Genomic DNA, 127,983 nt, shown 5'->3' with positions numbered 1-127,983 from the left:
TACGTGTAGTATGTGCAAGGTCCAAGTTTAGACTAACTTGTTCAGTTCTTATACACATCATTGGTTCTCTTGGGCTGCAGCATTGCATAGCCTAACACTTGTTTGACTACGATCAGATCTTAACAAATAAGATCAATGAAACTTTTTTTCTCACAATAAGTTTCCATCACATTTTCCCCCAGTCCTTATGGTCCTCAGAACAGCTAGCAGCTTGAAGAGAAACTGCACTCATCCTAATCAGACATGAAATGTAGAAGATAATTAAAGAGTGAGAATTAGTTTACCAGAATCATTGTACCGATTTCATAGATTGAAACAGACATTTTACAGCCTTTCTAAAAATGTTCAATCAACCCCAAATGGGCTATCAAATGCCTGATATCGCATCAAAATACCTGTGCGTTTAGTCTGATTCAAGCAGGTTTTTGTAGCCAAAATTGTACAAGAGACATTAGGCACAACATTTAGGCCTAATAGGGCTACAATGTAGGATATGGTCTATAAAATCAACCTAGCCTAACCATATCAAATCAAGCTTTATTTATAGAACATTACAAACATTAACTCAACACGCTTCACAGGGAAAAATAACTAATACAATTCAAATAAAAACATATGTTTACTACTCAAACATAAGAGCCTATGAAACTCAATTAATAAACAGACAACAAACAAACAAAAATCACACTACGGAAATGAAAAGCTAAAATGGTGTGTTTTAAGATCTTTTCAAAATATCTCCAGTGTCCACACCCATCAGGTTCTCTGGCAGGCTATTTCAGAAGTTGGGGGCATAAAGGCTGCCTCTCAATTGCCTCTTGGTCCTTGGCTTTGGGATAGTTAAATGCCCAGTGCCTGAGGGACCTCCTGGGTACATAACTTTAAAGCATGTCTGACATGTATTGGGGTTCACAATCATGGATTGATTTAAAAAAAAACAATCGAATACCCTTACAAGTAATTCTAGAACTCACAGGTAATCAGTGCAGAGATATTAAAACCGGTGTAATGATTGTTTTCCATCTGGTCTTGGTCAGTACCCATTTTGCAGCATTCTATATGTTTTGCAGTTGACCAATGGCTTGCTTGGGTAGACCAGACAGGGGAGTATTACAACAGTCAAGTATGCTTGTAATAAAAGCATTGATGAGTCTCTGTATGAGCCTGAGCTAGAAACATATAAATCAAAGCTCCCTCTGTTAACAAAATACGCCTACATAATGGGGAGGACACCAGTATATTTATGGGAGGGATGGAAGAAACAGAAACACACACACACACACACACACACACACACACACACACACACACACACACACACACACACACACACACACACACACACACACACACACACACACACACACACACACACACACACACACACACACACACACACACACACACACACACACACACACACACACACACACACACACACACACACACTTCCTGAGCGCCAACTCAGCCATCAACTCGCTCATACAAAGTAAACTCTCCTCATTTATAGCCTGTAGTGCACCTGCGCGTCAAGCCGATCGATTAATTAGGATAGAACAGGGTAAAGTCATTACACGGGGGGCCGAATGTCTGACGGTTTTTGTTTTTTCCTATTAAATAAGACCTAGACGACAAGGTGAGGGGAGTTCCGTACTAAATTAGTGACCTTAATTGATCTGCTTTAAATGGCTTTTGTGTCAACTGTGTCACAAATTAGAACGCATTACGCAATAGTTTATGACGCTTTAACTGTAGCATTATAATCATGATTAGAGCGGTCCACTTTATGCTCTTGCTACATTTGCTCACGGTTAAACCAACCTTAAAACGCGCCATTAACGGGGCAAATGCTGAACACTAAATGTAGCAGGCCTAGATGATAGCTTCCATCGCCAGTATGTTTGCTACAGCAAATCATTATTTCAGGAACGGTGAGAATTTCTCTTCTCGGCCTCTGTTCCTAGGTCTTGATGTGACAATCCTTGTCAAGACCGTTGGGTTTTTGTTCTGCTCGGGCATCATACTGTGGTGCTTATGGGATCTATGGAGAGGAAATGATGACGATGATGACTCAGATTTTTTGTAAGTTTAGAAACATGTTTGTGTGTGAGTGACAGAGGCGGCTGGTGGGAGGAGCTATATGAGGATGAGCTCATTGTTGTCTCTGGAATTTAATTAATGAAACGGTACATACAGTACCATTCGAAAGTTTGGAAGCATCTACTCATTCCAGTTATCTTCTTTTTTTAAAACAATTTTCTACATTGTAAAATAATAGTGAAGACATCAAAACTATGAAATAACACATATGGAATCATGTAGTAACCAAAAAAGTGGTAAACAAATCAAAATATTGTTTATGTTTGATATTCTTCAAATTAGCCACCCTTTGCCTTGATGACAGCTTTGCACACTCTTGGCATTCTCTCAACCAGGTTCATGAAGTAGTCACCCTGAATGCATTTCAATTAACAGGTGTGCCTTTTAAAAGGTTAATTTGTGGAGTCAGTTGTGTTGTGACAAGGTACGGGTGGTATACAGAAGATATCCCTATTTGTTAAAAGACCAAGTCCATATTATGGCAAGAGAAACAACAAAATAAGCAAAGAGAAATGACAGTCCATCATTATTTTAAGACATGAAGGTTAGTCAATGCGGAAAATTAAGAACTTTCTTGAAAGTTTCTTCAAGTGCAGTCGCAAAAATCATCAAGCTATGATGAAACTGGCTCTCATGAGGACCACCACAGGAATGGAAGTTCCAGAGTTACCTCTGCTGCAGAGGATAAGTTCATTAGAGTTGCCAGCCTCAGAAATTGCAGCCCAAATAAATGCTTCACAGAGTTCAAGTAACAGACACATCTCAACATCAACTGTTCAGAGGAGACTGGTTGAATCAGGCCTTCAATGTTGAATTGCTGCAAAGAAACCACTACTAAAGGACACCAATAAGAATAAAATACTTGCTTGGGCCAAGAAACATGAGCAATGGACATTAGACTGGTGGAAATCTGTCCTTTGGTCTGATGAGTCCAAATTTTAGATTGTTGGTTCCAACTGCCGTGTCTTTGTGAGACGGAGAGTAGCTGAACGGATGATCTCCGCATGTGTGGTTCCCACCATGAAGCATGGAGGAAGAGGTGTAATGGTGCTTTGCTGGTGACACTAAGTTATTTATTTAGAATTCAAGGCCACAGCATTCTGCAGCGATACACCATCCCATCTGGTTTGAGCTTAGTGAGACTATAATTTGTTTTTCAACAGGACAATGATCCAGCACACCTCCAGACTGTGTAAGCGCTATTTGACCAAGAAGGAGAGTGGTGGAGTGCTGCATCAGATGACCTTCACAATCACCCGACCATCAACCCAATTGAGATGGTTTGGGATGCGTTAGACCACAGAGTGAAGGAAAAGCAGCCAACAAGTGCTCATCATATGTGGGAACTCCTTCAAGACTGTTGGAAAAGCATTCCAGGTGAAGCTGGTTTAGAGACTGCCAAGGGTGTGCAAAGCTGTCATCAAGGCAAAGGGTGGCTACTTTGAAGAATCTCAAATCTTAATTATATTTTGATTTGTTTTAGACTTTTTTGGTTACTACATGAATCCATATGTGTTTTTTCATAGTTTTGAGGTCTTCACTATTATTCTACAATGTAGAAAAGAGTATAAATAAAGAAAAACCCTTGAATGAGTAGGTGTGTCCAAACTTTTGACTGGTACTGTATGGAAACCACACGTTGGGCTCATTCTATTAATTCTATTCCAGACATTACAACGAGCCCATCCTCCTATAGCCCCTCCCACCAGCCTCGAGCGAGAGTCTGTGTGTGTGCTCTAGCCAACACTTGAGGAATTTCATTCATTTCTTGTCTTTATTTTATTTTTATATCAGTGGTATCTTTTCTCACAAGGGACATGCTGAAGGATTTGACCACCCAGCGCTACACTCTATACAGTAGCTGCGTAGACCATGTGAAGGAACTGGATGATCTTCCGGAGAACACTGTGTACAAGGTCAGCTGTGGGAGCAGAAGACAGAGGAAGCCACGGCGGAGGCAGCCTCCAGATTCCTATCTCGACTCCAGCCCAGATTATAGCCCTGCTACTAAATGTGACTCTGAATACGACAATGAATATGACTTTTTCTACGACAGGGCCAGTGAATTGGAAACAAAGAGAAAACCTTTATTTTCCTCCAAACGTCATGTCGAGTTACCGTCTGACTGCAAAAAGTGTGGGTCTATGCACCTGTGCAACAACGATGGTGACAGGTGCGTCAACATCAGAGTGGACACTCCAGAGTCCAGAAACGACACCGCCACCAGCAGTGAGACGGAGCACAGCTTTTGGCCTCTGAACATTATGGGGTCATCTGATTCTATCAGCTCATTTACCTCCTGGTCCTCTTTCAGCTCAACATCCAATCCATCTACTCTTGTGTCTGAGATGAGTGAAACAGTCCATGCTACACCAGTGGTTTCTAAAGATGAGCCATCCTTTACTAACAAAGGTCCCGCTGGCAGGTCAGAGTTGAATAACCCACTGTCAGTAAAAATGCAAGGGAGGCACAATTTAGAGCACAGCATCCGCCGAAAGATCATACGCAGGTTATGGAGACGTGCCATATTGTTGGTTCGAGTTATTGGGATGCTACTCCCAGAAAGACTGAAGCAGGCCACAAAGAGGATTCCTGAAATTATTTTAATTGTTGAAGAGGAAAATCATAAACCAATGGTATGTGACAAAGTTACAGATCCCAACCAGCACGACAACGCAAAGACCACATTTAAAAAAGATAACACTACTCTTATATCCCAGGTGGCAATCAATGGTCTGAAAGATCTGAAACGGGAAAAGATGGAGACCAGAACATCTAGCAAACCCTTAGGTTTGAAATTATGTCCAGGGTTGGTGAAGAAGACTCCTTGTCCTCAATGTTTTGTCCATCTTTTTGCATATCCCAAGCCGAGATCATTTTTAATCCGTATGATTGGAGAGGAAACAACGGATTTCCTTGAGATGACTCTGAAGCAAAACCGACTACACCACCTACTGGGAGTGCCTACTCTCTACTCAGACTCCCTGGAGAAGACGGCAGCCGAGGAGGTCACACCACAGCCAGTTCAGTTGGATTTCCATGGTGTAGAAACCCCATTCCTCCCCCAGGAGATAAGGAACAGACTTGAGTGTCATGTGAAGCATAAAGTGATAAAAAAGCAGTGGGCTCTTCCCAAGCTTGCTTTGAAGTATATAAAAGGCTTTAAGTCAGAAGGCGCTAAGTATCAGAGATATAAGAGTATGGACAACAGAAATCTGATTATAGACAGTAACGCTGAAACAATTTCCCAGCCTCTGATCACTTGCCAACAACTTCAGGATGAGATAGGGCCACTAACAGTAACATCACTGGAAACAGAGGGGGAGAAATCCCTCTCTGCAGCATCAAGTCAGTCTGATTATTCTACTGAGGAAGGTGTATGTAGCAGTGTTCTTGTCATAGATACATCCACTCAAACCGATGCGTTGGAAGTTAGCAAAACTTATCCCAGGACCAAATTTGAAATAGAACTGAAGAGCAAGTGCCTGGAAATTAGATTGTCTATGCCACAGGGAAGGGTTCCTCCGAAGAGGTTGGTAAAGAAGCTAGTCGGACCAGGTATGCGCATCCCTATACCCAGAGTGAAAAATATTTTATTCATGAGAAAGGCATCCATTAAACTTCTTGAGATTAACCTGAAACAGAAGCATTTAGCAAATGCATTGAGAGCACCTACCATCTTCAGCAAGTCTATGGAACTGATCACACCCAAAGAAACTCCTCAGCCTAAAGAAGTGTCAGAGGTAGAGTTTGAATTGAATTGTTCTAAGGCACTTATCAGCAAAGGAATGAGAGACAAGCTAGAGTTCCACATCAAACGCAAAAAAATCCAACACCTCTGGGGTCTGCAGGAATCTCTTAATGCCCTCATACCCAAGGCACCAAAAATGGATCCCAACAGGGTTTTCCCAAAGCCCAAGTATGACATTGAGGTAGTGACAAGTGACATGCCCTTTTTGATTGACGAACAGAAAGAGGCTTTAGAGTGCAATGTGAGGAAAAAGAAAACTCACAAGAACTGGGGTTACCCAAAACTGATAATGGACTCTCTGAAGGCAGAGGTTCCTGAGGCCAAAAACCTGGACAAGAGACACCCTCCAGCAGCTTCCAAGGATGTCCCTGTGGAGCCGATGTCATCAACGTCCTCACAGAACTGAGTAACAAACATCAGAACTCCCACAGCAGTCCTGAAGGGAGAAGTGTATCTTGCTCCACAGGTTTGCTCTTAGTTTATTTTGACCCACATATCAAATAAACACCCATTTGGTTGTGTGCAGTATTTTTTAGGTGAGCTGGAGTAGTTTTTAATATCAACACTAGGGGGAAGACTCAATTTGAGCAATGCTCTGACACACCGAGCCAGATATAACTCCGCTCCAAGCAAAATAACATTGCATCATTTCCTTGAAATCCCTGGTGATGTTTACGCAATCGGTTAGTAGTGCATCTTATGTAATAGAAGATATTTTAGGACTTAAGTCGACATTCCTTTTCTGCATTCTGTTGAGCAAATGGAAAATTGCAGTATCAGATTGACCATATGACTAGTGTGCTGAGTATTAACAGGAATTCAGTGTCCCCAGCCCCTGGGTTGATAAGCAACACTGCCAGACCTCCTGGGGAAACAGGGGCAGCACTTGCAGTGAGTTGCATCACTTGCCTTGTGTATAGACAGTCATGAATCCTTAACACCTCAGACTCTGGACCAAACCAATTACATGTGACTAGGTTGATAGTAAATATTACTATCAACCTTGCCCCCAAGCAAAGAGCACGTGTCTTTTCTCTGAGTTGTATCTGAGAGCCATTTACAATACAATTGATCAAGACTCAAGCCTTGGCCAAGTGATGAACTGGCAAGAGTAAAACTATGGTGATTGTGCCAGTTTACAAGTGAAAACATGTTGGAATGGTTCATCAGTTACATTGTTGAACTGGCCCAGAGGCTTCTAACCATTCCTCAGACAAATAGCAGAATAAGTGGAGAATACTTGTTCAAAGCAATTTATTGTATTTAGAAAAAAAAAAAAAAAAAATTCTGCAAGTCATGTTTCTTTGCGTGAACTGCAAATCAGTCCCATGTTACAGTAAAGTGCTTATTTCAATTCAATGTCTCAGAATTATGATTTGTAAAAAATAAAATAAAAATCCTGTTAATATTTTGGGCTGGGACAAAAAGAGTTAAAAACAAGGGGCAACAACTCCAAAGAAGGCTTGAGTAGAGAACCACGTAGATAAACATTTACGTTACCTCCCCTCGAACTGAAATATTTATACATATGTTCCAATGTTGTTCAAATCTTAAATGCGTTCACTGTGAGCACCATTCAAATAGTGGGGGATTATGACTGTCCAGTTGGTCGCATTTTACACATTGTTGCAAGATCATTTAGAAAGTCCAAAACTACTGCATTGTGCAAAAGTAGAAATGGTTATGACTAAGAACACACCGTAGATGTAAGTACTACATCTGTGCATTTCGGAGAATCACAACCCTAACAAAATAGAGAGACACTTGTCTGATAGAGAAACAAAATAAAAGGCAGGCAGAAACTCAATTGAAAAGGCATTTTCATAAACCCCCCAAAAATGCCTTAAGCAGCTTAATGCTTTTTCTCAGATTCTTGATAGCAAGTTAGTTTCCCCAAACAAAGAACAGCTGCATACACAAATTCAAGTAAGTCTTACTATAAGACATAAAACCCCAGAAACATACATTGGTAGAAAGGTTTCAGAAAGATCACAATCAGTGTCCCATGAATCAGCATAATGGGCCTTTTGACACTAAGGGAGCCATTTCTTCCAAGATAACCAAACTGCAGTAGTGGTAACACTACATGGACAGTCATGAGTTCAGTCGTTGTACTCCTTGGTGATGAGAACACGCACGTTGTCACTTGTTTTCATGACTTTTTGGCATTGGCTAGTGTCTTGAGAACCCATCACTAATATAATTTGTCAATTTCCTAACAGCCAAACTGGTTTCTAAACAGATTGTTGCCAACACTTTCGCATTACAAAATAACATTAAAAGAACTGTCACTGGGCATTAATTTAGCTCCAGATAAAACTTCACACTTTAAAAAAAGGAATTTAAAAAAAAGGAACATCTGGTGTTCCACCTGAACAATTGAACAGCACCTGCATGAGGTTAACATCGAAAGATAAAAGCTTAAAAACACGTGTAAAAAAAAAAAAAGTGGCACAGTTAAACATTAACATGGAGTTAAACATAGTTAACTTTTTAAATAACTCAATACAGCTACATGTCCTCGGAAGACTTTTCTGGAATGCTATGCCATTTAGACTTTTCCATCTTCTCCGTCACCATGTTGAATGAAAATTATTTCTCCCAAAATGAAGTTTTTGCAGTTGTGATGCAATTTGGAATCATTCTGAGGGTGTCACATTATCGAGGTCAATAGCAGGTTAACCTCTTAACAGAAAAGCCTGATTAAACCCTGAACAAATCTAAATACGTTAGCCAAGTCACGTCGGCTAAAATGAGCATTTCTAACTCTGCTAAATTAGACAGATTATTACGACAGCCATGGCATATTTCCTTTACATAGCAGTCAAATAACTTTAGAGGTTTACATTAATACATCTTATAGTTTGATGACAACACTTAGTACTTAATTTGGCATGGGAAGCTTTGGCATGGGGAACCAAATTTGCAATTTTCCTGCTCCATGTTTATTGAGGGTAGCATCAGGACAACAAAGTTCATGTTCTGGTATCAAATGAGTTGCATGTGCCAAGAACTTTAGGTTAGTGCATAAAGCACCTTCCACAGAGGCAGGCGCAACATTTCATTCAACCCCTATTGCATTGTATTAATTCAGGAGGAATTCCCTGATATCAGAAAGAATAGATGAAAATTGAATGATGCATGGCGATTGGTAGTTTGGCATAATTCATGTCATCTATGAAACTGCATTGTAGCGTAATAAGGGCTGGTTATAGATACATTCTCTGGTACTAGAGGCTCATGGGCACAGCCACAACATTTTGTACTGTGGGCTTAGACCTTCCACAGAGGAGGCTCAGTTGAAGAGGAATTTATCCAAACAATGGACTGCGACAGACACTGGCAGCATTGGGCTTCCAGCCTTCTGAACTCTTTCCACTGAATACCTCCACATGTAAAACCCTTCATGTTGGCCATTGCATCAGCGTGTATGCATCTGCTGATGGGACATTCAGACATGGAGAACATTCCAGATAAACTTCATTCACAGTGGATCCAGTTATAACATGTGGAAGCAGCACAACAGGTAGTCATTTGGCGTCTGAGCTTGGTTCAACCGTTCTGCCATAGACTCAAAAGAAATACAGCTTGAAAAGGGCCCCCCCTCAGCCTGGATGTGCCATGTATGCAGGCCCTGGCTAATGTGCTTTACAAGTGCTGCTATGGGGCAGAAGGCAGTGAAGCATTTAACAGAGTCCAAAGTGTACACAGCAGTGTTGTACTTTTCTCATTCTCAGCGCAGCTCAAGCCATTTCTCCAACTGCCATCACATTTCAATTAATAGAGGACGCATACGTGGAGCTGCACTGATCAGGAATTTTGGGCATGTGTGCATTTGGGCTGCTGGCTCTTCATCTTTGCCCTCAGAAATATACTTTTGGAGCCAGGCATGGCAGCGGTCTCTCCTGTTAAAGAGGGGGACAAGCCTGCAGTCAATAAAAGTGTGGTTGAGTTGGGGCCAGGGCGAGGCAGGGGCCATGGCGAGGCAGGGGCCAGGGCGAGCGGTCATCTGGAGATCCGATTCAGTGGGTGCGGCTGGTCAAAGGCGGTGATTCAGGCAGATGACGTGATGACGAGGGGGGCGAGGAGCTGGCAGAGCTCGGCGGCAGAGACAGGCCCCGTCTTTAGCAGGCTCTGCCTGCGCTTGGACAGCTTGGACTTGGATGGAGGGGAGAGGTGCATGGAAGTGGAGCAGGCTGTGATGACAGTGGGAGCCTCGTCGAGCTGCTGCTGCTCTGCCATCACAGCCTGCTCAGCCAGCTGCCGGTTCATGGCCACTGCCTTGCCAGCAAAGAACGTCAGGTCCTTGGCACTGCTCCTGAAAGGGTAGAAGAATCTTAAATCTTAATGCAGAAGTTGACATTTTAGTTACACTAGTTGTACTTTCTTATAAATGGAGGTGATCAGGCTAGGCTACACTACACTAAAGAACATAGCCCATATCACTCAGGGACCCAAATATTAACTAACCTTTGAGGTAGGATGGATGTTGGCAGTGTGTCAGAGAATCCCTAAAAAAAAAAGTTTTAGCAGGTGGTTAGACAAAGGAAACCCCACCCATTCTACCCACTGAAATGTATGTAGAATTCAAAGAGCCTGGGGGGGGGTGTAGAGAGTGAGACTTACCCCCTGCACCCAGGGGTGCTGCAGAACCTGGCCGGCACTCAGGCGGTTCTTGGCATCTCTAACAAGAAGTTTGGAGATCAGGTCTTTGGCACTTGAGGAGATGTGAGCCCAGTCCTTCTCTGGAAACTCATACTTCCCTTCCTGGATACTCTCAAACAACATGTTCTAGTGATAAAGAACTTTCATTACCATCACATAGTAAGGAAACTCAGAGCTTGAATTTCACAATTGTGCGCAAGTCAGTCTTGTTAATGTGCAGCTAGGAATATGCCATAATTCCACAAACAAACAGGATGGTTTCTGGAAAGCACACTAAACAAATGAAAGAATCTGGGTCAGCCAGAGGTGGCCTTGGCTTTCTTCCTTACCTGACATGTGTGGCAGGGTTCTCCCATATCCCAGCCACAGTCGCTACCGCAGCGGCCTACAAAGGGTGGGTAGCCACTCAACAGGATGTAGAGGATGACCCCCAGGCTCCACAGGTCACAGCGCTTGTCATAGTTTGTGGCCTCCTCGCTGAAGGCCTCCACCACTTCAGGGGCCATGTACTCTGCCGAGCCACACTGCAGGAAACAGACCGAGACAGCAGGGTTAGTTAGCTCTGGGCTGGGCGCAGTCAAGCCATGAATTACATGCAGCAGCCGCATTGAGCTAAAGGCTAGAGCTGCCACTATCAAGGAGTGGGACCCTAAACCGGAAGCTTATAATAAATCCCGCTATGCCCTCCGACGAACCATCAACAGGCAAAGCGTCACTACAGGACTAAGATAGAGTCGTACTACACCGGCGGCGACACTCGACAGATGTGACAAGGCCTGCAAACCATTACAGACTACAAAGGGAAGCAAAGCCGAGAGCTGCCCAGTGACGCAAGCCTACTGGACGAGCTAAACTATTTCATTCTCGCTTTGAGGGAAATTACACTGAAACATGCATGAGAGCACCAGCTGTACCGGAAGACTGATCATCGCCGCAGCTGATGTTAGTAAGACCTTTAGACAGGTCAACATTCACAAGTCCTTAGATCCTGGAAAGGTTCTACAGCTGCACCATCACTGCCTGGTATGGCAACTGCTCGGCCTCCGACCACAAGGCACTACAGCGGGCAGTGCGAATGGCCCAGTACATCACTGGGGCAAAGCTTCCTGCCATCCAGGACCTCTATACCAGGCAGTGTCAGAGGAAGGCCCCAAAACTTGTCGACTCCAGCCATCCTAGTCAGACTGTTCTCTGCTACCACACCAAGCGGTAGCTGAGCGCAAAGTCTAGGTCCACGAGGCTTCCAAACAGCTTCCACCCCCAAGCCATAGGTCTCCTGAACAAATGACCACCCAGACTATTTGCATTGCCCCCCCCCCCACCACTCTCGTCATCTATGCATAGTCCCTTTAATTGAACTCTACCTACATGTACATACTACCTCAACTAACCAGTGCCCCCGCACATTGACTACCGGCACACCCAGTGTGTGAGCTATATACACATACGCTATTTTCTTACTGCTGCTCTTTAGTTACTTCTTATTCGTATCCATATTTTTTTTATAACTGCACTGTTGGGAGCGGAGTTGCTGTGCAGGAGATTGACCATCCTAAGACAAGTGACTAAAGAAAACTAAAAACAAAAAAGTAGGTTTGAATGACCATTTATTTTGATATCAGAACTCACCAAAATGGGCTTGTCCTGCCTAGCAACAGCATCATGGAACAAAATAGATTTGTTCACCAAGGTGCTTGAGGAGGAATGAGTGTATGATAATCAAGAGAGTACTCGTGTTTCAGAGCCCCCTTTAAAAACATGGCTAAGCCCAGTAGCCAGCTTATGACTGCTCAGGGCATGATAAGGTGAGGGAGCTCTGCTCAACTGATTTGTAGAGCAGCAGATATACTCCTGCAATACTATTGAAGACTTTCATCAGTCTTTGACTCTTTAATCCTTCCTGCGGTGACAGAGATGGTGGCTAATCAGCCAACATTGATTTCTGCCAACAAATCCTCACCGCAACCTGGAGCTTTCCTAACCATATGACCAGTCAACTCATAACACAGCTGCCTTTGCTTGACCGCTTAAAGAAAGAGGTCTTTCATTAGCACTTCAGCGCCTGACAAGTCAGAAAACTTGTGAATTCCCCTTAAAGCTGCAGTAAACAGAATTCCATTTCCAGTTTGTTAAAATTCCAGTGTGACAAAGCATTGTATTAGCTAAACCACTATGAAATACCTTTTCATTTAACCAAAAATATTGAAATTCAGCTTGTGTACACAATCAAAAGACAGAAAACAGGGAGCATAGAAATAGAGCACAGAGCAGATCTACCGCTTCTTAGACTTGCTTTCAATGAGAATGACAAATCTATAAAACTCAAAATGTGAGTTGTCAGGAAGCCCAAAAAGTTCAATTGAAGCTTTAAGTTGCACCACATGCCTGTATGTGTTCACTGCTGCACACAAGCCTCATGCAGACCTGATTACACCAGGAAACCACTTGAACATGATTCTCAGAAAAGAGACCATTCCCTGAAAGTAAACCACCTTAAGGCTCAACCGCTACAAGTACAGTAACCACAACATTTCCTAAGGGTGCTTTCTATAGGACAGACCAGTTAGTCGACAGGCTGTTGGCAACAGAGAATATTTGCACTTATAAATAAATCCCATTGTGCACAGGACTTGTCTGATTCATGCATGTCTCAGTGGACACTTCCATTGCAGAGGCCAAGAGGATGGCACAGTCCACTCTATGACACGATACGGAAATATTATATGGTTATAGTATCTAATTATGATGCAACACAATAAATCTAATATTTTATAACAAATGTACACTCCAATGTTGGATGTGTTCCCTGTCCGGTTCTGAAACCATCTTCAGTGCACTGTAAAATTGGCACCTTTCCCTGTATTGCTATGTGCATAATAGCAAAGTTAACCAGGATATTGGGATGAGAACAATTCAGAGGCAGCAATGAGAAAACAGCCCTTGCCTTACAAAAAATGTTTGTTAGAACAGAATGGTAGTTATAATTGTGTTTACCTAGTTCCAAACTTGTTTTCTAACATAACCTCATAACACATACATGCAGCGCTTGCTCCTAGACCATCCTTTTTCTTGATCTCAGTGTTGTTAGAATTATGATTACAATACATAATGTTATCATTAATAGGCTTTGTATAGTATCCTTGTATAATCACCGTCAAGCTGTAGGCCTAAGAGTGTCCTGTTCAGTCTTAATACCTTAACTTAGACCCGTTTTTCAATATATAGGCTACTGAATCAATCATTTACGGTTTGAAATGCAATCACATTAAAAAACAAAAAAAATTTAAACTAAAGTTTGCCTAAAATAATTAGTCTAATCAATAAACCGCAATTCAAGAATGCATGAAACTGTTTAGTCTACTGTAATAAAGGCTTTATACATTTGTTAGATCAGACTGACACTAGTATTTAAGTTGTTCCAAATGGTCAGGAAAAAGAATATTGTAATCTAACTGCAACTGTTTATCACAACGCTCACAACACTTCAGCCTTTACCCTCCTTTTCCCCTGATCTCCAGTAGTTTCCACAATAAGTCAAATGTCATCCACACATCGGACTTCTTTAAACATGTGCCAGTCACAGGCTGTCATTTTAATTAACTGACCATCAAGCGGCAGTCATTTATGTCTTAATTATTTAATCAAGTGTGCTTAAAGCAGACAAGCTCAGTGCATATGTCGATGACACAGAAAAATACATTTAAACATTTCGACCAATCGATTGGTGGAAAGAACAGGACGGCTTTTGGTTGACCAAGGTTTTTTTTGTGTGTAAATACTATGAAACATTGGGGAATAACACACTAAGTGTGGTGATGTGGGGAAAAGTATATCAGAAAGAAAATCAGATAAGAATGGCCTGAACAGAGACTAGAAAAAACAAGGGAGAGGCGCATGAGCAGTGCTGGGTACACACACACACACACACACCACTCCTTCACTCTCCCCCTGGCTCAGCCAATCAAAGCAGAGTTGCTAGTAGGCACAAGGGCAATTTATCTAGAACAACCGTTAGACATGAGGCTTTTGTGTTATGAATACAAAGAGAAATGCAGGCTTGCACACGTGTGGTGAGAATGTGGGTAGAGATTACAGTGCAAGAGCAGAGACCAGAGGGTGGGCGGCAATGTTACTTCAGTTTCTGCATGTTACAGCTCAAGTGCTACCAGGGGAATGTAGCAGAAGATCAGTGACAGGAGACATGGTCTCGTTGCAATTACTGTTAAAATAAGCTTCTCATTCAACCACTTCCACATACTGTAGCATGGTTTGGCCTCACGGTCTGCGCAAACGTGCAATCTGTTCCCCGTAGCCTTGCCTCAAGGATATTATATCTAGTTCACACATGAATGACAACATATCTTTATTCAAAGATGTCCATCAGTCTGACCCAGGGCCAGGTCAATCTCTCACAACAAAGACCAGTCTGAAACCAGGGGGGGGGGGGCATCCTCAGACTGCCCTGAGAGCTGAGACCCAAGATCACAGAGGAGACCACTCAGCACTTACACCACCCCGTCTGTCTCCAATATGGGCCAAACTATAATACCCACAAATAGTCAGCCTGCCAACAGGCTACCCAAGCTAGGTCAGGTTACAATGAAAACCCCCCACCTCCTACATTTCTCCCTCTATCTAGCCTGGTTATCTGGGTCACCTGCTCACATCCATCTCCCTCTGACAGGAGAGGCACAGAATGGGATAGTTGCCCTTTACATTTGAAGAATTCCAGTAACATTGTGCCGGTCAGGGTTTAAAGGCAGTTTTTATTTTTAATGAAACTTTGGCTTAACCCATCATGGCCTAGCCACAGGTGCTTCACCATTTCCACTGATAAGTAGCAGGATGTGGACATTAAACTTTCAGGAATCTGAATGGCGCTGATAAGTGCTTCTCAGATACCAAAGTATAGGAGCTGCCAGATAGGAGAGCGTGCCAAAGGTGTGTGTTTATACACGGGCTGAGAGTCAATCCCCATCATCACAATGAAACCAGCCGACAGTTAACTTTGTCCCTGGCCTTAGATACCAGCACACCTTCTCCCTGGTTCCCAATGAGAGGGCTTCCTGCAAGTGACACCACCTGGGCTTGTCCAATACCGTACAGGCAAGCCAATCTACATAGGGAGCAGAATTGTAAAACCACCCTGCCTCAGACAAAGGCACAAGAAAGCCTCACTTGGGATTTGCTGTACCATGTCCCAATAGCCACACCACCTCTGCTTTCCATAGAATTTCCAGTTACCTGCCCAAAGCCTTGCCACAGGCCTATTTACATGAGTCAAAACTAGACTGGCTGAACAGAGTGTAGTAGACAGACTTACTGGAGTGAGGAGCTCTGGGGTGGAGATGGGAGAGCTGTCGCTGTTTAGCTTGATCCCACTACCCAGGTCAAAGTCACAGATCTTCACAGGCGAGATCTACAAAGGAAGGGAAATGGGCACGTTTTAGAAATGTTACAAAACAATTCTACTGTTTCTCAAAATATTTGACCAGGGTGCTGGTTGTGGTCTACGGCTCAATTGAGTGATGGCAGAAGGCGATTTATGGCCAATCAAACTGGGTGGATCAAGCCCTGAATACTGATTGGCTGACAGCTGTAGTATTCAGACCATATACCACAGTATGACCAAAGTTATTTTTACTGCTCTAATTACATTGGTAAACAGTTTATAGCAGTAAGGCACCTCGGGGGGTTGTGATATATGGCCAATATACCACAGCTAAGAGCTATGTCCAGGCACTCGGCATTGTGCCAGACATTAACAGCCATGATCCGTGGTATATTGGCCATATAACACCACCCACCCCCACCCGGCCTTATTGCGTAATCATACTTCCAGATTAGAGTGGCCAATACGCCAGTGGCTACACATATATACAAATCGAACACCTGTAAATGGAAACGTACTTTGTCCGCATGCTCACATAAGATGTTCTCCGGCTTCAGATCTCTATGTGCCATTCCTGTAAAAATGAAACGCAGAGTCATTCTGATGCATGCATAATTAGGCAATAGACAGAAGGGGGGGGGGGGGCATGTGTTTTAACATGTGTCAAATGACCAGCCTGGGCCACTGCTAGGGATCACATGGGAACCATGGCTTTGACTTAACAGCCCAGGTGTTGCGGGAACACGCGAGACCTTTGAACCATTTGTGATTCTACCCAGAAGTAGATTAGTGGGCCGAGCCTTTTATCTGCTGAAACCAGATCAGCTAGAGTTGCATTGTAAAGCCCTTATGATAAATGCCAGCCAGCCCATCTCCTGATGCCAGCGCCCTTCCCAGTCCCCATATGAAACCCCATCCCTTGGCCTGCCAGGCAAGCCCTGGTCTGTGGCTCAACCTGGTTGTAGCAGACTTACCTTTGTTATGCAGGAAATCCAGAGCGCTGGCGATGTCCTGCACCACAACGCAGGCTTCCTGCTCACTGAAGTGTAGTCTCCTGTGGATGTGAGCCAGGACTGTACCTGCGGGTTAACACCACACTTGTTACCCTGCTCAACCCGATCACATTGGTGTGTATTAAAAGTGCCTGTATTAAGATTAGGGTTGCTTAATTCCTGTAACTTTCAATAAAATCCAAGGTTTTCCAGAAATCCTGGTTGCATGATACCAGATTTCCTCCTCATTCCAGGAATCCTCTAACCGGGATTCCTGGAAAACCAGGGAATTTATAGAAGGCTGCAGGATTTTTTCCACCCCAATTAAGACGCACTAAGAAATTCAATGTGAGAAACATGCAGAAGGAAGTGGTGCATATTAATTTTAAAGCCTTTAAACCCTGTTAGAAGCACTCACCCCCTCTCAGCATTTCAAACACCAAGTAAAACTTGTCTTCCTCCTCAAAGAACTCCACCAGCTCCAGGATGTTTCTGCAGTGAAGGACAGGACACTGGTCAAAACTAATCACACGACAGTCATTACTTAAAGAGATTCTTTAGTCAAGGAATTTATTGAATAATTATAAAGACTTTGCTCAGGGCATTGCTCATTTAAAGTGCCATGAAGGTCTAATGAGGTAAGCCGCTTTCCACTAAAATATATTATTCAGAAGTCCCTGTGGTTGGGCATCTAAGTAGTAATCTTACCTGTGACCCTGGCACTGGTACAGCATCTCCACCTCCCTGAAGACGCGACTGCGGCTGTGACCGGGTCTCTTCTCAATGATCTGGAATGGAGAAGTCTGGGTTAATTCCACTGGGGTAACAATGCATAAAATCCTATTAATATACTGTAAGGACTGGAAATATACCATTGAGCCCTTAGGTTCACTTCTCACCTTCCAATCTTAAGGCACAGTTAGGATGAAGGGTTAACCTACTTCTGGGGTCTGCCAAGTGCCTACCCACCCAGAGAGCCAACGGGTGGAGAATAGAGGCCCCACACCTCTAAATATTGTATACCATATTCCAACCTTCCATGCTTGTGCCGTGAAATTACAAGGCAAAGGGTTCCCAAAGAGTTGTATTGACAATAGAGCAACGACTAAATATAGTTTGAGTGCTGCTGTGAGTTGCTGCCCGGCAGCCCAGCTTGTTGCGCAGCCAAGGGAGACTGCTGACACCAAAAGAAAAGGCCTGAATTTTCCAGCCACCCCCTCATTGTCTGAGGGTGTACGTGACGCTCTTCCTGCTAGATGGATTAGGGCTGCCATTGAACTCCACCGGGGTCAGAGCACAATGACTGTCTGGGATTAGGGGCCTGTGTGTTCCCAAAGCCTAAGGGACTATTTTAAAAAGAGTCTGCACCCAACCAGTGACTTTCTCCTGATCACAACCTCCAACGAGTAGCCTACATGTAGCAGAGCAGACACCAGTATCGATTAACTGATAATGGAAAAATTGACAGCTAAATGAAGAGCTAACGCTGTGGGGGTGAGCGCCCTTTGTCCTTGGAGGGTTGTGGGGGTTTTACTGCCCTGTTGCAAACAGTCACCGATCACCTCCAGGGGCTATAAATCCCCACAGCGTGGCTTTAGGAGGGCCCCATTGAGTCATACTGCAGGTTTGTAAATCAAATGCATGAACGCCCAGGAGCAATCCTTATGCAGGACCCAAGGACGCAGCTAGCCAGGCAGGCCCCTTCCCTTTGAGATCGTTTTCCTGCAGCTTTGGATTTTGTTGGGATTGCAACACCAGGAGCCCCAGCCCCCCATCCAGCTGTCGAGAGGGGGAGGGGTGGCTGGCAAGGACATCTGGGCAGTTGAAGTCCCCGCCTAGACCTCGAGTCATTGGTTCTCCCACACCCCTCCCCATAGAATCCTCCTCGAAGGATTCCTCTATAGTAAACTATTTAACACCCGTATGTTTATTAGAAAGGGAACAAATACCATTAATATACTGGATGCAAAAGTAACAGTATACAACAGTATACAAGGAATCCATACAAAATATGGAACAAACTAAATCTTACGACACTTCTGCAAAGTGAAAAACTGCCAAAATTGAATTTCACAACATTTACTTGCTCAAGGCAAAAGAGAGCAAAAGCAGCAAGGCACAGGAATCCAAAACATTTTCAATCTGCATCCCTTCATGTAATTTTTTATTCTTTTTTTATTCTAGAGGAACAGAAAAAAGTGTAAACACCCTAGGTCATAACCCTCAACATGTTTTGGCACTGCTGCCAGTACACAATGTTCTCACCACTAGGAGCCTGGCTGACGAATGAGAGTAAAGAGAGGGGGTGGATGTAGCCTTCCGCTGGCTCGGATTGGCTGGCAGAGTCAGAAAAACACTGAGAAGTTTATGTGCTAGCAGTAGCTAGGCCCCCAGTGCCCATAAAACCACAGCAGAATCATAACACTGAGTGAGAGCCTCAGACATCCGTTTCAAAAGGCTGAACAGAACAAACATGACGACATCTGTCTAGGGAATTGAACAATGTCCCAAACAAGTACATTTCCAAGAGTACATGCTACAAATGTATATGCCGGAGAGGACATTGATGTAGTCCACACCCTCAAGTGTATCTATAGGTTATACCACTAAAACCATTCAATTGATTCAGGGTCTACATTTCCATAGCAATTCCTCCCAGTGGGGCTAATGATCAGGTGACCATGTGCAGTTATCTTCATATTGATCACATGCCAAAGCAGCAAGGAAGTGAAATGTAAGATGACAGCAGTCACAGGCCCTTGTCAGGAGCGTGACACACTTCAAACATTATCCTCTGAGGGACACAATATCCTGGAAGAGCTTTCAACCATTCCTAAAAAAAAACATCCTCATTTACAAATTTGAAACAAACCACTCAAGACAATAACATGTTCAGGCACAAATTATATTGGGGTTCATTTTTAGAGAACTTGTGCAGCATGAGAAACATCTTACCTTGACAGCATATTCTTTATTGGTGATGAGGTTGATGCAGGTCTGTACCCTTGCATAAGCCCCCTCTCCAAGTACCTCTGACTGCAGGCTGTAGACATCTGGTGGGACAAATTTATATTAAAAATTTAAAAAAATCACCAGATAGATTAAATGTGTTGTACCATAATCTAGAGTATCTGTCCTTTAGATGAGATAAGAAAATTACTATCAAATCGAAAATTACCCTCAAATCGGCCAGAGAAGCTGTCAGTTGCCCTGCAACGCTTTTTCTTCTTATTTCTCTTCTTGGCATCAGGGATGTCAATAGGCTTGCTGGAGGTAATATCTACACAATCAGAAACATCTGTATGAATACTAGGGTGCTACTTAACATAGGAAATGCTACTACCGAGTTGGTGTCCCAGGATGCTGACATTGGCCTCTTGGAGTAAGTGATTAGTAAAAACAACAAAAAAAGGAACACACTTACCATGTCTATTTGACAAATCAAAATTGAAGTCTGAATTAAGGAGGGAACCATTTGTGAATTCATCACCAGCAAAGGGATTTGGGCCCTAGATGAGAACACATGTGTGAATTTCAACTAATAACAGTTCAGCATTCAAAATGACCCATAAGACTGATTAAATGATCAACCCATTAGCTCCAGTGGCCATGGACTCATGGCATCCACTACAATATTGGAAAGAATTTCACAGCTGACAGTGTCCAGTGAAAAATTATGTGCACTGCCCACTTGTACCAAGGCTTCATATCCAATAACAGCATCTAAACCAAATTACAATCAATCTGTTGTGCCAGTTAACATTGTCCAAGTAGACCCGTTCCCTAGACAACTCAGTCATTACCCATATTTGCACTTGTGAAGTCTGAACATTCGTGGCAAGGACACACGTTTGTCACCCAAATGTGAAGACGGACGTCATTAAATATAGAATAATGTGGTTACATATTGCAAGATGCAGCCTAGTCCCACATCTTGTAACCAACACAACCTAATAGAAACTGCAACGTTAACTAACCTTGAAAGAGCGATGGAATCCAGTGACTTCGGTAATCTTATTTTGCACCATTTTGCATCGATTAAAGATTATTATGAAGGACTGATGGCGGCTGCAGCATGTAAGTACTATCAAATTGTACCCTCTCCCGAAACAAAATGTTTCTTTAGAGACTGAAGCAAATGATCCCTGCGTTCTCTGGTCAAGATGATGCAGGGCTTAACCGGAGCACTGTTAAAAACAAGTATATCATAACGTTAGACAACAATCGGGAATAGTGGTCAATAATAGCCTAAACCATAGATCAAGATAGATATGCGGTGAAACAATTTAAGAATACTTAGTTCACAAGTATGGCAGCATGGCCGGTTGTCTGACATTAAAAACACGCTATAATGAACACTAGTCAGACTAGAAGAAAACACTGGACAGTAACACGAATACGCAGTTAGTCAACTAGCTAGCTAAAAATCAATCAATTACATCAATATCCTACCCATAATTAAATACTAATGTCACCCGACAAAAACCATATTGTTTCACGCTTATTATATGACATTTTAAGTCAATTAATCGACTTGGCTAGACAGATAGCTAACGTTAACTGTTACTGTAGCTATGCTAACGCTGTCAATAAACCACCGCCAGAAGCATTCATTCCGCTTAACGCCGAGCAGAAAGGACGTCAAGCAAAAGTAAAGAGCCTCTTATCGACAAACTACGTTTAATTTACCCTCTTGTCTTTTTTCAGAGCTCCAGCGTAAACACCGTTGTTTGACACACTGCTTTCGTTAAAGCCCCAGCGATGGTCGAGGATTTGCCAGATCGTGAGTGTGTGGAAGGTGGGACGAATCGCAGCCCAACAAGTATTTATAATCTCACGATTGTCTCCACCCATTTCTCGAATAATCCAGTCGTTTGAGTACTCGCCCCCGAAACACAGCAACAGACAAATGTATCATATGGGTTGGGGTGACGTGTGTATTTTACAGGTCTGATTCAAATTCAGTTCATATAGCTTCCGTCTTTCCTAAAACACCGTCTCGTCTCCTTCGCCCTTCACAGATCTGATATTACTAGTCATCTGAAATCTGGGTGATTGGTTTTAGGAGAAGGGACAAGGGACAGAAATGGAACTGGGCGAGAGTGGATTGCTTTCATTTTTTACGTTTTTAGTAATTTAGCAGACACTTATCCAGAGCAATTTACAGTACATTATTCTTACAATAGCTAGGTGGGACAACCACACATCACAAGTATAGTAAGTACTCATTTCCTCAATAAAGTAGTTATCAGAAAAGTCAGAGCTAGGAGGAGTCAAGTGCAAGTGTTGTTTAGGAACGTTTTTTAATTTTTGGTGAGGAGTGGGATTATTTAAAACAAGGGTTCCCAAATATTTTCACACAAGCCCCCCCCCTTCCAGCATTGGGGAACATCCCACGTCTATTTCTATGGGCGCAATAACTGTTCATGACAAAAACTGTTCACACCCATCATGTTTATTTCCTGCAATTCTACACATTTTGTCACAGGTGCAGAGAAAGTTTAGCAGTTTCAAAGTTAATTTTCTTGCAATTCTATACATTTTGCCATGTCCAATGTGTATTCATGTGATATTTGTCCTCACCAAGTACAATGCTATCTTGTGAGTCGTGATTTAGCATCGACACATTTCAGAAACTGCTGAGGTGATACACAGCCAATCAATGTTCTCTCACAGCAGTGATAATGAAATAACTCTCTCTGAGGATATTTATAATAATTGTTATTATTATTGTTATCTTCCCTGTTGCAAGTTAAGCCCAAGAAACATTGACACAATGAGTAAAAGAGTGATTGCATTTATTTTGGTCATGTGCAATGGATTGCTGTCTCACAATGCTTGAGCAAGTTCTAAAAATGGATCATACATATACTACACTAAAAATATTTGATATGTTCAAATTCAATGGTTGTGCAAAATATGTTGAATTATTGCCATGACCCATACTTGTAGGTCATGTACTTTCTATTGTTTACCTATTTGTTACCAACTATAAAGTTGCCACGAGAAGCATGCTTTGTGCTAGTTTTCTTGTAGGGCTTGTGTAATGGGACATTTAAGATGAGTGAAGTTCATATTCAGTTAAGTGATTATTAGCACATTGCAATATACTTTTTCTTTCTGTAATACTCATGGTTCTGTTTGTGCAAGGTTGATGGTCACTAGACTTGAATGTTATGGACAGTTCTATCTGCTGATGGTGTTGGCGCCAGTCCAAAGGTGCCAGTTATGAGGACACACGGGTTATTATTGTATTCTGTGAGACTGTGGTTCACTTCCTTGTGTTATGTCTTTTGTCATGTTTACAGAATGTGTGTGATATAATGGCCTGCTCAGAGATGGCTCGTTAGACATTTTTCTATGCTCCCATGCTGGAGGTTGTCTCCCTGTTGCAACTTGTATTAAAACAGGTTGATCTTTGTTTGACTTTACCAAAGACGGCTCTCCTTTTTGTTTCACCTGGAAATTTCCTTTACAGCTTCTTCATGAGGGGAGGAACATCTTGTGTGACTGTTTTCTCTCTCCTTTCCTCTCCCTGGGCCCTCAGTGTATTTTGCCCCATAACTTTGGCCTTAAACTGCAGCGAACATTACGCAAAAGGCTGTGCTGCTACTCAATAGGGCCAGGACCACATTACACAATCCCAAGTTAGGTTGGAAAACAAACCATGGGGCTGAGGAGGGACACTGTTTCTACAGGGTAACAGTAGCAGCCTCATTCCTGAATGAGTTTCAAAATCAATAACTACATCCTAGTGTAGGTAGTCTTTTAGAGGGGATATTTCTGCCTGTTCACAGATTGGCTGAGTTCAGGAGGTGTGGCTTACAGGATGACAATAACAATGGATTGCATTTATATAGCACTTTGTGTTCTACAGTCATACAAATTATTTTGGTATTTTTTAGGATCCCCATTAGCTGTTGCAAAAGCATCAGCTACTCTTCCTGGGGTCCACATGAAACATGACATAATACATAGTACAGAACATTATTAGTCAGACTGAAATAAATACATTCAAAGCATCACACATAGCCTACATATCACTACATACATATACTATTTAGTTCTAATATATAATACAGTGCAATTTACAATACAATATATATCAAATGTATGTCTCTTTACAGTCCCCTTTGTGCACCAAGGTGTTCTTTTATCAGTTTTTTAAAAACTTGTTTTATTGCTAGCTTGAGTTACCTCGGGTGGCAGAGAGTTCCACATAGTCATAGCTCTATTTAATTCTGTGCGTTTCCCAGCCTCTGTTCTGGACCTCGGCACTGTGAAGAGACCTTCCGGTTGCATGTTTTGTGTTGTATTAGTGTCCAAACTGTGTGTCAACTGCTTGAACAGACAGTTCGGTACTTTCAACACATCGATACCTTGCACAAATACCAATAGTGATGCAGTCAATCTCTCCTCAACTTTGAGCCAGCAGAGACTGACATGCATGTTACTGACACTTTCCCTTTGTGTACATTTAAGTGCGGCAGGGTTACCTAGTGGTTAGAGCGTTGGACTAGTAACCGGAAGGTTGCAAGTTCAAATCCCCAAGCTGACAAGGTACAAATCTGTCATTCTGCTCCTGAACAGGCAGTTAACCCACTGTTCCTAGGCCATCATTTAAAATAAGAATTTGTTCTTAACTGAATTGCCTAGTTAAATAAAGGAAAAATAAATAAAAGTGCGATACATGCTGCTTTGTTCTAGACCAACTTCAATTTACCTATGTCCTTCTTTGCCACACATGACCACACAGCTGGGCAGTAATCCAGGTTCAACAAAACTAGGTCCTATAGTACCTGTCTGGTCAACTGAGATGCCCAGAAGGCAGAGCAGCGCCATATTAAGAACAGAACTCTTCCCATTTTAGCAACCATCGAGTCTAAATGTTTTGACCTTGACAGCTTGCTACCCAGCAGTTTAGTCTCCTCAACTTGTTCAATAACCACATTATTCAATAATAGATCTAAACGAGGTTTAGCATTGAGTGAGTGATTTGTCCCAAAAATTCTGCTTTTCATTTTTATAGATATTTAGCACCAGCCTATTGCTAGTTACCCATTCTAAAACTGACTGGAGCTCTGTGTTAAGTGTCTCAATTATTTATTTTACTGTTGCAGCGGACGTGTATACTGATGAGTCATCTGTAAAAAAAGAAAACAATAATGGCCCTAGCCAGCTGCCATGCGGTACACCACACTCAACTGAATTTGCAATGAGAGGCTTCCATTTATGAAAACCCTCTGACATCTATTAGATAGATATCTCTCAATCCATAATAAGGCAGAGGATGCAAATCCATAACACCTATGTTTTTTCATCAATGCGTAATGATCAATGACATCAACAGCTGCACTGAATTGTAACAAAACAGCCCCCACAATCTTCTATCAGTCATCAGTCATTTGTGTCCAGTGCCGAGCATGTTGAGTGCCCTTCCCTATAAGCATGTTGAAAGTATGTTCTTATTTTATTTTCTGTAAAATAACTTTGTATTTGATCAAACACAGTTTTTTCCAAAAGTTTGCTAAGCACTTGTAACAGGCTAATCATTCCCTCCCAATCACCTGAGTGATGTATGACTGACATGAATCAGAACGCTCACTATACATTAACATCCAGCTGTCTGTACAATGACACCGTTTTTAATGTGTAGTAGCTCACAACATAGTGACATAACTAATTAATTTAAACAACATACTTGCAGTAAGTACTTACATTATATAGACATACAACTACAGTAATAACTGTGGAGGAATTAAAACCAAAACAAACATGTAAGTGTGTCTCTTGTGTTTTGTTCAGGGGGGTCTACATGTCCACTAATGTATATGTGTGTGTATCGTGGGTGTGGGACAGCACAGTTTATTGAAACGAACTACACATTTTAAGCTAAATCATATGTTATTATAGTAAGTTGTAGGTACCAGAGACAACACATGATACAGCCTGCCGACCCAATACCCTCTCCACGAAATTCCCACCAGGGAAATGTACAATTGCTCAAATGTGAACTGAATGGGGATATTATTGGTCAGCCCACCCCATATCAGGGATCATCAACTAGATTAAGCCGCAAGCCGATTTTTGGCAGATGGTCAGAGGTCCGGAATGTAATTACAAATCATTTGTAGACAGCGAATTGACCACAAGAAGATCATACAGATATACCATTTGACTAAAACCTAATAATTCCAAACCTTGCATACATTTGTATACAATCACATAAATTCTATTTTATTGGTCACATACACGTAGCAGATGTCGTTGTGGGTGTAGCGAAATGCTTTTAAGAAATATAGGAGCTAGAAGCAGAGCTGCTCTATCTGTCGACGCCATCTTGCACATGTGCAGTTGAAGTCGGAAGTTTACATACACCTTAGCCAAATACATTTAAACTCAGTTTTTCACAATTCCAGATATTTAATCCTAGTAAAGATTCCCTGCCTTAGGTCAGCTAGGATCACCACTTCATTTTAAGAATGTGAAATGTCAGAATAATAGTAGAGAGAATGTTTTATTTCAGCTTTTATTCTTTCATCACATTCCCAGTGGGTCAGAAGTTTACCTACACTGAATTAGTATTTGGTTTAACTTGGGTCAAATGTTTTGGGTAGCCTTCCACAAGCTTCCCACAATAAGTTGGGTGAATTTTGGCCCATTCCTCCTGACAGAGCTGGCGTAAGTGAGTCAGGTTTGTAGGCCTCCTTGCTCGCACACGCTTTTTCAGTTCGGCAAACACATTTTCTATGGGATTGAGGTCAGGACTTTGTGATGGCCACTCCAATATCTTGACTTTGTTGTCCTTAAGCCATTTTGCCACAACTTTGGAAGTATGTTTGTGGTCATTGTCCATTCGGAAGACCCATTTGCGACCAAGCTTTAACTTCCTGACTGATGTCTTGAGATGTTGCTTTAATATATACACATAATTTTCCATCCTCATGATGACATCTCTTTTGTGAAGTGCAGCAAAGCACCCCCACACCATGATGCTGCCACCACCATGCTTCATGGTTGGGATGGTGTTCTTTGGCCTCCAAACATAATGGTCATTATGGACAAACAGTTCTATTTTTTTTCATCAGACGAGGACATTCCTCCAAAAAGTATAGTCCTTGTCTCCATGTGCAGTTGCAAACCATAGTCTGGCTTTTATATGGTGGTTTTGGAGCAGTCTTCTTTCTTGCTGAGAGGCACTTCAGGTTGCTGAGCGGCATTTCAGGTCATGTCGATATAGGACTCGTTTTACTGTGGATATAGATAATTTTGTACCATTTTCCTCCAGCATCTTCACAAGGTCCTTTGCTGCTGTACTGGGATTGATTTGCACATTTCGCACCAAAGTAAGTTCATCTCTAGGAGACAGAATGCGTCTCCTTCCTGAGCGGTATGACGGCTGCGTGGTCCCATGGTGTTTATACTTGCGTACTATTGTTTGTACAGATGAACGTGGTACCTTCAGGCATTTGGAAATGACCCCCAAGGGTGAACCAAACTTGTGGAGATCTACAATTTTTTTCTGAAGTCTTGGCTGATTGCTTTTGATTTTCCCATGTCATGCAAAGAGGCACTGAGTTTGAAGGTAGACCTTGAAATACATCCACAGGTACACCTCCAATTATGTTACCTAGCCTATCAGAAGCTTCTAAAGCCATGACATAATTTTCTGGAATTTTCCATGCTGGAATTTTCCAAGCTGTTTAAAAGGCACAGTCAACTTCTGACCGACTGGAATTGTAATAGATTATTTCACTTATAATTGACTAACAATTGAAAAATGACTTGTGTCATGCACAGAGTAGATAACTTTCCCAAACTATAGTTTGTTAACAAGAAATGTGTGGAGTGGTTGAAAAACGGGTTTTAATGACTCCAAACTAAGTGTATGTAAATTCTGACTTCAACGGTCTCTCTTTATTGTGCATGGGAATACTTTGGAAAAGATTTCCAGAATTAAAATGACAAGGAGCTGCGTTGGTGTTTTTAAGTCATTTAGGTCCAACAACAGTTGGGGAACCCTGCAAAATGGCATTCATTTCATTTCTCCTTATTCAAACTGGGACAATACTAACAAAGGAGATCAGTGAACAATCAGCACACGTGGATGAAACATTCAGTTCACTTCAGGACTCCTATGTTTGGTATATTATTTGACTCAAACATAGGGCTAGTCCAGATCAAATCACTTCCAACAGACAACCTTAACATGAAAAGTAACTTTATATTGCCTAAGGTGTCCTTAAAACTGTATTTCCATAGCACTAAGGTAGGCAGATATGTTTTTCCTTTGAGTTATGGGGTATTCAACACTGAATAGACTTCCTGCTACAATATAAACTCAACCCTTTCGCCAGCCGTATTTATGTGTGCTCCTTTCGCCACCTTGTGGACTAACTTAAGACCTGCATGACTGTTTTACTATGTTGATTGGCCTCACTCCACAGGCCTTGTTCTCAGTTATTTTACAAAACAACACCATTGAATAGATGTAACACACAAACAATATACCAGTTTGAATGTATATTCCGGAAAAATACAAATGTATGACAATACTGCACGGCTTCGAACGCTGCTCGTCTAATCAGCATCAAAACGACCCATTTCATAATTAAACATATGACACTGAGTTTAGAGCAGGAACACGGAGTACATTTAATGTCTCCACATACTACAATCTTAGATATGTACAAAAACATATATTCATTTTAGATAAGAGAACACAAGAACTAAATTACAGGACTGATTCAACTTTCTTTTTTTAAAGTAATATCTCTTAATACTGTGCTCATTTTCTAAAAATTAAAATGAAGAGAATGCCTTACAAGGTTCCTGGTTAAACAAACCTACATGGTTAAAAAAGATAACATTACTTATTTATAAAAATAAAGACTATTTTAGATTTGGTTTCCTGTTTCAGTCTTCTATATGGGACGGAACTAGTCTTCAAGCTGGAATTTATCAAGTGGTCAATGGTGCTCCCTTAGTGGCACATCTGTGATGTCATCTCTTTCTGTAGGGGCAGGAGTGATGGCAACATTATGATAGCAAAAGTACACAAATGTGCTTGTAAACATCACAATTCTAGGGTGCAATATTGGCATCATAACTTCCCTTTCAGCTTCATTTGCAAAACAAACATGTAATATGTAAGAAAATATATGGAAATTACAACAAGACAGACAATTCAATCATTTTTTCTCACTCACCAGTGGCTCGAGCTCCTTGTGGTCTGTGAGGTTAAACTCTGTTACAAAGTAATAGAAGTGCTTGTAACAGGTGTTGACATGGGCCTCTGCACCCATCTGGTTCACACGATCAAAGTGATGGATGTAGACGTGGACAAACACACGGAACAGGCGAGACAAAATCTTCTTAGCTACCTGCATGAAGGTCTTTGGGAAGGGAGTACCTTCAAAAACCAAACATAAGATGACAAAATAGATTAAGACGTGTCCTCCTGTGACATGTAAAGTAAACACAAATGTGGTCATGCTCTCAACCTCATCTCTGTGGTTGGTTCAGTTTAATTGTCAGATTAATTCTCAACTTTAAATATTACATTGGGTGCAAATACAATTGGTATAAATATTCCATGTTTTTGTGAATCAAATGAGGGATGTTATTTTCTTGTGTACTGGAGTATCACTTGATTGAGATATGTGAGCCTTGGAAATTACCACACCCAGGGCAGAGGATTTCATATTTCCCTTCATCCATCAAGAATAGATGAAGTTATCAGTCTATCCTCTTACACTAATCTAATAGCATTTTAAAATGCATTCCTGGGGACATGTGTACATGCATTCCTATTTATACCCTACTGTAGATTGTGTGACCATTTCTAAAGTCATTGCTTGGCTGTTTCTACAGCTAGTCAGATGCAAAGTTATGTGTGGTGGGAGGAAGTGAAGAACGGAAGGTTAAGAATTTCTGAATTATAGTAGATTAACTGATACAGCTGTTGCACTTTATAATGACAGAGAACTCAAGGAATTCAGCCCATGAAGATGATTCAGACCTATTTATCATCATCATGAATAGCCAAATAACAGATCTCATCTACATAGTTATCATTCTTTGTACATACCAACGTTGGTGGGGAAGATGTGCTCGTTGTTGATCTGTACCTCGATCCAGTCCATCAGCAGGCTCATGTATTTTGGGGCTGGCACGGCTGTGGGCTTCTTGTACTTGTGCTCGTCCTGCCAGCGGTACTCGTACTTGGGCCCTCCGGACATGACGGGGCAGGTCTGGTCGGTGCAGGAGTCGCTGATGGTGCCGTAGATGAGGTTGATGCGGTTGAAGAAGTCCACCACGTGAACAGCAACCCAGTCATTAAGGTCCTCTCCATGGGGCAACGCCACCGCCTGCTTCAGGTCCAGGCCTGCATTCAGAGACGCCTGGGCCTTCTTGTGCAGCTCAAAGCGCTGTGTCCCGGGCTCAAACTTACGCTTTGGCCGGAATGTCCTCTCCTTGTTGAAGACTTGCTTCAGGGCCATGGACATTGTTGCATGTGTCAGTTTGTTTATGTCTTAATGAATGATTTACTGGTTAGAACAAGGAGATATAAACAACAGTGGAGCAGTTATACAATGGTTGTATTTTTCTCACAGATGGTTTTGGTCCTGAGGCTGAAGGGTCTAATCAGAGAGGGGGGAAATGATTTTGCGTCAGATTCACATATATTCCATATTGTCCAATTTAGCAGTAACGTGCAGTATTCAGTCTGGTGCTGCAATGCCAACAACGTAGGCCCACAATGTATTTATTGGTGGCGCTTCTATAAATATGTAACATTTCACAAATCTGCATCACCATTAGTTTTGTTGTTTGGTACAAATGCATAATAGTGTAAGTGTTTGTGGTGTCTCAATCCATTATTGAAAATGAATAACAAATGTTTAAAAAAATCTACGGATTAATCAGTTAATCAAATTAATAAACCATATTTAACTAACCAAAATATACAACACATCTATGACTGCTGTCCAAAGAGTGGTAAATTCAAGGAAGTCTGTCCTCCAACATAACCTGAACATCAACTTCGAGAAGAATAACCCCAATCAGTTACAATGTTGCAAAGTGAGTATCGTCACAGAGTTAGTTAGTTACCACGTTGCAAAAAGTGAGGGTTGTTAGAATGTAGTTACAATTTGTTGCAAGTTATATGAGTAATTTCCTACTTTTCACAATACATTAAGGCCTGGTTCAGGAAAGCGAGATAGCATGTACAACCTAGCACAACTTTTTGAAGTGACCTCAGACAATAACGACATGTCATATATTGAGGTTATTAATATGACTATATCTAGCCAGCAGACAAAGTGGTCAGGAGCAAAAGTGAAAGAAACTAAGTACAGAAGCTAACGTTCGTCCATGATGGATCCTAGCGGTAGCCGGAGCGCTGATGCTACGATGCTTCAAAGATGACCGCGCCAAGTTTATTCATGAGAGAAAAAACGGATACAATCGCACTTCTTAATTTTCGCATGATAAAGGTAACCACAAACTACTCCTTACAACAAGTTATATCTTATATAATTTATCGTAGAAATAATGGGAGTAAATTGCTCCAAAACGAGCTGACCGTAAACGCAACCACTTTCCCCGAACTTAGATAGGCTAACGTTATCACTTACTTGTTACGCTATAATGTTCCTTCCCTTGCTGTGTTGTCTTGAATATAATCAACTTTGCTAATCCTTTTTAAATGTATAACAACGGCTACATTTTAATTAATGTATAACGTCAGTAGTTCTGAACATAGCGCTAAGTCTTTACTCAGGCAACTAAAATAAGCCCCTCCCTACCAAAAAAAAAGAAGAAATAACAAGCACTTCCTCTGATTTTACGTCACTTTACACGGACCAAGTAGGCGCACATACAGTATTTCGTATGGAACTAATTGCGTTACAAAATAAACTGGATAATATATATAGATTAAAAGCAGAAGGGGCCTTTATTAGATCTAGAAAAAATGGGGGATTGAGGAGGGAGAACAGAATTCATCCTATTTCTTTAGACTTTAGACAGTTCACTCTAAAAATAACACTATCCATAAATTAAACATTGATGGTGTTATTACAGATGACCAAAAATTAATCGCTAAATACTGTAGCAATTTTTACAGAAAATTGTATAGCACTACGTACTGTCAGGAATGCATTGATATGTTTTTTTAACTCACTGAACAATGTTCACTCTATCAGTGATATAAAATCTAAACGGTGTGATGAACCCATCAAAGTTGAAGAGATTATAGAGTATATCAAACATCTAAAGAACAATAAATCACCAGGTGTTGATGGAATTACATCATAATTTTACAAATTATTTTCTGAACAAGTAACTCCCTTCCTATTTGAAGTCTTTTTAGAGAGTATTAAAAACAATGTTCTCCCTCCTACAATGAGTCAGGGGTTAATAACACTGATACCTAAGCCTAAAAAAAGAAGTGCTGCTCATTGATAACTGGCGTCCAATTTGTCTTCTTAATAATGACTATAAGATATTAGCCTTACTATTTGCAAAAATAATTAAAGAAGTCCTGGATGCAATAATTGATGAAACACATTCTGGCTTCATGAGGAACAGACATATTTCTAACAATGTCAGACTAGTATTAGACATACTTGACTACTCAGACCTAATAACTGAGGATAGCTTCATATTATTTTTAGATTTTTATAAAGCATTTGACACAGTAGTTTCTCTTCCACTCCCTTGAGAGACTTGGCTTTGGGTTTTTTTCTGTAAGGCTATTAAGACTCTCTATACAAATGGTAACAGCTCTATCAAATTGAAATATGGCACCTCACCTAGATTTGAGTTAAAGAGAGGAATAGGCAAGGTTGTCCTATCTCCCCGTACCTGTTTTTATTAATCACCCAACTTCTTGCAAATTCTTTAAATAATAGTCCTGTACAAGGTATTTCCATAGCTGGTAAAGAAATGATTATAAGCCATTCCCTCTATAGTTATTATAAGCCATTGGTTTAGATGCCATTCCCTCAGGTGTTGCTCTGTTATTCAGGAACGTGTCAAGACCTGACCCTCAGAGCCTACCTTCTATTGACCCTGTTGATCTTCTATTGACCCTGTTGACTTATCAGTAGGAAAGATTTGTTTCTCTTTTGGTCCATTCAACAACAGAGCGATACGAACCTTGTTTCAGCAGGATGTTGTATCTATACCCTATGTCATGCCTTATTGGAATGGATTTATTGATAATATCTGTTGGAAAAAAGTTTGGATGTTGCCACACACATACCTACTTGTTAACAAAATTAAGGAACTTTCCTTTAAAATTATTCATAGATATTATCCCGCTAACCACTATATGAAGAAGTTTAAGGAAAACATCAACTCAAATTGCTCCTTTTGTAATGATCACCCAAAAACAGTGTTGCATCTTTTTTGGCATTATATTCATGTAAGAAAATTGTGGCAAGACATCAGTAGATTTATAATTGAACACATTTATGAAGATTTTACACTATTGTGGAGAGATGTACTGCTTGGATTCTTTACATATGATAGAAATAAGGTAATTAATAATGTAATTAATTTAATTATTCTTTTGGCCAAATTTCATATACACAAATGTAAATTTACAAACAAAAAAACAAATTTTCTCACCCTACAAAAATAAATTGAACTGTATTGTAACACAGTTAAATACTCTACTAACAAAAAAGCTGTTATAATTGTAAGTGTATGTATGTCCCTTAAGGTCCTTGTGTAATTGTAATGTGATATTGTACCCCCTAGCGTGATTGTCCATTGTATGTAGTCTATATGTACTTGTGTTCTCTCATGTACTTTCTGTATTGATTTGTGGTTAATAAAATACATTAATTAATTTAAAAAACACACAAAAAACATACAGTATTTCGTTTTATATTAGTGCCGCATTCAAGGATAGTCTGACCTCGGAAATGTGGACGTTTTTACTCGATAACTACTAGTGTACATAGCACGTGTATAACTAGGGCCAGTCTGTTAGCAAGTTGGACATTTCTGAATTTCCTGGTTGCAGTAGCCTACCGGAGGTGCTGTTTAACAAATGTTAAATTGTGAAAGCAAAATGTGTTTACATTCAGGACATACAAACACAGTACACACACACACACACACACACACACACACACACACACACACACACACACACACACACACACACACACACACACACACACACACACACACACACACACACACACACACACACACACACACACACACACACACACACACACACACACACACACACACACACACACACACACACACACACACACACGGAACAGTTATTGACATACAATTGAAGTCGGAAGTTTACATACACCTTAGCCAAATATATTTAAACTAAGTTTTTCACAATCCCTGACATTTAATCCTAGTAAAAATGTCCTGTCTTAGGTCGGTTAGGATCACCGCTTCATTTTAAGAATGTGAAATGTCAGAGTAATAGTAGAGAGAATGATTTATTTCAGCTTTTATTTCTTTCATCACATTCGCAGTGGGTCAGAAATGTACATACACTGAAATAGTATTTGGTAGCATTGCCTTTAAATTGTTTAACTTGGGTCAAATGTTTCAGGTAGCCTTCCACAAGCTTCCCACAATAAGTTGGGTGAATTCCTCCTAACAGAGCTGGTGTAACTGAGTCAGGTTTATAGGCCTCCTTGCTCGCACATGCTTTTTCAGTTCTGCCCACAAATTGTCTACAGGATTGAGGTCAGGGCTTTGTGATGCTTGGGGTTGTTGTCCATTTGGAAGACCCATTTGCGACCAAGCTTCAACTTCCTGACTGATGTCTTGAGATGTTACTTCAATATATCTACATACGTTTTCTGAAGCCATCTATTTTGTGAAGTGTACCTGTTATGCACGTGAGTGAGGACTCAAAAGCGGTTTAACAAATACAGAGTCCTTTAATGTCAAAACACAGGGAAGACATAGATCCTCTTCAGATGTATATAATGGCAAAATAGACAACCCGCAGAGAGGGCGACAAATAAATCATAAAGTCCTTCTGATATATTCAGAAGAGTCCCCTTCTTAGCAGCAGAGGAGAATAGCTGGGTTAGCGGCGATAGACTGCTGGTCTCTCTGGGTAGGCGTGGGTCGTAGAGGACAGAGGTACCTGATCACACGTAGCATCAGATGAACAGGCAGATTCCGACAGGACGGGACAAGGGTGAAGCAAACGAGACGATAGTTTGGTTCTGGCATGAGAAACTCAAACGAGAATCTGACAAAGACAGAAGCAGGAACAGAGAGAGAAATAGAGACCTAATCAGAGGGAAAAAAGGGAACAGGTGGGAAAAGGGTGAACAAGATAGTTAGAGAAGATGAGGAACAGCTGGGGGAAGGAGAGGAAGAGAAGGTAACCTAATACGACCAGCAGAGGGAGACGGAGTGAAGAGAAAGAACAGGAACAAGACATAATATGACAATACATGACAGTACCAGTCCCTCCTGCAGCAAAGCACCCCCACAACATGATGCTGCCACCCCTGTGCTTCACGGTTTGGATGGTGTTCTTCGGCTTGCAAGCCTCCCCCTTTTTCCTCCAAACATAACGATGGTAATTTTCTCCAAACAAGTATGATCTTTGTCCCCATGTGCAGTTGCAAACCATAGTCTGGCTTTTTTATTGCGGTTTTGGAGCAGTGGCTTCTTCCTTGCTGAGTGGTCTTTCAGGTTATGGCAAAAAAAGACTTGTTTTACTGTGGATATAGATACTTTGTACCTGTTTCCTCCAGCATCTTCACAAGTTCCTTTGCTGTTGTTCTGGGATTCATTTGCACTTTTCGTACCAAAGTAAATTAATCTCTAGGAGACAAAACGCTTCTCCTTCCTGAGCGGTGTGATGGCTGCGTGGTCCCATGGTGTTTATACTATTGTTTGTACAGATGAACGTGGTACCTTCAGGCGTTTAGAAATTGCTCCCAAGGATGAACCAGACTTGTGGAAGTTGATATAGAATTTTCAAGTATTCTCATCGGTCTGCAACCCAGAGTGTGTAAAGTTCTGGTTTAAATGAAACAGACAGAATTCCCAGCTCACAATTAGTCAAATCAAAGTTTATTCACGAGAGCTCTGCTGTTCATATACAAAGATATTCCTTCTATAACATTATTCTAACCTACACACACACATGCACACTAACATTAGGAGAGATATCTTCTTCTCCCAAATTCCCACCACAGTTTATCACTACCCAGCTGACAGTTCCAGTCCCCCCCAGATAAAGGAAAACTGGAGGGGAACTCACTGTCCTATCTAACATTCTCAGAGTTAGAGCCGGGTCGGTTCAACCATAGTTTAATTGTTTCTAGGTGTTTTCTTAGGCATACACACACATTCCTCTCTCTCCCAGTCTAACCTAACTTATGTTTAATATTTTTAATTACTCCTTATCCATGTTACATAACCTCTCATCCCTAATGGTTAAGTTTCCGCATATAATTATTTAATAATTTATCACGCACAAATAATTTTGCACGCCCAATTTTTCAGTTTTTGATTTGTTAAAAAAGTTTGAAATATCCAATAAATGTCGTTCCACTTCATGATTGTGTCCCTCTTGTTGTTGATTCTTCACAAAAAAATACAGTTTTATATCTTTATGTTTGAAACCTGAAATGTGGCAAAAGGGGGCCGAATACTTTCGCATGGCACTGTATGAACTGCAACTGTGTAAAATCTTTGAAACTATTGTGTGTTGCATTTATATTGTTGTTCAGTATAGTTTTAATCATGTTTTGAGGCTATATAGTGTTTGTTTACATTTACTTTGTTTACAAACATTGGAGTAAAACAAACTTTTATTTTGGATCTGATGGGGTACGACAGTTGAGCTAAGCTCATGAGGATATATTCTTCAAGAATCAAAGGGTATATATCATTAATTTACAAGATATATTCTTCAAGAATCAAAGGGTATATATCATTAATTTACAAGATATATTCTTCAAGAATCAAAGGGTATATATCATTAATTTACAAGATATATTCTTCAAGAATCAAAGGGTATATATCATTAATTTATAAGATATATCCTTCAAGAATCAAAGGGTTATAAGTGCAGAAATGGATGTACTGTAGCAACTGCAGGTTGCCCGTTTGAGCCGATGTTTCTGGCCTTTTTACTTTTCATAATTCATTCACAGATTCTTTTCACAATTACTTGATATAGATACACCATATTCTGTGACATTTTTTAATCGTGACATTTAAAGGAATGTATACAGAGCTGAAGCACTTCAATATAATTCACATTTGACCAAGGAATCATTACACTTTCAAATTGTAATTTTACCATGCACAATTCTTCGTGAAGCATATCTTTCAAACTATTCCAAACCTCGGATGATGGAGTCTTGAGCTACCTTTCAGAAGAGGAGCATCCTCACAAGAATGACTTTAATTACAAACTCACATTTGTGTCAATAAGGCTTGTTTAGCTGTTTACTGTAGCTGCCTGTTGCTGAAGCTGTCAGCTAGTGCCCAGACTAGTTCATAAGAATCTCTTTGTCTATCTCAAAGAATGCATTGTGTGGCGGGGGGACAGAGTGTCTGTTGTCTCTGGTCTACTTGAGAGGCTCAGCAGCGTCTGCGGTCACCTCAGGAGGAGTTTTGTTGGATATGGAGTAATAAAAGACTCGCATGCACTCCTCCACCTTCACAAAGCCTGGCCGGTCCTCGTGTCTGAGAAGAGAAAGGTCAGACACTTTAGATGCATCTACTTTTAAATGGGCAGCGGTGTGGCCTAGTAGCCTACTTCCCATGTGGTGTGAAAATGAATAGGTCTCTAGTTTCTCACTTACTTGTATGTCCAGCAGTCCTTCATCAGTGCATACATTCTATCTGGACATCCAGATGGACATTCCATCCGGCTCCCACTGGCAATGAAACTGATCACCTCCGGACCTTTCATTTTCTGATCATATTTGGTGAAGACACAGATTAAGTTAATCTAGACAGCACTGTGTTGGAGGTTGTTATTTAAGCAATAAGGCACGAGGGGATGAGGTATATGGCCAAGGGCTGTTCTTATGCATGACATAACACGGAGTGCCTGGATACAGCCCTTAGCAGTGCTATATTGGTCATATACCACAAACCCAGAGGTGCCTTATTGCTATTATAAACTGGTAACAAATGTAATTAGACCAGTATAAAGAAATGTTTTGTCATACCCGTGGTATGCGGTCTGATATACCACGGATTTCAGCCAATCAGCATTCAAGGCTCGAACTACCCAGTTTATAATACAGTATAAACATTTAACTATATTGTGGTTATATGTCTTGCAGGTGCTGTACATATTGTACCTTGTATGGTTTTCCTCCGTAAGAAAAGGCTTCCCACATGGTGACACCAAAGCTCCAGACATCACTCTTGCTGGAGAACTTGTGGAAGTTCATGCATTCTGGAGCATACCACTTCAGCGGCCATTTTCCTGCTGTACGTGCCTATGTACCCATGCACACACGCACGCACGCACGCACGCACGCACGCACGCACGCACGCACACACACACACACACACACACACACACACACACACACACACACACACACCACATGAATAATGTTTTAAGAACTGACTATATAAAACAGACCAAGATTATAGCACATGACACGTGCAAGAGACTCCTACCTTGTAATAGTTGTCATCAGCACCCAAAGCCTTGGACAGACCAAAGTCACTGATCTTGGCAAACTGTTGGTTGACCAGCAGGACGTTGCGAGCTGCCAGGTCTCTGTGCACAAAGTTCTTCTCCTCCAGGTACTTCATTCCCATAGACACCTGGTGCATCAAACCCACAATGTTCTCCACTGTGACCTTATCCCTGAGAGGTAGAAGGACAGACAGGGAACTCAAATAAACCTTTTGAGAAATTACAGTATGTCATGGCATTGTTTGAGTATTAGTAGTGCTATCATTAATGGAATTTCCATAACTCTCTATGATCAATGTCACCACTAAGAGAATAACATGCCTTATGAAACTGTATATATTGTACTACACGTGTGAAATAATTGACTTTACTTATTGGTGGAGAGGAACTTGTTGAGTGGCCCAACAGAAGCCATCTCCATCACCAGCATCAGGCACTCAGCCTGGCAGAGTCCCAGCATGCGGACGATGTAAGGGTTACTCAGCTGGTGCATGATCTCCGCCTCCCTCATCATCTCATCTTTCACCAGCTTCTCATTCTCACTCTTCAGCACCTTGATGGCCACATCAGTGTGGCCCCTGGAACCACACAGGAATTATTGGTGTTATGAATAGGGCCCCATGTTTTTCCTAATTATAACCTATAACTGGGGTCCAGATTTTTTCCTGATCAGCTAATTTTGTCAGTAAAAATAATGAGAAACCTCTGACCTAAAAGGTAGTTATCAATTGTTATAAATGGCTCTAGGCTGACGTTATAGGTTCTAAACTCAGGATCTGATGTTCTGGTTTGATTCATCCAAAAAGCAGGTCAACCCCCCTCTCACTTATTTGTTTTGAAGACTCCTTTCTTGACACAGCCAAAGTTTCCCGAGCCGAGCTCCACCTCGTCAATCATCAGCTGATCCCTATTGATGAAGAACTTCTTCAGGTCATTGGGGTCATGGTAAGGGTTGACAAATTCACTGCAGTCCATGGGCAACATCGGACGGTCTGTGGGGGGGGGGGTCTTGATTTCCTTGGAGCCCCCCAGAGGTACTGTAAGAAAGGGACAAACCACAGGGAAATGTCTTAAAGACCTTGGTTGGGTTGTGTATCGGAGGACGCATGACTTTCAACCTTCGTCTCTCAATGAAGACAAGATAGTAGCTACTAAAAACAATTGGATACCACGAAATTGGGGAGAAAAAGGGGTAAAAAAAAATCATATATATATATAAAAAAGACGCATTTAGTGATTTGTGTATGTGTGGGTTTTGGTAGAAAAACCATGTGTGTCTGTTGTAATGTTATTGACCTACCTCCAGGTGGCGGTGTGTATCCATTTGTTCTGGGCCGCCTCTGAAAGAAATGTACTGTATTTAATAGTAATATAATAATAATAATAATAAGCCATTTAGCAGATGCCTCAATAAATACATTGGAAAGAGAGTATCTACCATGGAGAATGTTCTTGATACTCACCCCCGAGGGCACAACAGGAGTCTCTGAAAATGGATTTGAGAAATAAGAAAATTAATTCAATGGCATGAGGGACAAAGTTAAGTGAAACAATAAGAAGAATTTGATAATTGTGAACAAAATGTTAGTTAAGTACGTTTGGCATTGTTGCGGTTCACACACGGTTCCCTCAGAACTGTCACTAGCCCATCAGGTTTCATCTTCAGATACTCAACCAGCTGCAGAAGGGAGGGAGAGTGGCAGGGAAAGATAACTCTCTTTGTCTTAAACATTAGGTAGCAGACATAATAAACTTGGACTCATTTATTGGAGAAGAGAGAACAGCCTACCTGCCACACAGTGTCAAATTTGGTTCCCTCTGGCATGGAGTACTTCCCTGATTTGTCATGTAGGATCTGGTAATGGTAGGTCGTTTTTCCGTACATCAAAGACAGGGCAAAGGTTCCAGACTCTTCCCTGTCTCTGACTCTGATTAATAAAAACTCAAATCAAATTATGTTGTGGGTGTTTTTAGAACCTTTGTGTAGTGTTTGACTAAAATGCATTTCATGACTCACAGGAACTTTCCATCTGGCTGTGCCCCGGAGTAGAGCCGCCTCTCCCCTTCCTGGCGAGGTATCTTGCTGTGGTACCAGGGCATCCTCTCATGGGCGGTTGTGGCGATCAGCTTCTCCAGCTGTGGAGCCTGGCTGATGATAGCCTGCTCCATGGCCTCCCCCTGAACACAGATACAAAGTCAGACAGGAAACTATAACAGAGACAGTGTTTATGTGACTTCAGGCCCGGCTGCCTCTCATCCTGTGATAGTCGCTCTGGTTAACAGCGTCTGTGAAATTACTCAAGTGTAATTTAGCCAACCCTCACCTCCAGGTTCCAGGTCTGTCGTACATACTCCCTCAGCATGTTGTCCCTCAGGTTATCAAAGACGCCTGCTCTGATGGGGTTGTCTGGGGAGCGCAGACAGGGCTTCCTCAGGGTGCACACCAGGCCATCTGAATCATTACTGTAAAACTCACAGAGCTCCGCTGGACCACAGTGGGGCTTTCCACCTGCAATACAGTAGGTGCTGTTGAGCTGTTTCTCCACAGAGTAGTGGTGGAACTCCACGTTCCACACCAGAGAGACCACGTAGCCGCCCAGGCTCCGCAAACACTGGCGCAGCAGGAACAGCCCGTCGGCCATGCCTGCCAGCTTCAGGTGCTCCTCAGCCTCCGAACGACTGATGCTGCCGTAGAAGAAAGGCAGCTCTGCCGCAGGGTCTGTCGCCATGTCTGCGTCTCCTCAGGCAGTACGAGGGAAGACTCCTCACTTAAAAGGGTTGGAGATGGCTGGAGGCTCCTGGTTAAAGATCTATATAAGGAGAAAGGAAAATAATCATGGATGACCACTATTTTAAAAAACAATATTCAAATTACTACAGGATATGTGTTTTTCTAATTGAGGTTGTTGATGAGGTACAGTCTTCAGCCTTTATCATAACTCACATTGAGCCTCCATCTTATGGACCCAGATTAGGTATTTGTGTGGTTGGGCTGTTCAGTGTGCAGTATTTGAGATAGGGAGTGTGTGTTTCTCTGCACCGGCACAGACTGGTGTTAAGCACAGCCACAACAGGAAGTTGACAACCGCCCCCATCCTCCTTCTCCAACCTCTCTTTAGTTTCACACTCTTCCGTTGAGCAGGTGCTGCTGTTTCCAAAACTTTTCAACACAGTAGTGACTAATTTCAATGAAAATCAAGGGAACATATTTTTTTTAGATAAATGAAAATAAAAAAAGAAACAGATGTAAAGCCCCCAACTTGTGCTTTTAACTGACTATCAGGAAATGTCAAATAAACCAAGTGTAGACTACAGGTTAGCATCACAGCATGTTGTGTCTGTTCTACTGTGAGCTAGCTTTATTTGATAACAAGCGAGAAAAGCCTGTTGCTGGGAAATACACGAATGAGTATCATGATAACTTTCAAAACATGGATACCATGATACCATATCACACACACTTACAAAAAGGAGCTTGGTAGACAAAATAAAGATGGGCATTGAATCAGTTAACATAGTGATACTTTGATGTAGTTTTCTATTTGCGGTCGTCATATAACTTCCCCTTTTTCTTTTCAATTGACACCCCCATTTTGGAAAAAGAAAGCGTTTAGCTAAACATGTTTTCCAATCTGTTGGTGTGAGTCATAGGTTAGGGTGGTTTTCCTTGGTTTGGTTTGCAGTGAAATGACCTGCCAAAATTAAACTTCAGTTAATTACATGATACACAATTACTACTAGCTCCTTATGGGAACTCTTCAGGGCCAATATTTGATTTTTGTTTCAGAGATCTGAAGTCTTGTGCTTGGTGAAATGATTCTCTGAGGTGGTGGTATGTCAAAAGGGGAGAATGTAAGGACTATCACCTGAAGCTTGTGTCTATGCTTAAAAGTGTAGTGTGATTCAACCACAGTTTCCTGGGCGTACCTGTGTCAGACTGCCCACATCCACGGCGGACACACAGACAGAGCCACAGAGAGCCGCAATGAGCCACAACGCACATAGACTCCACCATGGCCTGAGAACTTCAAACCACCCCCCTCACCACACGGGTTAAAGGACAGTGGCCTTTACATGTTGTGAATGGCTCAAACTGAACTGACTAGTGTTTAGTTTTATTTCCTGTCTTTTTTATCCTGGTATTATATGAGCTGAATTTAACAGCTAAAACCCTGAATGACAGAATAAAGTACTTGAGAGTAACCATAAAAGTCAGTTACCATGAAAATTGAAAGATGTTAAACATAAAAACCAATCTGTCATAGAATAAGACGTACTGTCAACAAGAGAGTTGTTGACTAGGAAATGTCCACATTTTATTTTCTAGTTTCCTGAATTTATGAGTGAACACAAACAAAACCATAAAGGTCTCACCACTACTTAATAATTGGAGCATAAATATGCTGTTTGCTTTTGAACACACCAATTCTCTTCCCTCATCTTGCTTTCCTTCCACCTCAGAACAGACATTAGGACCACATAGAAAACAGCTGTAGGTCTATACTCTCTGTGTTTTGCCTGGAGGTTGGTTGTGGTTAACAGCTGAGCCAGTACAGGGCATACAGTACCAGCCTCGGCAGGCTGAAGGCTGTAGCTTTAAAGAGCAGGGAGATAGCAGATCAGAAACCCTTCTGTGTTCTGACGCACAGCTTTTCCCATGCAGGTACAAGTGGCTTTGAGCTCTACAGACGGAATGCCCTACCCACTGCGGCACAGAGGATAACACGGAGCGTCTTCGGTTTAGCTATAAAACATGACATTCATCAACTATTAACAGTTGACTCAGGGTTGCTAAATTAGTTCATTGGCTCATGGCCATGAACTGTAACAATAATAATGAATATTTGCCTTGTATTTCATATAATCATAGTAAGACCAAACAAAGTGTGGGTTATTATTTGTCTTTGAATTGGATTCAATTGATGATACAAAATACACTTTATATATCAGGAGGGGTATCGGTTTTGTAAGTTACTCTAACAAAAACATTCCTAAATCATTACATTACTTTGGCTCCTATGCACTTAGCAACATTTTTTAAATCAGGCGAACATCTAATAAGTTAGGCTTATCAAAACATGTCCAAATATATACGTGTTCATTGCAGCAATTCTTTATGTTGTTATCATTCTAGGCCTCTAGAACAGATAAACCACACCATGTTGCTTAATAACGCCTGCAGTGTTTTGTAGAAACAACCGCACAAATAGGCCTACAAACATCAAGCGTAGGTCTGCATTAAAATGATGGGAGGTTAATGTACAAATGAAGTCAGTGGGCCAGACTGCTACCTTATAAATTGCTTACGTCAATGGAAAATCGAAGAGACTCCAATGCAGCGTATTTTTCCGATGGGCCTACGTAGAAGATTATTGTCGATTTCAAATCAAGCTTTTTGAATTTCGTTTCCTGCTTTTGTTTTATGAACATGTAACCCGCATAGTGCTTACTGTTGCCTTGTTGGGTTTCGGACAGTGGCCCCTCATCCAACTATATTTAGCCAGTCGAGCTTAAGACCAAACCTAAGAGTATAATGAAGTATTTGTAAGCCCTAACTCTTTCCCTGGAACGCCAACACATCAGTCTCAGTGATCTGGGTTGTGGCATCTCTATAAAGAGTTGAGCTACACATGGGCCCAGAAGTCCTCAGATCCTCAGGACACTAGTTTAGCCAGTCATGTTTAAGCCAGGGACCTATCTCGACAGGCAAATCATGTTGTATTTCATAGATATTCCATTGCATTGGTTGAACTGGATTACAGTAGGTCCGTAAATGTCACAGAAGGTTGGTCTGTCATCTAGATGAGAATGAGTCTCTTAAAAATAATAGAAAAAGACAGCACCTTATTTTCATACAAAGCACAGTATTGGTAATCTATTTTGTAATAATTATCTGATTACACGTGCCAACGAGTCTCAAAATAGAATCTATAATTCAAAAAGAAAGTTACAAGCAATAAACAACACACATAGAACCCTTGGGTGTGTCCACTTGAAAACCGTATCCCCTTTTGGCTTTCTATTCATATACACAATGAAAAGAACTATTTATAAATATAATCTCTACTTTTGAAGCCACAGCTAGAATGTCTTTGCCACACTGTGGTGAACACATTTTGCATTTGTTACAGCATAAACTCTGCTAATAGAAACGTTTTAACACTTACATGTGTTCAAGGCACTGGTTACAAGTGAACACACACTTCCAGAACAGTCTATAGTCTATTTATATATATCATTGATATAAATTCAGTCTAAAATATTGTATTAGTATACTTCAAAGTAGATTAAAGTAATAGCATTTCAACTTAAGATTTTTCCATCTCCGAAAGACAATAGCCTTGTTATATAAAGATTTAAAATATATAATCCTATTTACTCTATTGCCAATAAGTATATAAAAACACAGGACTGACTTAAGATGCACTCACCATAAACTATTTAACTGGAACCAAGGGAAGAGAAGTCAGCGCTAGACAGGTTGGCCTCAGAGAGAGAGTAGCTGAGCCTGGTGACAGAGCAGAGGCATCAGCGATCATGTGAGGGTGCAGGAAAACTATGTCGGTTGATCGATACAGTCTGGAATCTTCACAGAGAAACTAACCTACTTCCTTACCTCAGCTACATGAAGTGACAGCAGTTCTCTATACAGCCATCTGAAACAGCAGCCCCAATCTTCTGTCTCCACCTGTAGCCTGCCACCACGACCCTCCAGCAGTGAGTCTATGACGGAGGTTTTAATGGTTAGATGGAACCTTCAAATACAGTGCATTCGCAAAGTATTCAGACCCCTTAACTTTTTCCACATTTTGTTAACGTTACAGCCGTATTCTAAAATTGATTCATTTGTTTTTTCACTCACCAATCTACACACAATACCCCATAATGATGAAGCAAAAATAGGTTTAGACATTTTTGCTAATTTATATATTTTTTAAAAGTGAAATATCACATTTACATAAGGATTCAGACCCTTTACTCAGTACTTTGTTGAAGCACCTTTGGCAGCGATTACAGCCTTGAGTCTTCTTGGGTACGACGCTGCAAGCTTGACACATTTGTATTTGGGGAGTTTATCCCATTCTTCTCTGCAGATCCTCTCCAGCTCTGTCAGGTTGGATGGGGAGCGTCACTGCTATTTTCAGGTCTCTCTCCAGAGATTTTCGATCAGGTTCAAGTCCTGGCTCTCGCTGGGCCACTCAAGATCATTCAGAGACTTGTCTCGAAGCCACTCCTGCATTGTCTTGGCTGTGTGCTTGGTGTCGTTGTCCTGTTGGTAAGTGAACCTTCACCCCATTCTAAGGTCCTGAGCAGGTTTTCATCAAGGATCTCTCTGTACTTTGCGCCGTTCATCTTTCCCTCGATCCTGACTAGTCTCCCAGTCCCTGCTGATGAAAAACATCCCCACAACATGATGCTACCATTCTTCACCATAGGGTTGGTGCCAGGTTTCCTCCAGACGTGATGCTTGGCATTTAGGCCAAAGAGTTCAATCTTGGTTTCATCAGACCACAGAATCTTGTTTCTCATGGTCTGAGAGTCCTTTAGGTGTCCAAACGTCTTCCATTTAAGAATGATGGAGGCCACTGTGTTCTTGGGGATCTTCAATGCAGCCGAAATGTTTTGCTACCCTTCCCCAGATCTGTGCCCCGAGACAATCCTTTCTTGAAGCTCTTGGAGCTCTACTGCTGGTGATTCTCTGATCCACCACTACGCAGACGACACCATTCTGTATACCTCTGGCCCTTCTTTGGACACTGTGTTAACAAACCTCCAGACGAGCTTCAATGCCATACAACACTCCTTCCGTGGCCTCCAACTGCTCTTAAATGCAAGTAAAACTAAATGCATGCTCTTCAACCGATCGCTGCCCCACCCACCTGCCCATCTAGCATCACTACACTGGACGGTTCTGACCTAGAATATGTGGACAACCACAAATACCTAGGTGTCTGGTTAGACTGTAAACTCTCCTTCCAGACTCACATTAAGAATCTCCAATCCCAAAAGTGTTCTAGAATCGGCTTCCTATTCCACAACAAAGCACCCTTCACTCATGCTGCCAAACATACCCTCGTAAAACTGACAGTCCTACCGATCATTGACTTCGGCGATGTCATTTACAAAATAGCCTTTAACACTCTACTCAGCAAATTCGATGTAGTCTATCACAGTGCCATCCATTTTGTCACCAAAGCCCCACCACTGCGACCTGTATGGTCTCGTTGGCTGGCCCTCGCTTCATATTCGTCGCCAAACCCACTGGCTCCAGGCCATCTATATCTCAGCTCACTGTTCAACATAGCAGCACCCACCTGTAGCAGGTATACAGTGCCTTGCGAAAGTATTCGGCCCCCTTGAACTTTGCGACCTTTTGCCACATTTCAGGCTTCAAACATAAAGATATAAAACTGTATTTTTTTGTGAAGAATCAACAACAAGTGGGACACAATCATGAAGTGGAACGACATTTATTGGATATTTCAAACTTTTTTAACAAATCAAAAACTGAAAAATTGGGCGTGCAAAATTATTCAGCCCCCTTAAGTTAATACTTTGTAGCACCACCTTTTGCTGCGATTACAGCTGTAAGTCGCTTTGGGTATGTCTCTATCAGTTTTGCACATCGAGAGACTGATATTTTTTCCCATTCCTCCTTGCAAAACAGCTCGAGCTCAGCAAAATTAATCTTCTGCACTATCCATCACTCCATTGTTTAATTGCTAAATTGTAATTACTTTGCCACTATGGCCTATTTCTTGCCTTACTTCCTAATCTTACTACATTTGCACACACTGTATTTAGATTTTTCTATTGTGTTTTTGACTATACGTTTGTTTATCCCATGTGTAACTCTGTGTTGTTTGTGTCGCACTGCTTTGCTTTATCTTGGACAGGTAGCAGTTGTAAAGGAGAACTTGTTCTCAACTGGCCTACCTAGTTAAATAAAGGTGTTCTCAACTGGCCTACCTGGTTAAATAAAGGTGTTCTCAACTGGCCTACCTAGTTAAATAAAGGTGTTCTCAACTGGCCTACCTAGTTAAATAAAGGTGTTCTCAACTGGCCTACCTAGTTAAATAAAGGTGTTCTCAACTGACCTACCTGGTTAAATAAAGGTGTTCTCAACTGGCCTACCTGGTTAAATAAAGGTGTTCTCAACTGGCCTACCTGGTTAAATAAAGGTGTTCTCAACTGGCCTACCTGGTTAAATAAAGGTGTTCTCAACTGGCCTACCTGGTTAAATAAAGGTGTTCTCAACTGACCTACCTGGTTAAATAAAGGTGTTCTCAACTGGCCTACCTGGTTAAATAAAGGTGTTCTCAACTGGCCTACCTGGTTAAATAAAGGTGTTCTCAACTGGCCTACCTGGTTAAATAAAGGTGTTCTCAACTGGCCTACCTGGTTAAATAAAGGTGTTCTCAACTGACCTACCTGGTTAAATAAAGGTGTTCTCAACTGGCCTACCTGGTTAAATAAAGGTGTTCTCAACTGACCTACCTGGTTAAATAAAGGTGTTCTCAACTGGCCTACCTGGTTAAATAAAGGTGTTCTCAACTGGCCTACCTGGTTAAATAAAGGTGTTCTCAACTGGCCTACCTGGTTAAATAAAGGTGTTCTCAACTGGCCTACCTGGTTAAATAAAGGTGTTCTCAACTGACCTACCTGGTTAAATAAAGGTGTTCTCAACTGGCCTACCTGGTTAAATAAAGGTGTTCTCAACTGGCCTACCTGGTTAAATAAAGGTGTTCTCAACTGGCCTACCTGGTTAAATAAAGGTGTTCTCAACTGGCCTACCTGGTTAAATAAAGGTGTTCTCAACTGGCCTACCTGGTTAAATAAAGGTGTTCTCAACTGACCTACCTGGTTAAATAAAGGTGTTCTCAACTGGCCTACCTGGTTAAATAAAGGTGTTCTCAACTGGCCTACCTGGTTAAATAAATGTGTTCTCAACTGACCTACCTGGTTAAATAAAGGTGTTCTCAACTGACCTACCTGGTTAAATAAAGGTGAAATAAATAAATACAATTTTTAAAATTCCTTCGACCTCATGACTTGGTTATTGCTCTGACATGCACTGTCAACTGCGGGACCTTATATAGACAGGTGTGTGCCTTTCCACATCATGTCCAGTCAATTGAATTTACCACATTTTCAAGTTGTTTCAAGTTGTAGAAACATCTCAAGGATGATCAATTGAAACAGGATGCACCTGAACTCAATTTCGAGTCTCATAGCAAAAGGTATTTCTGTTTATTATTTTTAATAAATTTGCAAAAATGGCTAAAAACCTTATTTTCGCTTTGTCAGTACATGGTATTGTGTGTAGATTGATGAGGGAAAATGTGGATAATGTAAAGGGGGCTGAATGCTTTCCGAATGCACTGTATCTTGTTAGTCACATTTCAAAACAGGGCCAATGCATTGTCTAACATACCTTACAAAAAAAAGTTTGAAGAAGGCCATGCTCCAAAACAACTACAGAGGGCGGTCTGGATTAAAGGAGACGTTCACTATATTTGAACCAAATCTCTATTTCCGATGTTAATGGCATTATTATAGAAGTGCCTAGATATTTGTGATCTTAATTGTTTTTGAGAAACTTACCCTACCAGTGATATACTTCTTCATGCTTTTTTGTTTTGTTTTTTTTGTTGTTGAAATTTACCCCTTTTTCTCCCCAATTTCGTGGTATCCAATTGTTGTAGTAGCTACTATCTTGTCTCATTGCTACAACTCCCGTACGGGCTCAGGAGAGACGAAGGTTGAAAGTCCTCCGATAAAACAGCGCGCATCCAACCCGGAAGCCAGCCACACCAATGTGTCGGAGGAAACACCGTGCACCTGGCAACCTTGGTTAACGCACACTGTGCCCGGCCCGCCACAGGAGTCGCTGGTGCGCGATGAGACAAGGACATCCCTACCGACCAAGCCCTCCCTAACCCGGACGACGCTAGGCCAATTGTGCGTCGCCCCACGGACCTCCCGGTCGCGGCCGGTTACAACAGAGCCTGAGCGCGAACCCAGGGACTCTGATGGCACAGCTGGCGCTGCAGTACAACGCCCTTAACCACTGCACCACCCGGGAGGCCTTACTTCTTCATACTTGTTCAGAAGTTATAGGGGCACAGAAAAATATGAACAAAGGCTTTAAAAACGCCCAAATACTTCCTTTTAGAAACAACAACGCAACCAGTATAGTGATGCAGGTCTTTAGATGTTGTACACACGAAATTAGTGTCACTCTGACTTTATCCGTAATGCTATGATCCATTCTGTGCAAATCAAACGGTTTCCCCTACGAGCTCTGCAGCAAAATGGAATATAACATTGCAGATACATTTACAATTCAGATATTTTTCACATGTTTTATTACATTGCAGATCGAATATACATTGCAGATAAATGTACATTGAAAATAGAGATTTGGTTCAAATAAAGTGAACTTCTCCTTTAACTATTCAGGTAACTACACTGTCATCATAAAATAACCCACTGGTACTACTAGGTCATATAGAACCTACTACAGCAAAGTCTCCACACCAGACCTGACAATGCAATCTCATTCTGGGTTTACGTGTATGCCGGTATTAGTCATGTAAATGCTATAGGCCTATTTTGGCTAAAGTCGTAATTGATGAGTACTCCGATTAAAACATCTCCTTTTATCTAGCTAATCGGAGTTTCTGCAGTGTTTAATCTGCGAATGTTCTATAGCAAACTGCACCAGTGAAAACGAAGAAGTGAGTTCGAAAAATCTGAAAGTAGGAAATCCAACACATTATAGAAATGTTTTTCACAAAATGAATGTGGCTTCTCAAAAATAACAGTGTAGTTGATAAAACGTTTATTTTGATTAGAATCCCCATAAGAACCAGATCTCTCCCGTCTCTTACCAGGTTATTATGGAAGTCGCTTTTCTTGCAAGCATGATGTATAGTTGAAGTTTGTCATCGAAATATCATATTGTAAACGTAAATTGGAACAAAATGTCTTTATATGTTGTTGCATACGTTTGGTTGTAGATGTGTTATAAACATCACATTGGCCCCCCTCTGTTTTCTGTAGCCAAAAATCTTTGGTGTAGCTCCTCCGTGCGTACGGACGCTAGCATTAACATTTTCACTTCCTGGTCTAGTACGCAGCTGTGAGAGCGAGCGAACGAGCAGGCATCCACTGCGTTGCTGTGGCAGTGGGACCCTGGGAGCAGGAGAGGTCCACTCATCTACGATCCTCGGCTCAATACAGACATAACTTTTCAAGGCAACTGACACGTCTTAAAGGAGAACAGGAGAAAGACATCGGAAACCCCGAGAGGCAACCATAGTGAACCTGGACAGGGACAAGAAAAAGGTACTGGACTCTCATTTTTAAACTTATTTTAAAAGCATCTTTCGTAAACCTAGTGTGCACTTCTCTGTATGCTGTATTATGAGAGCATAGTCCATTCCGCAAAAATGATTGACGGCTTCTTTAGAAGTCTTCCATATCGATTTGATATATTTAAAGTAATTTTTCACAACTCGAAAATGACTATGGAATTATCAGGTCGAGTCAGACCATGATATTTTGTTATGGGGTTGATTTCTCAGTAAAGTAGAATATTTTCAATTGTATATTAACACCAGTTGTTGGTTGTATTTCTTTGTTTAATTGGGTTGAGGTTAATGAACAAACTGTCATGGGATCCAAAACACTTTCCCCATATAGTTGAGTGAAATGGATACTGTTATTTGAAAAGCTGAACCCATAGGTTGCGGGCGATGAGAGACTGTGCCTGTCTGATGCCTGGGAGCAGCAGCATGTAGTGTCAAATGGCACATGCCCCTGGTCTTATGAGGTTTTCTGACAGGCGAGGGAGCAAGCAATGCTCCTGCAAGAGTTGGAGAAAGAATAGGCAGAAGTGGATTCTTCAAGACATCAGTGAACTACTGCCCTGTTTAAAAGTGTTTGATTAATATTTGTGTGTTTGGGTTACATCTGTCTGTCACTCTCTGTCTCTCTCTCATGCACACGCACACACACACACCTCAAACTAATATTTTATCAAAAAAATCACAAATCAAGTACCTTGAAGGAGTTGCATAGTGATTCATTGAACATTGAACACAGAGTTGTATATCTGGTACAAGCAGTCCATACAGATACCCCCCCCCCTCCTCCACATAGTGCTCCTCTTCCTCAGCCAATGCTCAGATTTACGAGACTGACCCAGAAGTGAACTAGTGCTGACATTAAGCTTGTGGCGTCTTTTGTAACAAAATCCAATGTTGGTGTTGCTTGGTTAAATAAAAAAAAATGTATGGAAAGGATTTGTGTCACAACACGTATTGATGTTTTGGTCATATTGTGAATGCCTTTCACATCCAGTAGCTTCACCATGGTAGGGCTGCCCAGTGTTTGATCTGCATGTGAGGTTCCTAGGTCTCTCTCAACCGACCTAGGAGAATGGACAAATCTGTAGTCTTTCTTTGTCTGTGAGTATGTAGCATGAGAAATATGAAACTCAAGAGCTCAAGGCTTTAACTGCCTCTCTTCTGTATGGTCTACAGTTGCTGACTGAGTCAGCCCACCTGAAGCCAGCTCTCAGAAAATATTTGTCTTAGACTACGGCTCATTTTCAGAGTGCGTATCCTTGGCTGTCGGACAATGAGTAATGCCACTAGTGTTTCGACTGAGATCCCTTCCTTTATTCTCCCTATTATTTGTATCACCTCATCTGTTGTTTGTTGTGGAAGGCTTAACATGGAGGAGTCATGTGAATTGAGCTTGTTTTTCGAAGCCACTTCTGAGGGAATGACTGCTGTCAGGGTGATACAAGTATCTATGTGTTGCATGAGCTCCCAGCTGTCACTTAGTGTCGATGTGTTTACAGTATAGTGAAGAGGCGAGGCCACACTCTCCCCTACTTGAATATAACTCAGAAATGACATAATATGAGGGAGTGAAGAGTCAGTCTGATATCAGAAAGGAGAGAGAGGGGGAGTGGACAATCATAGTGGTGTCTTCAAAGGAGCACAGTGAGGGTGGTGTTAGGAGCAGGGGACAATTAGCATCTGCGTTTCTTAGAGAGACTGAGAGCCTTTGCTTTGAGCGAGTCATATGGGTTTGTTTAGTATTTTAAATTCTGTCTGGACGCTTCCTGGCAACTATAGATAGTCTGATCACTATAGATAGTCTGCAAAAACATACTTTTCACTGCCTTTTCCAATGCAGTAGATATGTTGAAAAGCTTAACACATCAACATTATCTTTCTGAAAGGAAAACTGTTGCAAAACAGACCCCCAAAGACAAATGACAAAATCACTTTCAAGAGATTGTGAAAATCCCCATTCAACCAAATTTTTGTTATGTTTCCTAACTGAGCAAGGATTTAGTTAGTGTAGGGAGAACTTGAAGACAGTCAGTAAAGCTTTTAAGTAGCCTTGTTTAAAAACACAAAGGCAATCATAGGGGGTCTGATTAAGTAAACAAGATGAGAAATCGTTTTAATGGACACATTTGATATATTGCTGCAAGTGTAATAACCCCACAATAAAATTAGACTCCAACAAAAAGTAATGAAAATAAAAGAGAGTTTGGCCAAGCAGGAAATGACTGAAAAAAGCCTGGAGGGAGGGGTCGGAAGGGGCGAAGAGAGGGAGTGAGGGAGGACTGTGGAGATGGAGAGAGGAGAGGGGTTTACAGTTGCTCCACATTTAAGTTGGAACACAAAGCCCCCTTAGTGTTTTAGGACTGTATTATACCATGAACTGCTGCACTGCTGCACTGGGACCCAGGGAACCAGAGGCACATTAAGCCTACATCTACTCCACTTACCTCTCTGTGTCGGGAGGGGCGGGGACTGCCCCCCTCCCCTCTCTCCCTCTCTCTCTCTCTCTCTCTCTCTCTCTCTCTCTCACACACACACACACATACTTTGTTTTACTATTCTTGTGGGGACCAAACAATTAATTTTCATTAAAAATCATATTTTCCCTAACCCTAAACCTAACCCTTAACCTAACCCCTAACTCCTAACCCTAACACCTAACCCTAAAATAGCTTTTTTCCTTGTGGGGACTGGCAAAATGTCCCTACTTTCCTTGTTTTGCTATCCTTGTGAGGACTTCTGCTCCCAACAAGGATAGTAAAACCACACACACACACACACACACACACACACACACACACACACACACACACACACACACACACACACACACACACACACACACACACACACACACACACACACACACACACACACACACACACACACACACACAAATACACACCTACACGTATTCATAACCGGTGTGTTAGTATTCAAGAACGTCTCTCCCAGCTGGACTGAACAGCACACTCTCTCTCTCCCATCTCTCTTTCAGCCCCTTGAGCTTTGAACTCCCTGTTAGTCATTTTTTTGTCAGGAGGCAAGCAACTTGTTCCCTCACGCTTGTCGCCAAATAATTTCCCATCTGCTTCCGATTACCTTTGCCTACAGTTGGTTTTCCGCCAGCCATCCCATCTGAGCCAGTGTCTCTGCTCTGTTCTTTACTCAGACACACTGAGAGAGCGATAGAGGGGGAATGGAGGGAGGTGGGCAGTGTGGCAGGGAACGGTATCAAAGATTGGGTTTGGGCCTCTCAATGACATTGCCAAAACGGCTTAGGAACAAAAGTCACAATGTTACTGTAAATCGGCTTTTAACTCCTCTGTACACTTCAAAGTGCAATGGTGAAAAGGACATCTTTAGTGTTTTAATGTAATAATAACCAATGTTGCTTTTTCAAAGGCCATTTTTGATTTCCCAACAAATGCCTGATCTGTGGCTAATGGCCTATTCTCGCTGTGTGTCTGCCTCTATCCTGTAATGGGGCCAGGCCACATTAGGCCCAAAGTGAGTGTGGGTCATTTTCCTCCACAGCCACTGACGTAGCACCCACTTCCAACCCTACTCAGCCTAAGCACAGCGTTTTAAAAGATCAATGTCTTCCATTCTGCTTTAACTCATTTCAGACCACTAAAATAGACACAGTGGCCCCCAGGTCGAGACTTGCAAATCCTAGTCGTCAGATTGTCAGCCACAGTTTTCCTGTGACAGGAGGAATGATTGATTAGCTGAAGACGCAGTGGGAGATGGCTGTTTATGAGGCACTGACTACAGACTAGATATATTTGTGTTGTCAGAGGGGAACCATTTGGGTCAGGTGGATCTCATGCCCTCTCTCTCTCCCTCCCCACTCTCCCCTCACACTAACCTGTTTCTCTTCCACAGAGAGGCCACAGGACATTATAGAGTCCGCTGTTGCTGCTGCTGTACTCAGAGACAGTCTCTCTATCAGAATCTTCTCCTGACCGTGGTTCTACCAGAGAGACAGAAGCAGAGAGGCTGTGTGTCCAGAGCTCTCCAGTACAGTCTCTGGAGCTCTATCCTGCTACCATGGCCCTTGAGTGCACTGCGTCCCATTGGTGAGCGAGGGGCATCAGAGGGCAGAAGACATGTTGGGACAGAGGCCTGGGGACCGCACTGAAGCTTGCTGTAGTAACCATGGAAATGCTATGGAGGACCTTGGCCTGCATTGTTGTCATCATCGTCATGGTTGCCACCGAGGTCGCAGAAAGTCAGACTGCTGAAAAGTTCACCCAGTCACAAGGTGAGCAGAGATCGGGTCGACTCCATTCCTCTCTTCTGTTTGACATAAATGGACATGTTTAAATGTATAAATGTTGATCCTGAATATACAGTATGATTGCAGTATGTTATTATTGCTATCATATTGTATTATTCTCTATCCTGAACTGTGAAAGTGCTTCAACATTTCCAGTCCTGGTGCCTCACTCAAGCAGGTAAAGGACCAATTCAATGAGCTGTTCCATACAGTGGGGAGGGCGTCTTCTAACCTGACCCACACACCAGGGTAGTGGCCCTGCTAAACTTGAACCCTGCCCTCACGAATCAACTCCAGAGACAGAGAGCCATGCGCCAACCCCCTAACACTAACCCCACCACTCCTCAGCCAGACCAATCCCATTTAGGCTCGGACGTAAATACCCAGAGTGTCCATGGCTTGTCATGCAGAACAAGGCACTGATTGTGTATTTCCTATGCTTAACCTCTGCACCCTGTACGTCATGTTTCCAATTGTCTGCCATACTGCTTCCTTAAAAACCACCACAGGCCATGTCACGAACGTTGTTGTAAGAATCGGACCAAGGTGCAGCGTGGGTTGGGTTCATCATCTTTATTTCATGTGAAGCAGCAAAAAACAATAAAGAAGAAAGAAACTAACGTGAAGCTATGTAGTACTAACCAGCAACTTTACACAAAATAAGATCCCACAACAAACAGGTGGGAAAAGGCTGCCTAAATATGATCCCCAATCAGAGACAACGATAGCTGCCTCTGATTGGGAACCATACCAGGCCGACATAGAATATAACAAAATATAACAAAACTAGAATGCCCACCCGAGTCACACCCTGACATAACCCAAAATAGAGAATAAATGATCTCTAAGGTCAGGGCGTGACAGGTCCATTCATTTAGGTTCTCTGTTTAAACTGAGCTCTCGAAGGACACTTTAAAAAAAACATTTTTGTTGTTGTTGTATTTTACCCCCTTTTTGTGATATACAATTGTGATCCAATTACGATCTTGTTTCATCACCGCAACTCCCCAAAGGGCTCAGGAGAGGTGAAGGTCGAATCATGTGCCCTCCGAAACGTGACCCACCAAACAACGCTTCTTAACACCTGCCAGCTTAACCCGGAAGCCAGCTGCACCAATGTGTCAGAGGAAACACCGTTCAACTGCCGAGCACTGTCAGCCTGCAGGCGCCTGGCCCGCCACAAGGAGTCGCTCGAGTGCGATGAGCCAATTAAAGCCCCCCCCCCGGCCAAACCCTCCCCTAACCCGGACGACACTAGGCCAATTGTGTGCCGCCCTATGGGACACCCGATCACGGACGGTTGTGACACAGCCCGGGATCGAACCCGGGTCTGTAGTGACGCCTTAGACTGCTGCGCCACTCGGGAGGCCAGAAGGACACTTTTCTAACACACAAATGAAACCAGCTTCATTGATGATTGATGGTAATATTTTTTTATTAGTTAGCATTTATCACAAGTATTCACTGGAAAATGCAACAAGTAGGTCATAGCTTAATTTGTTAATGGTTTGAAATTCAATTGCAGTACGTCTGGCCTTATACATTACAGCACCACTGTTAGATTCCTCCACACTTGTCATGTCTCCCAAAATGGATATTGACTCCTGGCCAAGTGTAAGTTGTTATCTCACAGAATGGTAACCCCTTTAAGTCATTCTAGATTAAAACCTTCAACAAAAACAGAATTAGAAAATGGGAAATTTGCTGAGGGCATGAAATCTGCCTATATTTGCTGCTGCAATTCTAGACAAGCTGCAGAGTATATTTGGCTAGTGTCTTTGTGTTTATTTAAAAGAAAGAGAGGACAAATATGCAGACATGGCGTAGTTGGAGAATTGTTTTATTTTATAAACAATATTCTCTCCCTTTTCCCTTGAAATAAGTGAATAATGAGGTAAGCCATTGTGGTAGTGGCATTAAGTCATTTAGTTCAGGGTTATTAAACCATTTCATGAAATCTATACAGTACCAGTCAAAGGTTTGGACACACCTACTCATTCAAGGGTTTTTCTTTATTTTTACTATTGTCTACATTGTATAATAATAGTGAAGACATCAAAATGAAGAAATAAAACATATGGAATCATGTTGTAACCCAAAAAGTGTTAAACACATCAACATATATTTTAGATTTTAGATTCTTGAATGTAGGCACCCTTTGCCTTGATGACAGCTTTGCAGACTCTTGGCATTCTCTCAACCAGCTTCACCTGGAATGCTTTTCCAACAGCCTTGAATGAGTTCCCACATATGCTTAGCACTTGTTGGCCGCTTTTCCTGTCATGCAGGTGAATGAGGACCCAAAAGCGACTTGGCGAAAACAGAGTATTTAATCCAGAATAAACTTTACAAAACAAAAAGCATAATACTACACGTAAAGACGAGAACGGACTGGAGACTTGATCGAGAACTGCAGGTTGCCTCGGGAAGGCACTTGAACCTAGCAGACTCAGACACCTGCTCACCACGCAGCATCTGAGGGAAACACGACACGACAGGGCAAAACATAGACACAGCACGGTGAATTATAAATGAGGAACCGACAGGGCAGGTACGGGAAACAAGGAGTGAAATAGGGACTCTAATCAGGGAAAAGGATCGGGAACAGGTGTGGGAAGACTAAATGATGATTAGGGGAATAGGAACAGCTGGGAGCAGGAACGGAACGATAGAGAGAAGAGAGAGCGAGAGAGTGAGAGAGGGAGGGGGAGAGAGAGGGATAGAAAGAGGGAAAGAACCTAATAAGACCAGCAGAGGGAAACGAATAGAATGGGAAGCACAGGGACAAGACAAGATAATAAATGACAAAACATGACAGTACCCCCCCACTCACCGAGCGCCTCCTGGCGCACTCGAGGAGGAATCCTGGCGGCAACGGAGGAAATCATCAATGAGTGAACGGTCCAGCACGTCCCGAGACGGAACCCAACTCCTCTCCTCAGGACCGTAACCCTCCCAATCCACTAAGTATTGGTGACCCCGTCCCCGAGAACGCATGTCCATGATCTTATGTACCTTGTAAATAGGTGCGCTCTCGACAAGGACGGGAGGGGGGAGGGAAGACGAACGGGGGTGCGAAGAAAGGGCTTAACACAGGAGACATGGAAGACAGGATGGACGCGACGAAGATGTCGCGGAAGAAGCAGTCGCACAGCGACAGGATTGACGACCTGGGAGACACGGAACGGACCAATGAACCGCGGAGTCAACTTACGAGAAGCTGTCGTAAGCGGAAGGTTGCGAGTGGAAAGCCACACTCTCTGGCCGCAACAATACCTAGGACTCTTAATCCTGCGTTTATTGGCGGCTCTCACAGTCTGTGCCCTGTAGCGGCAAAGTGCAGACCTCACCCTCCTCCAGGTGCGCTCACAACGTTGGACAAACGCTTGAGCGGAGGGAACGCTGGACTCGGCAAGCTGGGAAGAGAATAGAGGAGGCTGATAACCCAGACTACTCTGAAACGGAGATAACCCGGTAGCAGACGAAGGAAGCGAGTTGTGAGCGTATTCTGCCCAGGGGAGCTGTTCTGCCCAAGACGCAGGGTTTCTGAAAGAAAGGCTGCGTAGTATGCGACCAATCGTCTGATTGGCCCTCTCTGCTTGACCGTTAGACTGGGGATGAAACCCGGAAGAGAGACTGACGGACGCACCAATCAAACGACAGAACTCCCTCCAAAACTGTGACGTGAATTGCGGGCCTCTGTCTGAAACGGCGTCTAACGGGAGGCCATGAATTCTGAACACATTCTCGATAATGATTTGTGCCGTCTCCTTAGCGGAAGGAAGTTTAGCGAGGGGAATGAAATGTGCCGCCTTAGAGAACCTATCGACAACCGTAAGAATCACAGTCTTCCCCGCAGACAAAGGCAGACCGGTAATGAAGTCTAGGGCGATGTGAGACCATGGTCGAGAAGGAATGGGGAGCGGTCTGAGACGACCGGCAGGAGGAGAGTTACCCGACTTAGTCTGCGCGCAGTCCGAACAAGCAGCCACGAAACGGCGCGTGTCACGCTCCTGAGTCGGCCACCAAAAGCGCTGGCGAATAGACGCAAGAGTGCCTCGAACACCGGGATGACCAGCTAACTTGGCAGAGTGAGCCCACTGAAGAACAGCCAGACGAGTGGAAACAGGAACGAAAAGGAGGTTACTAGGACAAGCGCGCGGCGACGCAGTGTGCGTGAGTGCTTGCTTAACCTGTCTTTCAATTCCCCAGACTGTCAACCCGACAACACGCCCATAAGGAAGAATCCCCTCGGGATCAGTAGAAGCCACAGAAGAACTAAACAGACGGGATAAGGCATCAGGCTTGGTGTTCTTGCTACCCGGACGGTAAGAAATCACAAACTCGAAACGAGCGAAAAACAACGCCCAACGAGCTTGACGGGCATTAAGTCGTTTGGCAGAACGGATGTACTCAAGGTTCTTATGGTCTGTCCAAACGACAAAAGGAACGGTCGCCCCCTCCAACCACTGTCGCCATTCGCCTAGGGCTAAGCGGATGGCGAGCAGTTCACGGTTACCCACATCATAGTTGCGCTCAGATGGCGACAGGCGATGAGAAAAATAAGCGCAAGGATGAACCTTATCGTCAGACTGGAAGCGCTGGGATAGAATGGCTCCCACGCCTACCTCTGAAGCGTCAACCTCGACAATGAATTGTCTAGTGACGTCAGGAGTAACGAGGATAGGAGCGGACGTAAAACGTTCTTTTAGAAGATCAAAAGCTCCCTGGGCGGAACCGGACCACTTAAAACACGTCTTGACAGAAGTAAGAGCTGTGAGAGGGGCAGCAACTTGACCGAAATTACGAATGAAACGCCGATAGAAATTAGCGAAACCTAAAAAGCGCTGCAACTCGACACGTGACCTTGGAACGGGCCAATCACTGACAGCTTGGACCTTAGCGGAATCCATCTGAATGCCTTCAGCGGAAATAACGGAACCGAGAAAAGTAACGGAGGAGACATGAAAAGAGCACTTCTCAGCCTTTACGTAGAGACAATTCTCTAAAAGGCGCTGTAGAACACGTCGAACGTGCTGAACATGAATCTCGAGTGACGGTGAAAAAATCAGGATATCGTCAAGATAGACAAAAACAAAGATGTTCAGCATGTCTCTCAGAACATCATTAACTAATGCCTGAAAAACAGCTGGCGCATTGGCGAGACCAAACGGCAGAACCCGGTACTCAAAATGCCCTAACGGAGTGTTAAACGCCGTTTTCCACTCGTCCCCCTCTCTGATGCGCACGAGATGGTAAGCGTTACGAAGGTCCAACTTAGTAAAGCACCTGGCTCCCTGCAGAATCTCGAAGGCTGATGACATAAGGGGAAGCGGATAACGATTCTTAACCGTTATGTCATTCAGCCCTCGATAATCCACGCAGGGCGCAGAGTACCGTCCTTCTTCTTAACAAAAAGAACCCCGCCCCGGCCGGAGAGGAAGAAGGCACTATGGTACCGGCGTCAAGAGACACAGATAAATAATCCTCGAGAGCCTTACGTTCGGGAGCCGACAGAGAGTATAGTCTACCCCGAGGAGGAGTGGTCCCCGGAAGGAGATCAATACTACAATCATACGACCGGTGAGGAGGAAGGGAGTTGGCTCGGGACCGACTGAAGACCGTGCGCAGATCATGATATTCCTCCGGCACTCCTGTCAAATCGCCAGGTTCCTCCTGAGAAGTGGGGACAGAAGAAATGGGAGGGATGGCAGACATTAAGCACTTCACATGACAAGATACGTTCCAGGATAGGATAGAATTACAAGACCAATTAATAGAAGGATTATGACATACTAGCCAGGGATGACCCAAAACAACAGGTGTGAAAGGTGAACGAAAAATCAAAAAAGAAATAGTCTCACTGTGGTTACCAGATACTGTGAGAGTTAAAGGTAGTGTCTCAAATCTGATACTGGGAAGATGACTACCATCTAAGGCAAACATGGGCGTAGGCTTGTCTAACTGTCTGAAAGGAATGTTATGTTTCCGAACCCATGCTTCGTCCATGAAACAACCCTCAGCCCCAGAGTCAATCAAGGCACTGCATGTAGCACCCGAACCGGTCCAGCGTAGATGGACCGACATAGTAGTACAAGATCTAGATGAAGAGACCTGAGTAGTAGCGCTCACCAGTAGCCCTCCGCTTACTGATGGGCTCTGGCCTCTTACTGGACATGAATTAACAAAATGTCCATCAAATCCGCAATAGAGGCACAGGCGGTTGGTGATCCTCCGTTCCCTCTCCTTAGTCGAGATGCGAATCCCTCCCAGCTGCATGGGCTCAGTCTCAGAGCCAGAGGAGGGAGATGGTTGCGATGCGGAGCAGGGAAACACCGTTGATGCGAGCTCTCTTCCACGAGCCTGGTGACGAAGATCTACCCGTCGTTCTATGCGGATGGCGAGAGCAATCAAAGAGTCCACACTGGAAGGAACCTCCCGAGAGAGAATCTCATCTTTGACCACTGTGTGGAGTCCCTCCAGAAAACGAGCGAGCAGCGCCGGCTCGTTCCAGTCACTAGAGGCAGCAAGAGTACGAAACTCTATAGAGTAATCCGTTATGGATCGATCACCTTGGCATAGGGAAGCCAGGACCCTAGAAGCCTCCCCACCAAAAACTGAACGGTCAAAAACCCGAATCATCTCCTCTTTAAAGTTCTGGTAATTGTTAGAACAATCAGCCCTTGCCTCCCAGATAGCTGTGCCCCACTCTCGGGCCCGGCCAGTAAGGAGTGAAATGACGTAAGCAACCCGAGCTCTCTCTCTAGAGTATGTGTTGGGTTGGAGAGAGAACACAATCTCACACTGGGTGAGAAAGGAGCGGCACTCAGTGGGCTGCCCGGAGTAGCAAGGTGGGTTATTAACCCTAGGTTCTGGAGGCTCGGCAGGCCAGGAAGTAACAGGTGGCACGAGACGAAGACTCTGGAACTGTCCAGAGAGGTCGGAAACCTGAGCGGCCAGGCTCTCCACGGCATGGCGAGCAGCAGACAATTCCTGCTCGTGTCTGCCGAGCATGGCTCCTTGGATCTCGACGGCAGTGTTACGAGCGTCTGTAGTCGCTGGGTCCATTCCTTGGTCGGTTTCTTCTGTCATGCAGGTGAATGAGGACCCAAAAGCGACTTGGCGAAAACAGAGTATTTAATCCAGAATAAACTTTACAAAACAAAAAGCATAATACTACACGTAAAGACGAGAACGGACTGGAGACTTGATCGAGAACTGCAGGTTGCCTCGGGAAGGCACTTGAACCTAGCAGACTCAGACACCTGCTCACCACGCAGCATCTGAGGGAAACACGACACGACAGGGCAAAACATAGACACAGCACGGTGAATTATAAATGAGGAACCGACAGGGCAGGTACGGGAAACAAGGAGTGAAATAGGGACTCTAATCAGGGAAAAGGATCGGGAACAGGTGTGGGAAGACTAAATGATGATTAGGGGAATAGGAACAGCTGGGAGCAGGAACGGAACGATAGAGAGAAGAGAGAGCGAGAGAGTGAGAGAGGGAGGGGGAGAGAGAGGGATAGAAAGAGGGAAAGAACCTAATAAGACCAGCAGAGGGAAACGAATAGAATGGGAAGCACAGGGACAAGACAAGATAATAAATGACAAAACATGACATTTCCTTCACTCTGCGGTCCAACCCAAACCATCTCAGTTGGGTTGAGGTTGGGTGATTGTGGAGGCCAGGTCATCTGATGCAGCACTCCACTCTCCTTGGTAAAATAGCCCTTACACAGATTGGAGGTGTGGTGGGTCATTGTCCTGTTGAAAAACAAATGATAGTCTCACTAAGCGCAAACCAGATGTGATGGCGTATCGCTGCAGAATGCTGTGATAGACATTCTGGTTAAGTGTGCCTTGAATTCTAAATAAATCACAGATAGTGTCACCAGCAAAGCACCCCCACACTATCACACCTCTGCCTCCATGCTTCACGGTGGGAACCACACATGTGGAGATCATCCGTTCACCTACTCTGCGTCTCACAAAGACACAGCGGGTTGGAACCAAAAATCTCAAATTTGGACTCATCAGACCAGAGGACAGATTTCCACCGGTCTAATGTCCATTGCTCATGTTTCTTGGCCCAGGCAAGTCTCTTCTTCTTATTGGTGTCTTCTTAGTGGTTTCTTTGCAGGATTTCGACCACGAAGGTCTGATTCATGCAGTGTTCTCTGAACAGTTGATGTTGAGATGTGTCTGTTACTTGAACTCTTGAGAGGCATTTATTTGGTCTACAATCTGAGGTGCTGTTAACTCTAATGAACTTATCTTCTGCAGCAGTGGTAACACTGGGTCTTCCTTTCCTGTGACGGTCCTCATGAGAGCCAGTTTCATCATAGCGCTTTATGGTTTTTGCGACTGCACTTGAAGAAACTTTCAAAGTTCTTCAAATTTTCCGTATTGCCTGACTTTCATGTCTTAAAGTAATGATAGACTGTCATTTCTCTTTGCTTATTTGAGCTGTTATTGCCATAATATGGACTTGGTCTTTTACCAAATAGGGCTATCTTCTGTATACCACCTCTACCTTGTCACCACACAACTAATTGGCTCAAATACATTAAAAAGGAAAGATATTCCACAAATGAACTTTTTACAAGGCACATCTGTTAATTGAAATGCATTTCAGGTGACTACCTCATGAAGCTGGTTGAGAGAATGCCAAGAATGTGCAAACTGTCATCAAGGCAAAGGGTGGCTAACTTTGAAGAATCTGAAATATAAAATATATTTGATTTGTTTAACACTTTTTTGGTTACCCGTGGCTTGGTTTTTGCTGGTGGTTCAATATTCCCAGTTCTTCAATATTCCCAGTTAAGAAGTTTTAGGTTGTAGTTATTATATGAATTATGATGTGTCGACTATTTCCCTCTATACCATTTGTTTTTCATATACCTTTGGCTATTTGATGTTCTTATAGGCACTTTTGCCAGCCGAATCTCAGGAGTTGGTAGGCTTGAAGTCATCAACAGCGCTGTGTTTCTAGAATTGCTAAGAGCTGCTGGCAAAATGCAGTAAAGTGCTGTTTGAATGAATGCTTATGAGCCTGTTGCTGCCTACCACCTCTCAGCCAGACTGTTCTAACAAATATCAAATCAGACTTAATTATAATATAATAAACACAGAAATACGAGCCTTTGGTCATAAATATGGTCTGATCCGGAAACTATCATTTCGAAAACAAAACGTTTATTATTTCAGTGAAATACGTAACTGTTCCGTATATTTTCGAACGGGTGGCAACCCTAAGTCTAAATATTGCTGTTACATTGCACAACCTTCAATGTTATGTCATAATTATGTAAAACGCAAGAGAACGCAAGAGAAGTGACACAATTTCCTTAGTTAATATGGCCTGCTAACATGAATTTCTTCTAACTATATGTGAACTAAATGCGATTGCAAGAGAAGTGACACAATTCCTTTAGTTAATATTGCCTGTTAACATGAATTTCTTTTAACTATATGTGAACTAAATATGAACGCAAGAGAAGTGACACAATTCCTTCAGTTAATATTGCCTGTTAACATGAATTTCTTTTTTACTAAATATTCACATTAAAAAAATTATACTTCTGTGTATTGATTTTAAGAAAGTTATTGATGTTTATGGTTAGGGACATTTGTGAAACGAGCTCAGGCCCTGAAGCTAGGATATGCATATTGCATAACTTGAAGTATGAGCAAACTACATAACATTTAGTGTGAAGTCATCCAGGTACATTTGGGCAAATCTTGAAGGAGACATTTACATTCATATTACATTTTTCTGCAAGAATATTGTCAAATCTGTATACTTGGACCTTGATTGAGCTTTTCCAGTATTAGTAGCCATATTATAAGTTCAACATGTGCAAACAACCAGTTTTCATAACTTCATAACTCTGAATATTATTATAATTTTAGTCCAAAACGAAAAGGATGGCTGTCGCACAAGGTTAGCAGCTACATTTTCCCGACAGACACAGGGTTTCTGGATACTCACGTAAAGCACAGCTCATTGCCTATCTAGCTAGCTTTATTTGACCCCAATTGATGCTTATTTGACAAAATTATAGTCGATCAAGTGAAGACCATCCTCGTCATCGTCGTGCCATGAAGGCGTCGCTCTCTGACCAAATTTGGTGTCCTATAGGATATACTGAACCCCAAATGATATAGTGAAGTCTGGTTACGTTCTAGGATCTCTGAGGAATACATACAAATGTGATTTAATTGGTTGAAACAACATTTAGGGTTAGATATTCACAGATTCTTTTCTTTGCAAATTGAACGAGTGGAAATACAAAATCGATCGTGTATGCTATATGGACCTTTATCTAACAAAACAACACTTCATGTTATCTCTGGGACCCGTTGGATGATAAATCAGAACAAGATTTCAGAATGTATGTAGACATTTCAACTTCAGAGGTGAAAAAAGTCCAGCTTGTTGTTAGGAGCTCTCCTCAAACAATAGCATGGCATTCTTTTCACAGTAATAGCTACTGTAAATTGGACAGTGCAGTTATATTAAGAAAAATGTAAGCTTTCAGCCGATATAAAACTCTTGTATGTACCGACGTGTTATTTCTATAAAACCGTGACACAAGGCGCTGCATGATTTACAATTGATTGTATTTTATAAGATAAGTTTAATGCTAGCTAGCAATTTACCATGGCTCCTCTCAGCCACAAGGTCCTTTTGACGCTGCACTCGTGTAACAGGTGGTCAGGCTGGCACGCAGTTTCCTCGTGGATTTCAATGTAATCTGCCATAATCGGCGCCCAAAAAGGCCCATTACTGATTGTTATGAAAACGTTTTTATCGGCTCTAATTAATCGGCCATGCTGATTAATCGGTCGACCGCTAGTGTAGATTGATGAGGAAAACATGTAATTTAATCCCTTTTAGAATAAGACTGTGATGTAACAAAATGTGGAAAAAGTCAAGGCATCTGAATACGTTCCTAATGCACTGTATATGTGTATAACTTTTCCCTCAGACTGAGGATCCGCACCACAGTCTTATAACTCAGACAGTCAACTGTCCCAGGCCGAGACGAGACGAGACAGACAGACAGACAGACAGACAGACAGACAGACAGACAGACAGACAGACAGACAGACAGACAGAGGCAGGCAGGCAGGCAGGCAGGCAGGCAGGCAGGCAGGCAGGCAGGCAGGCAGGCAGGCAGGCAGGCAGGCAGGCAAATACTGACAGACAAGGAGACATGGAGGGAGACAGAGATGGTGACAGACAGGGCAGACAGAGCTGAGAGCAGAGTTATGAGCATTGAGTAGAGGAACTGCTGACAGGGCCCTATGGTGACTGAGGCTGAGATTGACTCTTTCAGCCAGGCATGGATGACAGACTGGAGAGAGAGACCAGAGAGCCTCTCACCACTCTGCCCAATCTAGAGACAGCTGCAGAACATCTGGTGCAGAGAGAGAGAGAGAAAAAGAGAAAGGGAGGTAGTAGCCTCTCTGGGAACGTTACAGTAAAAAGGGCCACTGTTCTTGTTTCCTTTTCTATTTTTAAAGAGGCTAATTAAAGGTTGCTTTCTTCTAAAAGCTCAAATAAACCAAATCCTGGGTAGTGCGTATGGCAGTTTATTTGCTAAAAGGTGAGCACTCTTTTATGGGCCTCTCTGTTTTACCGGTTGTGTTTATTGGTAAGTAATGATAGTTTCTTCCTCCTGGGGATTAGATAATAGATCAAAATGGGCTTGGAGCAGCTTACCATCAGTTTTATGCCCAATTTTGTCTTGTGATAACATGAGCACTGTGTGATGACCTATAGATGGCTGAGCCTCTGAACCAGTAGGGGACCTGGGAGAGGATCAGAAGCCATGTGACCCTTCAGACCAGACTAAGACTTACTGTACTCTTATACTGTACAGACAACTTTGCTCCCCTCATTTCCATTGTACCAACCATATTTCCCTTTTGAAGTACCCTGCACATGTGGGCACAGTTCATTGGGAGAGGACCGACAGCCGTATGGCAGCCTTATGAAAACAGTGGTGGGGCCAAGTCAGCCCACTAGCTGCCTCACACTCATTAATTAGACAGGCTTATCAGGTGGCTGTGTCTGGACAGATTACTGCTGCGCTGCAGAGAGAGCGCCACAGAGCAAAGCAGGCAGGCAGGCAATCAGGGCACGCGGAGCAGCTGTACAGCTGTGGATCCACGTAGGGGTGGAGGGGATGATGGAGGAGGCGAGATTGGGGGTACGGTAGACTTTTGAAACAATCTATTTTATCTGAATGCTGCCCAGTCCACTCCAGCCCTCCATGAGGCTTTCCTATGTAAATAACATGAAAATACTACTTTTTATTTGGGGCAATTTGTGTATGTTGTCTAAAATGGTGTAGGGGAGTTATTCAAAGATCCTATAACTGGCCGTTGCAGAATGTGCTGAAGGATGTGAAATGGGTCTAGGGGTTGGAGGGGTCTGGGGAGCTGTAATGGTGCTTGCTGTTTGTTTATGCTGGCCTGGCCATGTATACAGAGAGGCCGGGCATAGACTTAAGGTACAGACACTAATCCCTGCCTGTTTACTCTCAGTGGGGAGGGCTGTTTCTCCACAAAACAAGGCTAAAGGCCTCGATGAAAACTGGGCTCATTTCTGTTTACCTTTCCCCTGTTAGTGCAGTGTTTGGAGCGTCGTGTTTGGACAATAAATCTCCGGGCGCAAAGCCGGAGACAGGAAGTATACGATTTCAGGGTTGCCATGGAGACATCCTTTGGCCTTGGGAGGGATAGCGTAGACTGAGAAGTCCTCAAGAATCTCACTAATCACGACTGACTCTGGCCTGTCCTCGAGAGCTTTAAGCCTTGATGATAATGCACATACTGTATATTTGACCAAAGTTGAATTGAAATGTCAAATTTGACATTTGTGCTCTGTCGCTCTCTCTCTCCTCTCTCTGTCTCTGTCCAGCTACGTTCCTGTCCAGCCTGGGCCAGTATGAAATTGTCATCCCGGTTCGTGTGGGGCCGCAGGGCGAGACCCTGGACACAGAGGATGGAGGTGCAGACAGCCCCAACCACCACCGGCGGAGCCACCGCAGTGCTGAGGACCAGCAACAGGACCTGTCCCAGCTGTACTACCAACTCTCCACCACCAAAACTAACTTCTTCCTCAACTTGACCCTGCAGGGGGGCCTGCTGTCCCACCAGTTCCGTGTGGAGTACTGGAGGAGGGGCCGTCTGGCCTGGAGCCACCCTTATGCCCCCCAGTGTCTCTATGTAGGCCACCTGCAGGGTCAGCCCCACTCCAGCATGGTGGCTCTCAGCAACTGTAACGGCCTGGTAAGAACCTGACCCATCTAGTACTGCTAGCACCACTGGCCTGTTGTCCTATAGTCTCTTGTCTTGTTGTCCTGATGTCCTGTTGTCTTGTTGCCCTGTTGTGTTGTCGTGCTGTTGTCCTTGGCCTCAGGGGACCCAGGGCTAATGGAGCTCCAGAGGATTCCTCTGAGTGTAACATTATGATTCTGTGTACCAGGTTAGCTCTGACCCTGAACTAGACCAGGGCATCTGTCTGGCCACATACTATTCTAGGCCTGGAACAGTAATGCACCTGCGTAAACAAGGTATTCCCAAAGCCCATTCTTATCACCAGATTTCCCCTGCTGGTCACAACTCATAACATCACTAAGGCATGTTCACAGCTGTACGTCTCGACCATTCAGTAGCCAGCTAGCACCACCGCCCACGGCAGACCTTTTTGATGGAATGAAATCAGTCAAATAATACAATTCCAATATGCCTTTTGACAGATAAAAGCATTCTCCTTGTCCATTGATTCTTGTGATGTCGTTACAGCTAATAACTAATTGGGCCCATAATAACAGGGGTAAATACAACCAAGGATTGAATCTGCTCACAAAGTGTTAATAAACCCCACACATAATTACTTGTGGTCAGACTAGCGTAACTTAATTCAGCAGGGAATCCGCTGTGTGTCCACGAGAGCATCACTAAACACATTACAGGATTAGGTGCACTCTGAAAGTGTGCCGCTATTGTAGAGACTCAGTGTGACCCTCGGAGGCTGCAGCCAAAAGATCTAATCAGGGGAAGTGTTACAGCGTCTCCCCATCTCCTCTCTGTGGAAAGACTCATGAATCCCCACTAAGATAGGATCACTCTCCCTATGTATCTGACCTACAGAGCAGTTTAGGAGCGAGGTGAGAGCCTGTGTTTGTTTAGGCCCAGGCTGATGAGAGACTGATATGATTATCATCCAGGCCAGGGATAGTTACAGTATGTACTATATCAAATCAAGTAAAAATGTATTTGTCACATGTGCCAGATACAACGGATGTAGACCTAACTGTGAAATGCATGCTTAAGAGCCCTTCCCAGCAAGGCAGAGTTAAAAATTATAATACAAATAAAAATAAAAATAGCAACACAAGAGGAATAAAATAAAATACACAAGAATAGAACCATATACAGGGAATACCAGATCAATGTGGAGCTATATACAGGGAGTACCAGATCAATGTGGAGCTATATACAGGGAATACCAGATCAATGTGGAGTTATATACAGGGAGTACCAGATCAATGTGGAGTTATATACAGGGAGTACCAGATCAATGTGGAGCTATATACAGGGAATACCAGATCAATGTGGAGTTATATACAGGGAGTACCAGATCAATGTGGAGTTATATACAGGGAATACCAGATCAATGTGGAGTTATATACAGGGAGTACCAGATCAATGTGGAGTTATATACAGGGAATACCAGATCAATGTGGAGTTATATACAGGGAGTACCAGATCAATGTGGAGTTATATACAGGGAGTACCAGATCAATGTGGAGTTATATACAGGGAATACCAGATCAATGTGGAGTTATATACAGGGAGTACCAGATCAATGTGGAGTTATATACAGGTAATACCAGATCAATGTGGAGCTATATACAGGGAATACCAGATCAATGTGGAGTTATATACAGGGAGTACCTGTACCAGATCAATGTGGAGCTATATACAGGGAGTACCAGATCAATGTGGAGCTATATACAGGGAGTACCAGATCAATGTGGAGCTATATACAGGGATACCTGTACCAGATCAATGTGGAGCTATATACAGGGAGTACCAGATCAATGTGGAGCTATATACAGGGAGTACCAGTACCAGATCAATGTGGAGCTATATACAGGGAGTACCAGATCAATGTGGAGCTATATACAGGGAGTACCAGTACCAGATCAATGTGGAGCTATATACAGGACTACCAGTACCAGATCAATGTGGAGCTATATACGGGGAGTACCAGATCAATGTGGAGCTATATACAGGACTACCAGTACCAGATCAATGTGGAGCTATATACGGGGAGTACCAGATCAATGTGGAGCTATATACAGGGAGTACCAGATCAATGTGGAGCTATATACAGGGAGTACCAGATCAATGTGGAGCTATATACAGGGATACCTGTACCAGATCAATGTGGAGCTATATACAGGGAGTACCAGATCAATGTGGAGCTATATACAGGGAGTACCAGTACCAGATCAATGTGGAGCTATATACAGGGAGTACCAGATCAATGTGGAGCTATATACAGGGAGTACCAGTACCAGATCAATGTGGAGCTATATACAGGACTACCAGTACCAGATCAATGTGGAGCTATATACGGGGAGTACCAGATCAATGTGGAGCTATATACAGGAGTACCAGTACCAGATCAATGTGGAGCTATATACAGGACTACCAGTACCAGATCAATGTGGAGCTATATACGGGGAGTACCAGATCAATGTGGAGCTATATACAGGGAGTACCAGTACCAGATCAATGTGGAGCTATATACAGGAGTACCAGTACCACATCAATGTGGAGCTATATACAGGGAGTACCAGATCAATGTGGAGCTATATACAGGGAGTACCAGTACCAGATCAATGTGGAGCTATATACAGGGAGTACCTGTACCAGATCAATGTGGAGCTATATACAGGGAGTACCTGTACCAGATCAATGTGGAGCTATATACAGGAGTACCTGTACCAGATCAATGTGGAGCTATATACAGGGAGTACCAGATCAATATGCAGAGGAACGAGGTATTTGAGGTAGATATGTACATGAAGGCAGGGTATAGTGACTAGGCTTCAGCATAGATAATAATAAGGTATTTGAGGTAGATATGTACATGAAGGCAGGGTATAGTGACTAGGTATCAGCATAGATAATAATAAGGTATTTGAGGTAGATATGTACATGAAGGCAGGGTATAGTGACTAGGCATCAGCATAGATAATAATAAGGTATTTGAGGTAGATATGTACATGAAGGCAGGGTATAGTGACTAGGTATCAGCATAGATAATAATAAGGTATTTGAGGTAGATATGTACATGATGGCAGGGTATAGTGACTAGGTATCAGCATAGATAATAATAAGGTATTTGAGGTAGATATGTACATGAAGGCAGGGTATAGTGACTAGGTATCAGCATAGATAATAATAAGGTATTTGAGGTAGATATGTACATGAAGGCAGGGTATAGTGACTAGGCATCAGGATAAATCATAATAAGAGTAAAATAACGAACAGAGTAGCAACAGAAAATGATGAGTGTAAAAGTGTGTGTGTGCGTGTGCGTGTATGTGTTGTGTTGGTATGCATGTGTGTGTTATGTGTGTGTGCGTATGTGCTGCATGTGAATGTGTGTGGGTTTTGTGTGCGTGTCAGTGTAGTGTATCCACTGAGGGGAGATGAGGTGTCACAGGGCTGGCTGTAGACCGTGCTACTGTAAATGGCCTGACAGACAGCAGAGATAGGGACTCCCGTGCATGTCAGTTCTTGTCCCGTCACCACCAACCTTCAGAGGGCCCCTGGCTTTTCCAGCAGGGGGTGATCGTGGCGGGTGGTGAAGAGTACCTCGTCGAGCCTCTGACCCCGGCCGAAAACCTCACTAGGGCGGAGAGGGGGAAGGGACGCCCCCATGTGGTTTACAAGAGGTCATCTCTTCGCCACCAGTACATGGACCAGTCCTGTGGTGTCATTGGTAGGTAGAGCTGTCTGGGTACTGGGCACAACAGGACCCTTTAAACATCCAACTTACGATTGTATTAACATCGTTAATGATACTCTGTACAGCAGTCTCAATTTACAGGGATTAATAACCTCATTTTAATACATTCACCTTAATATCACTCTTACCATCAGTCAAAATGTTGTGGAGTGGCTCTTATCAGGTAGTGTACCCTTTCCTCTATCAGTACCATCAGCCCCTACCTCTGTCTGTGTGACTGTGTCTCAGATGAGAAGCCAGGTAAAGGCATGGCCTGGTGGCAGAGGACTCTGAAGACTCCTCCCAATCCCATCAGCCGAAGCCAGCTGCCCCTGAAGAGGTCTGTGAGCAGAGAGCGCTACGTAGAAACACTGGTGGTGGCCGACAAGATGATGGTGGGGTACCACGGCCGCCGGGACATCGAGCAGTACATCCTGGCTGTCATGAATATTGTAAGTTTCACATCGAGTCAGATCACTACAACTTGCAGGGTGGAAAAATCTGGTTTTCTTTTTGAAAAAGCCCCATAATCTCCTATTGTCCTACTTTATTGTGACTGTGTTGAGGATTGAGTCTAGGATTGTTGTGACTGTGTTGAGGATTGAGTCTAGGATTGTTGTGACTGTGTTGAATGGTTCTCCTGTCTTCACCTGCAGATAGTGTAGCTGAGGTCATGACAACTGCAGTAGTAGTTCTTTTACAGGATATCACTTCACACCCTGTCGCTCAGATGGCTACACACACTCATGTCTGGAATGCCTCCTAGTGAATGGTTGGCCTTATTTTACTGTTCTGCATCCATCTTGTCACAAAAGCCCATTCAGAGGAAACTACAGAAGCACATTGTAAAGTAACCCAAATTACACGAGTCGTGTCAATAATGACAAGTGTCTTTCCCTTGGGTTGTAAGTGATAGTGATGAATGATGTGTCAGCTCTTTTTAAGACTGGTCTTTTCTTGTTTCCCTGGAGGTCAGGTTGCCAAACTGTTCCAGGATTCTAGCCTGGGGAACGCAGTGAACATCGTGGTGACCCGCCTCATCCTGCTCATGGAGGACCAGGTATTCTTTTCTAGACCCATTCTGGAACAATCTCTGCCTTTCAATGGACTCAGTGGAGTCTGCATCCATCCACCTTGCCTCTGCTCTGCTCCGCATCCCAGTCCAGTCCAGCTTGGTTTCCCGGGCCAGCATCTATGAGCTCCTTGTTTGTGTCAAATTCTTGGCTTAAGTCTCTTTCCTCCCCTGCTCTCGGTGGAAACTTGTAAGCGGAGCCGTTTGTGGCAGTGGAGAGAGAGTGACCTGCCAAGCAGCCCAGCCATGACTGCATTTGTTGTTGCTGGTGACCTCTCGGGTCGTTGATATGACGCACATTAGTGCTCTAGAAAAAAGGGCTCTAGAAAAAGTGCAGGCAGTGCGGGCGGGCAGGCAGGCAGGCAGACAGGCAGGCAGGTCGGGTGGGCAGGCAGGCACGCCTCACTGTGGCCCAGTGTCTTATCCACCTACTGCCTGGGGATTGACATGAAGGTCATGTCAGTGCTTGGTCCCGGTCCTGTCCACCAGGCCAGTCAGCCAGGCCCCGTGCTGCTAACGGCATGCGGTCAGACTGAGTGCCAGGACAGGGTTACACTTTCTGACGTAATGTGGACCTAATAAGCCTTCCTACGGAGGATTCAAATGGTATCTGAGGGAGACTAGTGGTTTTGCGGTGAAGACAGCGTGGCAGTCTAATAACAACCTGTATGATTCATACTAGACAGTTGAAAATAATCCCCTGTAATTTGCCCCGGGCATATGCCATCTGACAAAGAAAGAAATGAATAAATAAATGTTATGATCATTAGCAGTAGTATTATTATTATTCTTGCTGTTCGGTCTGTTGAGGTAAGACCAAAAGTAGTCTCGCCGAGAAGAGTGGAGCGGGTCTGTCATTTCCAGCTGAAAACTGCCCCTGGAAAAGAAAATAGACTAGCCAGCCCACTGAGCCCAGAGATGAAGGATTGTGGGATGAGACAATTACTAGTTATGTCACCACCATGGGCATTCCTGTGTTACGAGCCTTACCCAGCTGTGGCCAGGAGAGCATTCCCTCACCTCTGCCAAGGCGGCTAATGGCAGCGAGAAAGCAAAGCAGAGGGAGCTCCTGTCCTCATCAGCTCAGTCCAATAGCCCCGTGACAGAGGGCTGGGCTGCTTAATACTAGGCGCATTGCACAGCTATGGTTGAACTGGTCAACTCTGTTCATGTAGTAAAAATGTATTATTGTTCCACATGGGGAATGTCTGTCTCATTACTCCTTCAGGCCTGTAAATTATTGTCAGGTCGTTGCAGATAGTAAAATTGGCACATCTACGAAAACCTGAAGGTGATTATACAGGTCATTTGATTATTTCACTGTACACTTCCAGATTATGTTGGTTTCAGTTTGTATTCCCTCTCGGTCTCTGTCAGCCGACTCTAGAGATCAACCACCATGCAGGGAAGTCCCTGGACAGCTTCTGTAAGTGGCAGAAGTCCATCCAGAACCGGAATGGCAACGGGAACGCCATCCCAGACAACGGCATCGCTCACCACGACACTGCTGTGCTCATCACCAGGTCAGCACCCCCAGCACCGGAACATTCTTAGTGATTCAGTGTGATAAGCATGCACAACTCAGACTTTCACATAAGTCATTCATTGACCTCAATGGGAGACTTGCTCAAGAATTCGAGATAAGTGCACAGATCTTAAGACAGAATACAGCTCTTAGTACCAAAGGGTACAAGCTAGCATTGTCAATACACATAATTAAACCCTCTCTAGCCTAATTCCTTAAGGATCCACTATTGATTCTATTGGAAAAGATCATATATTGTGCTCAATTTATTCTTCTTTGGATTATGGTTTTAGTAAGAACTGATTCCATATCCTGCCCTCTGAGTTCACTGGCTCTTTCTCTTGCCCCATGGCCTCTCATATTTGCCAAGTGTGCGTTTGTGTCTGGTCCTGTCTGGAGTGACGAAACTTAGGCTGTTCTGCTCAACTGAGCATCTGGAGGGAGAACGCTGTGGAGAGGGAGGGAGAAAGGACGAAAGAGGTAGTGAGAGAAAGAGAGAGAGAAGGAATCAGAGTACAGCTGCCTTGAATCTGACAGCCCTGAGCCGGGCCAAGGAAGCAAAGTATAGTTTCAGAAATAGAGAGGCGCTCTATTTAGGGGGAAAACAGCAACAGCAGTAACACAATACTGTAGAGAGATACAACAGAGCACCATTCACTGAAAAACGCTGCTCTGCCCATGCATGGGCCCCTGTTCCTACTCGCTTGTATTCTCTTTTCTTGGAGTGTCTTGGGATGTTAGTTCTGTGAAAATAGGTTCTTTATATGAAAACTTTTATCAAAGAGGGATTGAAAATGTCCAGAGGACACTGCAGTAACCATCCTTTTATTTCCTGCCATTGTTCAGACCGTATCAGTCACTTATCAAGTCTGTTGTGTGTCCATTACTGCCTCTGAGAGAGAGAGGAGAAAGAGAGGGAGGGAGGGAGAGACAAAGAGAGAGAAGAGAGAGGAGAGAAAGAGTGGATGTCTGTGTGCATGTGCACTACCGTCTGTGTGTGTGATTACGTGTGTGAATGCTTTTTGCTCAATGTACTGTATGTTTAAGTGTGAGTACCTGTCAGGGTGTGGAAGCACCGACTGCCAGACTATTCATTTGAGTAAATGGCCTGTTTTATTTTCCTTGCTGTTCCCAGGTACGACATCTGCATCTACAAGAACAAGCCATGTGGAACCCTAGGTAGGACATCTGGTCAAACCTGCCCCCGCCCAGCCCAGGAGAGGGCTAACCCTGGTTACACACACTGCACACAGGTCGCTTGTTGGGAAGCACTGAGCTTCAGTGTCAGACTATATATAATCTAGAGCAGCCAGGGGAGGGGATGTGACTCAGAAAACTGCCCTCATTTTCACTTTGCACTCCCTCACTATTAAGTACTTAACTACCACATCTCATCTTAACTACCACATCTTGTATGCACGTATGCACACATGACTGTAAGTCGCTTTGGATAAAAGCGTCTGCTAAATGGCATATATTATTATTATTATCTGACCAGCATGACTGACTCGCACAGTCTTAAGGCTTCCCAGCCAAAACAGTTTGGTAGAGTTCGTGCATATATTATAACGAGATTTAGTGACGTTTTTGTTCGTTTTTGACTTCGATTGGTTTTTTGGGGGGGTTGTGCCGGCACATACATTTCTTTCTGGAGGCCAGAGTTTTCAGCCAAAATCTACGCCCCTCGTCAGTGTTTCGTCAATAAAGTCTTTGTTGTCATGCAACGAGAGACGACTCGTTTTCATGCATATTTTTTAAATGGAAAAATACTGCACTGAACATCTTAGTTAGATGTAAAATTGCGCAGCTAAGATCATTTCGGCAAACACGTGAAATTTAATGACAGATTTCTTGAGTTTATTAACAGACAAACAATACTATTGCCGTTTTTTTCTCGTTTTACAAGTGATCTTTTACAGGAGTATGCGAGCGCACTCGTTCTGTTCTGCTCGTCGAGTTCCACTAGCCGCCATCCAAACTAAAGCATGCGGACGCCTTTAGAGTGACATGTAGATGCAGAATCTAGGTTTTTAGGTTTTGATTAAGTTTATATAAATATGTAAAATAACTGCCAAAATAAAGGAAACACTTGAGTAACTGAGGGATGCAATGTAGATTGAAAGCAGGTGCTTCCACCCAAGTGTAGTTTCTGAGATAATTAAGCAATTAACATCCCATCATGCTTAGGGTCAAGTATAAAAATGTCCAGTTGCCCATTATTTTCACTACCATGACTGCAAGAAGAGATTTCAGTGACTTTGAAAGAGGGTTCTCAAAGGGGGTTTAAAGTGTGTGTGTGTGTGTGTGTGTGTGTGTGTGTGTGTGTGTGTGTGTGTGTGTGTGTGTGTGTGTGTGTGTGTGTGTGTGTGTGTGTGTGTGTGTGTGTGTGTGTGTGTGTGTGTGTGTGTGTGTGTGTGTGTGTGTGTGTGTGTGTGTGTGTGTGTCAGTTACCAGTTCTCAACCCAATTGAACACTTATGGGAGATTCTGGAGCGGCGCCTGAGACAGCGTTTTCCACCATCAACGAAACACCAAGAATGGTGTCTCATCCCTCCAATAGAGTTCCAGACACTCGTAGAATGCCAAGGCACATTGAAGTTGTTCTGGTGGCACAATGCCCTATTACACTACATGATTGTATCTGGACACCTGCTCTTTGAACATCTCATTCCAAAATCCTGGGCATTAATATGGAGTTGATCCCCCCCTTTGCTGCTATACCAGCCTCCACTCTTCTGGGAAGGCTTTCCACTAGATGTTGGAACATTACTGCGGGGACTTGCTTCCATTCAGCCACGAGAATTAGTTAGGTCGGGCACTGATGTTGGGCGATTAGGCCTGGCTTGCAGTCGGTGTTCCAATTCATCCCAAAGTTGTTCAATGGGGTTGAGGTCAGGGCTCTGTGCAGGCCAGTCAAGTTCTTCCACACCGATCTCGAGGTCGGGTAGGTAGCGTACTCCTGGCATCCGCCAGATGGTGAAGTGTGATTCATCAATCCAGAGATCGCGTTTCCACTGCTCCAGAGTCCAATGGCGGCGAGCTTTACACCACTCCAGCCGACGCTTGGCATTGTGCATGGTGATCTTAGGCTTTTGTGTGGCTGCTCGGCCATGGAAATCCATTTCATGAAGCTCCCGACGAACAGTTCTCGTGCTGACGTCGTTTCCAGAGGCAGTTTGGAACTCGGTAGTGAGTGTTGCAACCGAGGACAAACTATTTTTAACCTGTTGCGACGAGCAATCCCATATCCGGGAGCGTAATTATAGCCTCAAGCTCATTACCATAACGCAACGTTAACTATTCATGAAAATCGCAAATGAAATGAAATATATATATTGGCTCACAAGCTTAGCCTTTTGTTAACAACACTGTCATCTCAGATTTTCAAAAAATGCTTTTCAACCATAGCTACACAAACATTTTCACAAAAACAAGAAAAGCATTCAAATAAAATCATTTACCTTTGAAGAACTTCGGATGTTTTCAATGAGGAGACTCTCAGTTAGATAGCAAATGTTCAGTTTTTCCAAAAAGATGATTTGTGCAGGAGAAATCGCTCCGTTTTGTTCATCACGTTTGGCTAAAAAAAAAAAACGAAAATTCAGTCATTAACTTTTTTCCAAATTAACTCCATAATATCGACAGAAACATGGCAAACGTTGTTTAGAATCAATCCTCAAGGTGTTTTTCACATATCTATTCGATGATAAGTTACTCGTGGCAGTTTGGTTTCTCCTCTGTTCAAAATTGAAAAATGCACGCACCTGGAGATTACGCAAGTTTCGACGGAGAACACCGAGCGGACACCTGGTAAATGTAGTCTCTTATGGTCAATTTTCCAATGATATGCCTACAAATACGTCACAATGCTGCAAACACCTTGGGGAAACGACAGAAAGTGTAGGCTCATTCCTTGCGCATTCACAGCCATATGAGGAGACATTGGAACACAGCGCCTCAAAAATCTGGCTCACTTCCTGTATGAAATTTAATCTTGGTTTCGCCTGTAGCATTAGTTCTGTGGCACTCACAGACAATATCTTTGCAGTTTTGGAAACGTCAGAGTGTTTTCTTTCCAAAGCTGTCAATTATATGCATAGTCGAGCATCTTTTCGTGACAAAATATCTTGTTTAAAACGGGAATGTTTTTAATCCAAAAATGAAATACTGCCCCCAGAGGTTCAAGAGGTTAAGCATTATTCGCTTCAGCACTTGGCGGTTCCGTTCTGTGAGCTTGTGTGGCCTACCACTTCGCCACTTCACAATAACAGCACTTACAGTTGACTGGGCAGCTCGAGCAGGGCAGAAATTTGACGAACTGACTTGTTGGAAAGGTGGCATCCTATGACGTTGCCACATTGAGAGTCACTGAGCTCTTCAATAAGGCCATTCTACTGTCAATGTTTGTCTATGGAGATTGCATGGCGGTGTGCTCGATGTTATACACCTGCCAACAACGGGTGTGGCTGAAATAGCCAAATCCACCCATTTGAAGGGGGGTCCACATGCTTTTGTATATATAGTGTAAGACACTTTATGTTGTTTCCTTTATTTTGTCAGTTACCTGTGTATGTTATGCGTTAGCATGTAACTGTATGTTTTTTGACATTTGCATAATCTCTGTATGTATGAATGTGAATGGACATGTATGGCTATGTTAGTGACAGTATTGTGTGTCTCTCTGTTCCAGGTCTAGCACCAGTGGGAGGGATGTGTGAGCCAGAGAGGAGCTGCAGCATCAACGAGGACATTGGCCTGGCCACAGCCTTCACCATCGCCCATGAAATAGGACACACGTAAGGAGCTTGCCCACATCACCTATATTACCCTTTTACTGACCACGGGACCTGACCAGGAAAATCATCAGAGCCCCAGTTCTAGCCTTCGTTGCAGTCATCATAAACACACCTTTGACACACACACCCTTTGGCATTAGGCTCTGTTTCTGCTTTATGGACCTGCGCCGTTTCAACAGACCACTCTTTCACTGGTGTTACCTGTGACCCCACACAGGAGACCCTGCCCCTGTACCTGGCTTCTGGTCCTGCCTTTCTTCCCTTACACCCCCATGCCCCCTGCCCTTACCCAAGCACCCCTGGGCTGGGCTGACCTGAGCTAAACTTATCCAAAGCCCAACCTACTAGCGAGATTGCTGTTAGATTAGAGCCGTACCAGAGGGAGAAGTTACGTAACTACCTCCATGAGTAATTTCCATCAATTGAGAACGTGTTAATAACTTTATATTTTCTTTCAGTCATGTGCTATTTATAAGAAGTGGAACAAGTTACGAGTGTGGCCGGTACAGTATTTCATTCTGGGCCTACCACAGTGCCTGGCAGTCGGCATTTCTTTTGTACCTTCCCTCCAAGACATTTTGTTTTACTTGCTGGCCTGGCATACCAGCCGATCTGCCTCACTTACTCATGCATACATATTTATCTAGGTGTATGCTCCACCGGACATTTCCAAGCCTCTTCATTCCCTGCCATGAAAGAGGATTCTGATGTTTTCCTTTCGAAAGCCATTACTTTGTATCATTTTTGAAAATCCACAATTTCTGCTAAGTAATTGAGTGTGCCATTTACCTACGTGCGCACACAGGCCTCAGAGGTATTTTCACAGGTGGCAAACCCATTGGTGCTCCCCCCTAATGGCTAGTCCAGGTACCTTTGAACTGGATGGGGTGCTTATACCCTGGGGCTGTCTAGACGGTGGGCCTAGTCTTTAACTGTGTGTGTGTGTGTGTGTGTGTGTGTGTGTGTGTGTGTGTGTGTGTGTGTGTGTGTGTGTGTGTGTGTGTGTGTGTGTGTGTGTGTGTGTGTGTGTGTGTGTGTGTGTGTGTGTGTGTGTGTGTGTGTGTGTGTGTGTGTGTGTGTGTGTGTGTGTGTGTATGTGTGTGTGTGTGTATGTGTGTGTGAACGCACAGAGATACTTTGCTGTCTGTTAAATCTGCACAGACCTCAGAGACAGAGCTCATGGTGTTAATATGAGTTTAACAGAGATGATATATGAGTAAAGAACATGCCTTTTGCCCGATACCAATACCCCAATATTTCACACATACTCAGTTAACTAGGTGATATATCAACACAGTACCTCTCTCTCCCTGCAGGTTTGGGATGAACCATGACGGAGTTGGCAACGGCTGTGGCTCCCGTAGTCAGGAGACAGCCAAGCTGATGGCTGCACACATCACCATGAAGACCAACCCTTTCGTCTGGTCCGCCTGCAGCCGAGACTACATCACCAACTTCCTGGAGTGAGTCTACAGCACATACAGTACAACAAAGTGGAAGCATAAGGAGTTATAAAGTTGATCATGAGTTTATTGTGGGGTAGATTAACTGGGTGAATTCCAAGTGAGGTGACGTCCATCTCTGTTGTGTTGGGACCTCTTTTTCAATGTCTTCTCCTGTTTGTATCCCTGTAGCTCAGGCATGGGTTCCTGCCTCAACAACGTCCCCCCCAAGCAGGATTTTTTGTACCCCACTACGGCCCCCGGCCAGGCCTACGATGCAGATGAGCAGTGCCGCTTCCAATATGGAGTGAAGTCTCGGCAGTGTAAATATGGGGTACCTAATCACCTTCCTCATCTTCTTCCTCCTCCTCGAACTCGCTTGATAAGGCTGTATGGTCATTTTTACCAGGCAGATACATTCAGTACTGAATGTGTGGCCCGTGTAGGAATTAAACTCCCAACTCTGGTGCTGCAAGCGCCGTGCTCCAATCAACCGTCTGATCCATTAGTACCACGTGCAGATTGTCCTCTGGCATATCTTTGGCTCTCTGCCCACCTTGACCAGGGCAGCATGATGGCAGACAGAGTAGCCCCTGGATTTGGACTGATATTTATTTGTCTCCCGGCAAGAGTTTTCCCCCCTTTTTGTTATCCAGTCCCACTGGATTTTGTCCCCATGTGTTAAGAATTTCTGAAGAAGTCTTGTGCTACCTGTCTTTTATTAGACAGTCTATTTTATTGGCCCGACAGCTGAGTGAGCGGACATCTGGAACAAAATAGCACTTTATAGTGTCATTATCATTGATACTATGTAGTCAGAGCATATGTATACAATAAAGTACCCCGCCATAAGTCTTAAATACATTAAGACCACAGAGACCAGAGGTAGTTGCTCCGTCTGCTCCTTGTCAGTGGGCCCTCCTGGCTGGGCTCCTCAGGGCCTGTTGTCTCTATATGAGCTGAAATGGACGCACTCTAACAGCTCTCTCTGTGCCTGCAGGAAGTCTGCAGTGAGCTGTGGTGCATGAGCAAGAGCAACCGCTGCATCACCAGCAGCATACCCGCCGCCGAAGGAACCATCTGTCAAACCAATACCATAGAGAAAGGGGTAAGCACTGGGATGTTCCATTACTAGCAGAAATGGGGGTGTTTGGTGTGCAAATGTTAATTTGAAAGAAAAAAAAACCATTTCAATAGTTTCACAGCTTGTCCCTCCCCTGTGTGTGTACTTTAGTGGTGCTATAAGAGAGTGTGTGTGGTTTACGGGACGAGGCCAGAGGGGGTGGACGGCGGCTGGGGTCTCTGGACTCCCTGGGAAGAGTGCAGCCGTACCTGTGGGGGAGGAGTGTCCTCTTCCATCCGCCATTGTGACAGCCCAAGGTGAGTGGTGCTGCAAATGGAGGGTGATGTGGATCTCAACTCTGTCTATAGGGATTTGCCATTGGATTCCCAGCCACTGTACGACTGTAAAGTCATAGGATTGTATCTGACTGGCTCTTCCTAACTTCCAAGCACAACTGTTTGTTGAGGATGAGAGACATCAGTCTACCACCAATCATTTTAACACCCCACTATAATCACCCACGTACGACAATGACAGCCGTAATAAAGTTTTAACACAGATAGTGGCAAACTGACTTCTCTCTGGTGTTTCTACTGAGGAGTTTGATTGGCTTGGATAGCTAACTAATAAAAAGACAGACTGTTTGAGATTGAAACAGGGTGGTAGAGCCCGGCCAGCCAGGCGGGAGGAGAATAGATGCCAGTGTCATTGGGGAGTTTTTGTTAAATTGCACTCAGATGTGTTTCGCCTCTGCTTTTCTGGTTCCAGGCCAACCATTGGTGGAAAGTATTGTCTGGGAGAGAGGAAGCGCTTCAGATCGTGCAATATTGATGTGAGTGGTGGAGCAGAGCGAAGCAGCAGCTCTCTCTGAAAGGCCTACAGTTCCATCACATACTCATCCTGGCCAGGCCCAACTCAGATCTACAGCTCTCAGACTGACCTAATTAACCGCAGCCTGCCCAGCCCCGAACTAAAGCCCTCACTGTGTGTGTGTGTGTGTGTGTGTGTGTGTGTGTGTGTGTGTGTGTGTGTGTGTGTGTGTGTGTGTGTGTGTGTGTGTGTGTGTGTGTGTGTGTGTGTGTGTGTGTGTGTGTGTGTGTGTGTGTGTGTGTGTGTGTGTGTGTGTGTGTAGAGGCTACTGTGAGTATTACTGTAAATGACTGCAGCGAGAGAGACAAGGGAGGGATACAGTGGGGGTCTGAGATCTGACTGACATACAGCTGTTCTGTGCCACTCTGTGTGTGTCTGTTTTAGGAGTGCCCTGCAGGCTCTCAGGATTTCCGGGAGATTCAGTGCTCCGACTTCGACAACGTTACTTTCCGGGGGAAATTCTACACCTGGAAACCCTACAGGGGAGGTGGGTACAGTATGTGTGTGTACCCCCCTCCACAGCAGGCTGTGTTACATCATTACAGAGGTGTCTGCTCGGTGGTCATTGCAGGCTGAAAGCGTCTGTAGATATGGAGAGAGCTGATATTAGAGCAGACACACCTGGAGCTTCCAGAGAGAGAACAGAGCAGCAGCAGATGCGGAAGCTGAGCAGCAGCAGATGGAGGGAGCTGAGCAGCAGTAGATGGAGGGAGCTGAGCAGCAGCAGATGGAGGGAGCTGAGCAGCAGTAGATAGAGGGAGCTGAGCAGCAGTAGATAGAGGGAGCTGAGCAGCAGTAGATAGAGGGAGCTGAGCAGCAGTAGATAGAGGGAGCTGAGCAGCAGTAGATGGAGGGAGCTGAGCAGCAGTAGAGGGAGGGAGCTGAGCAGCAGTAGATAGAGGGAGCTGAGCAGCAGTAGATGGAGGGAGCTGAGCAGCAGTAGATAGAGGGAGCTGAGCAGCAGTAGATAGAGGGAGCTGAGCAGCAGTAGATAGAGGGAGCTGAGCAGCAGTAGATAGAGGGAGCTGAGCAGCAGTAGATAGAGGAGCTGAGCAGCAGTAGATGGAGGGAGCTGAGCAGCAGTAGTTAGAGGGAGCTGAGCAGCAGTAGATAGAGGGAGCTGAGCAGCAGTAGATGGAGGGAGCTGAGCAGCAGTAGATAGAGGGAGCTGAGCAGCAGTAGATAGAGGGAGCTGAGCAGCAGTAGATGGAGGGAGCTGAGCAGCAGTAGATAGAGGGAGCTGAGCAGCAGTAGATGGAGGGAGCTGAGCAGCAGTAGATAGAGGGAGCTGAGCAGCAGTAGATAGAGGGAGCTGAGCAGCAGTAGATAGAGGGAGCTGAGCAGCAGTAGATGGAGGGAGCTGAGCAGCAGTAGATAGAGGGAGCTGAGCAGCAGTAGATAGAGGGAGCTGAGCAGCAGTAGATGGAGGGAGCTGAGCAGCAGTAGATGGAGGGAGCTGAGCAGCAGTAGATAGAGGGAGCTGAGCAGCAGTAGATAGAGGGAGCTGAGCAGCAGTAGATAGAGGGAGCTGAGCAGCAGTAGATAGAGGGAGCTGAGCAGCAGTAGATAGAGGGAGCTGAGCAGCAGTAGATGGAGGGAGCTGAGCAGCAGTAGATGGAGGGAGCTGAGCAGCAGTAGATAGAGGGAGCTGAGCAGCAGCAGATAGAGGGAGCTGAGCAGCAGTAGATGGAGGGAGCTGAGCAGCAGTAGATGGAGGGAGCTGAGCAGCAGTAGATAGAGGGAGCTGAGCAGCAGTAGATGGAGGGAGCTGAGCAGCAGTAGATAGAGGGAGCTGAGCAGCAGTAGATAGAGGGAGCTGAGCAGCAGTAGATAGAGGGAGCTGAGCAGCAGTAGATAGAGGGAGCTGAGCAGCAGTAGATAGAGGGAGCTGAGCAGCAGTAGATGGAGGGAGCTGAGCAGCAGTAGTTAGAGGGAGCTGAGCAGCAGTAGATAGAGAGAGCTGAGCAGCAGTAGATGGAGGGAGCTGAGCAGCAGTAGATAGAGGAGCTGAGCAGCAGTAGATAGAGGGAGCTGAGCAGCAGTAGATGGAGGGAGCTGAGCAGCAGTAGATAGAGGGAGCTGAGCAGCAGTAGATGGAGGGAGCTGAGCAGCAGTAGATAGAGGGAGCTGAGCAGCAGTAGATAGAGGGAGCTGAGCAGCAGTAGATAGAGGGAGCTGAGCAGCAGTAGATGGAGGGAGCTGAGCAGCAGTAGATAGAGGGAGCTGAGCAGCAGTAGATAGAGGGAGCTGAGCAGCAGTAGATGGAGGGAGCTGAGCAGCAGTAGATGGAGGGAGCTGAGCAGCAGTAGATAGAGGGAGCTGAGCAGCAGTAGATAGAGGGAGCTGAGCAGCAGTAGATAGAGGGAGCTGAGCAGCAGTAGATAGAGGGAGCTGAGCAGCAGTAGATGGAGGGAGCTGAGCAGCAGTAGATGGAGGGAGCTGAGCAGCAGTAGATGGAGGGAGCTGAGCAGCAGCAGATAGAGGGAGCTGAGCAGCAGTAGATAGAGGGAGCTGAGCAGCAGTAGATAGAGGGAGCTGAGCAGCAGTAGATAGAGGGAGCTGAGCAGCAGTAGATGGAGGGAGCTGAGCAGCAGTAGATAGAGGGAGCTGAGCAGCAGTAGATAGAGGGAGCTGAGCAGCAGTAGATAGAGGGAGCTGAGCAGCAGTAGATAGAGGGAGCTGAGCAGCAGTAGATAGAGGGAGCTGAGCAGCAGCAGATGGAGGGAGCTGAGCAGCACCAGATGGAGGGAGCTGAGCAGCAGTAGATAGAGGGAGCTGAGCAGCAGCAGATGGAGGGAGCTGAGCAGCAGTAGATAGAGGGAGCTGAGCAGCAGTAGATAGAGGGAGCTGAGCAGCAGCAGATAGAGGGAGCTGAGCAGCAGTAGATAGAGGGAGCTGAGCAGCAGTAGATAGAGGGAGCTGAGCAGCAGTAGATAGAGGGAGCTGAGCAGCAGCAGATAGAGGGAGCTGAGCAGCAGTAGATAGAGGGAGCTGAGTAGCAGTAGTTGGAGGGAGCTGAGCAGCAGCAGATAGAGGGAGCTGAGCAGCAGTAGATGGAGGGAGCTGAGCAGCAGCAGATGGAGGGAGCTGAGCAGCAGTAGATAGAGGGAGCTGAGCAGTAGTAGATAGAGGGAGCTGAGCAGCAGTAGATAGAGGGAGCTGAGCAGCAGTAGATAGAGGGAGCTGAGCAGCAGTAGATAGAGGGAGCTGAGCAGCAGTAGATAGAGGGAGCTGAGCAGCAGTAGATAGAGGGAGCTGAGCAGCAGTAGATAGAGGGAGCTGAGCAGCAGCAGATGGAGGGGGCTGAGCAGCACCAGATGGAGGGAGCTGAGCAGCAGTAGATAGAGGGAGCTGAGCAGCAGCAGATGGAGGGAGCTGAGCAGCAGTAGATAGAGGGAGCTGAGCAGCAGTAGATAGAGGGAGCTGAGCAGCAGCAGATAGAGGGAGCTGAGCAGCAGTAGATAGAGGGAGCTGAGCAGCAGTAGATAGAGGGAGCTGAGCAGCAGTAGATAGAGGGAGCTGAGCAGCAGCAGATAGAGGGAGCTGAGCAGCAGTAGATAGAGGGAGCTGAGTAGCAGTAGTTGGAGGGAGCTGAGCAGCAGCAGATAGAGGGAGCTGAGCAGCAGTAGATGGAGGGAGCTGAGCAGCAGTAGATGGAGGGAGCTGAGCAGCAGTAGATGGAGGGAGCTGAGCAGCAGTAGATAGAGGGAGCTGAGCAGCAGTAGATGGAGGGAGCTGAGTAGCAGTAGATAGAGGGAGCTGAGCAGCAGCAGATGAAAGGAGCTGAGTAGCAGTAGATAGAGGGAGCTGAGCAGCAGAGTACTGCCAGACAGTGGGCCCAGAAAGGGAAGAGAGGAGAAGAGGGGAAAGCTGAAGAAAGTTTACTGTCTGGCTCCCATATGCTTGTTCTGGAAAGTCTATCCCCAGCTGGAATTCCTGTGCTTGATGAGCGCTGCGCTGGACGCAAAAGATAAATACTTTCGACGACATAACTGCCTTTAATCTACCAGTCCAATAACATAATGGCTGACAGAGAGGCCCTCTCCAACTCCAGGCAACAAGTGCTTCTTTCATCAAGTCAGCTGATTTTACAATGGAAATCCCTTGCAACTGTTAAAATACTAGCTGTGCCATGGTTTGCCCTGCGTTAGGGCCAGATCCCACATCCCAGCCCCCTTCTCTCCCCTCACTCACTCACTCACTCACTCACTCACTCACTCACTCACTCACTCACTCACTCACTCACTCACTCACTCACTCACTCACTCACTCCAAATTCCTCTTTCTTTCTCCATCTCTATCCTGCTTTCTTCCCCCTCTCTTTCTCATTTCCTCTCTCCTTCTCTCTGTCCTGTACTCAGACACCTCTAGCAAGCCGTCGGGCTTGACTCAGGCAGCCAAGGACAGTTCATTAAATAAAGCGTGCAGCGTTTTAGCAGTCATATTTGTTTTTTGAGAGGCCTGAGCCATTCACATTGTTGCACTCAGTCCAACAACCTTCGCAGGCAGCCTTCCTCCAGCAGGCCCCCCAAGTCAGTCAGTCAGCCAGCCTCCATTCATCCGTCCATCCATCCAGCATCCAAACCTGTTTCCCTTCAGACTGGAAGCAAGCATGCCAAAGCACAGCACCATGGGAGTTAGAGTTTTCCATCATCCCACCACTTTATCGTCTGCTAGCCTCGCAGGCAGCAAATAGTGTACCTGTATCTACAGTGCCAGCACAAACAGAGCCCAAAGTGAGCTATTCAAACAGTGGAACTAGCTTGAAATGGGTATATTTGGCTAGTGCATAGCCGTGGCAGTATTAGATTACTTGTTAAGGCCCATAAACTGATATGTTAGTGCACGGCTGCTCACCCAGTCTGCAGGGGGGTTGTGGGGGGGTCGTGGTGGGCTAAGACACCCTGGCTGAGAGAGGCTTCCTGGGAGACTTGATGGAAAGTCTGCTTCCTGGTCCTGGTTGTGACTGCCAGTTGTTTAGGGCATGATTAGCACTTTATTCCTGCTCTCACATGACCAGAGCCTGGCCAGGTTATAATGCTGACCAAAGGGTGGTGATGGTGAGTAAAAGTGAGACCATGTGTGTGGTTCTGTTGTGTGGATGTGTGTGTATGTGGGAGCAGGTGTGCTGGTGTGTTTCCGTGCTGAGACATTGATTGGCCTTGTCAGCCAGTAAGATAGCTCAGTGTGGTCGCTGGCATGCTCAGTAAAGTGGCAGAAATGAGAGCACCTGTCAATGCACAAATAACCCCGCCCCCAGTCCCCCCCCCCCTCTCTTTCCTCTCTCCCTCTCTTTCCTCTCTCTCCTCTCTCCCTGTCAGTGCACAAATAACCCCGCCCCCAGTCCCCCCCTCTCTCTTTCCTCTCTCCCTCTCTTTCCTCTCTCTCCTCTCTCCCTGTCAGTGCACAAATAACCCCGCCCCCAGTCCCCCCCCTCTCTCTCTCTTTCCTCTCTCTCCCTCTCTTTCCTCTCTCTCCTCCCTGTCAGTGCACAAATAACCCCGCCCCCAGTCCCCCCCTCTCTCTCTCTTTCCTCTCTCCCTCTCTTTCCTCTCTCTCCCTGTCAGTTTTTGTGCTAGTCTGCATGATGACCACATTCCTCTTTCACAGGGAATCTGCTGAGAGATGCACTATTTCTGTTAGCTCCCTCTGTTTTTTTGTTGTGAGCTTTTGTGTGGTTGTGGGTGAGTGTGGGGGGGGGGGGGACTTAATCACATTCAGCTGCTTGTTCTCTTGATGTTAGCAATCCAAACTGTGCTCTCCTCCCTCTAGACCCCTTCTACCTCCCCCTCTGCTTTTGGCACCCGAGTCCTTACAGCTGTGGGAGAACAAATTAACTGCATCGAACATAAAAACCCAAAAGCTCATTAAAATACCATGCGTGGCCATCAGACACATTAGAGCAGCCTGCGGGGTTTCTCAGTAATGAAGGTGAACGGCTGGATTCATTGTATTGTGCTTCACCCGAAAGGAGGTATCAGGTCTGGAAGTGCTAAAAAAGCAATTTGTTATTGTGTTGGCGTTAATGTTGCTAACACGACACGGCAGCAGAGCAGCATACGTGTTTGAGCAAAGAAATGTGGAAAACAGTGTATGTACTATATAAATGGCTGAGTTCGGTGTGTTCTCTGCTGGCTGCTGCAGATGAGATTCTATAGGGGACCTCCACAGCTGGTTCTCTGGTCAACGCAAGCTAGCTTTTTGATTTACCCTCCTTTTTCTCTCCAATTTAATTCTTGTCTCATCACTGCAACTCCCCAACTGGCTCGGGAGAGGCGAAGGTAGAGTCATGAGTCCCCCGAAACATGACCTGCCTAACCGTGTTCCTTAACACCCGCCAGCACCTATGTGTCAGAGGAAACGCCAGCCAGTTGGCAACCGGGGTCAGCCTGCAGGCACTCAGCCTGCCACAAGAAGTCGCTAGAGCGCGATGAGCCAAGTAAAGCCCCACCCTCCCCTAACCCGGACGATGCCTGGCCAATTGTGCACCGTCCCGGCGCAGCCCGGGAATGAACCCGGGTCTGTAGTAATGTCTCTAGCACTGCAATGCTGTGCCTTAGACCACTGAGCCACTCAGGAGGCCTTCAGCCAGATTAAAAAGATAGATTGTGTTGTTTACCAAGAGTATTTCCATGACACCTAATGAACAGTACAGCTCTTAATAACCTCTGACTTATTTATTATGGTATTGTCAAGTCCTTGCCAAAACACATGGGCTACTGTCAAGATCTTTTTGTAATGGCTTAGATATTGGACTGACAGACGTAAGGTTGCGGGTTCAAGTCCCACTTGGGCTTACCTCAGAAATCTAAATTGAATGACGGATCTGTTACTGTTTGCCTGTGTTGATTTGTTTCATGTTCCTCTTCTCTGTTGACCAGGTGGAGTGAAGTTCTGCTCTCTGAACTGCCTGGCGGAGGGATATAACTTCTACACAGAGCGTGCTCCGGCTGTGGTGGACGGGACGCCATGTCGGGACGACTCTCTGGATGTCTGTGTGAACGGAGAGTGCAAGGTGAGACTGTTCTGTCCTTTCTAGCCCTCATTTATCTCCCTCTTTTCCTCCCTCCCATCCTTCTACTAGTCTCGCTGAATGGTAAATCCATTTGAATTCAATCACTTTTTGACAGCACCCCTTTTGAACGAATTTGAACGAAACCTTCCGTACATATTTGCCCATTGTAGAAGTGCTCAGAAAGTGACCTTTCATACCTGAATGCCAAAACAATCAGGAGATAATGGTGGTCAAAGACATTTTGCATACCCCACCATCCTTGCCTTCATCACTGGAAAAGATAAACGGTTGATTGATAGAATTTTAAAGCTTACAGAGATGGTTGTCAAACTATTTTATAATTGCTGGAAATAAGTTATTTAATACAAATTTGGTTATTTTTTTTTTTTACCTTTTATCTTCAATTGTCTAATGTGTAATTATCTAATAATGTTCGCATATGTTGTAGCTTAGACCACGTTTTACATTATCTACTTTTTTTTGTTGTCATGTTTTGGCTGATAAATTTACATTGAAATGTTTGTCACTCTCTGATCCAGAGCGACTTACAGTGAAGTGCGTTCAACCTAAGATAGCTAGGTGGGACAACCACTTCTCAGTCATAATAAGTACATTTTTCTTCAATAAAGTGAAGTCAGCTACACAGTCAAGGGTTTTTCTTTATTTTTACTGTTTTCTACATTGAAGAATAATAGTGAAGACATCAAAACTAGGTCAGTATAGGTGCATCAAAGCTGGGACCGAGAGACTGAAAAACAGCTTCTACTGTATCTCAAAGCCATCCGACTGTTAAACTGCCATCAGTGACATTGAGTGGCTGCTGCCAACATACTGACTCAAATCTCTAGCCACTTAATAATTAAAAATTGGATGTAATAAATGTATCACTAGTCACTTTAAACAATGCCACTTTATATAATGTTTACATACCCATCTCATATGTATATGCTGTACTCTATAACATCTACTGCATCTACTTGCCTATGCCGTTCGGCCATCGCTCATCCATATATTTATATGTGTCACATTCGTCATATTGATGAGACCAAGGCACAGCGTGATAAGCATACATGCTTCTTTTAATGAAGGGAAAACCACAAAACAAAACAAACGTGACGCTATCTAACAACGATTGCTGACATACAACTACACATAGACAATAACCCACAAAACCAACATGAGAAAATGGCAACCTAAATAGGTTGATGATTGGATCCCCAATCAGAGACAACGACAAACAGCTGCCTCTGATTGGAACCAATTCAGGCCACCATAGACCTATATACAGTGGGGCAAAAAAGTATTTAGTCAGCCACCAATTGTGCAAGTTCTCCAACTTAAAAAGATGAGGCCTGTATTTTTTTTTTCATCATAGGTACACTTCAACTATGACAGACAAAATGAAAAAAAAAATCCAGAAAATCACATTGTAGGATTTTTAATGAATTTATTTGCAAATTATGGTGGAAAATAAGTATTTGGTCAATAACAAAAGTTTATCTCAATACTTTGTTATATACCCTTTGTTGGCAATGACAGAGGTCAAACGTTTCTGTAAGTCTTCACAAGGTTTTCACACACTGTTGCTGATATTTTGGCCCATTCCTCCATGCAGATCTCCTCTAGAGCAGTGATGTTTTGGGGCTGTTGCTGGGCAACATGGACTTTCAACTCCCTCCAAAGATTTTCTATGGGGTTGAGATCTGGAGACTGGCTAGGCCACTCCAGGACCTTGAAATGCTTCTTACGAAGCCACTCCTTCATTGCCCGGGCGGTGTGTTTGGGATCATTGTCATGCTGAAAGACCCAGCCATGTTTCATCTTCAATGCCCTTGCTGATGGAAGGAGGTTTTCACTCAAAATCTCACGATACATGGCCCCATTCATTCTTACCTTTACACGGATCAGTCGTCCTGGTCCCTTTGCAGAAAAACAGCCCCAAAGCATGATGTTTCCACCCCTTGCTTCACAGTAGGTATGGTGTTCTTTGGATGCAACTCAGCATTCATTGTCCTCCAAACACGACGAGTTGAGTTTTTACCAAAAAGTTATATTTTGGTTTCATCTGACTATATGACATTCTCCCAATCTTCTTCTGGATCATCCAAATGCTCTCTAGCAAAATTCAGACGGGCCTGGACATGTACTTGCTTAAGCAGGGGGACACGTCTGGCACTGCAGGATTTGAGGCCCTGGCGGCGTAGTCAAATCAAATCAAATTTATTTATATAGCCCTTCGTACATCAGCTGATATCTCAAAGTGCTGTACAGAAACCCAGCCTAAAACCCCAAACAGCAAGCAATGCAGGTGTAGAAGCACGGTGGCTAGGAAAAACTCCCTAGAAAGGCCAAAACCTAGGAAGAAACCTAGAGAGGAACCAGGCTATGTGGGGTGGCCAGTCCTCTTCTGGCTGTGCCGGGTGGAGATTATAACAGAACATGGCCAAGATGTTCAAATGTTCATAAATTACCAGCATGGTCGTATAATAATAATAAGGCAGAACAGTTGAAACTGGAGTAGCAGCACGGTCAGGTGGACTGGGGACAGCAAGGAGTCATCATGTCAGGTAGTCCTGGGGCATGGTCCCAGGGCTCAGGTCCTCCGAGAGAGAGAAAGAAAGAGAGAATTAGAGAGAGCATATGTGGGGTGGCCAGTCCTCTTCTGGCTGTGCTGGGTGGAGATTATAACAGAACATGGCCAAGATGTTAAAATGTTCATAAATGACCAGCATGGTCGAATAATAATAAGGCAGAACAGTTGAAACTGGAGCAGCAGCACAGCTAGGTGGACTGGGGACAGCAAGGAGTCATCATGTCAGGTAGTCCAGGGGCATGGTCCTAGGGCTCAGGTCCTCCGAGAGAGAGAAAGAGAGAAGGAGAGAATTAGAGAACGCACACTTAGATTCACACAGGACACCGAATAGGACAGGAGAAGTACTCCAGATATAACAAACTGACCCTAGCCCCCCGACACAAACTACTGCAGCATAAATACTGGAGGCTGAGACAGGAGGGGTCAGGAGACACTGTAGCCCCATCCGAGGACACCCCCGGACAGGGCCAAACAGGAAGGATATAACCCCACCCACTTTGCCAAAGCACAGCCCCCACACCACTAGAGGGACACCTTCAACCACCAACTTACCATCCTGAGACAAGGCTGAGTATAGCCCACAAAGATCTCCACCATGGCACAACCCAAGGGGGGGCGCCAACCCAGACAGGATGAACACATCAGTGAATCAACCCACTCAGGTGACGCACCCCTTCCAGGGACGGCATGAGAGAGCCCCATTAGGCCAGTGACTCAGCCCCTGTAATAGGGTTAGAGGCAGAGAATCCCAGTGGAAAGAGGGGAACCGGCCAGGCAGAGACAGCAAGGGCGGTTCGTTGCTCCAGAGCCTGTCCGTTCACCTTCCCACTCCTGGGCCAGACTACACTCAATCATATGACCCACTGAAGAGATGAGTCTTCAGTAAAGATTTAAAGGTTGAGACCGAGTTTGCGTCTCTGACATGGGTAGGCAGACCGTTCCAGCTGTTTGCTTAGAAATTCTAGGGACAATTAGGAGGCCTGCATCTTGTGACCGTAGCGTACGTGTAGGTATGTATGGCAGGACCAAATCAGAGAGATAGGTAGGAGCAAGCCCATGTAATGCTTTGTGGGTTAGCAGTAAAACCTTGAAATCAGCCCTTGCTTTGACAGGAAGCCAGTGTAGAGAGGCTAGCACTGCAGTAATATGATCAAATTTTTTGATTCTAGTCAGGATTCTAGCAGCCGTATTTAGCACCAACTGAAGTTTATTTAGTGCTTTATCCGGGTAGCCGGAAAGTAGAGCATTGCAGTAGTCTAACCTAGAAGTGACAAAAGCATGGATTAATTTTTCTGCATCATTTTTGGACAGAAAGTTTCTGATTTTTGCAATATTACGTAGATGGAAAAAAGCTGTCCTTGAAATGGTCTTGATATGTTCTTCAAAAGAGAGATCAGGGTCCAGAGTAACGCAGAGGTCCTTCACAGTTTTATTTGAGACGACTGTACAACCATTAAGATTAATTGTCAGATTCAACAGAAGATCTCTTTGTTTCTTGGGACCTAGAACAAGCATCTCTGTTTTTTACGAGTCTAAAAGTAGAAAGTTTGCAGCCATCCACTTCCTTATGTCTGAAACACATGCTTCTAGCAAGGGCAATTTTGGGGCTTCACCATGTTTCATTGAAATGTACAGCTGTGTGTCATCCGCATAGCAGTGAAAGTTAACATTATGTTTTCGAATAACATCCCCAAGAGGTAAAATATATAGTGAAAACAATAGTGTAGTGTGTTACTGATGGTAGGCTTTGTTACTTTGGTCCCAGCTCTCTGCAGGTCATTCACAAGGTCCCTCCATGTGGTTCTGGGATTTGTGCTCACTGTTCTTGTGATCATTTTGTCCCCACGGGGTGAGATCTTGCGTGGAGCCCCAGATCGAGGGAGATTATGAGTGGTCTTGTATGTCTTCCATTTCCTAATAATTGCTCCCACAGTTGATTTCTTCAAACCAAGCTACTTACCTATTGCAGATTCAGTCTTCCCAGCCTGGTGCAGGTCTGCAATTTTGTTTCTGGTTTCCTTTGACAGCTCTTTGGTCTTGGCCATAGTGGAGTTTGGAGTGTGACTGTTTGAGGTTGTGGACAGGTGTCTTTTATACTGATAACAAGTTCAAACAGGTGCCATGAATACAGGTAACGAGTGGAGGACAGATGAGCCTCTTAAAGAAGAAGTTACATGTCTGTGAGAGCCAGAAATCTTTGTAGGTGACCAAATACTTATTTTCCACCATAATTTGCAAATAAATTCATAAAAATCCTACAATGTAATTTTCTGGATTTTTTTCCCCTCATTTTGTCTGTCATAGTTGATGAGTACCTATGATGAAGATTACAGGCCTCTCATCTTTTTAAGTGAGAGAACTTGCACAATTGGTGGCTGACTAAATACTTTTTTGCCCCATTGTATACCTAGCCAAACCAAAACCTCATAGATGTACAAAAAAACTTAGACAAGACGAAAACACACATGCCACCCTCGTCACACCCTGACCTAACCAAAATAATAAAGAAAACAAAGATAACTAAGGTCAGGGCGTGAAAATATGTACATATTCTTATTCATTCCATTACACTTGTGTGTATAAGGTAGTAGTTTTGGAATTGTTAGGTTAGATTACTCGTTGGTTATTACTGCATGGTCGGAACTAGAAGCACAAGCATTTCACTACACTCACATTAACATCTGCTAACCATGTGTATGTGACCAATAACATTTGATTTGATTTGAAAGGGCTTCTAAGAATATATGTTTGACTAGGTTCTGTAGGCTATTTGGCTATTTGTGATACAAACTTTGGCAAAACATATAGGTCTATGGGCTAGGCTATATGATGTGTACCACTATGATTTGAAAAAGTAGCACAAAGGCATGCACTTATTCTTGCCTTGGAGTGCACTCGCTGGGCATCAGTGATAATAAGTTATAACATTAGTGATGGTAAGTGATAATATATCATTCACAAGTGATAATATTGTCACCCATCAGACTGTTCTCAATTTAATCTTGTCTTTACATATACTACATAATATACGTGTGAAATTAGTTTTGATTGGACCATTATCATGCACCTGTCAAAAACATACATTTCTACCTATGCACTTTAATAGCAAATGGAGGGCGCTTTTCCCACAGTTACTTTTCATGCCAGCCAGGTAGGCTACTCCTGTTGTAAAGCAATGTGCTTAATATTTGGGAAGTTGAGAAATGAATATAGTAGGCCTAGCCTATAGGAAGCTGATGGGATCCTCCTGTTTTTATACTGTTTTCTCAAGCCCATACAAATGTTGAGCAACATGAACTCATGGGCTCTCGAAGTGTTTGATTAGATTTTCGATTACATTTGCACTGATGTCTGAGTCATTACAGGAACAACAAAGGGAGGCCATGCATGACTTAAACGTAAAAAGGAATACATTTATTAAACTAAATAATAAATACAAAACGTAACATAAGCTGTGGACGTCTGTAGGATCAGTAGTGTATGCAGTGTGTGGATGAGTGGAGAGGGCGTTGTCTGGTGAAAACAGACCAAAAAAACTAAAGATGGACAAAGCCAGCCTGCAGGTCAGGGAAGAGAGTGTTGGCTGATGTGGCTACCCTTTATAGCCTGCAGACCAAGACTTCTGCGTCTAAGTGCTTGCGCCTGTCAGGAGAAACACGTTAGAAGCGCTGCCTTATTGGCTAAGCATCTCCAACATCCACATCATGCTCAATGAGATGAGTACGAGAGGGCGTATCAGACAACAGTGCAGAATAACTTTCAATGAGTTCAACCAATTCAGCACGTTTACCGTTTACCGTGTTGTATGGTGAAAACAGACCAGAAAACCAAAAGGTGGTGGAAGCCAGCCTGCCAGTCAGGGAAGAGAGTGTTGGCTGATGTGGCCACCCTTTATAGTCTGCAGGCCAAACCTGCCCAGGTGTGCCATATCAGCTGACAATCCTCCCAGCTCTGCCCACTGGCCTCCTGCAACAACAGACTACCAAACAGGCTGATCCCAGCAGATAGAGTGGGAGGGATGACCCCCCCCCCCTTAAGAATGATGTTCCACCACAAACCTGAAACAAAAACAAAACAGAAACAACCCTCCCTCACCCACCTCAGCAACCCCTGATCCTAAGGAACATTTTAAGAGGTAGAGAAAGAGAGACAGAGTCGGGAAAGCAAGAGGGAGACAGGAGAGGACCAAAACAATAACAAAGACCTATGGCATGAGAGCGTGGGACAAAGCATCAGCAAGGACATTTTCTTTGCCCTTAATATGGCGAATGTCCAAACTGAACAGCTGCAAAAACAGCGCCCACCTCATAAGCCTCTGATTAAGGTTCTGCAAGGTCCGCAGAAACATCAGGGGATTATGATCTGTGTACACCGTGAGAGAGGTGCCACCTGAACCAACAAACAATTTGAAATGTTGGACAGCTCAAAGAAACGCAAGTGGTTCCTTCTCTAACACAGAATAATTGAGCTGGTACGAGTTAAACTTCTTAGAGAAGTAACTAATTGGACGGTCCACCCCTTGGACATCTGCCTGCAACAGAACAGCGCCAACTCCTACATTACTAGAATCTACATGGAGTATGAACGGATCATTCAAACAAGGGGCAACAAGCACTGGGGAAGAGCACAAGTGTCTTTACATTCTCAAACGCAGCTTGACATCTGTCTGACCAAATATACTTCACCTGAGCCTTAAGCAAGTCGGTCAGGGGTGCTACCACTGAGGAGAAGTTCTTACAGAAGCTTTGAAAATAACCAACCATACCGAGAAAGTGCATAAGCTCCTTCTTAGTCATGGGAGGCGGACACTGTTCAATAGCTTCAACTTTGGCATGCACTGGGTGAACCGCACCCTGACCGACCACTTTTCCCAGATAAATGACCGCTGCCTTAGCAAACTCACATTTGGCCAGATTACCTGTCAAACGCGCCCAAGCCAACCTATCAAACAATGCTTGAATACGTTGGACATGCTGAGACCAGGTGTCACCATAAATTACCACGTCTTCCAAGTACACCGCACATCCATCCAGACCAGAGACAACACGGTTCATGAGGCGCTGAAATGTTGCAGGTGCATTACGCAAACCAAAAGGCATAACTATATAAGAATACAGTCCAAACGTTGTGATGAAAGCACAAATCTCCCTTGCTCTATGAGACAAGGGGACCTGTAAGTACCCTTTTAGAAGATCAAACTTGCTCACAAATTTTGCAGAATCCACTTGATCAACACAATCCTCCATAAGAGGAAGAGGAAAGGAATCAGGCTCCGTAATGTTGTTAACTTTAAGATAGTTTATGCATGGCCTAAAATATGCATCAGGCTTCTTGACTAACAGACAAGGGGAAGCCCAACTGGAACAAGAATATTCAGCAATATCGTTATCCAACGTGTACTTGACTTCTGCGTCTAAGTGCTTGCGCCTGTCAGGAGAAACACGGTAGAAGTGATGCCTTATTGGCTAAGCATCTCCAACATCCACATCATGCTCAATGAGATGAGTACGAGAGGGCGTATCAGACAACAGTTCAGAATAACTTTCAATGAGTTCAATTAACTCAGCACTTTTACCGTTTACCGTGTTGTATGGTGAAAACAGACCAGAAAACCAAAAGGTGGTGGAAGCCAGCCTGCCAGTCAGGGAAGAGAGTGTTGGCTGATGTGGCCACCCACATTACATTACATTTAAGTCATTTAGCAGACGCTCTTATCCAGAGCGACTTACAAATTGGTGCATTCACCTTATGACATCCAGTGGGACAGTCACTTAACAATAGTGCATCTAAAACTTAAGGGGGGTGAGAGGGATTACTTATCCTATCCTAGGTATTCCTTAAAGAGGTGGGGTTTCAGGTGTCTCCGGAAGGTGGTGATTGACTCCGCTGTCCTGGCGTCGTGAGGGAGTTTGTTCCACCATTGGGGGCCAGGGCAGCGAACAGTTTTGACTGGGCTGAGCGGGAGCTGTACTTCCTCAGTGGTAGGGAGGCGAGCAGGCCAGAGGTGGATGAACGCAGTGCCCTTGTTTGGGTGTAGGGCCTGATCAGAGCCTGGAGGTACTGAGGTGCCGTTCCCCTCACAGCTCCGTAGGCAAGCACCATGGTCTTGTAGCGGATGCGAGCTTCAACTGGAAGCCAGTGGAGAGAACGGAGGAGCGGGGTGACGTGAGAGAACTTGGGAAGGTTGAACACCAGACGGGCTGCGGCGTTCTGGATGAGTTGAAGGGGTTTAATGGCACAGGCAGGGAGCCCAGCCAACAGCGAGTTGCAGTAATCCAGACGGGAGATGACAAGTGCCTGGATTAGGACCTGCGCCGCTTCCTGTGTGAGGCAGGGTCGTACTCTGCGGATGTTGTAGAGCATGAACCTACAGGAACGGGCCACCGCCTTGATGTTGGTTGAGAACGACAGGGTGTTGTCCAGGATCACGCCAAGGTTCTTGGCGCTCTGGGAGGAGGACACAATGGAGTTGTCAACCGTGATGGCGAGATCATGGAACGGGCAGTCCTTCCCCGGGAGGAAGAGCAGCTCCGTCTTGCCGAGGTTCAGCTTGAGGTGGTGATCCGTCATCCACACTGATATGTCTGCCAGACATGCAGAGATGCGATTCGCCACCTGGTCATCAGAAGGGGGAAAGGAGAAGATTAATTGTGTGTCGTCTGCATAGCAATGATAAGAGAGACCATGTGAGGTTATGACAGAGCCAAGTGACTTGGTGTATAGCGAGAATAGGAGAGGGCCAAGAACAGAGCCCTGGGGGACACCAGTGGTGAGAGCGCGTGGTGAGGAGACAGATTCTCGCCACGCCACCTGGTAGGAGCGACCTGTCAGGTAGGACGCAATCCAAGCGTGGGCCGCGCCGGAGATGCCCAACTCGGAGAGGGTGGAGAGGAGGATCTGATGGTTCACAGTATCGAAGGCAGCCGATAGATCTAGAAGGATGAGAGCAGAGGAGAGAGAGTTAGCTTTAGCAGTGCGGAGCGCCTCCGTGATACAGAGGAGAGCAGTCTCAGTTGAATGACTAGTCTTGAAACCTGACTGATTTGGATCAAGAAGGTCATTCAGAGAGAGATAGCGGGAGAGCTGGCCAAGGACGGCACGTTCAAGAGTTTTGGAGAGAAAAGAAAGAAGGGATACTGGTCTGTAATTGTTGACATCGGAGGGATCGAGTGTAGGTTTTTTCAGAAGGGGTGCAACTCTCGCTCTCTTGAAGACGGAAGGGACGTAGCCAGCGGTCAGGGATGAGTTGATGAGCGAGGTGAGGTAAGGGAGAAGGTCTCCGGAAATGGTCTGGAGAAGAGAGGAGGGGATAGGGTCAAGCGGGCAGGTTGTTGGGCGGCCGGCCGTCACAAGACGCGAGATTTCATCTGGAGATAGAGGGGAGAAAGAGGTCAGAGCACAGGGTAGGGCAGTGTGAGCAGAACCAGCGGTGTCGTTTGACTTAGCAAACGAGGATCGGATGTCGTCGACCTTCTTTTCAAAATGGTTGACGAAGTCATCTGCAGAGAGGGAGGAGGGGGGAGGGGGAGGAGGATTCAGGAGGGAGGAGAAGGTGGCAAAGAGCTTCCTAGGGTTAGAGGCAGATGCTTGGAATTTAGCGTGGTAGAAAGTGGCTTTAGCAGCAGAGACAGAGGAGGAAAATGTAGAGAGGAGGGAGTGAAAGGATGCCAGGTCCGCAGGGAGGCGAGTTTTCCTCCATTTCCGCTCGGCTGCCCGGAGCCCTGTTCTGTGAGCTCGCAATGAGTCATCGAGCCACGGAGCGGGAGGGGAGGACCGAGCCGGCCTGGAGGATAGGGGACATAGAGAGTCAAGGGATGCAGAGAGGGAGGAGAGGAGGGTTGAGGAGGCAGAATCAGGAGATAGGTGGGAGAAGGTTTGAGCGGAGGGAAGAGATGATAGGATGGAAGAGGAGAGAGTAGCGGGGGAGAGAGAGCGAAGGTTGGGACGGCGCGATACCATCCGAGTAGGGGCAGTGTGGGAGGTGTTGGATGAGAGCGAGAGGGAAAAGGATACAAGGCAGTGGTCGGAGACTTGGAGGGGAGTTGCAATGAGGTTAGTGGAAGAACAGCATCTAGTAAAGATGAGGTCGAGCGTATTGCCTGCCTTGTGAGTAGGGGGGAAGGTGAGAGGGTGAGGTCAAAAGAGGAGAGGAGTGGAAAGAAGGAGGCAGAGAGGAAAGAGTCAAAGGTAGACGTGGGGAGGTTAAAGTCGCCCAGAACTGTGAGAGGTGAGCCGTCCTCAGGAAAGGAGCTTATCAAGGCATCAAGCTCATTGATGAACTCTCCGAGGGAACCTGGAGGGCGATAAATGATAAGGATGTTAAGCTTGAAAGGGCTAGTAACTGTGACAGCATGGAATTCAAAGGAGGCGATAGACAGATGGGTAAGGGGAGAAAGAGAGAATGACCACTTGGGAGAGATGAGGATCCCGGTGCCACCACCCCGCTGACCAGACGCTCTCGGGGTGTGCGAGAACACGTGGGCGGACGAAGAGAGAGCAGTAGGAGTAGCAGTGTTGTCTGTGGTGATCCATGTTTCCGTCAGTGCCAAGAAGTCGAGGGACTGGAGGGAGGCATAGGCTGAGATGAACTCTGCCTTGTTGACCGCAGATTGGCAGTTCCAGAGGCTACCGGAGACCTGGAACTCCACGTGGGTCGTGCGCGCTGGGACCACCAGAGTAGGGTGGCCGCGGCCACGCGGTGAGGAGCGTTTGTATGGTCTGTGCAGAGAGGAGAGAACAGGGATAAACAGACACATAGTTGACAGGCTACAGAAGAGGCTACGCTAATGCAAAGGAGATTGGAATGACAAGTGGACTACACGTCTCGAATGTTCAGAAAGTTAAGCTACGTAGCAAGAATCTTATTGACTAAAATGATTAAAATGATACAGTACTGCTGAAGTAGGCCAGCTGGCAGTGGGTGCGTTGTTGACACTACACTAATCAAGTCGTTCCGTTGAGTGTAATAGTTTCTGCAGTGTTGCTATTCGGGGGCTAGCTGGCTAGCTAGCAGTGTTGTTTACGTTACGTTGCGTTAAAAGAACGACAATAGCTGGCTAGCGAACCTAGAAAATCGCTCTAGACTACACAATTATCTTTGATACAAAGACGATCAAACAAATCAAACCGTTGTACTGTAATGAAATGAAGTGAAAATGTGATACTACCTGTGAATGCGACCGGGTAGTTGAGTTCTATACAGAAGACGTTGGCTAGCGTTGGCTAGCTAGCAGAGTCACCTACGTTAAGGACGACAAATAGCTGGCTAGCTAACCTCGGTAAATTAAGATAATCACTCTAAGACTACACACTCTAAACCTAAACAACACAATTATCTTGGATACGATGATACGAAGACAGCAAAGACAGCTATGTAGCTAGCTAACACTACACTAATCAAGTCGTTCAGTTGAGTGTAATAGTTTATAGTCTGCAGGCCAAACCTGCCCAGGTGTGCCATATCAGCTGACAAGGGGAGTAAGGGGAGAAAGAGAGAATGACCACTTGGGAGAGATGAGGATCCCGGTGCCACCACCCCGCTGACCAGACGCTCTCGGGGTGTGCGAGAACACGTGGGCGGACGAAGAGAGAGCAGTAGGAGTAGCAGTGTTGTCTGTGGTGATCCATGTTTCCGTCAGTGCCAAGAAGTCGAGGGACTGGAGGGAGGCATAGGCTGAGATGAACTCTGCCTTGTTGACCGCAGATTGGCAGTTCCAGAGGCTACCGGAGACCTGGAACTCCACGTGGGTCGTGCGCGCTGGGACCACCAGAGTAGGGTGGCCGCGGCCACGCGGTGAGGAGCGTTTGTATGGTCTGTGCAGAGAGGAGAGAACAGGGATAAACAGACACATAGTTGACAGGCTACAGAAGAGGCTACGCTAATGCAAAGGAGATTGGAATGACAAGTGGACTACACGTCTCGAATGTTCAGAAAGTTAAGCTACGTAGCAAGAATCTTATTGACTAAAATGATTAAAATGATACAGTACTGCTGAAGTAGGCCAGCTGGCAGTGGGTGCGTTGTTGACACTACACTAATCAAGTCGTTCCGTTGAGTGTAATAGTTTCTGCAGTGTTGCTATTCGGGGGCTAGCTGGCTAGCTAGCAGTGTTGTTTACGTTACGTTGCGTTAAAAGAACGACAATAGCTGGCTAGCGAACCTAGAAAATCGCTCTAGACTACACAATTATCTTTGATACAAAGACGATCAAACAAATCAAACCGTTGTACTGTAATGAAATGAAGTGAAAATGTGATACTACCTGTGAATGCGACCGGGTAGTTGAGTTCTATACAGAAGACGTTGGCTAGCGTTGGCTAGCTAGCAGAGTCACCTACGTTAAGGACGACAAATAGCTGGCTAGCTAACCTCGGTAAATTAAGATAATCACTCTAAGACTACACACTCTAAACCTAAACAACACAATTATCTTGGATACGATGATACGAAGACAGCAAAGACAGCTATGTAGCTAGCTAACACTACACTAATCAAGTCGTTCAGTTGAGTGTAATAGTTTATAGTCTGCAGGCCAAACCTGCCCAGGTGTGCCATATCAGCTGACAATCCTCCCAGCTCTGCCCACTGGCCTCCTGCAACAACAGACTACCAAACAGGAGATCCCAGCAGACAGAGGGGAGGGACGTCACAAGCATGAACCTGCAGGAGCGAGTCACTGCTTTGATGTTTGCAGAGAACAGCAGGATGTTGTCCAGGGTCACGCCAAGGTTCTTTACACTCTGGGAGGGTGACACCATGGAGTTTTCAACCGTAATGAAGAGGTCTTGGAGTGGGCAGGCCTTCCACGGGAAGAAGCGCAGCTCTGTCTTGTTGGGGTTGAGCTTGAAGTGGTGGACCGACATATCTGCCAGGCACACAGAGATTTGTGTCTCCAGCTGGGTATCAGAAGGAGAGACGGAGAAAAGTAGTTGAGGAGGAGGGCCTAGAACCGTACCCTGGGGGACACCAATAGTGAGAGTACGTGATGCAGGTTGTCGGTCGGCAGGACGTCACTAGTCGCAGGATTAGTAAGGTCATAGGATGCAGAAAGGGAGGATAGTAGGATCGAAGAGGCAGAATCAGGAGACAGGAGGGAGAAGGATTTAGCAGAAGGGAGAGATGATAGGATAGAAGAGGAGAGAGTAGTGGGAGAGAAAGAGCGAAGATTGTGATAGTCCCCACCCAAAATGGTAATGTACCGAGTGGTTGGAGGAGAGGGAGACAGAAAAGGAAACAAAGTGGTGATCAGAGAGCTGAAGGGGGGTTGCCGTGAGATTAGTAGATGAACAGCCTCTTGTAAAGATGAGGTCAAGTGTAGTGCCTGCCTTGTGAGTGGGAGGAGACTGGGAAAGGGTCAAAAGAGGCAAGGAGGGGAAAACAACGTTGGGAGGTTGAAGACACCCAGTATGAAGAGCAGTGAGCCATTGTCAGGAAATTAGATTATCAAGGTCTCAAGCTCATTGAGGAACTCTCTATGGGGCACCTGGTGGGTGGTAGATGACAGCTACGTTAAGCTTAAGTGGACAAATGACAGTGACAGATAGGGCTGTGCCGGTCATGACATTTTGTCGGCTAGTTATTGTCATGCAAAAGACTGCATGTCTCATGGTAATTGACCATTTATAAACAAACTCATTTAGCATAAAAGGATATTATCGTGACTCAATGGTCATGTAGAATTTTACTGCGGTCATCACTCATGAGTGCTGGTTTGGCGTTAATACGGTCACCACAACAGCATAGAATTAAAATGACAAGGTGGAAAAGTAAGTGAGGGAGAAATGAGCAGCCCTGTGCAACCACTGCGATGACCAGATGCTCTCGGACTATGAAAGAAAACGTAATCAGATGAAGAGAGAGCAGCTGGAGTAGCAGTGTGCTCTAGGTTGATCCATGTCTCCATCTGGGCCAAAAAGTCTAGTGACTGAAGGGCAGCATAGGCTGAGATGAACTCTGTTCTTGACCGCAGATCAGCAGTTCCAAACGCTGCCAGAGACTAGGAATTCCACATGGGTTTTGCGCACAGGGTGCAGTAAATAAATGTACTAAAACGGAATCAAATTGACATTTCAATGTTCAAATGGTACCACAAAGACGGTTGGAGTTCCACACGGAGAATCTTGACTTGTATGGGAATATCTGTTGTTTTAAGTTATACTGTCAATCTTCTATAGGAAACCTATTGAAATCATAGAAATATAGACAATAGAATATACATGACCATTTCAGTTAACATTTGATGGTAGGTGGATCAGCAGTCATCTTTCTGGTAGTAATTAGAAGGTAAAAGTTCAATTCACATTCCAATGGTGTACCAACTAAATTGCAGTGGTCTAAAGGGATAGGTCCATTCTATTAATTCTATTATTGAAATGACACCCGACCTGTATTCAAGAGCATGTTGTGTCTCAACCGGCTAAACACAAAAACTTAGATGATGGGAAATAGGGTTTAAATTCCAACAATTTTAAACAATCTGTGTTTAACGTCACTTTAAATATTGGCGTTAAAGGTTTAAATACTACACACACAAAAATATGTTTTTCCTAATGTTTTTCAAGAAATAATAAAATAGCTTGACAACACTGCTTGTAAGCTTTTAAATGATATAAAACTCAACTGATTATCTTTTCCAGTGATGAAGACATGGATGTCTCATGGTATGGTTGGAGCATCTTTATCTCCTGAATGTTTTGTCATTCAGGTCCAAAATGCCACTTTCTGACCACTTCTTCCATGGGCAAACATGTCTGGAAAGTTTTTTGTTTAAATCAAAAGGGATTCTGTCAAAAAGTGATTGAATTCAAATGGATTTTCCCTGAAGTAGTAGTGCCTTTCAGATGGTGGTGCTCACTGCTCACACAAACAATGCCAATTATTCCCCCGTCCTGTTGTTTTTGGATGGCTTCAGAGCCTGTCAAGAAGCAGAGTGGCTTTGGGCCAGGAGGGGAGGAGGAAAAAACAAGATACACTTGCTGCAGTGAATGACACCAAACCACAAAACATCTGAATTGTTGTTTTGTGGCTTCCTGCAGCTATGTGGAGCAGAGCTGGATTTCATTAGGCAGTTGAACGTCCATCACTCTGCTCTCTTGTGCTTTGTTTGGAGCAGTCTCAGGGCCTGGGCACATGGAGGGGTTGGGAATGGAGTCTCTGGGCTTGTCCAGACTCAGAGAGAAGCCTGTTTATCAACAGCTCAGCTCTGTTCTCTCTTCTCCTCTCCTGCTCTCCTCTGTTTTGCCCTGTTCTGTTCTGTGTGCAGCAGGAACTCAGTGACCCACCAGCTCAGCTGTCTGCACTGCTGGCTGTTACACACATTCACAGCAGCCGCTGGCCACTCTCCCTCTATCCCTCCCTCTGTTGCTTTTTCTCTCTCTCTCTCTCTCTCTCTCTCTCTCTCTCTCTCTCTCTCTCTCTCTCTCTCTCTCTCTCTCTCTCTCTCTCTCTCTCTCTCTCTCTCTCTCTCTCTCTCTCTCTCTCTCTCTCTCTCTCTCTCTCTCTCTCTCTCTGTGTGTTTCTTACTCTCTCTGTCTCCCTCTGGGTCTCTCCTATTCTGGAATTCTCACTTCTCATCTCTCTTATCTGGCTCTTTTTCTAGCTCTCTCTGTTTCTTTCCTTATCAAATCAAATGTTATTTGTCATATGCGCCAAATTCAACAGGTGTAGTAGACCTTACCGTTAAATGTTTACTTACAAGCCCTTAACCAACAATGCAGTTCAAGAAATAGAGTTAACAAAATATTTACTTAATAAATTAAAGTGCAAAATAAAATAAAATGTAACACAATAAAGTAACAATAAAAAGGCTATATACAGGGGGTACCTGTACCGAGTCAATGTGTGGGGGTACAGGTTAGTCGAGGTCATTTGTACATGTAAATAGGGGTAAAGTTACGATGCATCATACTCTCTTTCATTATTTCTCACAGTTTATTATATATCTCCCTATTTCTTTCCCCCATATTTTTCTTATATATATTGTGAACATAAAAAGACGAAAACAGTGAGGATAAAAATGTAAGAATTGTTTGCAGGATCCAGAGAGTTTGATTTGAGGCAAGAGAGACAGAGAGGGAACAGCGAGAGAAAGATGTGGGCTTGGAAACACATGGCGTTTAGTGGTCGCTCAAAGAACACATGTTCCTAACATGGGCAGGCTGAAGTAGGCTGCCTGGCCTGGCCCAGGCTCACCAGGGGACGAGTCCCAGAGCCCAGAGTCTAGCAGTCTGAAGGGCTGGGGCCCGGCTTGGAACAAGTGTCTGTCCTCCCATTACTAAGGGGAAATGGCTTCCACATTGGTAGTTAATGGAACTAAGACCTGCCTGGGTAAACAGGGTTTGAGGTGCCCCAGGGTTGCTCTATCCATCCATTCACATGTTAGAGTTACTGTACAGCGCAGGAGTCAATTTAGACCTACATTTGTGTTTATGTTGGCTTGAACCGACTGTTGGTAGTACAGGTTGTGTTTTAGGAACGTTTCCTGGCATCCTGTGGTGTCAGTGTTTTAGTTAGGCACCTGGGAAACATTGCAATCAGCCTCACTTCTGCTGCTGAAAGTACTATGTACTGTGTGCTATTCTCTCTATAGAGGCTAGTGGTTGTGTCTGTGTCCCTCTGTTTCCCTTCTGCCTGCTCCCTCTGACCTGTGACCCCTGTCTGTCTCCCTGCAGCACGTGGGCTGTGACCGGATCCTGAGCTCGGACGTGCGCGAGGACCGCTGCCGGATGTGCGGGGGTGACGGGAGCAGCTGTGAGGCCATCGAGGGCCTCTTCAATGACTCCCTGCCTGAAGGAGGTACGGTGTGATATACAGAGTAGGAGTCCCTTCACCACAATACTGCTAGGAAGAAATACTAATCCTGTTCTTTGAAGCTTACTGCACTATGGTGGTCTCTACAGTAAGAGTTACACTATAAACCCCAGCATACAGAACAGTATGTGGACTCAGTTACAGTAGTGGCAGGAGGTTTCAATAACTCTCTGAGTAAGGGGGGTTGTGGGCTGCGGAGTGGGGGGTTCAGAGAGCCCAGGGCTGGGGGGGGTGGTGGTGGGCCCCTCTCTCGGGCAGGGCAGGCATGGACTGACAGACACTGAGGGGACTGTTCTTTTTCCAAGCCTTGGTAGCAGGACACGTCTCTCCTTTTCAAAAACCCCGATTGCTGCGTTTCTCTCCTCGCACGCTCCACTCCCTCCAACACCACTTCTAGAACAGGCCAATAGCACATACTGTACCTCAATTAGACTGGGGAATAGGACTGAAAAACACAAATGAAACGTCAAAGAAGAAAGGGCCTGTGTTTTGGACCAGGGAGCTCCAGCAACGTTCTGAGAATGAGATGTAGTTACGTTTGAGGCATCCACAAGAGAGATTATGCAACCTAATTGTTTTATGGAAATTCTAACAACGCGTGCATGCATTTGTGCATTTGGATTCTGACACAAGCTAAATATGTGTTGGACTACTGCCTTGCAATGTGAGTTAGGAGTCCTCCGACATTCTGAAAGTAATGTATAATTATCTGTTCACATGCGAGCTCTCTAGTTGCATGAGCTACTTAATCTAACAGTTAATCATATAGAGTTACTGGTGAATATCTACAGTACACGTGCCTTGCCCTGCCAACCCCCCCCTTCCCTCCCTCCTGTAGGTGCAGAATGACCTTTTTTTCCGGTACCTATTCCAGTCTAAACACTTTGGCCGTGATTAATGGTTCGTGATGAATTCTGTGGAAGCAAGTCAGGGGAAAACTGATACAGCCCAACCAGATGACACAGAATTAACCATCAGAGTCTCTTAGAAAACCAAGCGGTTGTCGAGGGCTTGAGGAAGGCTCAGCCTATAGCTGCTCAGTTCTGATCAGGAGACACTCCCGAGGTCTCGGTTCCATCATTCCATCATAGTGACGGTTGGAAGGCTTGTGGTCCTCTGTCCAATTATAGAGCCGTGGGTCATACGTGATACTGCATAAACCTTATGCCTTCTTTTATTTTAAATATGCTCTAATAATAAGGGGACCATGAGGGAGGGGTGAGTGGGTTTTTCCTGCACCCGCTCGGGGGGGGGGGGGGGGGATTGCAGGTGGGCACGTGGCAGACAGTTTTAGGTGAAGTTCAGCCAGTGTGGGTTGTGGTAGCCCTGTGACTGCGGAGCCAGACAGGTCTATTCTAGGCCCTCTCCCTCCACGACAGCAGCAGCTCTCCTCCCTCCACCCATCTACCTCCCCCCTCTGGAACCCTCAGAGTGGACACACCCTCCTGAGGTGGCCGCAGCTCAGTGGCTGGGACCACAATGGCCATCTCAGCCTGGGCCTACAGCCTGCCCGACCGCCTGACAGGTCTATTCTGGGTCTGGGCTGATTTATGAGCCACAGAGTGCTCAGTCATGTCTACAGGTTTTTTTTAATGTCTCTGAGGCTCAGACCAATCCTCACTCCTAGGAGGGTTTAAATAGGGTTAGTTGTCAGGCACTAACCAAGCAGCAAAGCTGGTGTTCTGGGGAGGTTGTTCTGGGCTGGTGTTCTGGGCAGGTGTTCTGGGGAGGTGTTCTTGGCTGGTGTTCTGGGCTGGTGTTCTGGTGAGGTTGTTCTGGGCTGGTGTTCTGGGGAGGTTGTTCTGGGCTGGTGTTCTGGGCAGGTGTTCTGGACAAGTGTTTGTGTTCTGGGGAGGTTGTTCTGGGCTGGTGCTATGGGGAGGTTGTTCTGGGCTGGTGCTCTGGGCTGGTGTTCTGGGCAGGTTGTTCTATGTAGTGATTTACACCTAAGAGTGATGATGGTGCCATATTCTCCTGTGTCTCTGCAACCTTACTACTCCCATCTGGTGTCTGCATTCTCACCTGAGTTATCACCTCCTCCATCTCTATGTCAGCTGTTCTCTCTCATCTATCTTTCTAGGTTTTCTCTTTCTCCTCTCCATCTGTGTAGTCTACCTGCTCTTCATCTCTTAACCCCCCCATTTCTCTCTCTCTCTCTCTCTCTCTCTCTCTCTCTCTCTCTCTCTCTCTCTCTCTCTCTCTCTCTCTCTCTCTCTCTCTCTCTCTCTCTCTCTCTCTCTCTCTCTCTCTCTCTCTCTCTCTCTCTCTCTCTCTCTCTCTCTCTCAGTCTGTGCAGTCTGTAACTCTGGCAGTGGTGGAGGGTTACTCAGGGGTTAAGGGCTGGGGGTTTATTGCTCTTTGGCTCTCTGTTTACCACACAGGCCCCTGATTGTTAACAGAAAAACCTCTCCCTCTCCGGCCGCCAGGAACCGCAAGTACAGAGCTGGGTTACTGAAATTACTCACAGCACCGACTGCTACTCCAGAGAGGGGTCAAAAGCCAAGCCTCTCCTTTCCTCAGCGGTCGCACCATTGGAATGGATTATTAAATTATTTATTCTGTTTTTTTTATGCAAGGCTGAAGTTATTTACAGGGCTGTGGTGGCTGGCTGGACAGCACAGCCTGGCTTCAAACATGGTTACTGTACTCTAGCAGAGGAGCTGAACGTTGCCCAGGAATTTGGTTGGAATCCGAAAGGCTCTGCTTATTCCATTGAAGTCCCACAGAGTAAAACACTACTTATACATCATTCTCCCTCCAGTATGTCAGTGAATAAAACCTCCACCTCTTGCCTTTCTCTTCTTTCTGTGTGTGTGTGTGTGTGTGTGTGTGTGTGTGTGTGTGTGTGTGTGTGTGTGTGTGTGTGTGTGTGTGTGTGTGTGTGTGTGTGTGTGTGTGTGTGTGTGTGTGTGTGTGTGTGTGTGTGTGTGTGTGTGTGTGTGTGTGTGTGTGTGTGTGTGTGTGTGTGTGATCCCATCCCAGGTTATGAAGAGGTGGTCAGAATCCCCAAAGGATCCGTGTTCATTCATATCCAGGAGCTCAACGTCTCCCTCAACTTCCTAGGTGAGAGTTCATGTCTCTTCTGTGTCACGCAATGTATTATACTGTTACGACTCATGTTCTATTCGCTAGTGTGCATTCGGACTCTCAAAACTGGAATTAAAATGTAAGTGCATCGTCACATCATCAATGCTGTTATTATAATTGACTAATACTTACCTGCCCGAATTGTTCAGTCTCTTAGATTAAATACCATGGCTGTTTTCTCATTAGCTGGGAATGTTGTATGAAATGTCTGATGCAACATACTTCAAATTAGTGGATTCGGCTATTTCAGCCACACCCGTTGCTGAGAGGTGTATCAAATCAAGCACACCGCCATACAATCTCCATAGACAAACATTGGCAGTAGAATGGCCTCGCTGAAGGGCTCAGTGGCTTTAAAAATGGCACCGTCATACGATGCCACCTTTCCAACAAGTCAGTTCATCAAATGTCTGCCCTGCTAGAGCTGCCCAGGTCAGCTATAAGTGCTGTTATTGTGAAGTAGAAAAGTCTAGGAGCAACAACGGCTCAGCCACGAAGTGGTAGGCCACACAAGTTCACAGAACGGGACCGCCAAGTGCTGAAGAGCGTAGCGAGTAAAAAATAATCTGTCCTCGGTTGCAACACTCACTACAGAGTTCCAAACTGCCTCTGGAAGCAATGTCTGCGCAATAACTGTTCGTCGTGAGCTTCATGAAATGGGTTTCCATGACCGAGCAACCACACACAAGCCTAAGATCACCATGCGCAATGCCAAGCATCAGCTGAAGTGGTGTAAAGCTAGCCGCCTTTGGACTCTGGAATGATGAATCACACTTCACCATCTTGCAGTCCGACGGACAAATATAAATTTGGCGCATGCCAGGAGAACCATACCTACCCAAATGCATTCCAACTGTAAAGTTTGGTGGAGTAGGAAGAATGGTCTGTGGCTGTTTTTCCTGGTTCGGGCTTAGTTCGAGTGAAGGGAAATATTAACTCTACAGCATACAATGACATTCTAGATTATTCTGTGCTTGCAAATTTTAAGCAACAGTTTGGGTAAGGCCTTACATACTTTTGGCCATGTAGTGTACTTTGGCGATATTGTTATCAACCTACTGCATACCCCTTAAATATATACATATTTGTGTGCAGAGTGTGCTATTAGCATGCTATCACTCATAAGGGCAGAGTGGTAGAATAGCTAGCCATTGCTAGCATTCACTGGTTTAAGTTGAAGTAACTTTTGAGTGTAATGGAGTTGACTGGTGACTATAACATGACTATATATCATTCACGACATTTGGACGGGAGCTATAAACATTATTTTAAACTATGTGTGCCGTTATTGCTTGAGATCAGGCTTGGCTGAATTGCTTTCAATGGGGGAAAATTGCTTCCGTTCCCCGCTTCCGTGATTTTAATTGAAAACGTCACTTCTCCATGTGGACCTATACATGCTCTCGTTTCTTCTCTGCTCCAGTGCTGAAGAGTAAAGGAGAACAGTTCTTCATCAATGGGAAGCTGACCATCGACACCCCTCGTAGGTTCGACATCGCAGGGACCACCTTCCACTACCGCCGGCCCACTGACCAACCTGAGACCCTGGAGGCCCTGGGGCCCACCAACATGACCATCATCGTCATGGTAACGGGCTAGCTGTGTGTGTTACTGTGTTTGTTACGCTAATCATTCTATGTGACAACATATGTGACGTGTGTGCGTGTGCGTGTGTGTGTGTGTAGGTACTGGTGAGGGAAGAGAACCCAGGGATCCACTACCGCTTCAACCCTCCAGTCAGCAGAAACCTTTTGAGTGGATATGCCTGGCACTACACATCCTGGTCCCGCTGCTCTGCACTCTGCGCTGGGGGTACAACCACTCCTGGCTCTAATACTCTTTACTGTATTATACATTGGCTCTATCCCTACTCATTGATTGATTGATGATTTTACTGCATTATTGGGAGCTAGTAACATAAGCATTTCACTGCAACCGCTATGGCATCTGTTAACAGTGCATTCTACCATTAAACTTTGATTTAATTTGATTTTGAGGGTTGATAAATACACACAAAGCCATATTTATACCGATAAATCTCTTAGCCAATATTAATTTCATATTCTTGAGCTGCAGGTCGCCTCGAGATTAGAGTGTTTGGCCAGTAACCAAAACGTCCCTGGTTCAAATCTCGGAGCTGACCAGGTGAAAAATAAAATTACAAGTCTTTTGCTGTGCCCTTATAAATCTCAGTCTGGGTTAGGTGGGCATAGGAATGTTACGGTGACTGTATTACTGCCACACCAGCGGTCATGAGTCATGAAGGTAATCAAATTCCACGTGACCGTTTAGACACGGTAATTAGGCTTCTCCTAACTGTTGCTGCTGATGATTATTAGTAACCTACCAAACTTGCTAACTGCCTGGTACTCAGCACTCTTTTGTCCCTCTAATCACTCTGACATCAGTGCAAATGTAATCGAAAATCTAATCAAACACTTCATGAGAGCCCATGTGCTAATGTTGCGCAACATTCCTATAGGCTATGCAATTACGTGACAAAACAGAGTGATGGCCTCTTAAAAAGAGGAGGATCCTATCAGCTTTCTACAGGCTAAGCCTACTATATTTAATTTCTCAACTTTCCTAATATTAAGCACATTGCTTCTCTTTACAACAGGAGTATAGCCTACCTGGCTGGCATGAAAATGAACCACAGGAAAGTGGATAGATGACATGTATTTTTTTCCCTCTGCCCCTGTTTCCAGACAGGTGCATGATAATGGTCCATTCTAAATCAAAACAGAAATCAAAACAAATTTCACACATATAAAATGTAGATGTTCCAAAGGTCTGCATCAGTGATTGTAGGCTATTCGTGGAAGCCAGGAGTTGCTAAATGTGTTTACGTTAATTAACGGTCAATTACCGTGAGACCGTCAGTTATTTGCTTGACAATCACTGACTGACAATTTTATGACTGCCACAGGCCTACCGTGGGCATAATTTGAAAGCTTGTTCTATTGCCAACATGACAAGCTGAGTTATAAAATATGACCTTACAGGCTTTCAAAGAGCAATTCAGAGAAACGGATCGTAATTGTGGTGTGCATAGAATGGAGTTCAGGTGAGTGTTCAGCAGCAAATCGGTCACCATGGCAAATTTTCTTCACAATAGACAAACATAGGCTCATTCTGTTCAGAACAACACAGGGTATGACAGCATGTCATCTTGTAACTGTACATCAAACATAGTGATCATAAACGCTGACACTGTATATAGCATGAGTTTTATCATATGGAAATATGAAGTGCACATTTGGACTCGAGGGTGTTCTGCCACAAAATCGAAAACAAACACTCCATGAGAGCCCATGAGCTTGTATGATATCGAAGCAGTATTTATTATAATCCTCAATGTCTCATCTTTCAAAATAAATGGAATCCTCTTCATTTACAGCATTTCTCTCACTCAGCCAAGAAAACATTTTCAAAAGTTGCCGAATTAGGGGGAGGGATGAGGCAACTCCTTGTCGTGTGCGGTGCTCAAGTTCAGAACGGCCTTCAGTCAAAACCCACACAGAGCTGTGAAGCGGAGAGCCAGACCTCTGATGTCGTGTATAGAATGTTACTGTACTGCCAATGCTGTTCAATTTAGGCGTTTATCAGTGACCAAATCTGCCATTTCTAACTGTAGGCAGGTACGAGTGTAAAGGGTTAACCCCAATTGCTCCAGGGGCACTGTGTAACGACGTTCGTCTGTTGTATGAAGAGAGTCAGACCGAAATGCAGCGTGTAGGTTACTCATGACTTTAATGAAGTAAATCGCGGTACATGAAATAACTGAATAAATACAAAAACAACAAACGGAACGTGAAACCTATTACAGCCTATCTGGTGAACACTACACTGAGACAGGAACAAATACCCACAAAATACAACGCGAAAGTCAGGCTGTCTAAATACGGTTCTCAATCAGAGACAACGACAAGCACCTGACTCTGATTGAGAATCGCCCCAGGCAGCCAAGCCTAACTAGACACACCCCTAATCAGCCGCAATCCCAAATAATACAAACCCCAATACGAAATACAACATATAAACCCATGTCACACCCTGGCCTACCCAAACATATAACAAAAACACAAAATACAATGACCAAGGCGTGACAGAACCCCCCTAAGGTGCGGACTCCGGGACGCACCTCAAGAGCATAGGGAGGGTCCGGGTGGGCGTCTGTCCATGGTGGCGGTTCTGGCTCGGGACGTGGACCCCACTCCATAAATGTCCTAGTTCCTCCCCTTCGCGTCCTGGGATAATCCACCTTCTCCGCCGACCATGGCCTAATAGTCCTCACCCTGATCCCACATAACTGAGGGGCAGCTCGGGACCGAGGGGCAGCTCGGGACAGAGGGGCAGCTCGGGACAGAGGGGCAGCTCAGGACAGAGGAGCAGCTCGGGACAGAGGGGCAGCCCGGGACTGCGGGGCAGCTCGGGACAGAGGGGCAGCTCGGGACCGAAGCAGCCCGGGACTGAGGGGAAGCCCGGTACTGAGGGGAAGCCCAGTACTGAGAGGAAGCCCAGTACTGAGAGGAAGCTCAGTACTGAGAGGAAGCTCAGGCAGGTAGTAGGCTCCGGTAAATCCTGGCTGGCTGGTGGAACTGGATGATTCAGGATGTCTGGCCGATCTGGCGGATCTTGGCAGACTGGCACTTCTGGCGGATCCTGGCAGACTGGCGGCGCTGGGCAGACTGGCGGCGCTGGGCAGACTGGCGGCGCTGGGCAGACTGGGAGCACTGGCGGCGCTGGGCAGACTGGGAGCACTGGCGGCGCTGGGCAGACTGGGAGCACTGGCGGAGCTGGGCAGACTGGGAGCACTGGCCGCGCTGGGCCGACTGAGAGCAATGGCGGCGCTGGGCAGACTGGAGACTCCGGCAGCGCAGGAGAGGAGAAAGGCTCTGGCTGTGCTAAACAGGCGGGAGACTCCAACAGCGCAGGAGAGGAGAAAAGCACTGGCTGAGCTAAACAGGCGGGAGACTCCAACAGCGCAGGAGAGGAGAAAAGCGCTGGCTGAGCTAAACAGGCGGGAGACTCCGGCAGCGCAGGAGAGGAGAAAGGCTCTGGCTGTGCTAAACAGGCGGGAGACTCCAACAGCGCAGGAGAGGAGAAAAGCGCTGGCTGCGTTGAACAGGCGAGGCGCACTGGAGGCCTGGTGCGTGGTGCTGGAACTGGTGGTACTGGCGCGGGGACACGCACAGGAAGCCTGGTGCGGGAGCTGCTACCGGAGGACTGGTGTGTAGAGGTGGCTCTGGATAGACCGGACCGTGCAGGTGCACTGGAGCTCTTGAGCACCGAGCCTGCCCAAGCTTACCTGGCTCGATGCCCACTCTAGCCCGGCCAATAGGAAGAGCTGGTATGTGCCGCACCGGGCTCTGCACCCGCACTGGAAACACCGTGCGCTCCATAGCATAACACGGTGCCTGCCCGGTCTCTCTAGCCCAACGGTGAGCACAGGGAGTATGCGCAGGTCTCCTACCTGGCATAACTATTCTCCCTTCTAGCCCCCCCCAATAATTTTTTTGGGGTGACTTTCCGGTTTCCAACCGTGTCGCCGTGCTGCCTCCTCATACCTGCGCCTCTCCGCTTTAGCTGCTTCTATTTCCTCCTTGGGACGGCGATATTCTCCCGGCTGCGCCCAGGGTCCTTTTCCGTCTAATTCCTCCTCCCATGTCCAAATCTCCAAATGGTGCAGCCTTTCCCACTGCAACTGCTCTTCACGATTAACAGGGAGAGTAGGCTCAGGTCTGACTCCTGACTCAGCCACTCTCTCTCTGCGCTTTCCCCCGTTACTTTCGGTTTTCGCTCTGTATAGCCGTGCTTTCCTTTTCGACTCCATACGTCTATAGCCCTCTTCGCATTGCTGTAGGGAATCCCAGGCGGGCTCCTGCACTCGCTCTGGGTCGGCCGCCCACCTGTCGATTTCTTCCCACGTAGTATACTCCATGCTTCTGCTGTCCATAACGTCCTCCTTTAGATCCTGCCAGTTTACACACTGCTCGGTCTGTGAGTGGTGGGTGTTTCTGTAATGTCGTTCGTCTGTTGTATGAAGAGAGTCAGACCGAAATGCAGCGTGTAGGTTACTCATGACTTTAATGAAGTAAATCGCGGTACATGAAATAACTGAATAAATACAAAAACAACAAACGGAACGTGAAACCTATTACAGCCTATCTGGTGAACACTACACTGAGACAGGAACAAACACCCACAAAATACAATGCGAAAGTCAGGCTGTCTAAATACGGTTCTCAATCAGAGACAACGACAAGCACCTGACCGCAATCCCAAATAATACAAACCCCAATACGAAATACAACATACAAACCCATGTCACACCCTGGCCTACCCAAACATATAACAAAAACACAAAATACAATGACCAAGGCGTGACACACTGGACAATGGTGACCCTGGCAGTGACCTACTCCCTGCGCGATTCTCAGGGGGGAATTGGGTTAAGCAAGAAACAAAATTTTTTACGCTTGTACAAGCGTATAACATGACAAATATAAGCATATTATTTTTTTATATATTTTTTTGACTAATGATCCATTTAGCTGCTGTGCAGGGCTTTTGAACTGTAGATATGTGGTAGTGGTGGAGTTGGAGCCTGAGGGCACACAGTGTGTTCTGAAATCTGTGTATTGTTTTAAAATGGTATAAACTGCCTTAATTTTGCTGAACCCCAGCAGCTAATGGGGATCCACAATAAATACAAGTACTAATACGTGCACAGTGCATACCCCTCACTTTCTCATATTCCCTCTCTCATACATACACATGACACACACACACTGGTACATGGTGGCTGCAGAGTTTTCCTAACGTAACACTGACCCTGGGGAAGCATGGGAATGGAATGTTCATGAACAGAGGTCCTGTGGGGTTGGTGAAACTGGGGGCGTTCATACGGGTCTTAGGCAAACTTTGCTTTCTTTCTGTCGCGGGTTAATGATCCAAAGCAGCTAGCCTGATAAGAACTCATTTACTTTGCTTAAAAGCAAATTTACTTGACCTTATGTCAGCAAAACAAGTGAATGGAGGAGGGCGTGTACAAGTTGTACACTGTGAAGGGCACAGTGTGAGCTGCATCAGATGAACGACCAAAGGAGATCTGACTGTATTCCTAAAGTGTTCCAACCTCCCTCTGTCTGTCAGGTGGTCAGACCCAGCAGGTCGTGTGTAAGAAGCAGACGGATCACACCGTGGTCTACAACCACTTCTGTGACAAGAAGAGCAAACCCAAAGAGAAGAAGCGAGCCTGCAACTCTGAGCCATGCTCCCCAAGGTGAGTGTCAGTGTATCGGTCCCACGGCCTGTGTGAAGCTCCTCTGTGTGAAGCTCCTCTGTGTGAAGCTCCTCTGTGTGAAGCCCCCCCATTGCTAGGGCTGTTGCTACGACTTAAAAGATTCTGACCTGGTAACGTAATTAACCTATATACGCAGTTTAAGTATGTGTGTGTGTGTGTGTGTGTGTCTATGTGTGTATGCACGTGTGTGGTAGTGTAGTGGGACATTATGGCATCCTGCTAGACTAAGATCTGTCCGGGTGTCTGTCTCCCCCAGCTGGTGGTCTGGGGTGTGGTCTGAGTGCAGTCGCAGCTGTAACGGGGGCTTGAGGACCAGAGAGGTGTTGTGTAAGAGGAAGATCTCTCCTACAGAGGAGAAGGTCCAGGACGACAGTGCCTGTACTCCTCCACGACCAGCTCTCACTGAACCCTGCAGCAACCACACCTGCCCCCCCGAGTGGCTGGCCCTGGACTGGTCAGAGGTATACCCAAAATACCCCCCATAAACTAACCCTACTATTTTGTATTTAATCTAACTAGTGGAATCTCGAGATTTTAAGAAAAAAAGTGAGTAGTTGCTGACCTCAACACTTTCTGTACCTATGCAACATTTCTGTGTGTAATCAATTCCACCTGCTGGTTGGGCTTTGTACTGTACGGGTGTGCTCTGAGGCTGTAGAGGTTAGAGCTCTCAGACTTGAATAACCTCTGCCCCATATCTCTCTCTCTCTCCCCCCAGTGTAATCCCAGTTGTGGTCCAGGGTTCAGGCACCGTGTCCTTCTGTGTAAGCGTGGGGAGAGTGGAGACACACTGCCAGAGTCCCAGTGTCCCAAGCATGGGCGTCCCACCACCAGGGTGCGCTGTAACCTGCAGCGCTGCCCACCACCCATGTGGGTCACAGGGCCCTGGGGAGAGGTAAGGCTGGGGGGTTTGCTGGGACTAACTTGGGCTCTGCTATGTATTGAACTACTCTCATTCAACTATACCTCCTAGGTCCTCTTGTTTGATCTAGTGAAGTGAGGAAAAAATACTTGACAATGTTAATCTCTCTCTCTCTCTCTCTCTCTCTCTCTCTCTCTCTCTCTCTCTCTCTCTCTCTCTCTCTCTCTCTCTCTCTCTCTCTCTGTTGTGTGTCAGTGCTCGGCCAGGTGTGGTCTGGGTCAGGAGAAGCGCTCTGTGCAGTGTCTCGCACAAACCGGCCAGCCGTCCAATGAGTGTCCAGACCTCCAGCGCCCGGCAGCCATGCAACAGTGCAAGAGCAAATGTGACCTCAGTAGCCTACCCATGGACATCCCCGAGGGTGACCCTGAAGGTCTAAGTTCAACTCTCTATTAATTACCTTCTCACTGTATTCTCCTGCAGGCTAAATATCCATCTAAGTGGTTCATTATTTTAATTTGAGTATTTTATATATTTTTCCCTTCCAGAGTGCAAAGATGTGAACACAGTGGCGTACTGCCCCCTGGTGCTCAGGTTTAAGTTCTGCAGCCGCCCCTACTTCAGACAGATGTGCTGTAAGACCTGCCAAGGACACTGACCCCTGAACCAGACCGAGAGCCAGACCAGGAGGCATCCCCAGCGGACCCAGACCAGACCAGGAGCCACTCCTAGCGGGCCCAGACCAGACCAGGAGCCACCCCTAGCGGGCCCAGACCAGACCAGGAGCCACCCCTAGCGGGCCCAGACCAGACCCACTGAGCTGCACATTCCACAGGGGGGAGGGACGGCCCAGCCAACGAACCGCAGAGCAGCCTGCCTGACATCCGTGGACAGAGAAGTAGATGGCGGGAGGGTGAGAGAGAGAGAGAACTGTACTTTTATCCCGCACTCTGAAAGTGCCCTATCTTATACCAGCTTTGGGGGCACTGCTGTGAAGACCAGATGAGCTGCTGGGATATCTCTCTGTTGCTATGTACATACACTATATATACAAAAGTATGTGGACACCCCTTCAAATTAGTGGATTTGGCTATTTCAGCCACACCTGTTGTTGACAGGTGTATAAAATCGAGCAAACAGCCATGCAATCTCCATAGACAAACATCAGCAGTAAAATAGTCTTACTGAAGAGCTCACAGTCATAGGATGCCACATTTCCAACAATTCAGTTAGTCAGATTTCTGCCCAGCAATAGCTGCCCCGGTCAACTGTAAGTGCTTTTATTGTGACGTGGAAATGTCTAGGAGCAACAAAGGCTCAGCCGTGAAGTAGTAGGCCACACAAGCTCACAGAACAGGACCACCAAGTGCTGAAGCGCATAGCGAGTAAAAATCATCTGTCCTCGGTTGCAACACTCACTACCGAGTTCCAAACTGCCTCTGTAAGCAACGTCAGCACAATAACTGTTTGTTGGGAGCTTCTTGAAATGGGTTTCCATGGCCGAGCAGCCACACACAAGCCTAAGAACCCCATGCGCAATGCCAAGTGTCGGCTGGAGTGATGTAAAGCTATCCTCCATTAGACTCTGGAGCAGTGGAAATGCCGTTCTCTGGAGTGATAAATCACGCTTCACCATCGCAGTCCGACGGACAAATCTGGGTTTGGTGGTTGCCAGGAGAACCCTACCTGCCCCAATGCACCTAACTAACTGTAAAGTTTGGTGAAGGAGGAATAATGGTCTGGGGCTGTTTTCATGGTTCGGGCTAGGCCCCTTAGTTCCAGTGAAGGGAAATCTTAACACTACAGCATACAATGACATTCTAGAGGATTCTGTGCTTCCAGATTTGTGGCAACAGTTTGGGGAAGGCCCTATTTCAGCATGACAATGCCCCCGTGCACAAAGCGAGGTCCATACATAAATGGTTTGTCGGGGTCGGTGTGGAAGAACTTGACTGGCCTGCACAGAGCCCTGACCTCAACCCCATCGAACACCTTTGGGATGAATTGGAACGCTGAATGCAAGCCAGGCCTAATCGCCCAACATCAGTCCCCGATCTCACTAATGCTCTTCTGGCTGAATGGAAGCAAGTCCCCGCAGCAATGTTCCAACATCTAGTGGAAAGCCTTCCCAGAAGAGAGAATGCCGTTATAGCAGCAAAGGGGGGGACCAACTCCATATTACCATATTAATGACTGTGATTTTGGAATGAGATGTTCAACAAGCAGGTGTCCACATATTTCTGGTAATGTAGTGTATATCCTTTAAGGGTTTGGTGCTACTACTATTGCCATGCTGGCCACAGGACTGGCCAAAGTACATTGTTCAGCTTAGTTGTGTTTCTCTGTTGTTTATTCAGTGGCTCAGTCTTACCCTGAGCCACTATGTCCATACAGACCTTTACTTGTATATTTACAGACGTTGTTCTATGTGTACACTAAATCTACACTGTACAAATGAAACTGTTCTGATACTTTACTGTCACTTACCCAATGTAATGTTTATTATCTGGTGGCTGTAAGTTATCTTGTCAATGCTTTGTCTCAGAACAAAATCTTTTTGAAAAGGGTTTGAATTGCACAACGTCTGACTAGTCATAGGGATAATGTATGTTCATTATTTGAGACTTGTCTTGAAGACTCTACTACCCACTCTACTACCCACGGTCCGGTCCATGTTCATAACAGTTTACTCGCCTCTGTCTTGCCATTTTACGGGACCCAGCGAGGGCTGGTAAATGATCGGTTCAGTTCACGTCTAGCAGCAAACCTCAACACTTCTCTCATACTGTAGTACTTACTGTACATGTTTAGATACAGGCAAACCTACCATAGCCTCATCAATGCGAACGATGCTACATGGTAGTCTGTATTAGTCACGTATACAGTGAGTGGAAACACAGTGTCCATCACTGAGTCAACCACCTCCCATCTCTGATTACATCGGAACAGAGACCCTTCCATGCACCCTGGCCTTGAGTGATCATTCTCTCTGATAGCACGGCCTTCCTACTGTGCCTTTAATGGTCAACCAGTTTACGTCAATCTCTAATATGCTACATGTACAGTGACTGCCTTCTTACACAGTCATCCATCTACTGGGCTCACACTCAGAACCAGCCCTTAATGTCAGCTCTCAATGAAGGAACTGATTTCTATTGGAGTAACTAGGTTGCTATTACTCTCCTGGTGGTGCTTCTGAATGGTGCTGTTTCTTAGCTAATTGTTGTCGTTGTTGGATGTCATTCTGTTGAATATTGCATGGTGGTAACACTTTACTTGACACCCAGTGTCATAACATATTACGACATATTACGACACGGTCATAATCATGTCATAATATGGTCATAACACTGTCATGACATATATTTACACCTGTTGTGACATATATTGCATTATTTTATTGTATCACCTACATAAGAGTGTCAAAATCAACGTTTATTCAAGTTATTATTTTCTGCCAAGAAGTTTCCTTTCATTTGAAAGTTTGTTTCTTAAATCCTTTGTCGTAATCAATTCTTTACAGTCATGTTTTTTTCATCATATTTGAAATCACTTTATGACACTGTCATGAAGCATTATGACCATCATGTGTCACTTTACTAGGACTAAGAATATAGACTTTATGACACGGTCAAGAAGCATTATGACCATCAGAATCATAAATGCCCTTATCAGTCATCAGTCAAAAAAGATGGTGTCTTGTCCTGCTCCTGAAATCTGGTCCTGCATTCATCTCAGTCATCAGCAACAGAGCAATGGGGTAGGTGCATCAATGTGTGCGCAATTACAAAGATCATTTAATATGGTAAATTACAACAACAAAAAATATATAACATTAACATAGTGTTGACACGTAGGCTATGGTGTAATGGGATGTTTTGCCTTGTGTGGGAGGTTGTGTGTGTTTTGACACGCTTATGTAGGTGTCATAACCAGCCATAAAATAATGCAATATATATCACGACAGGTCTAAATATATGTCATGACAGTGTTATGTCCATATTATGACAGGCTATGACAAGTTATGTCAGCTGTTCTGACATATGACATGGACATGATCGTGTCATAACTTGTTATGACGCCGGGTGTCAAGTAAAGTGTTACCAAAATGGTTTTGTTTGAGGTTGGTGCCAAAGTCACAGTTGTGCTATATCAGTTTGTGAGAAGAGAAGTTAACCATTTATTGCCCCACCTTTAGTAACTGGGTATGGGACCCATATCTGTTAACCATTTCTGATACAACTGGTTGTCAGCACACTACCTGATGCTTTGCTACACTATCTGACCGATAACATAACAGAACTGTTTTACTGAAACAAGGTGTCCTATTTGACTGTCTGAATATGTAAGCGAAGTACGTTTTGCCTTCAATTGAAACATTTGTGTCCATGGTCATGGTGTGACCTCAGAGATAAAACAGTTTATCAAATAAGAGGGATAATATTGGTTGTTTGTTGTTGTTTTCACATGTGTTACAGATATGTACTGTATTTTAATTACTATAGAAACATGCCCCCGTTCCCCATCTAAAACCTTTGAAATGAATATATTACAGTGAATAAATAGCCGCATTGTTAATAATCGAGAATTGTGTGCTTTACTCTCTCTCCACAGATGTGCCTGTTTTAAACCCTGACATTAAGTGATTATCCATCTATTTCTGTATCTCATAGATTCTTAATGAACGCTCGTTTGATTTAATGGCACTGACCATACAAGAAGTGACGGCACAATTGTGCACGACTAGAGATCAAGTGACACAACTAAATGTTGATCTAGAAAGAAAGTTCACCGATAAGGACAAAAGAGAGAACTTTCTGACCAATGTGGAAAACATTTGTGATTAACTTGAGGAGACAAAGACAAGCATGTGGGAAAAGGTTGATCTTGGTACTGTGGAGTACAAGGAGCAGAAGGCATATTTCTGGAGGGAAGGCTGGAGACAGCTGATCCCCCCCCACCCTCGAGCAAACTGGAAGGGTGAACACCAGCCCAGCCGTAATCCTAGAGGCCCACTGATGTGGCAATCAACCAACTCCCTCACATCTGACTCCAGTGACTAGACACCCATCAGCGTCTAGTCACTGGACTCACCGGCCATGATATGTCAATCAAATGTATTTTATAAACCCTTTTACATCAGCAGTTGTCACAAAATGCTTTACAGAAACCAGGCCTAAAACCCTTAAACCCCAATGCAGGTGTAGAAGCCACCAAAAACTCCCTAGAAAGCAGGAACCTTGGAAGAAACGCAGAGAGGAACCAGGCCTAGTGATTTCACTGTGATCACAATTTAATGATGGAGATCACATTTTTTTCTATATAAATATAAATATTTAAATACACATTACACACTCAACTTGATGAAATGTCCCTTTTTTTAAATGTAAAAGATTTAAGTCAAAATTGTGTATTGTAGATTATTTGTTAATAATTCCGAAGTTTGAAACGAGTTGAAATTTGGAGGAATATGAGTGAAATCATAGGTCAGAGGAATCCCTCATTCTTTCATTTTCATGAGAACCTGCTTGTTTTAGGCCTTGTAGTGATACATGCATACATTATACTGATATACACTTTTAAAAATGAAAGTAAAAACAAAAAAAGTATTAAATGCAGCTATACAGAGTCTTTGGCTATTCCCGAGGAGAAAGGACGAGAGGTGGAAGGTCTGATGTCAGAAAGGGGATTATGGATTCATGACTTCCCCATCATGTTGATTTGCCAGTATGTCAATCACATTTCAATTCAGTTTCAATTCAGTTATAGTTCATTGTTACACTCCCTCCTCTTAGAATCAGTGAAAAAAATCTGAGGCCTGTTCCAGAAACAACTGAATATTGTTTAACAAAGCATAAAATAATAAATATATATATATATAATGAATTAACAAAACATCTCAAATAATCACAGAAACACACACAACCAAACAACCTAACAAACAAACATCTACACCACAGAACACCATGGCAGACAGATTTCACCAATTGTAAAATAAAGATATTAGTAGATAGTGTGTGTGTTAAAATACTGTCAAGTAGGTGTGTAAACAACTCATTAACAATTTGGCAAGATAAGAAGTTGGGGTATGGGGGAGACAAAATACTGATACCTACATATGGAAAAAAAGATGATTGCTATGGTGTGTGGTCATCCAGAAAGGAAATTACAACGAAGAGTTGTTAAGAAAACAGCATCAACTCTCATGTTAATTACATTGTTTTTTATTCAGGAATGGCGTTTACAAAGAATAAGTGGAAAAACCCCTAAATTAACACATGATGAAATCATGAAATCACAACCAATAACACTTTCACATTTGTGTGAAAGGCAGACTACAAACGAATTAAAAGGCAGACTAAAAAACGAATCGAAAGGCAGACTTCGGAAGTGGGACACAATAACTAAATGGAGCAGATATATATATACACACACTTGAAACCTTTCCGTTTCCCTGTGAACAACGTCATCGAATGTGCGGTCATCACAACCACCCTACTTCACCGGAATACATGGTTTATTTTATTTAACTAGGCAAGTCAGTTAAGAAGAAATTATTATTTACAAAGACAGCCTACCAGGGAACAGTGGGTTAACTGCCTTGTTCAGGGGTAGAACAACATATTTTTACCTTGTCAACTCAGGGACTTGATTTAGCAACCTTTCAGTTATTGGCCCAACGCTCTAACCACTAGGCCACCTGCCGCCACAGGCGAGGACAAAGTAGAAAGACGGCAATACCCGAAATCACCCCACAAACGTCTTGACCAAACCCCCTGGTCTGCCACAAGTGGTGGAGAATGCGGGCTGCCCCGACGGTATGTGGGAACCGTTCTTCAGCTGGCCCACATCCACCTGTTGGGGGCGCTCCTGGGAATGGAAAAGATCCGGGAACGGATTGCCGCCCGGTTCCACTGGCCCGGGATGAGGAAGGCCGTGGAAGCCTACTGTATCAGCTGCCCGGAGTGTCAACTCACGGTCCCCCTACTGATCATCGGGGTGACCTTTGAACACATCGCCATGGACATAGTGGGACCCCTGGTAAAAACAGCATGAGGACACCGGTACATCCTGGTGATAGTAGATTATGCCACCCAGTATCCCTAGGCCATTCCCCTACGGGTGGCGGTATCCAAGGGAATCGCTCGGGAGCTGTTCCACCTCTTTAGCCAGGTGGGCATCCCGAACGAGATCTTGACAGACCAAGGTACTGAGTTTATGTCCCGCCTCATTAAAGAGTTGTGAGCCTTCCTGCAGATCAAGCAGATCCGGACCTCCGTTTTTCACCCTCAGACGGATGGCCTCGTCAAGCGCTTTAATAAAATGCTCAAACAGATGCTGTGGAAGGTCATCGAGCAGGACGGGAAGAACTGGGACCAGCTACTACCACACCTAAGGTTCTCAAGTACCCCCATCCTCTACTGGGTTTTGCCCGTTCAAACTCCTCTACTGGATGAGGCCACGCGGCCTACTTGACCTCGCAAAGGAGGTGTGGGAAGCCCAACCGACCCCATTACGTAGCGTGGATACGATGAGTGGATGACAGCCATATGGCCCGTCGTGAGGGAACATATGGAGAAGGCCCAACGTGCCCAAGCCCAGGTCTACAATCAGAGAGCCCAGCCCTGAGAATTCCAGGTGGGAGACAGGGTGCTGGTCTTGAAGCTAGGGGGCACTATTTTTATGTTTGGAAAAATAATGTTCCCAGAGTAAACGGCCTATTTCTCAGGACCAGATGCTAGAATATGCATATAATTGTCAGCTTAGGATAGAAAACACTCCAAAGTTTCCAAAACTGTAAAAATATTGTCTGTGAGTATAACAGAACTGATATTGCAGGCGAAAGCCTGAGAAAAATCCAATCAGGAAGTGACACTTATTTTGAAACCCCTGTGTTCCTATGCATCCCTATTTCCCATTGAAAGGGATATCAACCAGATTCCTTTTTCTATGGCTTCCCTAAGGTGTCAACAGCCTTTAGACATAGTTTCAGGCTTTTATTTTGAAGAATGAGCGTGAACGACCACATTACTTAAATGGACAGGTGGGGGCTCTCAGAGTGATTTGTGTGCAAAAGAGAGAGGCGGCCATTGTTACTCCCGGTGAAAAGCCAACTGTCCCGGTTGATATATTATCGAATAGATATTTGATAAACACCATGAGGATTGATTATAAAAAACGTTTGACATGTTTCTGTCGACATTATGGATATAATTTGGAATTTTTGTCTGCGTTGTCGTGACCGCTCTTTCCGGTGGATTCCTGGGCATAACGCACCAAACTAACGGAGGTATTTGGATATAAAAAATATCTTTATGGAACAAAAGGAACATTTGCTGTCTAACTGGGAATCTCGTGAGTGAAAACATCCGAAGATCATCAAAGGTAAATTTGATTGCTTTTCTGATTTTCGTGACCAAGTTACCTGATGCTGGGTGTACTTATTGTTTTGTTATGCTATCGATAAACTTACACAAACGTTTGTATTGCTTTCGCTGTAAAAGCATCATTTCAAAATCTGAGACGACAGGGTGATTAACAAAAGGCTAAGCTGTGTTTCGCTATATTTCACTTGTGATTTCATGAATATGAATATTTTCTAGTAATATTATTTGACTGTTGCGCTTTGCTATTTAGCGTTGTTGGTGACAATTCTCCCGGATCCGGGTGGGGTGGTTCGATTAATCCTCATGTCCGAAAGTAAGTTCCTGGCAACATGGCACAAACCATACGAGGTAGTCGAGAAGAAGGGCTCTGTCAATTACTGCGTACGACAACCGGGGAGATAGAAACCTCAACAGATTTACCACGTGAACCTGTTGAAGAAGTGGCACGAGACTGGCACGTTATGGTCGGAACCCAGGATGCCAATGAGACCAGTGGTGGTCCCGAACAATGAGGACCTCGACCCGGCCCAGAAGCAAGAGCTCAGGGAGCTTGTCGATCAGAACATGGCGGTGTTCTCCGAGAAGCCGGGCCGCACGCCCCTCATTGAACACCACATCCGTACCTGGCCGGTAAATAAAGAGGCCATATCGGATTCCGGATGCCCGAAGGAAGGCCGTGAAACAGGAAGTGGAGGCTATGCTAAGGATGGGGGTCATTGAAGAGTCCCACAATGCATGGTGCAGCCCCATCGTGTTGGTGCCCAAACCGGACGGTAGCCTCCGCTTCTGTAATGATTTCTGGGGGGTGAGCGGCATCAGCTTGTTCGATGCATATCCCATGCCGAGGGTGGATGAGCTCAT

The 127,983-nt window shown here is 44.6% G+C and overlaps 5 protein-coding genes across 8 annotated transcripts; 2 read left to right on the top strand and 3 right to left on the bottom strand.

Annotated features, from left to right (window-relative positions):
• Positions 1-1,667: 1,667 nt before the first annotated feature.
• Positions 1,668-7,096, top strand: LOC124037727. The gene is made up of 2 exons (XM_046352723.1): positions 1,668-2,082; positions 3,914-7,096. Exons 1-2 carry the CDS (start codon positions 1,877-1,879, stop codon positions 6,255-6,257), a joined length of 2,550 nt encoding a protein of 849 aa, XP_046208679.1. The 5' UTR covers positions 1,668-1,876; the 3' UTR covers positions 6,258-7,096.
• On the bottom strand, positions 7,089-21,798 carry LOC124037728 (MAP kinase-interacting serine/threonine-protein kinase 2-like). Its single transcript, XM_046352724.1, has 14 exons — positions 21,590-21,798; positions 20,878-21,087; positions 20,325-20,409; positions 20,079-20,180; positions 19,856-19,953; positions 17,609-17,688; positions 17,319-17,392; positions 16,883-16,987; positions 16,427-16,482; positions 15,840-15,935; positions 10,846-11,040; positions 10,478-10,642; positions 10,322-10,362; positions 7,089-10,169 (listed from the first exon to the last, which is right to left on the bottom strand). The coding sequence occupies exons 2-14, from the start codon at positions 20,926-20,928 to the stop codon at positions 9,905-9,907; spliced, it is 1,413 nt and encodes a 470-aa protein (XP_046208680.1). The 5' UTR covers positions 20,929-21,087; positions 21,590-21,798; the 3' UTR covers positions 7,089-9,904.
• Positions 21,799-27,793: 5,995 nt separating this feature from the next.
• Positions 27,794-31,716, bottom strand: LOC124037726 (MOB kinase activator 3A-like). 2 transcript variants are annotated; one of them, XM_046352721.1, is made up of 4 exons: positions 31,543-31,716; positions 29,991-30,543; positions 29,110-29,312; positions 27,794-28,913 (listed from the first exon to the last, which is right to left on the bottom strand). In XM_046352721.1, the coding sequence occupies exons 2-4, from the start codon at positions 30,406-30,408 to the stop codon at positions 28,884-28,886; spliced, it is 651 nt and encodes a 216-aa protein (XP_046208677.1). In that variant the 5' UTR covers positions 30,409-30,543; positions 31,543-31,716; the 3' UTR covers positions 27,794-28,883. The 2 variants fall into 2 exon arrangements, with proteins under 2 accessions (XP_046208677.1, XP_046208678.1); XM_046352722.1 differs by having other exon boundaries at positions 29,991-30,450.
• Positions 31,717-36,849: 5,133 nt separating this feature from the next.
• LOC124037725 (tyrosine-protein kinase ZAP-70-like) lies at positions 36,850-50,611 on the bottom strand. 2 transcript variants are annotated; one of them, XM_046352719.1, is made up of 15 exons: positions 50,492-50,611; positions 45,214-45,320; positions 45,029-45,105; positions 40,922-41,407; positions 40,615-40,775; positions 40,387-40,525; positions 40,194-40,275; positions 40,061-40,083; positions 39,898-39,937; positions 39,424-39,634; positions 38,969-39,175; positions 38,576-38,768; positions 38,248-38,388; positions 37,741-37,853; positions 36,850-37,621 (listed from the first exon to the last, which is right to left on the bottom strand). In XM_046352719.1, exons 4-15 carry the CDS (start codon positions 41,324-41,326, stop codon positions 37,504-37,506), a joined length of 1,833 nt encoding a protein of 610 aa, XP_046208675.1. In that variant the 5' UTR covers positions 41,327-41,407; positions 45,029-45,105; positions 45,214-45,320; positions 50,492-50,611; the 3' UTR covers positions 36,850-37,503. The 2 variants fall into 2 exon arrangements, with proteins under 2 accessions (XP_046208675.1, XP_046208676.1); XM_046352720.1 differs by lacking the exons at positions 45,029-45,105; positions 45,214-45,320; positions 50,492-50,611 and adding an exon at positions 41,542-41,666.
• A 130-nt stretch (positions 50,612-50,741) lies between these two features.
• LOC124037724 (A disintegrin and metalloproteinase with thrombospondin motifs 10-like) lies at positions 50,742-120,115 on the top strand. Of its 2 annotated transcripts, none has more exons than XM_046352717.1 (25): positions 50,742-50,948; positions 54,857-55,235; positions 68,187-68,557; positions 72,134-72,290; positions 72,546-72,748; positions 73,273-73,356; positions 74,746-74,891; positions 76,029-76,072; positions 79,583-79,688; positions 81,005-81,151; positions 81,323-81,464; positions 82,131-82,238; positions 82,365-82,510; positions 82,962-83,025; positions 83,448-83,550; positions 89,945-90,078; positions 107,342-107,465; positions 110,463-110,543; positions 111,991-112,154; positions 112,253-112,379; positions 117,726-117,855; positions 118,133-118,337; positions 118,595-118,771; positions 118,994-119,168; positions 119,284-120,115. In XM_046352717.1, exons 2-25 carry the CDS (start codon positions 55,130-55,132, stop codon positions 119,391-119,393), a joined length of 3,354 nt encoding a protein of 1,117 aa, XP_046208673.1. In that variant the 5' UTR covers positions 50,742-50,948; positions 54,857-55,129; the 3' UTR covers positions 119,394-120,115. The 2 variants fall into 2 exon arrangements, with proteins under 2 accessions (XP_046208673.1, XP_046208672.1); XM_046352716.1 differs by having other exon boundaries at positions 72,131-72,290.
• Positions 120,116-127,983: the final 7,868 nt, after the last annotated feature.

The sequence above is a fragment of the Oncorhynchus gorbuscha genome, linkage group LG06 (genome assembly GCF_021184085.1).
Source record: "Oncorhynchus gorbuscha isolate QuinsamMale2020 ecotype Even-year linkage group LG06, OgorEven_v1.0, whole genome shotgun sequence".
NCBI classification, from domain to species: domain Eukaryota; kingdom Metazoa; phylum Chordata; class Actinopteri; order Salmoniformes; family Salmonidae; genus Oncorhynchus; species Oncorhynchus gorbuscha.
The sequence above is the reverse complement of the archived record's forward strand: the minus strand, read 5'-3'. Positions and strand labels throughout refer to the sequence as shown.

What these genes read in the sequence shown, in the direction of transcription:
- LOC124037727 (XM_046352723.1), top strand. Translation starts at nt 1,877, where the DNA reads ATGATAGCTTCCATCGCCAGTATGTTTGCTACAGCAAATCATTATTTC. An exon ending in GATGATGACTCAGATTTTTT is followed by an intron (nt 2,083 to 3,913) that starts GTAAGTTTAGAA and finishes TTTTCTCACAAG; the next exon opens with GGACATGCTGAAGGATTTGA.
- LOC124037728 (XM_046352724.1), bottom strand. Translation starts at nt 20,928, where the DNA reads ATGGTGCAAAATAAGATTACCGAAGTCACTGGATTCCATCGCTCTTTC. An exon ending in TACCAGTGCCAGGGTCACAG is followed by an intron (nt 17,393 to 17,608) that starts GTAAGATTACTA and finishes CCTTCACTGCAG; the next exon opens with AAACATCCTGGAGCTGGTGG. An exon ending in GGATTTCCTGCATAACAAAG is followed by an intron (nt 16,483 to 16,882) that starts GTAAGTCTGCTA and finishes TCATTTTTACAG; the next exon opens with GAATGGCACATAGAGATCTG.
- LOC124037726 (XM_046352721.1), bottom strand. Translation starts at nt 30,408, where the DNA reads ATGTCCATGGCCCTGAAGCAAGTCTTCAACAAGGAGAGGACATTCCGG. An exon ending in CATCTTCCCCACCAACGTTG is followed by an intron (nt 29,313 to 29,990) that starts GTATGTACAAAG and finishes TGGTTTTTGAAG; the next exon opens with GTACTCCCTTCCCAAAGACC. An exon ending in ACAAGGAGCTCGAGCCACTG is followed by an intron (nt 28,914 to 29,109) that starts GTGAGTGAGAAA and finishes CTGCCCCTACAG; the next exon opens with AAAGAGATGACATCACAGAT.
- LOC124037725 (XM_046352719.1), bottom strand. Translation starts at nt 41,326, where the DNA reads ATGGCGACAGACCCTGCGGCAGAGCTGCCTTTCTTCTACGGCAGCATC. An exon ending in GGAGTCTTCAAAACAAATAA is followed by an intron (nt 39,176 to 39,423) that starts GTGAGAGGGGGG and finishes GTGTGGTTCCAG; the next exon opens with GGGCCACACTGATGTGGCCA. An exon ending in AAGTTCCTCTCCACCAATAA is followed by an intron (nt 38,769 to 38,968) that starts GTAAAGTCAATT and finishes TCTACCTCTCAG; the next exon opens with GGATAAGGTCACAGTGGAGA.
- LOC124037724 (XM_046352716.1), top strand. Translation starts at nt 55,130, where the DNA reads ATGGAAATGCTATGGAGGACCTTGGCCTGCATTGTTGTCATCATCGTC. An exon ending in AAAGTTCACCCAGTCACAAG is followed by an intron (nt 55,236 to 68,186) that starts GTGAGCAGAGAT and finishes GTCTCTGTCCAG; the next exon opens with CTACGTTCCTGTCCAGCCTG. An exon ending in TCCTGGCTGTCATGAATATT is followed by an intron (nt 72,749 to 73,272) that starts GTAAGTTTCACA and finishes CCTGGAGGTCAG; the next exon opens with GTTGCCAAACTGTTCCAGGA.